Source organism: Bufo bufo, chromosome 5 (assembly GCF_905171765.1).
Source record: "Bufo bufo chromosome 5, aBufBuf1.1, whole genome shotgun sequence".
Lineage (NCBI taxonomy): Eukaryota > Metazoa > Chordata > Amphibia > Anura > Bufonidae > Bufo > Bufo bufo.
Window position 1 is genome coordinate 40,767,096 of NC_053393.1, and position 144,179 is coordinate 40,911,274.

A 144,179-nucleotide genomic window follows, 5' to 3' on the forward strand; every position below is an offset into this window, starting at 1 on the left:
GTTGATGCTAGTCCTATGACAGTTTTGGTACTATGTCATGCCTTCTATTAGAATTGGAAGGCACAAGATAAAACTGGTAGATAGTTGAAATGTGTGCCATCTTCTACTACCCAAGGTCTATACCTAAAATAACCCTCTCTCCTATTTTTCAGGTTTTATTTGAGTCTGCTAACGTGCTATATATATTTTGTCTTCCAGGGGTGGGAAGGACCAGGTGCTACATAGTGTAGATCCAAAGTTTGTAGTGATGGTCATAATAATACAAGGGTTAAGAGAGAAATGATTGGTGGAGAGATAAGCATAAGCAGAATACGAGCATAGGGATTGGCAGAAAAACAGGATTCTTTATGTGTGAGAAGAAAGCAGGAGTCACAGCCTTTTTTATGTGGCGTGGGGGAAACAGGTTTTCTTTATGAGTGAGTGAGGGAAGCAGAACTCAAAGGCTTTGTTTATAAGAGGGTGGAGAAAGCAGGACTCACAGGCTTTCTCTATGAGTGGGCAGGGAAAGGAGGACTTATAGGCTTTCTATTTGAGTAGGCAGGGAACGGAGGACTTATAGGCTTTCTATTTGAGTAGGCAGGGACAGGAGGACTTATAGCCTTTATCTATGAGTGGGCAGGGAAAGGAGGACTTATAGGCTTTCTATTTGAGTAGGCAGGGAAAGCAGGACTCACGAGATTTCTCTAAATGGACAGGGGAAGCAGGAGTCACAGGCTTTCTCTTTGAGTACGCAGGGGAAGCAGGAGTCACAGGCTTTCTCTTTGAGTACGCAGGGGAAGCAGGAGCCACAGGCTTTCTCTATGAGTAAACAGGGGAAACAGGACTCACAGGTTTTCTCTAAGATTGGGCAGGGGAAGCAGGACACACAGGCTTTCTCTTTGAGAGGGTGGAGGGATCAGGACTCTGCTATGAATCCTCTCTTCAATTAAACAGTTTTTTACATTGAATTCTATAGTGAATTTTAAAAGGCAATACATCCACGAGTTCACTCTCTCACTCTCTGTCCTATCAGATTGAAAACCCTGACAGATGCACTTTAAAAGAGGTGACTTAAGGTCGCCAACACCTTCAACTCCTGATACAGAATAGACCCAATGCTCATTATACTTACCTGCCACTAATATTAGTCTGAATTCCAATCATCTTGACTCTGACATGCTAAACAGCATACAATATATATTTGGGAAATACTAAGATGAAAGAGAGGCTGTTTATCAATCATTATGTCCCGTACTGAAGCACAACAACAGTAAAGAACATGTATATTTACTGGCAACATCTGTTGCTGTAAACTGTAATTATACCAAAGCCGAAGAGTCATTGTACAACATAATTCAATACAAGTAGGAATGAAACAGCAGTGCTGACATGAACCACTCAAACATCTGAACATCTGGACGTTGCAACCTCCAAGGAGCTTTATAACCATCGGAAACCACAACGACCGTGGGTCAAATGGTTTGTAAAAGGCTTAATCATTTATAGTAGGTAGCCATGTTATGCAAATACACCAGCTGCTGCAGAACCTGTTTTTGAAGAAGAACTTGGAACTTCAGATTAATCATTTATATATTAATTAAAAGGAACCCCATTCTCGAATATGTTTCAGTATCTAAAATGTGTGTCGGATATAGTATTTTCATCCAGCTTTGAAAGCCTCATGTCAATCACTATTTATTGTTAAATAGCTTTCACCAGGGCTGGTTTTATGACCTGCCAAATTAGGTAATTGTATAGGGACCTGCAGCGGACCGGACCGCAGGGGCAGTTTGTGAGTGCACGGTGGGCTGATGGGGGTAGTAGTCATACTCGCGGTTTTGCAGCTCCCTGGGTCAGCGTGCAGTGATGAGGAAGACAGCACTAAATCCTCCGGGGCACTCTCTATTGCGGGGAACACCAGCCAGATGGAAGTTGAGGTGGAAGTTGAAGTTGAAGTAGTGGGTACGGTTATGGTGCTTTATTGGCTGGGCCCCTGTGTTGTTCGTGACGCCAGCCTTTCTGTCCTTGGTTATGGAGGGCAGCTTATAGCCTACAATCTCTCCACCTAATGCAAAGGAGACTAGAGCCAGATAAATGACAGTTACCTTCCTTTGCCAATATTCTCACTTCCTTTCTGAGTTGCCTGGTTCTTCTGTAATCTTTACCTTCTATGGGTTGGTGCATGGAACTAACTATAGAGTTTTTATAACTCTCCAAAATGACTGCTGAGGTGCAGCTTTGTCCTCAGACATCACACACACACTGACCTTCTTCTCCTCCTCCTCTGTCCTTAGTGCAGGGTGGAGTCAGCCCTGGGAGGCTTGTTAGAACCTTTATTGGAACTCAAATACCAGCACAATTTACATAAAACACAATCACAGTATTAAGCAGTGTGTTTCAGGACACTGCAGACCCTGTTTAACAGGGTCCACTGTCACGATCAGAACACATGGAGCAGACCAAGAGCCTTACTTTGGCATTCACAGCATTCCATGATCTTGGATGAGACTGTAAGGTAGAACCAGGGCTGCCATCAGAAATTTTGGGGCCCCTTACACAGCTCAAGGCCTGCCCCCCCCTTTTACCCCGCCCCTTTAGAATCTGTCCTGACTCCGCCTCCCGGCCCCCCTCCACCCCCAAGGACCCACCCCCAATTTCATTATTTTTTTACAACTACAAAGACAGTAAAAAGTGCTCCTCTTCCGAGCTCCGCCACAGCGCTACTGAGGTAAGGTAACGAGTGACATCATAGCGCAGTGGACGTACCTCAGTGGACAGACCCAGAGGTATGACCGGGTGCTGCATGAAAGTGTATGATGTCATTGTGTGTGAGTGTGACTGATCGATTGACTGCACTGAGTACAAATTGCAATCAGTCAGTCAGGTCAGTAGCAACTCTAGTAACAATATATAGGGGGGGGGGGCACATAAGATACCACAGTCAAAAAGGTGGGGGGCACTAATAATTTTCACCGCTTAATCATACTACTGAAAAAACTAAATAAGTATATATAAATAAGATATATAAATACGAGAGTATTGCAGTATGCAGGGATGCTACATTATAACACCACTGGCACTACATTTACATTTATTTATTATCAAAAAGCATCATACATAACTAAAAAAAAACTTTTTTACTGTCCCTTTAAGCAAAAGACAGAATATAATAAAAGACAAAAACAGACATTAAACTGCATTTATAATAAAGCAATTTACTTACAAAAGAAGCTATTCAGTCGTCTGCTGTGCTTGCTTTTGAGGATTCTTTTCCCTCCTTTCTCTTTCTTCCTCAGTGCGCAGGCGCACTGTTATGGGGATCTGTGGAGGACACACTGTTATGGGGGATCTGTTGAGGACACACTGTTATGGGGGATCTGTGGATGACACACTGTTATGGGGGATCTGTGGATGGCACACTGTTATGGGGGATCTGTGGATGGCACACTGTTATGGGGGATCTGTGGATGACACACTGTTATGGGGGGGATCTGTGGATGACACACTGTTATGGGATGGATCTGTGGATGACACACTTATGGGGGGGATCTGTGGATGACACACTTATGGGGGGGATCTGTGGATGACACACTGTGACACTGTTATGGGATGGATCTGTGGATGACACACTGTTATGGGGGGGATCTGTGGATGACACACTGTGACACTGTTATGGGGATCTGTGGATGACACACTGTTATGGGGGATCTGTGGATGACACACTGTTATGGGGGATCTGCGGATGACACACTGTTATGGGGGATCTGTGGATGACACACTGTTATGGGGATCTGTGGATGGCACACTGTTATGGGGGATCTGTGGATGACGCACTGTTATGGGGGGATCTGTGGATGACGGACACTGTTATGGGGGGGATCTGTGGATGACACACTGTTATGGGGGGATCTGTGGATGACACACTGTTATGGGGGGATCTGTGGATGACACACTGTTATGGGGGGATCTGTGGATGACACAGTTATGGGGGGGATCTGTGGATGACACACTGTTATGGGGGGGATCTGTGGATGACACACTGTTATGGGGGGGATCTGTGGATGACACACTGTTATGGGGGGGATCTGTGGATGACACACTGTTATGGGGGGGATCTGTGGATGACACATTGTTATGGGGGGGATCTGTGGATGACACACTGTTATGGGGGGGGGGGATCTGTGGATGACACACTGTTATGGGGGGGATCCGTGGATGACACACTGTTATGGGGGGATCTCTGGATGACACATTTTTATGGGGGATCTGTGGATGACACATTTTTATGGGGGATCTGTGGATGACACATTTTTATGGGGGGGATCTGTGGATGACACTCAACCACTCTCAAACCCAACTGGTCAAACTTGTTAAATGGATCCCAAACACAATATGCACAATAATAACACCTCCACCCCCTCCAACACTTAATTAACCCCTTCAGGGCCTAAAAAAAAAAATTCAAAGCAGAACACACAGCTAAATGGGGCTGGGTGGGCTGGCAAGGGAGGGGTTAATAACAATAAGTGATGGATCATGGAGGATCATCATGGCCCTGGATAATGTTGCTTGGGGGTAAAATGCAAAGCTGTTTTCTGGATTATATCCCACAGGGCCATGATCCTCCATCACTTATTGTTATTAACCCCTTCCCTGCCAGCCCACCCAGCCCCCTTGCCTTATGGAAACAAGGCAAGTAAAAGTAATAACCTAACCTAATGGACCTAATGAATCATTATGGGGGTCCATCCAAGTCCAAGATCATGTGTGTGATGGAGGAGGGGCGAGGGCACTAGGGCAGCTGGGCAGGCTTCCGCAACTTAGTTACCTCCACAAATTATTTTTTCCAGATTTGATTATTCCAGGGCCAGGCAGTCCGTCCCTCCCTCTCCCAGGCTAGCCAGTCAGCCAGAGGCCAGAACAGAAGTTCCCGCCGCGCTAATCTGAATGCCGGTGGCGTCCAGGCGTGAGGCAGCAGCAGGCAGTGACAGGCTACAGGCACAGCGTCTGACATCACCTGCCGTTGCGTAGCCACGTTCCTCTGCGCAGCGGCTCCAGAACCTTTTAAAGGGGAATGCAGCCGGAATACCGTCCGCAGGTTAGGTTGTACTACTACACAGCTACTAGGTATAAATTATAATAATACGGCCGAATCAGCGCAGCGGGGGGAGGGTCGGGCAACGGGGCAAGGAATAATCAATTTCCCCCCTGCTGACACAAAAAAAAAAATATAATTAATTTAGAACTGGCCGGGCCCCCCCGGGGTCCAGGCCCCTTACTGGGGTATCGGCTGTACCCCCCTGATGGCGGCCCTGGGTAGAACTCTGCTTTCACACTTGCCTAACGCACTAGGCTACCAAGGAGGGAAGTGACCCCCAAACACATCCACACATTCACACATAATGCTGCCACCATCTGTTAGTACGACTAATGGAACACACCGGTTACAGATGCATAGCACCCACAGGAGCCTAATTGTGATCTAGAATAGGACAGTTAAAACTCTAGAACACTGGACTTCAATGACATTGCAGCAAAGTGGTACATAAATGGTGTAGTGATGGCCCGAATAGTTCGCTGGCGAATAGTTCCCGGCGAACATAGCTTGTTCGCGTTCGCCGCGGCGGGCGAACATATGCGATGTTCGGTCCGCCCCCTATACATCATCATTGAGTAAACTTTGACCCTGTACCTCACAGTCAGCAGACACATTCCAGCCAATCAGCAGCAGACCCTCCCTCCCAGACCCTCCCACCTCCCGGACAGCATCCATTTTAGATTCATTCGGAATCTGCATTCTCAGTGAGAGGAGGGACAGTGCTGCTGCTGCTGATTCAATAGGGAAAGCCTTAGCTAGGGCAGTGTTCTGTGTCCACAGACTCATCTGCTGTAAGGACAGCGTCCTGACAGCACCCCAAAAAGCCCTTTTCAGGGCTGGTACATCAGTCTGCTTTTTTCTTATTTTTTATATATATATATATATATATATATATATATATTGCAGTTGCCTGCCCGTGTGTGAGAGGCTGCAGGCTCAGTCACAGACAGTACTGTGTGCACACCATTCATACAGGGTGTGACAGAAAATACCTTGCAGATAAAAAAAAATTATATTTAATCTTTTTCTGTGATCTAATCACAGTTGCAAGCCAGTGTGTGTCAGGCCCACACAGACTGTATTGTGGCCACTGGCTAGGCCTCCACTCATACCGTTACAGGGTGTCACTCACGGGTGTGACAGTAAATTGCACGGCGCAGACGCAGTGACCGTGGCGTGGATTCAAACAAAGGGGAGGGAGCCAGCATTTTTATAACTATCTCCCCGTTCTAAAAATCAATTTAATAAATGGACCCCAGATTGGGGACGTAACAGGGATTAAACTGATGAGAAGAGAGAACTACAGAAAATACCACTCATATCGGGTGGGACAGTAAATTGCACGGCGCAGACGCAGTGACCGTGGCGTGGATTCAAACAAAGAGGAGGGAGCCAGCGTTTTTTTAACCATCTCCCCGTTTGAAAAATCAATTCAATTCACCTTTTTCGGGACCCTTGGTGTTGTACGTGGCTGGGTGGAGGAAGAAACCTTCAATGACATTGACGGGACATGGCTAGCTTGGTATCCAACCTTGTGCAAATGGGAAGTTTGCGGTTGGGCAAATGGACTGTTTGCGGTTGTTTGCGGTTGTTTGCGGTGCATTAAAAGGGGAATTTGGTCTGTCAATGTCTGTGAAGCGGGCGTAACCCTTACACAACCTGATCGATACAACATCATACCTGATCGCATACACACACTGGATGTTTTAAACCACATTGTTAAAAAAAAAAATTGGATTGTTAGGTGATTTATGCCCTTTATGGATTAAAATCCAACTCTGCGTCAACTATGTCATTTTTCATGGGAGTTTTGCCATGGATCCCCCTCCGGCATGCCACAGTCCAGGTGTTAGTCCCCTTGAAACAACTTTTCCATCACTACTGTGGCTAGAAAGAGTCCCTGTGGGTTTTAAAATTCGCCTGCCTATTGAAGTCTATGGCGGTTCGCCCGGTTCGCCCGTTCGTGAACATTTGTAGAAATTCGCGTTCGCCGTTCGCGAACGGAAAATTTTATGTTCGCGACATCTCTAAAATGGTGTTGGTACCTTTAGAGCAGCAAGGAATGAATTTTAAGAATAAATATAAGATTTAATATACGGTTCTTAAAGGTTGCAACAAGATAACAAAAAATACATACAAATAAGCAAGCAGTATAGAAATAAAGGGATACAATAATGAATTGTATACCAATTAGATCAGTGAGGTATCCACACTAGAGAACAGCTGAAAGTTGACCAGCCCTACTGTACACAAGATGTATCTTTGAGTTCTGACGTGGTTTACAGTATGCAATTGTTAAAGGGTCTTAGCCAGCTCCCCTTCACCTTCTTCATAGTCACATGACAGGATGCTGGCTAATCACATGTAAAAAGTGGAAGGTTGTATGGTATAATTCTAATTTGAGCCAAAACTACTTGTACTGTAAATATCTCTGAGAAAGATAATATGACCAGCAATCTTACAGGGTATTTTTACTGACCCAAGTATACCAAACACGAATATGAAATATGAATTCTTTAAACCAATATGTAATTTGGTAGGTTTCCTAAGGCCAAAAGTCCTGGCTCTTAAGACCAAAGAAGTGCCACAGTCCCAAGAACATAAGTTATTTATTACAAAATGTCAATTATGACAGGGCTGCTTTTGAAGTGTATTTTCCGGTCTAATGATACATACATCCCTAGTCCCAGGATTAGGTGGGCTGGATACATATCATCTGTAGCCTGCATTAATGCCATTAGCATCTCTGTGGTAACTGGCAAGCTGTATAGTTTAGCCTTTTGTCTGCAAACAACTTTAATTGCCCCCCCTAGTCTACAACAGGGATGCTCAACCTGCGGCCCTCCAGCTGTTGTAAAATTACTACTCCCATCATTCCCTGACAGCCTACAGTTTTCATCCTACAGAAGGGCATTGTGGGAGTTGTAGTTTTACAACAGCTGGAGGGCTGCAGGTTGAGCATCTCTGGTCTACAACATCCTGTGTTAATACGTTCTCTTCTGTTCCATCAGAATTCATAACACCTTCCAAGCACAAAACCCCGGGACCCAACTACAACCACCCAGTATTAAATATTGACATGGATACTATATGGCAGTATTATGTGAGCCTTTTAAGCAGTATTATTTGGATACTGCATATTATTTGTAAACTTTATGGTTCGCTTTTTATTGCAGTGCTATCCTGGCACTATATGGTGGTGTGGTGGCATTATGCGACTTAAATAAATGGATATCAATAGGATATGTCATACATTTGAAAAAGGTATGAATCCCACCTCTGGTACCAGCTCCCATCTTAAATAAAAGGCCCCAACATAAATGGAGAGCAAGCCCTGCATACTCGCCTTTCTCCATTCACTGCTGTGGGACTTTCAAAAATAGCCAAATGTTGGCTTGGTTATTTTCAGAAGTCCCATAGTGGTGAATGATGGGGTGGCTGTGCATGCATGGTGTCCTCTCCGTTCACTGCTAGACGCTTTCTGCTATTTTCTGAAGTTCCATACTAGTGAATGGAGAGGACATCAGTCATGTGCATCAAGCTCTTCATTCACTATGAGCTGTGTTCTTGAAATAAGAGGTATCCCAGAGGTGGGACCCACGCCTATCAGACATTTATGGCATATCCTATCGATATCCCATAAAGTGATGATGTCCACATCAGGACGTGTATCTCACTGATGAATGAGAGAGGTCTAGACCAGGAAGAGAAAGCAGAAGGGAAAAAAAAAGAAAGGAATGGCCCATGATGTGGAGAAGGAGCAATAAAGGAGGAAGGCCATGAGGTGGAGAAGGGAGTAACATGTTCTACTCCCAAAATATATATTAGATTGACTTTAGGACACACTCTATTAAACAGTTATTAAGGGGGTTAATCAGAGGCAAAAAATTAATCACCATTGAACTTTTAAATAGTGATATTAGGAAAGGTTCATGGATCCTCCATTTGAATGCACAGTTATGCAGGAAGTCATGCACGTCCTTCCCGTGCAGTGACATGTGGAGTCACCAACCATGCAACCCCAAAGGACTGGATTAGTTATTGAACAGAGTAAAAGTACCAGTTCCTTGTCACCCCCTGATTGGAGATGTCCTTATGGGAATGGAGGGGAGGGGCAAGGGTCTGGTTTAGCTAAAGGCAAGGGACCTGCTTAGTTATTGAAAGTGCCAAACCTTTCTGGTTTACTATAGATCATGGGGGATGGAGTTTTTTAAAGAATCTTTTAGGCCCTGAGTGGTATGTGTGGGGAGCTTAATGGTTAACTTGACATAGAAAACTTTCCCTAAGGCCTCATGCACACGAACGTATTTTTTTGCGGTCCGCAAAAACGGGGTCCGTAGGTCCGTGATCCGTGACCGTTTTTTCGTCCGTGGGTCTTCCTTGATTTTTGGAGGATCCACGGACATGAAAAAAAAGTCGTTTTGGTGTCCGCCTGGCTGTGCGGAGCCAAACGGATCCGTCCTGAATTACAATGCAAGTCAATGGGGACGGATCCGTTTGACGTTGACACAATATGGTGCCATTTCAAACGGATCCGTCCCCATTGACTTTCAATGTAAAGTCTGGAGTCCCTTTTATACCATCGGATCGGAGTTTTCTCCAATCCGATGGTATATTTTAACTTGAAGCGTCCCCATCACCATGGGAACGCCTCTATGTTAGAATATACTGTCGGATATGAGTTAGATCGTGAAACCTCATTTCCGACAGTATATTCTAACACAGAAGCGTTCCCATGGTGATGAGGACGCTTCTAGTTAGAATACACTACAAACTGTGTACATGACTGCCCCCTGCTGCCTGGCAGCACCTGATCTCTTACAGGGGGCCGTGATCAGCACAATTAACCCCTTAGGTGCCGCACCTGAAGGGGTTAATTGTACTATCATATCCCCCTGTAAGAGATCAGGGCTGCCAGGCAGCAGGGGGCAGACCCCCCCCTCCCAGTTTGAATATCATTCGTGGCCAGTGCGGCCCCCCCCCCCTTTCTCCCTCTATTGTAATAAATCGTTGGTGGCACAGTGTGCGCCCCCCCCCCTTCCTCCCTCTATTGTATTAAATTGTTGGTGGTACAGTGTGCGCCCCCCATCGGCCCCCCCTCCCTCTATAGCATTAACAACATTGGTGGCCAGTGTGCGGCCTCCCATCTCCCCCCCCCCCCCCATCATTGGTGGCAGCGGGTTACTAGCAATAGTACAATAGTAAAAGATTCATACTTACCTGGGAGCTGCGATGTCTGCTTCCGGCCGGGAGCTCCTCCTACTGGTAAGTGACGGTTCATTTAGCAATGCGCCGCATAAACCTGTCACTTACCAGTAGGTGGAGCTCCCGGCCGGACATGAACATCGCAGCAGCCGGTAAGTATGAATCTTCTACTATTGTACTATTGCTAGTAACCCGCTGCCACCAATGAACGGGGGGGGGGGGTGCCGGATGGGATGCTAAGTAACCATGGCAACCAGGACTGTAGTAGCGTCCTGGTTGCCATGGTTACCGATCGGAGCCCCAGCGATTAAACTGGGACTCCGATCGGAGCTCCGCTGCCACCAATGATGGGGGGGGGGGAGATGGGAGGCCGCACACTGGCCACCAATGTTGTTAATGCTATAGAGGGAGGGAGGGGCCGATGGGGGGCGCACACTGTGCCACCAACGAATTATTACAATAGAGGGAGGGAGGGGGGGGGGGCACACACTGTGCCACCAACGAATTACTACAATAGAGGGGGGGGGGCCGCACTGGCCACCAATGATATTCAAACTGGGGGGGGGGGAGGGTCTGCCCCCTGCTGCCTGGCAGCCCTGATCTCTTACAGGGGGCCGTGATCAGCACAATTAACCCCTTCAGGTGCGGCACCTGAAGGGGTTAATTGTGCTGATCACGGCCCCCTGTAAGAGATCGGGTGCTGCCAGGCAGCAGGGGGCAGTCTTGTACACAGTTTGTAGTGTATTCTAACTAGAAGCGTCCCCATCACCATGGGAACGCTTCTGTGTTAGAATATACTGTCGGTTCTGAGTTTTCACGAAGTGAAAACTCAGCTTTGAAAAAGCTTTTATGCAGACGGATCTTCGGATCCGTCTGTATAAAAACTAACCTACGGCCACGGATCACGGACACGGATGCCAATCTTGTGTGCATCCGTGTTCTTTCACGGACCCATTGACTTGAATGGGTCCGTGAACCGTTGGCCGTGAAAAAAATAGGACAGGAAACACGGATCACGGATGCGGCTGCAAAACGGTGCATTTTCCGATTTTTCCACGGACCCATTGAAAGTCAATGGGTCCGCGAAAAAAAACGGAAAACGGCACAACGGCCACGGGTGCACACAACGGTCGTGTGCATGAGGCCTTATTAAAATAAAACCTTTAATATATTTATCTAAAATACTTAAGAAAACCCCTAGATACACAAAACGTCTAATATTCAGACATATGAGCTTAATGGTTACAACAGTCTTCTGACACTCAACAGGTTTAGTGGTTGCAGTCTCTTAATGAGGACACAATCTTAGTCAGAGGGAACAGGTTCATTAGGCACACTGTCTCTTTAAGTGGCAACAGGGAACTATAATGCAGTCCCTTTAGGCCTAGTTCACACGAACGTTTTTTTTTTGCGGGTGTACGGGACGTTTTTTTGTGTTCCGTATACGGAACCATTCATTTCAATGGTTCCGCAAAAAAAAACGGAATGTGTTCCGTAAGCATTCCGTTTCCGTATTTTCGTTTTTCCGTTACGTTGAAAGATAGAACATGTCCTATATTTGGCCGCAAATCACGTTCCGTGGCTCCATTAAAGTCAATGGGTCCGCAAAAAAAACTGAACACAAACGGAAATGCATCCGTATGTCTTCCGTATCTGTTCCGTTTTTGCTGAACCATCTATTAAAAATGTTATGCCCAGCCCAATTTTTTCTATGTAATTACTGTATACTGTATATGTCATACGGAAAAACGGAAACACAACGGAACTCAAAAACGGAACAACTGATCCGTGAAAAACGGACAGCAAAAAACTATAAAAGCCATACGTTCATGTGAACTAGGCCTTAAGAGACAACAATGCACTCTCCCATCTTTCATTGCCTTCTGGCTCATGTCTACTCAGGGTGGCAGCAATGAAAATGGTTGTACTGTATCTGTAGTTATTACCACAGCTTTGTTTGCAATTGGCATAGTACCTTACAATTTTCACAGTCCCAATCAGTCATGGTAGGCCCTTCTTCGGGACCCACACTATTGCACACAGTCCCTGACACAGAATTGCTTCCAGAAATCAGACTGGCTGGTCTTGGTCACATCCCTTACTGTTATACAGGCCTTGGCTACTATCAGGATGCTTCTCCCTTCCCCTCGGCTCCAGGCTCAACTGCTCAGTGATGCTCAGATGCTACATGGTCTTATTTATGCCATAATGTGTTGTACTCTTACTTACAGCACCCAACATTTTGGACAGTCAAAGAAGGACAAGACTTTGTGTGAAAGGTCCAATCACTGGCTGAGGTGGGTCATGGCTGCAGCCAGTGATTGGCTTGGCAACATTCACAACCATTTCCTGCTTTGGCAAAAAGTGGGGTGCAGACTGCAGTGGGGACCCGGCACTGCCAGAATTACAGTGCCAGGGGATCGTAAGATAGAAGTAAATTCGTTTTTTTAATTTTTTTTACTGAATGCAACCCCCAGCAGAGATTTATTCTTGTGTTGGAATAATAGTTATGTTATGTTAACCACTTCCCATCTGGGCCCTTTGCCCCCTTCCTGACCAGGCCAAATTTTGCAAAACTGACATATCTCACTTTATGTGGTAATAACTTTGGAACGCCTTTATTTATCCAAGTCATTCAGAGATTGTTTTCTCGTGACACATTGTACTTCATGATAGTTATAAATTTGAGTCAAAATATTTCACCTTTATTTATGAAAAAATCCCAAATTTACCCAAAAATTTTAAAAATTCGCAATTTTCTAAATTTCAATTTCTCTGCTTTTAAAACAGAAAGTGATACCTCATAAAATATTTATTATTTAACATTCCCCATATGTCTACTTTATGTTGGCATCATTTTGGAAATGTCATTTTATTTTTTTAGGACGTTAGAAGGCTTAGAAGTTTAGAAGCAATTCTTCAAATTTTTAAGAAAATTGACAAAACCCACTTTATAAGGACCAGTTCAGGTCTGAAGTCACTTTGTGGGGCCTACATAGTGGATACCCCCATAAATGACCCCATTGTAGAAACTACACCCCTCAAGGTATTCAAAACCGATTTTACAAACTTTGTTAACCCTTTAGGCGTTCCACAAGAATTAAAGGAAAATGGAGATCAAATTTTTAAATTTCACTTTTTTGGCAGATTTTCCATTTTAATAAATTTTTTTCTTTAACACATCGATGGTTAACAGCCAAACAAAACTCAATATTTATTACCCAGATTCTGCGGTTTACAGAAACATCCCACATGTGGTCGTAAACTGCTATATGGGCACACGGCAGGGCGCAGAAGGAAAGGAACTCCACATGGTTTTTAGATGCCATGTCCCATTTGAAGCCCCCTGATGCACCCTTACAGTAGAAACTCCCAAGAAGTGACCCCATTTTGGAAACTAGGGGATAAGGTGCCAGTTTTATTAGTACTATTTTTGGGTACATATGATTTTTTGATCATTCATTATAACACTTTATGGGGCAAGGTGACCAAATAATTGGTTGTTTTAGCACAGTTTCTATTTATTTATTTTTACAGCGTTCACCTGAGGGGTTCAGTCAAGTGACATTTTTATAGAGCAGATTGTTACGGACGTGGTGATACCTAATATGTATACTTTTTCTCATTTATTAAAGTTTTACACAATAATAGCATTTTTGAAACCAAAAAATTATGTTTTAATGTGTCCATGTTCTGAGAGCTATAGTTTTTTTATTTTTTGAGAGATTTTCTTATGTAGGGGCTCATTTTTTGCGGGATGAGGTGACGGTTTTATTAGTACCATTTTGTGGGACATACGCGTTTTTGATCACTTGGTGTTGCACCTTTTGTGATGCAAGGTGACAAAAATTACTTGTTTTGACACAGTTTTTTTTTTTTTTTTTTTACGGTGTTCACCCGAGGGGTTAGGTCATGTGATATTTTTATAGAGCTGGTTTTTACGGACGCAGCAATACTAAATATGTCTATTTTATTTTATTTTTTCTATTTTTAATTTTTTTTTTTATTCCTTACTTGGGATTTTTTTTTTTTTTACATGTGAAACTTTTTTTTATTTTATTTTTTCAACCCTTTATTTTATTTTTATTTTATTTTACACTTTTCGTCCCCCATAAGGTCATACAAGACCTCTGGGGGACATTTACTTCACTTTTTTTTTTTTTTTCACAGTTGATTTTTCCTGTAACTGGGGCTGACATAGTAGCCCCAGTTACAGGACAAATGCACCCCTATAGAGGCTGTACAGCAGCAATCCTGCGCTGTACAGCCTCACAGCAGGGCTGATCGAGGTCTCTGAGAGACCTCACACAGCCCCTGCACTCTCCGGTCACGGCGGTCACATGACCGCCGGGCCGGAACAGGAAGCGCACAGCGCTTCCTGCTCTGCAGACACAGCGCTCGGTGAGCGCTGTGTCTGCAGCGATCGTTAAGGCAGGGACACCTGGGCACTGTCCCTGCCTTGTCTTAGGGTTGCCCTGCTGTCACTGACAGCGGGCAACCCGATCAGCAGCTGCACGATTAGCGTGCAGCTGCTATTTCTGACAGGACGTTTTAAAACGTGCTGTCAGAAATAGACGTCCACCCATAGGACGTTTATATCCTATGGGCGGACGTGAGGCGGTTAAATGTCTAAACTGCAGCAAATAATGTAAAAAAATATATCAGTTGAGGTCTAATATAAAGGTAGGGAGCAGACAGATAGTTCCTGGAGCAGTTTAGTACATTTATTTCCCAGGTAAAAAAAAAAAAAGAACATTTAAGGAGTGTACTGTAGAGGAACAGAGGGACTTGCTTTACAAAGAAGGGCTGCCCATCCAAAAGATTGGGAGGCATACCCTTATGACTTGTATCAAGCAACTCCACTGTTAGCTAACTACATACAGGAATATTGCTGGCTTTCCTTCCAGCTACAGTTTTCCTGCTCACTTTTATATACAGTTGTGTTCAAAATAATAGCAGTATATTTAAAAAAGTGAATAAAGCTCAAAATCCTTCTAATAGCTTTTATTTCCATACACACAAATGCATTGGGAGCACTACACATTCTATTCCAAATCAAAACATAAAGAAAAATGTAAGAAAAGTGAATATTAGACTGTTAATTTTTTTTTGCAGTGTTTGTATTTTTCTTTACAGACTCAAACATTCACTATATAAATTGAAAAATGTTTGAAGATTTTGCTTTCCTTTGAATCACTTCACTAATATGTAGTTGTATAACCGCTGTTTCTGAGAACTGCTGTACATCTGTGTTGCATGGAGTCAACCAACTTCTGGCCCCTGTGAACAGGTATTCCAGCCCAGGATGATTGGACTACATTCCACAGTTCTTCTCTATTTCTTGGTTTTGCCTCAGAAACTGCATTTTTGATGTCACCCCACAAGTTTTCTATTGGATTAAGATCCGGGGATTGGGCTGGCCACTCCATGACGTCAATCTTGTTGGTCTGGAGCCAAGATGTTGCACGTTTACTGGTGTGTTTGGGGTCGTTGTCTTGTTGGAACACCCATTTCAAGGGCATTTCCTCTTCAGCATAAGGCAGCATCACCTCTCCAAATATTCTGATGTATTCAAACTGATCCCTGGTATGTGATAAATAGGCCCAACACCGTAGTATGAGACACATCCCCATATCATGATGCTTGTGCCACCATGCTTCACTGTCTTCAGTGTACTGTGGCTTGAATTCAGTGTTTGGGGGTCGTCTGACAAACTGTCTCCGGCCACTAGAACCAAAAAGAACAATCTTACTTTCATCAGTCCACAAAATGTCTCTTTAGGCCGTCAATGCGCTCTTTGGCAAATTGTAACCTCTTCAGCAAATGTCTTTTTTTTCAACAGTGGGACTTTGCGGGGGCTTCTTGCAGATAGCTTGGCTTCACATAGGCGTCTTCTAATTGTAACAGGACTCACAGGTAACTTTACACCTTCTGTGACCTGGAGTTGATTGTTGGCTGAGTCCTTGCCTTTTTGGCTATTCTTCTATCCATTCGAATGGTAGTTTTTTGCTTTTTCCACGTCTTTCAGGTTTTGGTTGACATTTTAAAGCATTTGCGATCATTTTAGCTGAGCAGCCTATCATTTTCTGCACTTCTTTATATGTTTTCCCCTCTCTAATCAACTTTTTAATCAAGGTACACTGTTCTTCTGAACAATGTCTGGAACGACCCATATTTTCTCAGAATTTCAGAAAGAAATGCACTGTAACCAGCATGTACAACATTTGCCGCCTTCCTTTTTTAAATAAGGGCAATAATTGCCACCTGTTTTTCAAAGAATTAATGACCTCACTCATTGAAGTCCACACTGCTATTATTTTGAACATGCCCCTTTCAGATAGTTATTCAATGCATGCATGGCATGACTGTTGGATTTCTATTACTCTACTACACCTGCTAGTAAATTATTTGCCATGTAGAAATATTATTTCTACCAAAAACAGTGATTGATCAGGTTAGTGATGTCTGACTGCTATTATTTTGAACACAACTGTATGCCTGCAGCCTGCTTACTGCTATGGACATTAGGCCTGCTGAGCACTGCTAGTTAACATTTCTGCCAAGTGTTCCTACTATGCAATGTCCCAGTGGATCATTGCTAAAAGGGTTAATATTGTGGATCACTGCTAAACGTGTTAATAATACTGTGTTTCACTGTTAAAGATTGAATATTAAGGTTCACCACTTTGAAATGTTTTCAGTGATGATGATTTGTGCACTGTAATTTCCAAAAGGCCATATCTGGAAGGGAATAGTTAAATCCCCAATGCTACAGTGAGGTGAGAGTCTACAAGTGAACAGGCAACAAACAAGACCTGCTTGTTGTGAGCTGCTAAAGAAAATCCTCATCCTAGAAAACTGCCAGAAAGCAACCTTGCTTACTTCCAGAAAGAAGGAAGTACTGAATATTTATCAGGATAGTTGAGAATAGTAAGGTAAACACAAGTTTATGACAATAGACTTTACTGCATATGGAAAGGGTTAATTGCTTCTGGTACCTGCCATTCTTCTGGATCAGACTGACCATCTGAATCTATGACTGCATCCTAGAGAGAAAATCAAGGAGGACTACTACCATCATTGCCACCTCCTATATACATACTATATATTGCAGTACCTTCTTTTTTGTGGTATCCCAGCAGGCATTTCCTCAGAAGTATAAGACCTACACAGCACATATGTAACATATCAAATCAGAGGCAGAAAAATTTCTGTGTCCCTGATGTGATGTAGCCTGGGCCTGAAGGTGAAATGGATTCCTAGATAACGTTCAGATTTCAACTGGCTACGCACCCTCAGGACGCCGATTCAGGTAAAATCTATAGCAGAGCAGAACATCATTGGCTTCCTGCACCGAGATACGAAAATTCCTTTGAAGGATACAACTTTTCTTTGTTAGAGGGAGTGCGCTTCATTTCACCCCTCTTACAATGTTTTTACAATGCAAAGAATAATACAGTTTTAGGGCTCATGCACACAGCCGTTGCCCTTGTCGAAACGGAGTGCTTCCATGGTGTTTCTGTCCGTGCCTCCACAACGCAAAAACATAGAACATGTTCTATTTTTTTACGGTGCGGATGGATCACGGACCCATTCAAGTTGAATGGGTCTCGATCTGTGCCGGCTGCCGTCCCGGCAGTCCCCAATGCACGGAACGGCCGCACAACGGCCGTGTGCATGAGCCCTTATGCTATAAATAAGCTGAAATATAGGCAGGCCATGCTGATGCTTTGTCTCAGAAGATGGGTCCCAACACCCAGCCAGTCCTATGTGCCAAGTCCTGCTTTTATTTCCTAGAGTAATTTATCAGGATAGCTAATCTTAGCCTCTTAAATTCTATCTGTACCCCAGGAAAGGCATGTAAAAATTAGCCAAAGATAGATTTTCCTTTACCTGAGTTGAGAGTTTGCTGCTACATCTCTGTATCTAAATACCATGGCCAAGGAAAAGTATCTTGTTGATGTCTCCTCTGGCACCGAGCATCTAGGGTACTCGCCTCCCTATTACTATGGTCCTGCCATAAACCAGCAACAGTGATCTTGAGATGCTCGCTCCTTGTTCTTATACATGGTGATTTTGTAGATAAAACCCACTCCAGCTTGGAGAATTTTGCCCCCAGTTAACCACTTCATAAGATGGGTATTCCAAACTCAGTGATGAATGGCGTACATCGAGATACCCCTTTAAAGAAGCCTTTAAAATACACAAGATACACAAAGTGACAGATGTCCACTAAGAGAAGCTTCCCCTCGTGTTACTGTTTTTGAGGGCCTCAGAATGCAAAAGAGCTTCATACAGCCCATTCTTGGACTACATCCATGACGAGTATATTGATAACATAAATTTTCCAATTGTCTCTCATTTCATAACCTATGACTGACGTCTTGCTATTTTATTGCAAGCTGAAATTTTCTAGGTGATCTATGCTTCAGTTCATTCATTGATTGCTTTTTAATCACAGCAATTTGTAAACCTCAGCAATCCCTGACGACTCCTTCGATGGACCAATACAAGGATTTAATGTGTCTGCAAGCTTCCAGGATGGCGTGCTGCTACTTAATTAATGTTTTATCTATTAACCTTTTGTTGGGAAATGTACCCTATATACAGACTACCCTTATGGTAATTAGTGATGGCCGAACATCGGCATTGACTTTAATGGCAGGCGAACCTGAAAAACCTTCAGGTCATATTTGCAGCCACCAAAAACTTACTAGAAGTACACAAATAGTCCCACAACATGAACAGTAACATACCAGACGGGATCATTGGCAAAAATTCCCACAAAAAATATGTATTTTAATCAGGGGCCATTTTTATGCGTCTTAAAGGGTAACTCTCAAAAATGTGCCCTGCTGGAGCCTAGAAAATTTTTATTTTAGGCCACGGGAGTACAGGCCCCCAAAATTAGGCATTCACCTAACAGAAAAGAACTTGTGATGATGTGGCTGGAGGTATATTAGACGGTCACCAGATAAAAATTTTACTGTAGGCCAGTACAGGCCCCAAAAATTAGGCATTCACCTGACAGAAAAGAACTTGTGATGATGTGGCTGGAGGTACATTAGGCGGTCACTGGATAAAAATTTTACTGTAGGCCACTGGAGTAGAGGCCCCAAAAATTAGGCATTCACCTGACAGAAAAGGCCTTTTATGCCGATGTATATACAAAAGGCAAGGACCATTCTTTGTTCTGGGTGGTGGCGAATATTTGTGGGCTGGCATCAGGAAATTCAATTACACGTGGTCGTCACAGGTGTTGAATTCCTCAGAGATCCATGCCTCATTCATTTTTAGAAATGTGAGGTAGTCCACACTGTTGTGAGCTAGGTGAAAGCGCTTATCGGTTACGATCCCCCCTGCTGCGCTGAACATCCTTTCGGACAGGACACTCGACGAGGGGCAATCCAAGAGTTCCATTGCAAATTGTGCCAGCTCTGGCCACAGGTCAAGCCTGCACACCCAGTAGTCCAGGGGTTCCTCGCTTCTCAGAGCGTCCACATTGGACGTTAACCCGATGTAGTTGGACACCTGTCGGTCTAGGCGTTCCCTGAGGCTGGATCCGGAGTGCGGCTGTCGATGGTTTAGCTGCAAGAATGATCTCATATCCGAAGTGACCAACACAGGTTCAAACCGTTCTCTTCTTGCAGGTGCGGTAGGATTGGTATTCTCGCCCAGGAGAATTTCGTCCTCGGTCTCCTCCCCCCACCCACGGACAACACCAGGGATTCCTGAAAAGTTTAAAGTCCCCCGCAAAGCCTGCTCTTCTTGCTCCTCCTCCCCCCAGCCACTATCCTCTTCTGACTCCTCTTCAGACTCCTGCTGACTTGTCTCAGATGGAGTAGACCCCCTGGGAATTCATTCAGCATTGCGACTTCCTCATCTTCCAGCTCCTGCTCCTCGACGGCTTGATCAATGACACGACGCAATGCACACTCCAGAAAGAAGGCGTAAGGTACGATGTCACTGATGGCGCCCTGGCTGCGACTGACCAGTTTGGTAATCTCCTCAAATGGCCGCAGAAGTCTGCATGCGTTGCGCATGAGCAACCACTGGTGTGGTGAAAAGAAACCAAGCTCCCCAGGAAGTCGTTAACAGCACGTTGCTGCTGGAGCAGCCTATCAAGCATATACAAGGTGGAGTTCCAGCGCGTAGGGCTGTCACAAATCAGACGTCTGACGGGCAGGTGGTGACGCCGCTGAACGTCAGCAAGGCGAGCCATGGCCGTGTAAGATCTTCTAAAATGGCCAGAGATTTTCCTGGCCTCCCGTAAGACATCCTGGACCCCGGGGTATTTGGCATCTAATCGCTGCACGACTAAGTTTATGACGTGTGCCATGCATGCCACTTGTGTCATTTTGTCATGTTTCAGCACGCTCAGCAGATTGGCACCGTTGTCGCACACCACTTTATCAACTGTCAAATTGAGTGGGGTTAGCCACTGATCGGCCTTTGACCGCAGAGCTGAAAGCAGTGCAGGATCGGTGTGGCTCTTGGCTTCCAGGCACTACAGCCGCAGCACAGCATGGCAACGTCTCACCTGGCATGTCAAATAGGTTCTGGGGAGCTTGGGGGGCGCAGCAGAAGAGGCGGTAGCAGTGGAAAAAGAGGAGTCAGCCGAGGAGGATGGAGTAGGAGGAGGAGAAGAAGAGGCAGGCCTGCATGCAATCCATAGCGGTAACACCAAATCCACATGGGTGCCACGGGTTACATGCTTGACGGCCGTCAGAATGTTCACCCAGTGGGCAGTAAAAGTTATGTACCTTCCCTACCTGTGTTTGCTAGACCACATGTCTGTGGTCAGATGCATTTTGGCACCGACACTGTGTGCCAGAGATACATTCACTTGCCGCTGAATGTGGCTATATAGTTCAGGGATGCCCTTTTGGGAGAAATATTTTCTTCCATTGCAGTGTGCCAATGGCCACAAATTTTCTAAAGGCCTCCGAGTCCACCAGTTTATATGGCAGTAGTTGGTGGGCTAGAAGTCCCGACAAGCCAGCGGTCATCAACTTTTTATGCTCGAATATTTGGGCCACGGAAGCCTACCTTCTGCCAGATGACTGACTGCCAGGGTCTGACTTCATCGGCGGTGTAAAGTAGCATTCAGAGATCTCTATACTGCCTATAAAGAAAATATAAAATCATGGTGGGAGACGCGATCTCTGGAGAGCTACATTTAATATAAAATTGTGCCCAAAGGTCTAAGGAACCCAATTAGACCTGCAGCCCGCATTCACTCTGCGCAACTTTAAACAAAGTGGGAACAAGAACTCACACAGAGTTCATTAAACTTGATGCGTTTACTGCTAGAGAAGGAAAAAAGAGTGTTTGAACAAACTTCTGTCAAACTCAGAGAGACAATAGACAGTGTACTTAAACTAAAAACTGATCCTGAGTTTGACAGAGTCCTCATTACAGACCTCGGTTGAGCGACTACAGAACCTTCTCAAAGAGAGAAAACATAGGCAGTTTATTAGAGACCTGACAGACTTCAGAGATAACAAAGCTTACACCTTGGAGAGAAAAACAACTGCTCCCTCTGAGTCTGAAGTGTCTTCCTCCGAACCTGAACTATCAGATTCTGAGCACCCAGGTCCTCCCAATATCAACACTACTCTGGGAGGGGGAGGCATCATCGTTCCCCCCTCCCGCCCCTCCTTCCTCCTCCTCCTCATCTTATCCTCCATTACCATACCAACATTTTTTATCAGAAAATCCAAGCCCCTACCATCTGAGAGATCGAACAAGAGGTGGCGACAACCAACACTGAATGATAACCTCCAAATCATCAATCTATCTAATCGTATATTGACAGATAAGGAACTGAGTGTCCTACAGAGAGGTTTATCATTCATACCCACGACCAAATTCGATACTTTCAAATGGGTTAAGGACCTAAACCTTTTCTGCATAAGATTAAAATGGCGCAAATTTTACCAGAACACAAATAAAAAAACATGTAGTGATCTAGGAATTAATCCTGAAGACTTTCCTGATCTTCAGATTCTGATGGATCTGTGGGATGAGGGGTCAAAAACACTTGGGGAGGGTCCTTTTACCAACCTCTGCCCGGTTAGCTCGAAATTGCCACCTCCAATAAATTCTGAACACATCGACATCTTCCTGCGGTTAGTTACCTCAGATCTTGAACAACTCGACTCAAACCAACAATTCTATCACAATTTGTCAAGAGATGAGTTTCGAGCACTCAGAGATCTAGAGACTGATAATAAAATTGTCCTAAAACAGTCCAACAAGAGGGGCAATCTAGTAATATTGGACCACCTAAATTACCAGAAAATGTGTCTGGACTTACTAAATGATAAAAAGAGCTACAGGGTTCTACCAGGTGACCCATCCCCAATATTTTTCCTACAACTAAAATCCCTTCTCCAACAGGGCCTTGAACAAAAGGTTATCAGTAAAACTGAATATTCCTTTCTACATCCAAATACTCCACAATTGGCGACCTTTTACGGATTACCAAAGGTCCACAAGGGACTAAATCCTCTGAAAGGCCGTCCAATTGTGTCTGGAATAGACTCCCTGACCCATCATTGTGGAGTATATTTGGACAAGGTATTACGAGACTTTGTGTCATGTTTACCTTCCTTCACCAGAGACACAATGGACTTTTTGTGCAAAATTGAGACCATTCCGGTTGATCAGGATGTCCTACTGGCGACTATCGACGTGGAGTCCTTTTACACGTCAATACCACATGACAAAGGACTGGCAGCAACTATGCACTTCTTGTCGTCTAGGGGTATACAATTTCAAAACCATAACAAATTCATTGTAGGTCTACTGGAGTTCACACTAACACACAATTTCTTTTTGTTTAATGGCTCGTTCTACCACCAGCTCAGGGGGACAGCAATGGGGAGCCCCTGTGCCCCTACATATGCTAACCTCCTACTGGGCTGGTGGGAGGATAAATTTGTCTTTCCGGACCATGAGATGTGGTGGAACAACTATATTGTCTTTTGGACCAGATATATTGACAATATATTTGTGTTATGGAACGGCAGCAGAGACGAGTTCAGCAAGTTCATGGACATTTTGAACCACAATGATGTTGGACTCGGGTTCACATACGATCTACAACCAGTCTCCACTACATTCCTGGATGTGGAAGTCAAAAAACAAGGTGGAAACCTCACCACCACGGTTTTTAGAAAACCAACAGCAACAAATAACATCCTCCATTGGACTAGTCATCATCCACCAGCTGTAAAAAGAGGGATCCCAAAAGGTCAATACCTGCGCATGTGCAGGAATTGCTCCAATAATGAGTAATTTTTTCATGAATCAAAGAAGCTCCAAAATAGACTCCTACAAAGGGGTTATCCCCAACCTGTTTTAAAAGAAACCTTTAAAGTGGCAGCACAGACAGACAGAAGTGAATTGCTGATACCCAGACAAAAAGAAACAACTGACAACCCTATCCGGATCATCTCGACCTATGACGCTGCTAACAAAGATGTCAGAGCCATTCTTAAAACTCACTGGCCCATCTTGACGATGGACACAGATCTGTCCAAGGCGATATCTCCCTATCCACTTATCACCTACAGGAGAGGGAGAAGCCTTAAGGACAGACTAGTGCATAGCCACTACACCGGGCCTTCTAAGGAAGGCACCTGGCTAGACAGAAAACCAACGGGTGTTTTCAAGTGCGGGACCTGTAAGGCCTGCAACTACATCCGTCTCACCAAGACGGTGACCTGCTCAGTGACAAAATACGTCAACACAGTAAAGGACTTTATCAACTGCAAAACTAAAGGTGTAATCTATATAGGACAATGTTCCTGTCCAAAGTATTACATTGGTAAAACCTTTAGAGAGCTCAGACGACGTATTTGCGAACACGTCAACGATATAGCCAAACACAAGGACACACCCATTGCCAACCATGTGAATGAACATCACAACGGCAACGCAAAGTCCATCGTTTTCTCTGCAATTGAGACTATCCCTCCACCATTGAGGAAAGGCGACTGGGACCGAAAAATTCAGCAAAAAGAAACAGAATGGATATATCGCTTTCAGTCCCAGTCGCCAATGGGTCTCAATGAGAGACTTACATACACTTGCTTTCTATGACCTGGTCTTTTCTCTCTACGGTTTCCAATCCTGCTTCTACCTCTTGTATTAATACGAGCCCCAAGCTGGATCGATTGGCACGTGAAGTGTCGATTCCTTGATTATAGAAAGGAATATTCCACGCCACACTCATGTAGTTTGCACAATATATATGTATTTTATTATTTGCCAACACCAACTTTTATAGTCAATCGTCACTTGAATTCAGGGCCAACGTTTCGGTCCACCCGGGACCTTGATCACGGCCTACGACAATACAAATAAATACATAATTTAAGCTAAATGTTGACTCCACAATATATAGAAAATAAAAGAATGAAAAAGTAAAAAATGGACAGTAATATGTTTAATAGCAAAAAAATACACTGCTCAAAAAAATAAAGGGAACACAAAAATAACACATCCTAGATCTGAGTTAATTAAATATTCTTCTGAAAAACTTTGTTCTTCACATAGTTGAATGTGCTGACAACAAAATCACACAAAAATTCAAAAATGGAAATCAAATTTTTCAACCCATAGAGGTCTGGATTTAGAGTCACACTCAAAATTAAAGTGGAAAAACACACTACAGGCTGATCCAACTTTGATGTAATGTCCTTAAAACAAGTCAAAATGAGGCTCAGTAGTGTGTGTGGCCTCCACGTGCCTGTATGACCTCCCTACAACGCCTGTGCATGCTCCTGATGAGGTGGCGGACGGTCTCCTGAGGGATCTCCTCCCAGACCTGGACTAAAGCATCTGCCAACTCCTGGACAGTCTGTGGTGCAACGTGACGTTGGTGGATAGAGCGAGACATGATGTCCCAGATGTGCTCAATTGGATTCAGGTCTGGGGAACGGGCGGGCCAGTCCATAGCATCAATGCCTTCGTCTTGCAGGAACTGCTGACACACTCCAGCCACATGAGGTCTAGCATTGTCTTGCATTAGGAGGAACCCAGGGCCAACCGCACCAGCATATGGTCTCACAAGGGGTCTGAGGATCTCATCTCGGTACCTAATGGCAGTCAGACTACCTCTGGCGAGCACATGGAGGGCTGTGCAGCCCTCCAAAGAAATGCCACCCCACACCATTACTGACCCAATGCCAAACCGGTCATGCTGGAGGATGTTGCAGGCAGCAGAACGTTCTCCACGGCATCTCCAGACTCTGTCACGTCTGTCACATGTGCTCAGTGTAAACCTGCTTTCATCTGTGAAGAGCACAGGGCGCCAGTGGCGAATTTGCCAATCTTGGTGTTCTCTGGCAAATGCCAAACGTCCTGCACGGTGTTGGGCTGTAAGCACAACCCCCACCTGTGGATGCCGGGCCCTCATATCACCCTCATGGAGTCTGTTTCTGACCGTTTGAGCAGACACATGCACATTTGTGGCCTGCTGGAGGTCATTTTGCAGGGCTCTGGCAGTGCTCCTCCTGTTCCTCCTTGCACAAAGGCGCTCCTACGGCCTCCTCCACGTCTCCTGATGTACGGGCCTGTCTCCTGGTAGCGCCTCCATGCTCTGGACACTACGCTGACAGACAACTGATAGACTGACAGATATTTCTCTGTCACTCAAAATATTGTACATCGGCTTTATAATATAGACTACGTTGTGTATTTACTTGTCTACTAGTTTATTTGAGGAAGATAAGGAATGATTCCTTCTGATGTGGTTGTTATTATTATATATTTTTTTGCTATTAGACATATTACTGTCCATTTTTTACTTTTTCATTCTTTTATTTTCTATATATTGTGGAGTCAACATTTAGCTTAAATTATGTATTTATTTGTATTGTCGTAGGCCGTGATCAAGGTCCCGGGTGGACCGAAACATTGGCTCTGAATTCAAGTGACGATTGACTATAAAAGTTGGTGTTGACAAATAATAAAATACATATATATTGTGCAAACTACATGAGTGTGCCGTGGAATATTCCTTTCTATATAGTGGCCTGACAGCCCCTTCCCGAAGCACCCCTATTTGGATCAAATTTATTCCTGGCGGTCGTGCCATTCAATATAGATTAATTTTAGTTTCCTTGATTATGACGCTCTATCTAGTCATAATATATCTTTGGGATTGGGTTTGGTCAGTCACTATAAGCTGGGTGACCCTGTCCTCTCCCATAATGACTGTTTATATACAACAACAATTACTAAGTTCTCTTCTTTATCTATTTCACATAAAACCAAACAGAAAATATATATATGGCTGGCTTTTCATATAATCTTATTAAAAAATGCGCCCTAGGAACAATTTAAGCTAGCATATGTTAATAGAGGCAATATAGAGACCTGTAGCCTGTAATATTGACACTTAGCGATAAGATGCGTTCCAAATGAAGGATATGATCTCAGCATGCGGTCCAACTCACCGGAAGGGATGTTATTTCCGTACATCTCAAGTTCCGGATATGACGTCCCCTAATGCGTTCCAAAAGCCGGATGTGACGTTCATCCGCCTGGCACATTACCGGAAATGACGCTGAATAGCTAGGGAAGGCGCCAGACTTTAAATAAACAAGCGCATCCACTAAAATCCAGCCGTGGTAGCTCCCATATCGGACGGCGTTAGCCTGGTCAGGACCCACATCAGCTTATCTCTCTGATGTGGACATTTATTACTGACCTGAAGGGAGCTAAGTATCATTTTTTATTTTTTCTTCTTTGATCTTCATTTATGATCTCTTTTTTCTTCAAACTACATCTATTATGTATATGGCACATCTTAATTATCACGCCCTGAAGAGCCGTCGTAGCAGCAGAAACGCGTCGGGTGTGTATATCTTTATAACCATTTGTAGCATCCTATTTAGGTTTATATAGAGACGTTATACTAATAGTCTAGCACTACCTTATAGGATATAGGGTCGTTCTAGAAATACAATAGGTTTAGGCACGAGGACAGAGCACCCCCACCATTAGGAGGTGTCCCTGGGCTGAGTTTAGCTATAGGGTTGTAATTAGGGACATTTGATCCCTCTTACATCAATAACCCATTTATCTGTGATAAAGAAAGAGAAAAATTTTATTTATTTATTTTTTGTTTTCGTTTCTGTGAATTTGACACGGTATTAGTCTGTGTAGATAAGTTTCACCTGGGCAACTATAGCCTACTACCCATATATTAAAGGTATTTTTAGCAGAACACCTTTAAATTCTCTGATACAGGTATATCAATCCCCTTAATCAGTATTTTGTTGAAGCAGGTATATCGCAGCCCTCAATCAATATTTGGTGAAAACAGGCATATCAAACCCTGTAATCAATATTTTGTGGAAGCAGGTATCTCACAGGCCTCAATCAATATTTGGTGAAAGCAGGTATATCAATCCCCTTAATGAGTATTTTGTGGAAGCAGGTATATTGCAGCCCTCAATCAGTATTTTGTGGAAGCAGCTTTATTGCAGCCCTGAATCTATATTTGGTGGAAACAGGTATATCAAACCTCTTAATCAGTATTTTGTGGAAGCAGGTATATCCCACCCTTCAATTATTTTTTTGCCACAACTGTTATATCACACCTACCTGTTTATTTAGGGCTACAGGTATATCGCAGCCATCAATCAGTAGTTTGTGGAAACAGGTATATCACACCCCTCAATCATTTTTTCTGGGGGAAACAGGTATATCTCCCCCGTTGAAAATAGTTGTTCCAATAGCGCTTGTCCCTCTTTATAGATGCGGTATCGCATCAGAACCGCACACAACTGCTGCACAATACAAATGCACTATAATATACTTTCTATGTTAGAAAGTATATTAAAAGCATATCACACCCCTCAGTATATGATATATCACACCTATCGATTGCACACCTACAGTCGTGGCCAAAAGCTTTGAGAATTAGATAAATATTGGAAATTGGAAAAGTTGCTGCTTAAGTTTTTATAATAGCAATTTGCATATACTCCAGAATGTTATAAAAGAGTGATCAGATGAATTGCATAGTCCTTCTTTGCCATGAAAATTAACTTAATCCCAAAAAAAACTTTCCACTGCATTTCAATTGCTGTCATTAAAGGACCTGCTGAGATCATTTCAGTAATCGTCTTGTTAACTCAGGTGAGAATGTTGATGAGCACAAGGCTGGAGATCATTATGTCAGGCTGATTGGGTTAAAATGGCAGACTTGACATGTTAAAAGGAGGGTGATGCTTGAAATCATTGTTCTTCCATTGTTAACCATGGTGACCTGCAAAGAAACACGTGCAGCCATCATTGTGTTGCATAAAAATGGCTTTACAGGCAAGGATATTGTGGCTACTAAGATTGCACGTCAATCAACAATTTATAGGATCATCAAGAACTTCAAGGAAAGAGGTTCAATTCTTGTTAAGAAGGCTTCAGGGCGTCCAAGAAAGTCCAGCAAGCGCCAGGATCGTCTCCTAAAGAGGATTCAGCTGCGGGATCGGAGTGCCGAATTGGCCCAAGTTGATTGAGAGCATGCCCAGTCGAATTGCGGAGGTCCTGAAAAAGAAGGGCCAACACTGCAAATACTGACTCTTTGCATAAATGTCATGTAATTGTCGATAAAAGCCTTTGAAACGTATGAAGTGCGTGTAATTATATTTCACTACATAACAGAAACAACTGAAACAAAGATCTAAAAGCAGTTTAGCAGCAAACTTTGTGAAAACTAATATTTTTGTCATTCTCAAAACTTTTGGCCACGACTGTATACCAGTCCTTAAAAGGACTTTGTGGGGCTATTAGCTAGTGTTTGGTGTCCCTAACAGCCTGTCCCTGCTTCACAAACAACCTCTCCCTACACTGGCAAAACACAGAATGTAAAATGGCTGCCATATCGGGTTCTGTTATAGGGGAGGGGGGGGTCCATGTGCTGAAACATCTAAATTGGCTGTCCTGTCCCACCTGATGGATGTCTCATGGGTCAAAGTTCGGCGCAATGCAAAAGAATATGGCGCCGGCATACATCGCCATATGTTCGCATACTCGGTAAATCGCGAACGCGCAAAGTTCGCAGCGAAACGACCGCCGGATGAACCGCAAGGCCATCTCTAATGGTAATGCACTTTTTTCTTTATGGCTCTAATCATATTGGGAAGGTAGCCTTGACAACCTCATACTGTAAAATACCAAATTGTGGAGAAAAAGACATGGATCGCACATCCACACGCCATGGATTGCATGCTTCTCAGAGTCATTTATAAACTATACGTGAGGCACTTTGTATATGTTTTGATCAAAATGCATGAGTCTACTTATCATGCCAAGGTGGCGGCTTTCAAGTGGGTCCCTACTCCAGTTTGATCCAGCACCACATTGCGACCACGACCCCTGCAACACAGCAACTGCAGGCGGCGAGACCTAGCAGCTCAACAGCGCCCCTTTGTTTTTAATTAGCTGAAGACTGCACAAGGGTAAACATCTACTTGGTGGTCTCAGTTAAGTTTCTGAGACCACATGGATAGGGGAGCTTTTAAGATTTGTTCACATGGTGCAGTGCTTTTGTGTGGTTGCTTCTGTTGCTGTTGTGCTGTGCCTGTGGATGAAACTAACACTAGTTTCATACTAGCGCTGGACATCTCCAGCAGGGTGTACGAGCAGGGAGAGATTGGCATGGAGGCATTGCCAGAAACTGCCTGAAGGCCCACCGGCTCTATTAACTATAATGGGGACTGGCGGAGATCCGGCAACTACCCGGCAAATATGTTGAGAATCGGTCAGACTAAAACCACTTCCGAGAATTAGCATTTTTGCTGAGTTGTGGCCATATCTCCGCCAGTCCCCATTAAAGTTTGTGGTAGCGTCCAGCAATACCATATCCAGACATCTCCAGCAGCCTGCTCTCTGCCAGTACATTTCGCCGGAGATGTCTTACGCTATTGTAAAAGTAGTTTTAGCCATCTGCTAGGTCTCGACACCTGTGGGTGCTGTGTTATGGCAGCAGTGGTCGCCAAGTGATACAGTATAAATTAGAGTAGGACCTCACTCAAAAGAGGCAACCTTGACTTGGCGAGCAGTCTTTTGATTAAAAGGTATACAAATGGATTCATACACAGTTTATACATGATGCTGAGAAGCACTATAAATGATGCTGAGGAGCAATAGATCAATCCATAGCATATGGGTATGTGATCCATGTTTTATTTATGCATTAACCTTCATAAAATGTAACCAGAAAGTTGGTTGAAATGATCCTCATGTAAATGTTTATCTGCAGAACATGTAACTTGACGATTAGTTGTCCATTGGTCTCCTTAACTTTTAGTCAGCAATACCCAGCTGGTGATCAAATGTGATCCTGCACCTATCTCCAGAATGAGGGTCTCCAAACCCTCATACACCTTGTATGCTCCCTTCTCTTGCTATGACCTAAGGATCTGCTAAGCCTCCTCACGTGAACACTGGTCCTTCAGAGTCTCTGCTTACATCTGCAGTGGCCAGGTACAGGGGTATAATATTCTGTATTTGTGGTCATGGCTACGGCAGAGGGCTCGTGCCTGAACGTGCCGAACCTGACAGAGGAAACCACCCTGCCTACCTAATATGGCTGGAAAGGTGCCCTTAGCCATGCCGCGGGTAAGCCTAAAAGGGGGCAAAAAGACACACAAGTAGGGAGAGAAAAAACCTTTATTGGCAGTGCACCAAGTTACAAAACCAAACTGTGGAATGCCTGGGATATCTCGGCCTGGGGGTTAGGTATGTAGCGCGTGAAGCATGAGGAGCGCCAGCGACCCATTTTCTGGATGATGTGACCGGGGACGTTGTGTTTTGAAGCTGCGGATGCAGCTCCAATGCGGAAAGAGTGCCCTGAAATGGCCTTGGGGTCGAAACCCAAGCCCGTTGCCAGAGTGCGGACGTGCGAGATGAATTGCGAGGTCGTGAGGGCTGAGGCCTGAAACGGGAGCAAAGGTTGATCAGGGGCGGAGTCCCCCAAAGCCTACAGCAGACTCTTGAGTACCTGGAACGGGCACCAGGCGTTAGCAGAAGGGAAGAAATTCACCTCCACTGGTGGACCCACCTGCGAGGTTTTGGAAGTGACGAGGTGTAGGGAGAAATGGCCGTGGTGCCAGACTAGCTGAGCCCTGGTGAGACCCTTGGACCTAGCTGAAGTGCGGGTGAATTCGCCGGGTCTTAAGAACCCATAGAAACTAAGGTACATGGCGGCCTTGATGACTGTGCTGGGAAGGAGCCCAAAAGGAAGACCATCTAGGGAGGTTGAGAGTTTCCTAAATAATTCCCCAGACACGGGCTGCCTGCTCGGGATGGCTGCGTGACTACTTTTCTGAACCCCCCTAAGGGTTGCCCTGACTGCTTGGGATAGGAAAACCGACCTGCTTTCGGGGTCTTCCAACATGGAGAAATGTTGGACTCCGGCCAAATACAATTTAATGGTATTGAAGGACAGCTTGAGATCGATATGACAGAAGGCTATGAAAGCTGTGATGTATGTGGTCTTGTCAGTGTCTTGTCTTGGATGTAGGCCCCTGAACCTGTTGAAAGTGTTCCAGGCGGTCCTGTAGTTCCTGGCAGTGTTATGAGACAAAGACTTCTGCATCAAGGATTTTGCTGAATCAATGAAAAGGTTTAATCCAACACTAGAAATTGGTACATCGGAGGAGGTAGCCCCACACGGTCTGCCTCTGGCATGACCTGAAAGAAAGTTTTGTAATTAAAACGGGACAAGGCGTCTGCGGCCACATTATGAACCCCCTGGATATGCCTGCATGCCACATGAAAGTTGTACACCAGCGAGAGCCAGACCAGCCTGCGGACAAATGACATTATCTGGGGAGACTGAGACCTGCCCTTGGTGATAATGTCCACCACTGTCTGATTGTCAGTGACGAACGCCACGGAAGAATTGGCCCACTGGCTGCCCCACACCTGGGCTGCCGCTACGACTGGGTAAAATTCCAGCAACGGGGATTACTGTAAAGCGCCTCTGGCTGTTGATACCTCGGGTGGCCAGGGGCCCGCGAACCATTGATTTCCACAGATCGCCGCGAACCCCCCGGAGGCGGCGGCGTCTGAAAAAATCAAGGTGGAAGCTGGCCCTAGCTGAGGAACAAACAAAGAGACTCCGTTCCAAGAAGCCAGGAAGTCCTCCCACATGGCCAGGTCGGCCATAGCTTGGGCGTCTAAAGTGACGAGGCTGTCTTGCTCTGGGGTTGAGGGGAGTAACTGGAGAAGCCTGGACATGAAGGCCCTGCCCTGGGGCATGACTTTGGTGGCAAAGTTGAGCATGCCTAGAAGGGACTGCAACTCAACCTTGGTGCACGTCCTGCTGCCTGCCGCTGTTGAGATGGCCTCCTTGATTTTTGCCAACTTCTCGGCTGGTAACCTGGCCTCCATCTTCCCTGTGTCTAAAATTATGCCCAGGAAGGTGATTATCGTGGCGGGGCCTTCGGTTTTTGAAGCTGCCACCGGAACATTGAGTCGGCCGAACAGCTGCAGCAGAGCCTGGAGTTTACAAGGCTGGCGGTCTGGGCTTTCGATGATAAAAAAGTCATCCAAGTAATGGATGACCATAGGGCAATCGCAGTGGTTGACCAGGATCCAATGCAATGCCTGAGCGAACTGGTCGAACAGCCAGGGACTGCTCTTGGACCCGAACGTCAGGCGATTGGCAAAGAAATACTGGTCTTGCCACTTGATGCCATAGAACCTCCAAAGCTGTGGGTGAATGGGCAGCAATTTAAAGGCGTTGGCGATATCTGCCTTGGCCAACCATGCCCCCCGACCTACTTGGAGGATCAATTGGATGGCCTCGTCTATGGTGGCGTAACACATGGAGAACTCCTCGGATGGCACTAAGGAGTTGAGACTGGGTGTGCTGGAGCCATGAGGTGCCGACAAGTCATAGATTAAACGCTTTTTATTTGTGAACTGCTTGGACACAATACCAATGGGGTTAATCCTCCAGAGGTCAAAAGGTATGAAGGGAAAGGGGCCGATGATAAACCCCTTCTCCAACTCTGACCTGATCAGAGTCCCTACCGGCTCGGGATCCCTGCTTGCCGACAGCAGATTGGGCCCTTCCCAGGAAGTTTGTGGGAGAGCTACCAGCCCCGTGTGGAACCCGACGGTGAACCCGGAAACCAAGAACTGCACCCAGTGAGGGCTGTGATGCTCGCGCAACAGAGATTCTAACAAAACCACGTCGACCCGCTTAGTCAGGATGGCCTTGTTCTTTGTGGACACGCCGTCTGCGGGTGAGCCCTGAAACAGCCTGCGCAGACGTGGAGGGCCCTGCACTTGTTGTAATAACAAGCCTCCTGATTGAACTTATTACAGACCTGGCTGTTGCCCAGGAAAACTATTGGCCGGCCTAGTTATCCGTGGTTGAGCCAGGTCGTTGGAGGGACCCGGAGCTACTACGGAGGGGTCTGCCCTGGGATGTGGAGGGACCTGAGTTGGGGCACCAATCAGGGGAGTGAGTGATGGACTGGCATGACGCACATGCCGGGGCCCTGAGGCCCGCGAAATGTCGGCAAAAAAGCTCCATGTCCATGGCCGCCCAGTTCGTGAGGTGCTGGAATTGGACCAGTGAGGCGGCGGCTTTTGCTGAAAAAGAGCGATGGTAATCATAAAAAGCCTGCCCACCGTACTTGTGGCTCAAGTCCGTGACCCTGTAAAGGTATGTATCCAACTCTTCCCGCCTTTCAGGGTGGACGGAGCAGATGACGTCCCTGAATAAGCTAAACGCGAGGACAAACTCCGTGATGGTTAGCTTCCTGTTAAGACGGGGATCCCTCGCTTTGAGGACGATGGACATGTCGCCACAAGCAATGGTCTTGCTCTCTACCGTGTCATGGGTAGCTATCAGGATGGACGCCAGATTGACGTCCTTGCCCTCTAAAATATCCTTCTTGATGTTGCTGGGGATAAAGTGGGCTGGAGCTACCTCGGGTGTGCAAAGGACCCTACATGGGGGGACAAACCCTGCCGTGGAGGCAACAGGCAACGGTGAGGCGGCACGATCGGATGTCAGCCCCTGGTGAGACTCAACGGCCAGGAGTCTGGACTGCCCGTCCGAGACTGAGGAGGCAATGGTGTTCATCATGGCATGTAATTGTGTCAGGGACACTTGCAAAGTGGACATGGAGACTTGCTCTAAGTCCGGGGCTGCTGGTTCAGCCATGAGTAGCCTAAACAATTCTGCTTTCCGGGCGGAAGCGGGGTGTTGGATCCCTCTCCTGTTGAGCTCCGCGATCAGCTTTGCGATTGTCCAACTCCTTAGTGATGAGGAGCTGGGCCGCTCGGATGCGGGTGTCTCAGGAATGGATAGGGCTTCCTCGATGTTTGAAATATGCGACATATCGTGGCTGCGAGGTGATAAACAAAAATTAATAGCTGAGCTGGAGGCCCCGTAAACAGAAGGACGACACCCGAGCCGTGAATGGTGGTAAAAGAAAAAACTTAGGGTGGGCGAGTGCCTAGAGCTGTGAAAAAGGGGGGTACTACTGTGGAGGACCTTACCAGACTAAGACGTGAAACGGCGTAAGAGCTACGAGGACGTGGCTACCGACAGGGGGTTGAAACATGGAAAAGAACACCAAACCTGGGGTCGTACCGTAGAAATAATATTGATCGAATCTGGAATAAAAGTGACAGCGACAAAGAATAGTAATTAACAGCGTGAACCTGGCCTGTAACTGGTAATGGATGAAAAACGTAAACCTGAGGCGTAACGGGAAATAAATACATCAGAGAAACATAAGCCTGACAACGTGACAGGCAACAGACGTGGTACAGCGGATACGTAAGTCTGAAACGTAACAGGCGACAAAAGAAAAACGTAAGCCTGAAACGTAACAGGCAATATGATATATTTTAGAAATGTAAGCCGGAAACGTAACCGGCAACAGAAAGGAAAAAACGTAAGCCCGAAACGTAACAGGCAACAGACATGATATATTAGAAACGTAAGCCTGAAACGTAACAGGCAACATGATATATTTAGAAACGTAAGCCAGAAACGTAACTGACAGCAGAAAGGAAAAACGTAAGCCCGAAACGTGACAGGCAACAGACATGATATATTAGAAACGCAAGTCTGGAAGGTGACAGGCAACAAACATAATATGTTAGAAACGTAACCCTGACACAGGCACTGACGGCGAATAAAACATAAGCCTGAGGCGTGACTGGCAACAGATGTGACCTGGGAAAACGTAAGCCCGTGGCGACATGGGCAACAAATGGTAATAAATAATACGTAAGCCTGACACGGAACAGGCCACAGACATGGTGGAGCATGATATGACATACGTGAAACATGAAGAAAACCCGGCAACGAACATGGTAGGATGACATAGAAGTGAACCCGCCGTGTGACTGGTGACAGAAACGGTGACTGAAAATAAGTATTTACCGAAAACGTTCGCAGATGTAGCAGAGTGGAACAGGCGGTGGTCGACACGGGCGGAACTGGTTTGAAAACCCTTGGCAGACGAAAAGTGGCTAGCACGGCAGAATACCCAGGGTCTGCAACAACAATCAGTATCATGAGGGGGGGAGGGGGCCCGTAGCAGTCCATAGACTGCGCCATTTACCGACCCATAACCCAGGGATCCTTATACGTCCCTGTGATCTAACGGAATACTCTGGTGGGCTGCGGATGACCTGCGTTTGTGGGACCTGACGTGGAGGGTAGCGGGAATTGCTACCGTGCGGTGTGAAGGGTTGACCTGTGGAGTGACTTATCTCTGAAGCGTGAAGTGTTAAAACTTATTTTTTTTTTTTTTATTTATTTTTTTTTATTAAGGCCGGAGTGGACAGAAGCAGAAAGAGTGAATAAGGGGAGGAAGGGGGCGGGGAAGTTTCCCTGCGTCAGCTGACAGTGGCTCCGGATGACAGAGGAGGGCACATGGGGACCATGTAGTTTTACTATGAACTATATTGCTCCTGTGTGTATTTGCTATGGGTGTGAATTTGAATTGTGCTGCTCCCGTGTGCACCGAGCATTCGTGTGTAAGACCAAAATTATTATTATTTTTTTTTTAACTTTATTGAAAAATAACAGCCGCCGGCCGCCAGCCAGCAGCTGCGTCGGAGTGAGAAGCGGCACCCCTGGTGCGGCCCTGGGTCTGGACGGACCCACCCTTGGCGACAGGGCCTGGACCAGCAAAAAGGAGGCAAGCTGCTGCGGCGGCCGGAGCCGAGAGAGGGAGCCCGACATCAGAGGCAGGCCAGGACGCAGGCTCCGTCGCCAAGGCAACCGAGGTGCTGCCCGGTGTCCCACGTGACCTGCCCAGGCCGGCGCCTGAAGCGAGGATGTGCCGGCCGCACCACCTGGAGTGGAAGGTGGGTAGAGAGCGTACCGGGCAGAGGGGGAGAAGCACGCCGGGGAGGGGGTACTTACAGTTGGTGACTTACCCAGACAGCTTGAACGAGCGATGAGCGTTGGTGGGGAACCCTCAGCAACTTACCTGTAAAGCGGCACGGCAGGACAGGGCGTGACGTCAAAGGCGGGAAGGCACCAGAAAACGCACGCAAATGGGGAGAGGGCGTGCCTCCTTTTAAGTGCGCCTACGCCCCTCCCACAAATGCAGGCTGACAGGTCAGCCTTAAGCTACTTGTCGTGACGCCAATTTCAGCGTGCGCAAGGTTCTATCCCAGGGCCCTTCCAAAGTTTGATAATGCACGTCCCAGATTAGGAATGCCAGAGTGGTGTAATGGCCTATAATGTCTGTATAGTTTCGTGGGAGTTGTGTCACGGTGTCTCCTACCTGGGTACGGCCGGACTCCTGGCTCACTTGCAATAAATTTGAGTGTAGTGATAGTAGGAGTAATAGAGGAACTTTGCAGAATAAATGATGTCCAGACCTTTAGATGAAGTTCAAACATTGCTTTACTTGAAATAACTTGCATCCAAGCAGTATACAGCTTTGGTCTCTTGGTCCCAGCAGGTTTTGGCAATGATTGGCAGGAATGAGTACTTCTTTAAATGTGGAGCTTTCAGGATTAACGTCTGCTTGGTAGCTCTGTAACTGTGGCAGGGTTAGCTTCTGGAATTATCTGCAACTTCTGCTGTGTGGGGACAGACTAGCTGAGGAGGAATTGGCTTCTCCTAGGGACTGGATTTATCTCACAGATGGATTCTCAAAGGATGCTTTCTTCCTGGAACTCTGGAGTTGGTCTATAGTTTCTGATTTTTCATCCAGCAGAGCTGAGGGTGCTCAGACTGGGCATATGGCCAAGTCTCAGCCGAGACTAGGTCCTTGCTGGCTTCCCTATCCAGAGGAACTCCACACACACACCCTACCCCTGGCAAGGGGTGGGCTATACTCTCCCTTACTTCCTTCTCCACCCAAACTGCAGGATGTGGGTCCAGCCCACCTCTCCACAGAGGGGGAGCTAAGCTGGAATAATCCATTCCAGCTCAGATACACTATAGCTTGTACCTGCCAATGGGTTGCTGCCACCTGCTAGTAGCCAGGCTAATTACATGAACAATTGCATTTAACATAGATTTATATGCACATTTGTGGAAGACATAATCTAAATTTTATCTGATGACAGTATAAAAGCTCCTAGGAGATAGTAGCGGGGTAGAGGAGTGTAGTAACACAACTCTGGGGTGTTACACATCTGTAGTTTACAAGAGACAAATTCATACTTGACTACCTTTACACCTCTTCTTGACTGATAGGAAAGAAAAGAGGAGACTCTTCCCGTTCAAGCACATGTCTGCAGAGTGCATTGGTATGAACTAGACACCAAGAATCCTCTACTAGGGCCCATAATAGTGTGGAAGACGAGGAGATAGCCACAGCTTACAGCAGTTCTGCAGCCTCAGCAATGGGGAGACAAGAGTCAGTGTGAATATACTGCCTGTGCAGGAGCCAAGTGAGTATGTGCCAGTAATTTCCAGCCCTCTGGGCAAGGGGACAAGTTGGATTGAACCACCCACTGGGCCTGAAGTGGTCACATGCCATTCTTTGTTCACGTGACTGCTGCAGCAAATCACTGGTCTCAGTAGTCACATGTGCATGAGCGTGACTGCTGAGGCCAGTGACTGACTGCAGCAGTCATGTGAACAATGAGCAGCATATGTGACCACCGCAGGAAGTGGTGGGAAGAGGACTGGAGTGGCAGTGTGGGGAGGAGGACGGCAGCTAACATAAAAGGTGTGTAACAGTATTTTATTTATTTATTTGTATTTCATACAGCCTCCTGTTCTCTGGCAAGTTTTAGAACAATCTTGGAAAACCCCTTTAAGGAATTGCAGAGACTTTCTGCAGCATTGTACTAAGTATTAATCAGTTATATGACCTGTACTTGAAGTATCTGCTTCTTTCTATGCTAGAATATCTTCTAGAAGGAAATCAGATGTTGTTGTTGCTGTATTTGTAGCCCATATGGGAATATCTCTTGTGAAACCTTATGGATGATGTAACCGATCTCATAGGAGAACTCAGTATGAACTTTAGTCCGTCGAGTGCAATGTATTAACATGATGATTATGTAAGTGCTATTTGAAGTCAGCCCTGTGTCTATGGGAGATGCATCATTATTGGTTAGCAGTGCAATAGTAGGGATCAAAAGTCACAGCATCTTCTTAGAGAAGTCTAGATTTCATTGTCATGTATTCAATACAGTTAAAAAAAAAGTCCATAAAGTCAATCTTTGATCCTGCAGTGTTCTTAGAAAATCTTTAAGGGCTCATGCACATGTACTATTTCGACGAATATAAGACGAATATTCAATCGAAATATCGCGAAATCGAATATGGCACCTCCCGCTCATCACTACATGAAATGGGTCACTGCGCTTCCTTGACTTCAAAGAGGGAATTTACACATGCGGGGAGATGGAATAAAGTGGCTTTTCATGACAACCATTCCCTTAAAGGGGATATCTCAAAAAAGTATTACTATGCAATGAATAGGCCATTTCAAATGAAGTATTATTAATATATAGATGCAATAAAAATATTGTAAGGTTTTGTATGTACATTACATTTTCCTCTCTGGTAGCGCCCCCGATTGTTAATCCTTCCAGTCCATATTTTCATGCATTCAGTGGTTGGACTAATATGTTCAGTGGCTTCCCTGCTCCTTTTCTTCTCTCAGCGCTCTTACATTGATCTCGCAAAGAAACAGAAGAAACAACTCATTTACTTTTCATTCATTTATCTATCTCTATCTATCTATCTATCTATCTATCTATCCTTACTTCTAAATTCATAGAAGTATATAGCTATATCTCTTTCTAGACAGTGGAGAAGAGAATTGTGGAAGCATTACATACCATATTTATCTCTGGGCTATATGTGTCGCAAGCCTCGGAGGCACGGAGGATGGGAGTGATAGTGGCTCTGGCTTCAACACAGTGGCCGGGGCAGTGATAAGAGGGCGCACCCTTTCTTCCCTCAGAGCACACCCTGATATTGGGGCTCCTGCCTGATGGTAGTTGAGGTGCCCTTGGTGTTATGAGTTTGTTACAGGTGCAAGGCACAAGATGTAGGTGCTGTGGCCGGTGAAAGGTCCTAGAATTAATAACCAGGCCAGTTATAGGAAATAAACAAGTCTCTATTTACTAAAGTGCAGCATCTGAGTTGTGCATCCAATGGTATCAAAACACAGTTCCAAACAATTCTCTGTGCAAATGTTCCCAGATAACAATGTATGGATATAGGCAAAATGGGGATTGTAGTACTACTTCCCTCTATTTCTCCAAAGTCAATATCTGCAGAATCTAAGGCTGGCAATATTATTATATTATTTTTGCAATGGTGGTTGTAATTCCCAGCTGAGGGGTACAGGATTAAGATATGACAGGCAATACCAAGTGTGAGAGTGAAGAGTATTTTAGCACTGTCCCTCTCACAATAATAAAGTCTTTATTATACCTTACTGACTGAATCCAGTTCTTGGCCATGCAGATTATGGACCTTCAAAATATTTCTTTTCTCTGCTTGGTGGTAGTGGAAAGGGTTAACTGCCTGGAATACATCAAAAAGTTGAGTTATAAGTCAAACTGAGTGTCACACCACCTGCATCCCAGTACAGGACAGCACATCCTTAGAGGGGATAATTATAAGTGAAGGAAAACCTATGGAAAGAGATGCAGGAAAGAGAGAGATCCCACAACAGGATGCTGTGGATACCTGCGTGAAGTTAGCTAGCAGTAGAGGTGAGTGGAACCAGCCATTAAGGAACGCCACCTCGGGCGCTGAGATGCGTCAAATTTGCAGCTGAGCACCACAGAGGAGTTGAGGTCAGAACTAAGGGTACCCAGAAGCCACATAGCCCCCGCAACCTGAAAGCAGCCAAGACCTGTGTAGCAACAGGCCTCTAATCGGGACCATTCAGCCTGTTGTCTGTAAGGAAGTATGTGTAATACAAAGAAAGAAATATTGCAAATGTGGGGACAGCGTAGAGTTTACACAGTGGTTGCAAGGTCAAGGGAACGTTGGATACATCCCAAGCCAAAAGGTCAATTTTGTAAGGTCTTACCCTTTACAAATTTATATAAAATAGACCGAATGGCAAGTAATTGACTCCAAAGTCAACACCAAATGGGCCTCAGGAGACTATTATTGGGTCAGGATCTTGGCCAACCAAGGTATCCTTTGGTATTCTGAACCTCTTGTCTTGTTGCCCCAATCCCTGATGCTAAAAAACTAAGACTCCTAAGTATCCTATACTTGTGTCAATACATTTCTTTATAAATAGTCTCTGTTGATTATCATTATATTGTTGGACTGGGTCCAGAGATCTATAATATAACCAGTAAATATAATTTAAAAAAGAAAAGACAAGGATTAAAATGCTAAATGGGAGAGAAAAACCCTGAAATGGCCGTAAACGTCACGCATGGCACAGAAACACAAAAACAACGTCTTAATTCCAATTAACTTAATGAACCAAAAAGCAAATTGCTTTGTATGCTTGAATATGTCTCCCTGGTGGAGTCGTGGGGATAATAAGGCAGCTATTTGAAGTGGTATTGATTGGGATTCAGTTGGTTAAGCAGTCACAGATCACTTAACTGCCCTAGTTTGCATAAATCAGGTTAGAACAAAGAACTGTTCATTCATTTAAAGAGCCAACTAAAAAACTTCAGTTGAAGAGCAGGTCGAATAGAAGAGAATACAAGGCGAATGCGTCTCAAGGAAACACCCTTCAAATAAAGACACTCCTCTAACAAGGTAGTAGAAGCACTGGCCAATCAGGAGGCAGAATATGGCACTGTAACTGATATGTGACTAGTATGCCCCTCCTTCCAGAAACACTTGTGCACAGAAGTTGTAACTCCGCCTCCACCATGTCTGAGGAACCTTCCGTGGATTTTTAGTACATTATGACGTACGCCTTAAAAGGCTTTTTTTTACACACTACTGAATAAAGGGCATGTATCAGATCTTAAAAAAAATCACTATAGCAATATACTATGTTTAACATACAGAGTCAGCCATTTTGAAGATGATGTATTTCTTTTTTTTTTTTTTTATAAAGTTACAGCTACATTTTCACTTGCAGTACTACCTTTGACCATCCAGTTTTCATAAAGATCAATGACATAGTGCCCCCAGTTCTAATTTAGCTGGCATCTACCAAATGTCTGTCTTTCATAGGCAACAGTATTAGTTTAAGATGAAGCACTCACTGTACCTTAAAGGGGTTGTTCAGGATTTGAGGATCTGATTGATCCTCAGGATAAGCCATCAATTTTTGATGCGGGTCCAAAACCCCCACCTTTAGACTGTTTCAGATAGGCTCGGTGCAGGAAGTTGGTGGTTTCTGCAGCACTTTTACCACCAGCTCTGTCCACTACACAATGGCTACACCAAAACAGCTGATTGGTGGGGGTGTGGAGTGTAGAGCTCCTGCGGATCAAATATTGATGGCCTATCCTGAGAACCATCAATAGTAAAATTCTGGACAACCCCTTTTAAGGTAAGTGCTTAGTTTTAAACTTTTTTTTATAAAAGTGTCGTGAAGCATGTCACGTTTTCCTTGGTACAATTATTAAATCTATGAGTAAAAATCGTTGTGAGACACCAAATAAAATTGGAGGCACGCAATGGTCCAATAAGTGCCCATCTGATCACCCATTCAAGTCTACAGATTTTTAATATGACCATGTGCATGGGCCATAGATCACAGTTTAATATCTTGCTCATAATATTTATTTTATTAGTCCACCACTCCTACTGGCATGTCAATCAGTTTTCTCTGATTCTTAAAGGGGTTGTCCAGAATTCGAAAAAAAAACTGCCTGTTTTTTCTTCAAAGAACAGCACCCCCTTGTCCACGAGTTGTAACTGATATTGTAAATCATTCTCATACACTTCAGTGCCCATGAGCTGCAAAACCATACACAGCCCTTGGACAAGAGTGGCGCTGTATCTAGAAATAAAAGGAGACCAATTGTTCTAATCATGGAAACCCCCTATAAACCTGCTTAGTTAAGGCATAGGGCATCACTCACTCATATTCCTGGACTACTTGATTGGCCATTCAGAAGTCTAGGTTGGGTTGGTTGACTCCTGTGGTAGCAGTAAATAACTGTAACAGGTCTCCTAGAAATGAAGAAGAAAAGAGAACGAATAACGAAAAAAAGTTTTTTTATTGGTATTTATTTTTATAAAAAAAATATTTAGGATTTAAAATATATTTGAGAGAAAAGCCTAAAGCTACCCATAAAGTCTCTTTCTTATTTTAATTGTAGGGTAAGTATCTCCTTTCGAAAGAAGAATACACACGCCTGACAAACGAAGTCATTACTTTTTTATGGGAAGTTGGTCTAAGCGCTAATGGGAGTCTTGTAGAATAATTTTAATTAAAATTTTATTAAACTTTCCGTATATGTTGTCATGTGGAGGCCTCCAAACGTAATGTGCCGCATGCCAATAAGTCAACCCATAAGTGTTTAAATATGGAATGAAACAACAGTCATCACAAAGCGGAATCTCGGAAAAAAAAAACAAAAAAAAACAAACATCTCCTTGAGAGTAGATGGAAGCCTGAAAGGAATCGGAATTTGGTGAAGCAGGCCATAGACATGGAAGAGTGCAAAAGTCTGGGAAACAAATCTATATTTTCTTGCAATTATATCTTATTTAACTTTTTTAAAGGGAGGGCAAATATTCCCAATTTGTGTGTTGGTCACCTTGCAATATAAATAATGTATTCCAGACCTAGTGAGTGACTGGTTTACCATAACATACTATTACATTGCCTTGAGTAGCCAAGTAGCCAAAATGAAAAAAGTTTGGGATCAGTGTATGTACTGTAAAAGACCAGCCAACCATCATATAGAACCTGTGTGTAAAGATGACCAATGAGCTGATGAGAAAGGGCAACCCCAAACATATTTTCTGGGACATGAATAACTTTACCAGCGCTAATATGGGTGAACCAAGACATTTTTTGATGCATTCTGACCAATGGAGTAGATATCTATTAATCAAACCTGACCACTTTTGAGAAAAATATGTAAAATAACTTTCCCAGAAATAAAAAAAAAGTATCTCTAGAGTAACATTTATTTAGCTACCCTGTACTGTAAGACAACTTTTTGAAGAGTCTTGTAACATCGGCTAATTTACTTCCCCCTGGAGGAGAGCTACTTTGTATAGTACTATAGAGAAAGCAATTACTGTATAGTTACTAATACTAAAATTGTTTAGTTTAAAGAGTCACTATATTTTAACACAATTTCATTCAATAGATAATGGTGTAACTAGCAAATTTCAAAATCACTTAATTTAAAAAATGCCTGCATCCACCTGAAAAAAAGCTGTAAAGTTATGGCCACTAGGGGTATCACTTCCACCTAACTTGCAGTCCACTGTCTGTTGTCAGTCTCTGGTAACAGAGACATGGAAGATGGCTCACAGAAAGTCGGGGCGTGTCAGAGCTAGCTGAGATCCTGAACCTGATAGAAGCACTGCCTATACAGTACTTTTGAAGAGCAGAGAAGCTCATGTGTGTCTGTAAGTCTGATCTCTCCCTTCTTATCAGCTTTCTGAGCTCCTTAGAAAGAAAAAAAAACATAGTAGGAAGTAAGGAAAGTGAGGTGACTGTATACAGTACTGGCAGATGGGAGGAACACGCTACTTCTGAGAGAAATGAATCTAGTTGTGCAGCTGAAAGAGGGACTAATATGGCTTAGAGAGACTTTAGGGAAACCCAAAAATAACTGTTCCTTCACAGTTCTGATTGTACAAACAAGCACAGTCATTATGCAAACTTTTTGTGAAAAGTCAGGTACTCTTTAAGTTTACAGCTATAATTATATACATATAAGGTGGGACTGATGGGCCAAAAAAAAAATCTGAGGTTTATCATAATTTTCATTTTTATTAAAGATACAATTAATGCACAGTAGGTCCTTATTGTCAGTACCCACAAATACATTTTTAAGCCCTAATGGAATACAAAACCGGTACCTAAATGTGTTCAAACCCCAGGCTCCCAAATAACTTCAGACCCCAGACCAACCACTGAAATAAATTCTGATCTCATACCAAACCCAAAAATGAATTCAGATCTCAGACCATAGAAATTTAACTGGACACTAGACCAGAACCAGATCACAAACTGAATCACAAAATAAATTCAGATGTCTGACCAGACCACAAAAAAAATTCGGACTCCAATCCCCTAAATAAATTCAGATCTCTATCTAGACCACAAATAAATTCAGACCCTCATCTCCTAAATACATTCAGACCTCAGACCAGATGGTTAAATAAACTAAGACCACAGTCCAAACCCCACATTTAATTCAAAGTTCTCAGAGTAAACCTAAAATACAATTCAGACCCGAATTCCCCACTTAGAACATAGAATTAAACCAGACCCCAGAACACACACCTAAATAAATTCAGATCTTACACCAGATCCCAAAATAAATTCAAACTGGAGATGAGCGAATCAGTTCAAAACAGAAATTAGTCTGCCAAATTAATCCAAAGAATTTTGATCCATTTTACTGTGAATATTGCTGTGGAAAACCACAATGGAGGAAGTAGATAGAGGATCACGTGACACTGGAAGGAAGTTGGGGACAGGTGGCTTGCCCTAATTTGCTCAGAGGCTGACAGACTGACTGGATCAGCCAATAAGGGGCAGGAATGAGATAGGTCCTTTGCTGAGAATGGCATTCTCTGTTCAGCTTCTGACCTGGAAGGGTGTTATGTGGCAGTGTCAGCAGTGTCTGACAAAAAGCTATTACAGACACAAGCAACTAATGTAGTGTGATAGGAACGGAGAGAGAGGGAGAGAACAGAGAGAGAGAGAATAGGGAAATATAATTGGGTAGATTTCAGGAAATTTGATCAGGGAGAGCTTTACGGAAAGCTTTGAGGGAATGAGGGGCTGGTCACCCAGTAGTGTGCTGGCAGTTAGTTCTGCATTAACAAACCCCTGGCAAAATAAACCCATTTTCCTGTATATGAACAAACAGCTTTATAAAAAAAAAAACTCAGTCCATAGGCCTTATTGCCAGCAGCACCCCAATAGCATTCTGCTGCAAACATGGAAGCAGAAGATTGACAGCAGAAAAAAGATCACAAGGTCCATCTAGTCTGTCCTTATATTATTATTTATTTTAGTATAGACATTGTTTTATCTAAAGCGTGTTTAAATTCACTTGCTGATGATTTCCCAACCACATCTGCTTGTAAAACAAAAGACTCTCCCCGCTCCAAGCTTCTCTGATTGTCACATATGGGATGGAGGGGGAGGGGGGGATGTTTCTGAGCAATTGCACATTTTTTTTCTTCTAAAAACTATTTCAGTACATGATACCCATGTTATTAAACATGTTGCATATTGCTGCAAGATAACAACAGTTACAGCAAAAGCAATACTGCAACAACACCATTCTTTTACCCTTGATATTGAACACATAGTTCAAAGACATTTTACCACAAACATTGCATTGTCATATCCTTGTAAGCAGATGCATTACTGCATCAGACCGTGTAGTTCAAAGAAATTTTACTACATAAACTGCATTGTTATACCCATGATATAATTTAGTTCAGAGCATTTTAACACAAACATTGCATTGTTATATGCGTGTTAGCGGTTGAATTACTGCATCAGACCATGAAGTTCAAAGACAGATTTTAATGCAAAAATTGTTATACCCACGATATTAAACACATAGTTTAAATATATTTTGCTACAAGATCTGCATAATTACCAAAGTAATATGTTAACACCAGTTTGCAGTGTTTTTTGTAGAAGAGGAGGGACATTTATTTTCACCTGTCTTTAAATTCCAGAAAAAACACTTGCAATTTTGCTTGTCATGTAAAAACTCATTTGCATAAACATGGGCATATGGGAAAGACATGCAAATGAGCAGAATCTGCCTGGTTTTTCATCTGAAAAAAACATTTGCATGGAAAATTTGCGATCTACACTACTCATAAACAGCGCCATCTATTGGTTTCATAGTCTTATGACAAGATTATTAGTGTAGCCTTTTGCATGGAAAATTTGCAATAAAAATTCGAGATTAGTATATTTGCGATCTACACTACTCATGAACAGCGCCATCTATTGGATTCATAGTCTTGCCATAAGACTATGAAACCAATAGATGGCTCTGTTCATGAGTCATTACAAGCAGGGCAATAGTCCTCAGATACACCCTAGCAAGCTTATATTACCGCAGATAAAGTGCTAGAAGATGTGTGAATGATAGCAGCAATCCAATATACACCTCAGTGTTAGCGCAGGCTATTATAGGCTGAGTGATACACAGTGTGTGGACTTTGTTGAGCAGTGTGCCCCACTTACTAGCGCCCCAACAAGATGAACAGCTACATCTATTGCTTTCATAGTCTTATGACAAGAGTAATAGTCTTGTCATAAGACTATGAAACCAATCGATGGTGCTGTTCATCACTCATGAACAGCGCCATCTATTGGTTTCATAGTCTTATGACAAGAATATTACTCTTGTCTTAAGATTATGAAACCAATAGATGGTGCTGTTCCTGAGTAGTGTAGATCGCAAATTTTCCATGCAAATGGTTTTTCAGCTGAAAAACCAGGCAGATTCTGCTCATTTGTCTTTCCCATATGCCCATGTTTATTCAAATTATTTTTTACATGACAAAACTGTATAGAAAGGTTATTGAATATTATGTTAGGACAATCAGAAAACTTTTTGTCTCCCTAATGATATTGATCTATGTGCGCAGGTCCACCCAAGCCATTCAACAGATCTGAAGTAACTTTAAGGCTTACTGGCTCTCAGTCAGATGAGAGCTGGTTTGGAATGTCTCATAGTGCACAAGGCTGCCATTGTAAGGTATGCTGACTAAGCCTGTCATCTGTCTCATGGCTATATTGATGGCTTGCATATACCTGGCTTTTGGCATATAGCCTTTGTGTGGTTGTCTATTGTATGTTGTAGATAATAGGAGTCTAAGACGCATCCAGCCATCCTCTTAATGCTGTTTCCAAACCATTTTGATGGGGTTTCCATCAATTTCTAACCTTTTTTTGTGAACCAGACACTATCTTCTTTAGAGCAGGGGGTGCCTGGTTTGATGCTCGGGTCTCCCATTGACTTTCATTGTATTAAATTGTACTCGAGCACCCACAGTATTCGGCTGAGCACTCGGATGTGGTGAGCATAGCAATGCTCGAGCCGAACAGCAGTTTGGCCGAGCATGCTCGCTTAACACTACAAAAGACCATTTATGTTTCACAGTTTCCCATGTCCCTCTTTATGTTAGAAATGCCTATTCTTGGGGCAGTTACAGCCTGGGTAATAGGAACAATCCTATCAGACCTTGCTGCACTGACTGGGCATCCAAATTGCCATTATACAGCTCTGTAATTCCAGCAAATCGTTCATATTAAGTTGCAAGTGCTGTTTGTTACAGCCATTAACAGGGTTTATTACAAGAAAATATTTATACCTCTTATTTGCCCTTGTGCGGTGCATTTATAGGTTCTAAAGCATTTTTGGCTTGTATTAGTGGGGAAAAAGGTCTTATTAGCCGTTGTGTGGTGAAGTGCTAAAATTACAGCCCTTTTTGTCGTGTATTAGTGACAAAAGTAAAATATATAAAGTGCAAAGTTCATTTATTTCAGTAATGCAACTTAAAAGGTGAAACTAATATATTAGATAGACTTATTACATGCAAAGCGAGATATTTCAAGCCTTTATTTGTTATAATTTGGATGATTATGGCTTACAGCTTATGAAAACCCCAAAGTTACAATCTCAGGTACCCTTTGCTCAGGGGGTATGGATTAATTAGTTGACTAGAGTGTGACACTTTGAGCCTAGAATATTGAACTTTTTCACAATATTCTAATTTTAAGTTGCATTAATGCAACTCCTTTAAAGTTGCATTAGTGAAAGAAAAGAACTTTTGCACGATATTCAAATTTTTCGAGTTTCACCTGAATGTTCTAAAGCCTTTTGTGGCGTGTATTAGTGAAAAAAGAAAAAAATATATTTGCCGTTCAGTGGAGCAGTTATATATGTTCTAAACCCTTTTGTACAAAACGATTTGCCAAGCATCTCTAACTTATTAGTATAGCATTTGCAATTATGATGCAATTTTGTACTTTATTTGGTTTGCAGTGAGCTGTTGCATTGCATGTTTTGTTTAACAGTCTTGTTCTCAGCCATAGCAATGTGCCCCTGCGCTTTGGGATGTGCTGACTGACCCCCTTTTTCTAAACCCTTTTGTGGCATGTATTAGTGGAAAAAGAAAAAATATATTTGCCATTCAGCAGTCCAGTTTTATATACTAAAGCCTTTTGTGGCGTGTATTAGTGGCAAATGAAAAATATATTTGCCATTCAGGGGTGAATTTATGTGTTCTAATGCCTTGTGTGTATTAGGGAAAAAATAAAAAAATATATTTGCCTTTTAGCGGTGCAGTTATATGTTCTAAATCCTTTTGTGGCGTGTATTAGTGGCAAAAGAAAAAATATATTTGCCATTCAGCGGTGCAGTTATCTGTTCAAAAGCCTTTTGTTGCGTGTAGTAGTGGCAAAAGAAAAATATATTTGCCGTTCAGTGGTGCAGTTATATGTTTTATAGCCTTTTGTGGAGGGTATTAGTGGCAAAATAAAAATACACTGCTCAAAAAAATAAAGGGAACACAAAAATAATACATTCTAGATCTGAGTTAATTAAATATTCTTCTGAAATACTTTGTTCTTTACATAGTTGAATGTGCTGACAACAAAATCACACAAAAATGAAAAAATGGAAATCAAATTTTCCAACCCACTGAGGTCTGTATTTGGAGTCACCCTCAAAATTAAAGTGGAAAAACACACTACAGGCTGATCCAACTTTGATGTAATGTCCTTAAAACAAGTCAAAATGAGGCTCAGTAGTGTGTGTGGCCTCCACGTGCCTGTATGACCTCCCTACAACGCCTGTGCATGCTCCTGATGAGGTGGCGGACGGTCTCCTGAGGGATCTCCTCCCAGACCTGGACTAAAGCATCTGCCAACTCCTGGACAGTCTGTGGTGCAACGTGACGTTGGTGGATAGAGTGAGACATGATGTCCCAGATGTTCTCAATTGGATTCAGGTCTGGGGAACAGGCGGGCCAGTCCATAGCATCAATGCCTTCATCTTGCAGGAACTGCTGACACACTCCAGCCACATGAGGTCTAGCATTGTCTTGCATTAGGAGGAACCCAGGGCCAACCGCACCAGCATATGGTCTCAAAAGGGGTCTGAGGATCTCATCTCAGTACCTAATGGCAGTCAGACTACCTCTGGCAAGCACATGGAGGGCTGTGCGGCCCTCCAAAGAAATGCCACCCCACACCATTACTGACCCAATGCCAAACAGGTCATGCTGGAGGATGTTGCAGGCAGCAGAACGTTCTCCACAGCGTCTCCAGACTCTGTCACGTCTGTCACATGTGCTCAGTGTGAACCTGCTTTCATTTGTGAAGAGCACAGGGCGCCAGTGGCGAATTTGCCAATCTTGGTGTTCTCTGGCAAATGCCAAACGTCCTGCACGGTGTTGGGCTGTAAGCACAACCCCCACCTATGGACGTCGGGCCCTCATATCACCCTCATGGAGTCTGTTTCTGACAGTTTGAGCAGACACATGCACATTTGTGGCCTGCTGGAGGTCATTTTGCAGGGCTCTGGCAGTGCTCCTCCTGTTCCCCCTTGCACAAAGGCGAAGGTAGAGGTCCTGCTGCTGGGTTGTTGCCCTCCTACGGCCTCCTCCACGTCTCCTGATGTACTGGCCTGTCTCCTGGTAGCGCCTCCATGCTCTGGACACTACGCTGACAGACACAGCAAACCTTCTTACCACAGCTCGCATTGATGTGCCATCCTGGATAAGCTGCACTACCTGAGCCACTTGTGTGGGTTGTAGACTCCGTCTCATGCTATTACTAGAGTGAAAGCACCGTCAGCATTCAAAAGTGACCAAAACATTAGCCAGGAAGCATAGGAACTGAGAAGTGGTCTGTTGTCACCACCTGCAGAACCACTTCTTTATAGGGGGTGTCTTGCTAATTGCCTATAATTTCCACCTGTTGTCTATCCCATTTGCACAACAGCATGTGAAATTGATTGTCACTCAGTGTTGCTTCCTAAGTGGACAGTTTGATTTCACAGAAGTGTGATTGACTTGGAGTTACATTGTGTTGTTTAAGTGTTCCCTTTATTTTTTTGAGCAGTGTATATTTGCTGTTCAGCGGTGCAGGTATATGTTCTAAAGCCTTTTGTGGCATGTATTAGTGGCAAAAGAAAAAATGTATTTGCCGTTCAGTGGTGCAGTTATATGTTCCAAAGCCCTTTTTTGTATGTATTAGTGGGGGGGGGGGGGGGGGGGGGGAGGGTTTATTAGCCGTTGTGTGGTGAAGTGAGAAAATTACAGACTTTTTTGGGGTGTTTTAATTTCCTTTTTATTTCTTTATTTGATCTAACAGTATGTCTGACAGAGAAGTGCCAGGCCCTGCACAGGGGAGTGGCAGAGGCCTAAATGTTTCTCGTGCAGGCAGAGGTGGGTAAGGGGCCGTGGCAGCAGGGTTCATTTCGAGAAGCCTGAGCTCCCGGTGTCAGCTAGCGGTCGTGTCTTGACCAGCAACCCAGCGGTTCTTGAATGGTTGACTTGATCTTTGTCGCAAGTGACATCAGATACCCCCAGCCAAGAGTCAGTGGGTTTGTCAGACACAACCCTTAGCTGGCATGGCCCAGGAGCAGGCCCTGTGCCCTCACCTATCCTCAACATGCCTCTGTCCTTTTCTGTTCCCTCAGCCAGAGAAGTATTGTATGCTGTGGGCTCAGCTCTACTATACAGTGAGGACGATCTACTAAAAGAGAGTCAGCAGCTACTGGCAAGCCAAGATGTGGAGGAGACATCCGCCGCTTCCTCCACTAGGCGGGCAAGTAATGATGAGGAGAGTGGTGTGGGAGCTGGTGTTGCAAGCGGTCAGGCTCCTGAACCAGAAACGGTTAAGGAGGACATCAGTGACATGCAGACAGTACTCAGTGATGATGATGTAGCTGATCACACTTGGGAGCCGGGTGACGAAGGGACTTCATCATCATCGGGAGAAGAGGGTGGCAGCTTGCCCGTTAGGCAGCAGCGTAGCCAGCAAGTTGCTAGCGTGGCCGGGAGTCAGCAGGGTGGCAGCAGTGGGAAGTCGGTAGCCAAACGTGCTCGGGGTAGACCACCTGCTTCGCAGGAGCCTACATGCCCAGGAAGTAGCGGTGCACTCATTTACGGAGGCAGCGGCGATAGCAGTCATTCAGTGCGTAGTGTTGGGGGTAAAATCACCTACTCGGCGGTGTGGCAGTTTTTTTCTTAAGCCACCGGAGGAGGTGAACATTGCCATATGTAGAATCTGTGGGCAGAAGGTGAAGCGTGGCCAGGGTGTCAATGTTGGCACAACAGCCCTGCATCAACATATGCAGCGTCACCATAAAGTGGCCTGGGAGAAGCATGGCTCCAATGTGGTGGTCCAGCCTGACGCAGCAATCGTTGCATCACCCAGTGGCATGCAGACGATTTCAGGCAGTCAGGGCTCATCCACCTCAGCCGAAGGTAGCTGTCTGTCCTTACCATAATCTGCTGGTCCTGATGCTCCTGCTACTCGCCCTCTTACTCCTCGTCAGTCAATCCGTCAGCAATCGATCACCGAAGCGATTGCCAAGAGACAACAGTATGTGTGCACGCATCCAACGGCGCAGAAGCTAAATGCGCTCCTGTCCAAGTTGCTGGTGCTGCAGTCCCTCCTTTTCCAAGTGGTGGACTCTGCACCTTTCAGAGAACTGATGGCTTGTGCCGAGCCGAGGTGGAGAGTCCCAAGCCATTATTTCTTTGCCAAAAAGGCAGTACCAGCCCTGCACACACATGTAGAACAGAAGGTGGGCCAGTTCTTGAGCCTGTCAAAGTGCACGGCAGCGCCGACGTGTGAAGCTGTAACTACGGTCAGGGACAATACATGTCCTTTACGGCCCACTGGGTGAATATTGTTCCTGCACAGCCACACCAGCAACTTGGCCAGGTGACGCTGCTTCTGCCTCCACTTTGTTACACCGTTGGTCCTGCGACAATGTCCGCCCCTGCCTCCTCATCCTCCACCATGTACTCAGCCTCCACTGCAGGGACAATTCACAGTGCCCCACCAGCATACCACATGTGCAGGGCACGACGGTGTCATGCTGTTCTGCACTTCATTTGCCCGGGCGAACGGAGTCACACAGGGGAGGAACTGCTCAGTGTGCTTCATCAAGAAATGGTGTCAGCGCTGGGTCAAGGAGGGCTGAGCCATGTGCCCTGCATGGCACACATGTTCAATCTGGTTGTCAAGCGGTTCCTGAAGTCTTCCACCCGTCTGCAAGACAAGACTGCAAAGCACACCCTCTTTGAGCTGCAGCGGCAGAACGGCATCCCCCAACATAGGCTGATATGCGACGTTTCCACCTGTTGGAATTCCACCCTCCATATGCTGGACCAACTGTACGAACAGAGAAAGGCCATAAACGATTTCCTGATGATCCAAGTGGACAGGAGTACTCCCCTGTGTAACTTCTATGTCACCCAGTGGCAGCTCATGCGTGACACCTGCCGTTTTCTCAGGCCCTTTGAGAAGGCCATGTGATTTGCCAGTCTCCAGGACTACGGAATGAACAATGTCATTCCACTGCTTCATGTCCTGGAACAGATGCTGGTATATCTGGCTGGTCAGGGGACAGGAGACATGGCGCCTACATCTCACGGCCACATGAGCCTTGTAAGGGCTGAACTGGATGAGGAGGACATTGGAGCACAAGCAATGTATAGCAATATGGGTGTTTTTTCTACGCAGGTGACAGGAGAGGAGGAGCAGCCAGAGGAGCTACAGGGCGATGAGGAAGACGAGGCAAAGGACCCAGACACACCGTGGCAGTATGCAGTGGAGATGGAGGCAGGGAGTCCCTCCGAGTCACTTGTACAAATGGCCCGCTGCATGCTCACTTGCTTGGGTAGTGACAGCCGAATTGTCACCATTCGGAAGAGGAATGACTTCTGTCTCTCCACCTTGTTGGACCCTCGCTACTGGTGCAAAATAGAGGCCTTTTAACACCCTCTGAGAGGGAGAACAGACTGAACTACTACAGAGACATCCAGGGGCGTACATAGAAATCACTGGGCCCCATAGCAAAAATCTGAATTGGGCCCCTTAACCCCGACCACTACCCACCATTGCCCCTCCCACTTCCTGACCTGGCTCCTCCCATGCCACACCCCCATTAAATAAATTTATACATGACCTACAGAGTTGGGACATCATATAAGGATTTCTTGGTCTGCGGGTATCCGGTCATATAATACTAGACTAGAGGGTTTCATCTGCTGAAGAGCACAGTTAATACATGAACTCTCCACATGGGTAATGGGCTGGAGTACTACATGCAGCATATGGGCCGAGCTCCCTGCAGTGACAGGCAAGGGGGCACATTGTAAAGTAACACAGATATCACCCTGCCCCCCAGAGATTTGTAAACTAACACGGGCCCTCATAATATATAGTCATATGTCAGAGTCGGCCAGGCACTGCTGCAGGGAGTGCACTGTGCAGGCAGTGACACGGCAGGACGAATGGTACTTGTTCTGACTGAGTCTGACTTACTTCAGGCCAGCCAGGGACACAGCCGGTGCTTCAGAATATTCCTTCTTCTCTCCTCAGCTCAGGCACTCTGGCGACGGCGAAGTTCGAGCCGATTCTCCCGCCCCCTGCGCCACTGGCCAATCAGCAGCTGCCTCAACAGAGTTGCCTTGTGCTGATTGGCCAGCGACTCCAGCGCTACATGCAGGCTGGTTTGATCCTGATTCCGCGTCAGCAGACTGTCTGTCAGGATCAGGGTCAGGTCAGGATCAGGTCAAACGGGGGGTGGCGGGGGACCACTTCGGCTTGGCGGCGATTGCGGAAGAGTTGGGGCTGAAGAAAAGCAGCCGCATAGCCGGCTGCATGTCATGAGTGGGCGGGGCCAAATAGTGTGGGCGGGGCTTTCTCTGCGCTACGGGCCCCCCAGTGCCGCGGGCCCCATAGCAGTGGCGTGGTCTGCCTCTATGGGCGGTACGCCACTGGAGACATCCTATTTAGTCAGTTGGCCGCTATCTATATGCATCATCGTCTATCTTCTCGCAAGTCTGACCAGGGATGCACTCTACGCTCACGTTCCACTGCCATGGCTGCTGGGAGGGGTACCAGCTCCATCAGCAGCAGCCTGAGTCTACAATTGCTGATGAGCAGCTTTCTTCACTCGCCTAGTGAAGAAACTACTCACCATTAACAGCATCTAGACCTGGAGCAGAACCTGAACCAGCAGGTGGTGGCATACTTGGACAGCACCCTGTCACCCCACATTGAAGATCAGCTGGACTACTGGGCAGCCAAACTGAATTTTTGGCAGCAACTGGCTGACTTTGCCCTGGAAAATCTGTCCATCCCGGCCAGTAGTGTGGCATCAGAGCGGGTGTTTAGTGCAGCAGAGGCCATAGTTAACCCAAGAAGAACTCGCCTATCCACCAAAAATGTGGAGAGACTGACCTTTGTCAAAATGAATCAGGCGTGGATCAGCCAGGATTTCCACCCACCAATCCTTTATGCATCAGACTAGATCATCCATGGTGCCACACCAACACTTTGACAAAAGAGACTGGTATATTCTGGCTACCTGCCTCATCTACTATTCTGATGCTGCTACCTGCCTGATGCCACACATCTGATGCCAAGAGCTCCTTCTTTCACCTACCATCTTCAGCTGGTACTGGTATCACCACCCACCTCCCCACTCTGTCACTGGGTTACTCTGTGGTCTCCTGATGCTGCTGCCACCTCCACACTATGTCACCTTGCAACTCTGTGGTCTTCTAATGCTGCTGCCACCTCTACACTATGTCACCTTGCCACTCTGTGGTCTTCTGATGCTGCTGCCACCTCCACACTATGTCACCTTGCCACTATGTGGTCTCCTGATGCTGTTGCCACCTCCACACTATGTCACCTTGCCACTCTGTGGTCTCCTCATGCTGCTGCCACCTCCACGCTATGTCACCTTGCCACACAGGGTCACCTGATGCTGCTTCCACCTCCACAATATGTCACCTTGCCACTCTGTGGTCTCCTTATGCTGCTGTCACCTCCACACTATGTTACCTTGCCACTCTGTGGCCTACTGATGCTGCCGCGACCTCCACACTGTCATTGTGCCACTCTGTGGCCTACTGTTGCTGCTGCTGCCATCTCCACACTGTCATTATGCCACTCTGTTGCCTCCTCATGCTGTTCCCACCCTTCCCACTTCATGGCTGGGCCACTATTTTGCCTTTTCGGCCTGGCTGACATCATCATTTATGTGACCCTTCTTTTGATCTGTCAGAAGGAAGGAAAAATGGGACGGACAACGGATCCTGTCTGTGTAGCAGCTGTAAGGCCTGTATGGTCCCATCAGAATTGGCTTGTGATTTTGTAGCCAAAAGTGCATACAAAACACAGAAGACATGCAAATATTCCATTCACGTGTCATCTCTGTTTTGAATCCAATCCTGTTTTTTTTTGGCATTAGCAATACTAATGGATTACTGACCAAACGCTGACCGAGTAAAGGCGGATGCTCAACAGACAGGATCCGTTTTTTTGGGGTTATTGTTCTGATGGATCAGAGGAAGGGAAAAACAATCAGTGACGTCAACACAAACTTACTGCTGACACCCTCTCCACTCTGTCGGGGAGACTCTACTTGTATAAGCGTTTCATTGAACAGGTTCTGTATACATACATCTATGTGGAATCAGCTGACGACGGTGTTAAAGGAGTGCGCTTCTTCTTGGCGCTAACATCGACCTGTAAGTCTGAGTTCACACTTGAGTTATTTGGTAAATTTTGGCCCCGTAACTGCCCAAATAAGTGAAGTGTGCAGTGATTCTAAGAGCGATGCCTGTCATCTGTGTGTCATACTGACTCACAGTATTATTTTACTACCACAGCAGACTCCCTATGCGTGTTACTGCAAGGCACAGTGTTCTACACCGCTATAAAGGCTCTCCGCAGCCAGGAAATAGCAGTTTTATTTTCCCCATTATTCACCGCAAATAAATTTGGATCAAAGCAAATTTCTTTAAAAAAATATTACGAACCGGCTGAATCGAATTTTTGAAAATTTTGCTCATCTCTAGTCGTGTACATGGGGCCTAATAGGGAAAAATGCAGTCTAATAGACAGTGGCAAGTTGATCGCTGCTTTTAAGGTGGCAGTGGACCCTCTTAAACATCAGATCCCTGTTCAGCTAAAAAGTTTGCACATACTGTATGATATGCACAGTATGTCCACCCCTGATATGGATGAAACATAAGTAAGGGTTACATACTCTAGAAGCATCTTTGTGCCAGAGAGTTGTCAATCCAAAATTGGCCTCTTCAAATTGCCCATTGCCATCTGATATCACTGTGGTATATCACCACCTCTCCAACATGGAAGTGGGTGGCCCTTCTACTTCAGGATAAGGGTTGCAATAAAATTGCCCAGGATTAGAACAAGGGGCCAATTTGATTATTGGCACAGGGCCATCCCTCGACCGGGAACTCCCCTGAACACAGGAAAACCCGTCTCTGTTTTTTAATGGTTCCCCTGAAAAATTAGCACAAGAGCTTCCAATCTAAAGGAGATGGACACATGGGGGAAGTTCATGTATTTGTGTCTTGGAGTAGAAATAAGAACTACAGTATATCAAACACTGGATGAACTCAGTATAGAACGTGGAGAGATTCTAGAGCAAGACGCTGACGTACAGTATAAGCAGATGGCCCCTTGTGATCAAAGACTGCTAAGACATTTTCATGCTTCAAGACTCAGGTCTCCAGAGATCTGAGACACTGTTTGAATTTCAGAATGTGACATAGTTTTTTTTTTTTTTTGCCCCATATCAAGAAAAGATGATTAATGGAGAGATGTAGTCAAATCAGCCAAGTGCATTGTGGCCTCTATGTGACGGATTTAATTTTTAATTTACCCTGGTATTGTAAATGGTCTTGACAGAGTTGATCTTTAGATGAAAAGAGATTGAGGGCCATATTCACAGCTCAGGCTGCTGTAGGCACTGAGACTTAATATGCACTATTCAGTCAATAAAGGTCATGCATCAAGGCATATAAGCCATCTTTCTGCTCCACCTGCAATGTAAATGTTGCTTGGCACTAAAGCCATATCTATGATGATAGCCTGACACTTTACTCAACAGAAACAAGTTTTTTTTCAGTTCTGTTTAAGAAAGGTCACATAAAGCTGTATTATTAACCATTGTCCTACACTTTTCATCTTGATCAGTAATGGCGGTTAGTGGTGGTTACTATGCGATTGTGGTATCAGGAGGATTTATCGCGACCAGTGATGAATAGAGATGAGCGGATTTCTCAAATTCGATTAGTCTGGTTTGCCAAATTTTCGATCTGAATTTATTAGTGGGCGAATCGCATAAAAAAACAGCTATTTCCTGACTGCAGAGAGACTGTATAGTGGTGTAGAACACGAACATGGTGCCTTGCAGTAACACGCATAGGGAGTCTGCTGTGGTAGTGAAACAATACTGTGAGTCAGTATGACACGCAGCTGACAGGCCGCTCTCTTAGAATCACTGCGCACACCACTTATTTGGGCAGTTATGGGGCCAAACTGACCAAATAACTTGTGTGAACTCATCCTTACAGGGCGATGTTAAGGTCAAGAAGAAGCGCACTCCTTTCACACCGTCGTCAGCTGATTCCACATAGATGTCTACAGAACCTGTTCTATTAAACGCTTATACATGTAGAGCCCCCCGACAGAGTAGAGAGGGTGTCAGCAGTAAGTTTGTGTTGACGTCACTGATAATTTTGAACTTCCTGTCATGATGTGGGGAGGTGGCAGCAGAATGAGGAGACCACAGAGTGGTGAGGGGGCAGCAGCATGAGGAGACCACGGAGTGGTGAGGTTGCAGCAGCATTAGGAGACAACAGAGTGGCACAAAGACATAGTGTTGAGGTGGCAGCAGCATGATGAGACCACAGAGTGGTAATGTGGCAGCAGCATGAGGAGAACACAGAGTGGTGAGGTGGCAGCAGCATGAGGAGACCACAGCGTGGCACAGTGACAGTGGTGAGCTGGCAGCAGCACGAGTAGACCACAGAGTGGTGAGGTGGCGGCAGCAATAGGAGACCACAGAGTAGCACAGTGATAGAGTGGGGAGGTGGCAGCAGCATGAGGAGACCACGGAGTGGTGAGGTGGCAGCAGCATGAGGAGACAACAGTATGACACAAAGACATAGTGTTGAGGTGGCAGCAGCATGATGAGACCACAGAGTGGCACAGTGACATAGTGGTGAGCTGGCAGCAGCATGAGGAGAACACAGAGTGGTGAAGTGGCAGCAGCATGAGGAGATCACAGAGTGGCACAGTGACATAGTGTTGAGGTGGCAGCAGCATGAGGAGAGCACAGAGTGTTGAGGTGTCAGCAGCATGACGAGACCACAGATTGGCACAGTGACATAGTGGTGAGCTGGAAGCAGCATGAGGAGACCACAGAGTGGGGATGTGGCAGCTGCATGAGGAGAACACAGAGTGGTGAGGTGGCAGCTGCAATAGGAGACCACAGAGTGGCACAATGAATGAGTGGAGAGGTGGCAGCAGCATGAGGAGACCACGGAGTGGTGAGGTAGCAGCAGCATGAGGAGAGCACAGAGTGTTGAGGTGGCAGCAGCATGACGAGACTACATAGTGGCACAGTGACATAGTGTTGAGATGGCAGCAGCATGAGGAGACCACAGAGTGGTGATGTGGCAGCAGCATGAGGAGAACACAGAGTGGTGAGGTGGCAGCAGCATGAGGAGAACACAGAGTGGTACAGTGACAGAGTGGTGAGGTGGCAGCAGCATGAGGAGATCACAGAGTGGCACAGTGACATAGTGGTGAGGTGGCAGTAGCATGAGGAGACCACATAGTGTCCCAGTTAAAGAGTGGTGATGTGGAAGCAGCATGCGGAGACCACAGAGTGTCTCAGTGACATAGTGGTGAGGTCACAGCAGCATGACGAGACCACAGTGTGGCACAGTGACATAGTGATGAGGTGGCTGCAGCATGAGGAGACCACAAAGTGGCCCAGTGACATTGTGGTGAGGTGGCAGCAGCATGAGGAAACCCAGAGTGGCCCAGTTACATTGTGGTGAGGTGGCAGCAGCATGAGGAGACCACAGTGTGGCACAGTGACAGAGTGGTGAGGTGGCAGCAGCATGAGAACACAGAGTGGCCCAGTGACAGAGTAGGGAAGTGGGGGCAATACCAGTACCAGCTGAAGATGGTGGGTGGCAGTAGGAGCACTTGGCAGCAGGTGTGGCATCAGGTGGGTGGCAGCATGAGAATAGCAGCTGAAGCAGGTAGCCAGAAGAAACAGGTCTCTTTTGACAAAGTTTAGGTGTGGCACCATGGATGATCTAGTCTAATGCATCAAAATGCATGTTTGAAAATCCTGGCTGATCCACGCCTGATTTATCTTCACAAAGGTCAGTTTCCCTACATTTTGGGTGGGCAGGTGAGTTCTCCTTGGGGCCCCCACCACACTAAACACCTGTTCTGATGCCACACTGCTGGCCGGGCTGGAAAGCTTGTTCAGGGCAAACTCGGCCAGTTGCGGCCACAAATCAAGTTTGAATGCTCAGTAGTCCAGGATATCTTCGATGTGGGGTGGCAGGGTGCACTCCAAGTATGCCATAACCTGCTGGTTCAGGTTATGCTCTATGTCTAGCTGCTGCTGCTGGTGACTAGTTTCTTCAGTAGGCAGGTGAAGAGAACTGCTCATCAGCGACTCCAGACTTAAGTTGCTGCTGATGGAGCTAGTACTGCTCCTGCACCTCCCAGCCCCCACCCCCAGCAGCCATGGCAGTGGAACATGAGCGTAGAGCCCCCCCCCGGTCAGACCTGTGTGAGGCAGCGGCCAACTGACTACATAGGATCAAACCCCTATAGGGATATATAGATCCTCACCATATTACCAAAATAGATGAGCAACAACAAAGTATAGTAGATAAATACATGATTTTATTATAACCAACGAAATACACATGATTGACATAGAACAATAAATAAAAACATAGTTAAAAACCAAACAGGCTGGTGGTGCATGGTCGGCAGACCATTACATAAAGTGCAAGTGCAAAAAGGGTCAGATCAGCAAAATGTTTAATACACCATGCCATATTGCCAACAGGTATAGGCACATGTGATGCAATTTAGAGTACACTGCGGGTGTCCAACAATGTATATGGAAAGGAGAAAAGAAAAAACACAGCGCCTCATGTGCGGTACCGCCTTATATAAAATATAAAATTATGGTGCGTATTGCGCTTACCGGATTTTGTTGTGAATAGTCACAACAGCTGGATGTGCCTTAGCTGGTATATTTCCTCACCAGCATTAGGGGATGCCGTGCTGCTGCCTGGGTCTTTTCCTGTCCAAAGGTTCCAGGGAAATAGGTACCGGTATGCAGAAATTCTTAAAAATATCAGACCACTATCCGGCGCTGCAGGCATAGAAATCAGTCCTTGAGGTAAGTAAGATTCTTTTTATTATAGTCAACGCGTTTCAAGGGCAAAAGGCCCCCTTCGTCAGGACAATATACAGAATGAAGATACACTTGTAATCAGGTTATTTAAAACGCTGTTTTGGCGGGTTAAAAAAGGGGGTCCCTTTTTTAACCCGCCAAAACAGCGTTTTAAATAACCTGATTACAAGTGTATCTTCATTCTGTATATTGTCCTGACGAAGGGGGCCTTTTGCCCTTGAAACGCGTTGACTATAATAAAAAGAATCTTACTTACCTCAAGGACTGATTTCTATGCCTGCAGCGCCGGATAGTGGTCTGATATTTTTAAGAATTTCTGCAACAATGTATATGTGGAGACCACATGCAGTGTTCAAGATATGTGCATTTAGAAATGTATATGCATCAACATGAGTTAATACCAATAACAATACAGTAAAGCTATGCTGAAAGAGTAACAATGAGAAGGAGTGGACTGGTGGTGCTTGTGTTTGTTGTGGTCTCTTGCGTGGTCAGTACTAAACACTCGTTACTTTTTCAGCATAGCTTTCCTATGGTGGTGGAGCCTTGACTGCATGAAATTAGGAGGTGTGTGCCACTGGGTGATGCAGCGGTTGCTGCGTCAGGCTGGACCACCACATCGGGGCCACAGTTCTGCCAAGCTACTTTATAGTGATGCTGCATGTGCTGATGCAGGGCCCCGCTTCACCTTCTGATCACAAATTCGGCAAATGTCCATGTTCACCTCCTCCGGTGGCCTAACAAAATATTGACACACCACCGAGCATGGCATTTTCCCCCCGACACTCCGTGCTGACTGCCTGCTACCGCTGCTTCCGTGAACCCCTGCACCACTACTTTCTGGGCAGGTAGGCTCCTGCGAAGCTCCCAACTGCTCCCTACCTCCCACTGCTGCCACCCTGCTGACTCACGTCCACGCTTCCACCCTGCTGGCTCCGCAGCTGCCTCTCGCGCAAGCTGCCACCCTCTTCTCATGATGATGATGATGAAGCCCCTTCTTCACCAGGCTCTCAAGTGCAATCGGCTACATCATCATCATCCGCTACTGTCTGCATGTCATTGATGTCCCCCTCAACGGTCTCAGGGCCAAGAGCATTACCGCTTACAATACTTGCTCCAATGCAACTCTCATCATCAATACTTGCCCGCCTACCAGAAGATGCGGCGAATGTCTCCACTCTCCTCCATATCTTGGCTGGGCAGTAGCTGCTGCCTGTCCTCTAGTAGCTCATCCTCGCTTAAAAGTGGAGCCGAGCCTACGGCATATAATACTTCTCGTGCTGAGGGAACCTAAAATTACAAAGGAAGGTTGAGGACAGTTGGCGGCACAGGGACTGCTCCCGGGCCATGTCAGCTAAGTATTGTGTCAAAGGAACCCACCGACTCTTGGCTGGGGGTGTCTGATGTCACTTGCGAAGAAGTCGAATACCGAGTCAACCATTCAAGCACTGCTGGGTTTCTGATCAAGACACGACTACTAGAAGACACTGGGAGCTCAGGCCTCTCGCTGCAACTCCTGCTGCCGCCCCCCCCCCCCCCCCCCCCTTCTTCTGCTGCTACTTCTGCCTGCAACAGAAACACTTTGGCCACTGCCCATTCCCTTTGAAAGGCATTTCACTTGTCTGTCTGACATACTGTAAAATAAATGAATTGAATTAAATTAAGTGTAAATTAATACAATTTCACCACTGGACTGCTAATAGACGCAATTAGATCAGTCCCTACAAAAGAAATTCAGCATTCACTGAGCAATTAACGCAAAACAGGCTGTATCACAAAAAAAATTCACCACTGAACGTCTAATAGACGCAATTAGATTTCCTATTTGTACACCCCAAAACAGGCTGTAGCCCAAAAAAAAATTCACCACTGAATGGCTAATAAGAGGTAATCATTTTTCCTATTAATAAACCCCAACAATGGCAGTATGACAATGTAAATTCATCACAGAACGGCTAATAAGAAGAAGTACTTATTTTTGCTATTAATACAGCGCAACAATGGCTGTATGACAATGTAAATTCACTGCAGAATGGCTAATAACACATACTTATTTTTGCTATTAATACAGCGCAACAATGGCTGTATGACAATGTAAATTCACTGCAGAATGGCTAATAAGATGTATTCTTTTTCCTATTAATACACCCCCAAAAAATATATATATAACAATCAAAATTCTAAGACGTACCGTACATATGTTTCCAATTAATACACACCGTAAATAGCTATAGTACAATGTAACTTAACTGCTGAATAGCAATTATGACATATATTTTTTCCTTTTTTTTCCTATTAATACACCCCCAAAAAATTTAAAACAATGTAAAATCAATGCAGAATAAAAATAACCATCAAAATTCAGCGCAGAACAACTACTAGGACGGAGGTATATTTCCTATTAGAACACCCTGTAAATAACTGTAGTACAATGTAACTTCACCGCAGAACGGCAATTAAGACGTATTATTTTTACTATTGTGACACAGTGAGAGGTTTTGTCTGGGAAAACAGGTATTTTACTCCTAGCATTGATTTACAGCCAGGTGAGGTCAAAAACCAGACCAGTCCGGGTATTGGCAGCACCTGGCTGTCCTTAACCGCCTCCGGACCGCCTAACGCAGGATCGCGTTCCGGAGGCGGCAGCTCCATGCAGAGTCACGCATATACGCGTCATCTCGCTAGATGCGAGATTTCCTATGAACGTTTCCTAGGAACTGCAGGTAAGCGAATGTTCGCTGGCAGGCTGTAGATGCGATTTTTTTTAACCCCTAACAGGTATATTAGACGCTGTTTTGATAACAGCATCTAATATACCTGCTACCTGGTCCTCTGGTGGTCCCCTTTGCTTGGATCGACCACCAGAGGACACAGGCAGCTCTGTAATAAGTAGCACCAAGTACCACTACACTACACCCCCCCTTGTCACTTATTAACCCCTTATTAACCCCTGATCACCCCATATAGACTCCCTGATCACCCCCCCTGTCATTGATCACCCCCCTGTCATTGATCACCCCCCTGTAAGGCTCTATTCAGACGTCCGTATGTGTTTTACGGATCCATGAATCGGATCCGCAAAACACATATGGACGTCTGAATGGAGCCTTACAGGGGGGTGATCACCCCATATAGACTCCCTTATAACCCCCCTGTCATTGATCACCCCCTTGTAAGGCTGGCTCCATTCAGAGGTCCGTATGTGTTTTGCGGATCCATGGATCGGATCCGCAAAACACATACGGACGTCTGAATGGAGCCTTACAGGGGGGTGATCAATGACAGGGGGGTGATCAGGGAGTCTATATGGGGTGATCACCCCCCTGTCATTGATCACCCCCCTGTAAGGCTCCATTCAGACGTCCGTATGTGTTTTACGGATCCACGGATCCATGGATCGGATCCGCAAAACACATACGGACGTCTGAATGGAGCCTTACAGGGGGGTGATCACCCCATATAGACTCCCTGATCACCCCCCTGTCATTGATCACCCCCTTGTAAGGCTGGCTCCATTCAGAGGTCCGTATGTGTTTTGCGGATCCACGGATCGGATCCGCAAAACACATACGGACGTCTGAATGGAGCCTTACAGGGGGGTGATCACCCCATATAGACTCCCTGATCACCCCCTTGTCATTGATCACCCCCCTGTCATTGATCACCCCCCTGTAAGCCTCCATTTAGACGTCCGTATGTGTTTTACGGATCCACGGGTCCATGGATCGGATCCGCAAAACACATACGGACGTCTGAATGGAGCCTTACAGGGGGGTGATCATTGACAGGGGGGTGATCACCCCATATAGACTCCCTGATCAGCCCCCTGTGATTGATCACCCCCCTGTAAGGCTCCATTCAGACGTCCGTTTGTGTTTTGCGGATCCGATCCGTGGATCCGCAAAACACATACGGACCTCTGAATGGAGCCTTACAGGGGGGTGATCAATGACAGGGGGGTGATCACCCCATATAGACTCCCTGATCACCCCTCTGTCATTGATCACCCCCCTGTAAGGCTCCATTCAGACGTCCGTATGTGTTTTACGGATCCACGGATCCATGGATCGGATCCGCAAAACACATACGGACGTCTGAATGGAGCCTTACAGGGGGGTGATCAATGACAGGGGGGTGATCACCCCATATAGACTCCCTGATCACCCCCCTGTCATTGATCACCCCCCTGTCATTGATCACCCCCCTGTAAGGCTCCATTCAGACACAAGTTAGTTTGTCACAAGTTAGTGGAAATTGATTATTTATTTTTTTTGTTTTTTGTTACAAAGTCTCATATTCCACTAACTTGTGACAAAAAATAAAATCTCACATGAACTCACCATACCCCTCACGGAATCCAAATGCGTACATTTTTTTAGACATTTATATTCCAGACTTCTTCTCACGCTTTAGGGCCCCTAAAATGCCAGGGCAGTATAAATACCCCACATGTGACCCCATTTTGGAAAGAAGACACCCCAAGGTATTCGCTGAGGGGCATATTGAGTCCATGAAAGATTGAAATTTTTGTCCCAAGTTAGCGGAAAGGGAGACTTTGTGAGAAAAAAAAAAAAAAACTATTTCCGCTAACTTGTGCCAAAAAATGTTTTTTTTTTCAATGAACTCGCCATGCCCCTCATTGAATACCTTGGGGTGTCTTCTTTCCAAAATGAGGTCACATGTGGGGTATTTATACTGCCCTGGCATTTTAGGGGCCCTAAAGCGTGAGAAGAAGTCTGGGATCCAAATGTCTAAAAATGCCCTCCTAAAAGGAATTTGGGCCCCTTTGCGCATCTAGGCTGCAAAAAAGTGTCACACATGTGGTATCGCCGTACTCAGGAGAAGTTGGGCAATGTGTTTTGGGGTGTCATTTTACATATACCCATATGTATATATAGTTGTAAACGCTATAACTTTTACCCAAACCATTTTTTTTTTACCCAAGCATTTTTTTTTATCAAAGACATGTAGAACAATAAATTTTGAGAAAAATTTATATATGGATGTCGTTTTTTTTTTTTAATTTTACAACTGAAAGTGAAAAATTTCATTTTTTTGCAAAAATTTAGTTAAATTTCGATTAATAACAAAAAAAGTAAAAATGTCAGCAGCAATGAAATACCACCAAATGAAAGCTCTATTAGTGAGAAGAAAAGGAGGTAAAATTCATTTGGGTGGTAAGTTGCATGACCGAGCAATAAACCGTGAAAGTAGTGTAGGTGAGAAGTGTAAAAAGTGCTCTGGTCATTAAGGGTGTTTAAGCTATGGGGGCTGAGGATGTTAAATAGGCAACTGGGCTTAGAAGCCAGGTCTCTGTGTTGGTATCTGGGAGCCTTGTGTCTGGATGAAGGCTTGCTACCTGTTTGGCGTGAAAACAGGTTGGTGTTGCTATGGTCAAGGACTCTTTGAGGCAGAATTGCCGCATGGTGTGAATTACCACCAACACCGCAAGGTGACTTTTTGTTTGATTATGACTGCTTTTGTCACTTGCCTAAAGTGTGAATAAAAGAACAAAGAACTTGTTGATGCCTCTATACTGCGTCCGCTAATTCTGTCTACCAGAGTGAAACCCCCCAATTAATAAACCCCCCAAAAGAGTATAACAATCAAAATTCACCGCAGAATGGCTATTAGGATGTATGTATCTTTCCTATTAATACACCAAGTAAATGGCTGTAGTACAATGTAACTTCACCGCTGAACGGAAATTATGACATATATTTTTTCCTGTTAATACACCGCCCAAAAAAAGGTAAATTAATGTAAAATCAACACAGAACAGCTAAAATAGGACGTACGTATATTTCCTATTAATACACCCCATAAATAGCTGTATCACACAGAACTTGCACCCAAATAACAAGCAAGGTTTGCTGGAATTACTGAGCTATCATATAGTGCAAACCTAAAAGCAGCCGTATAACTGCAATTTGGATCCCCAATTAGTGCAGCACGGTGTAATAGAATCGCTCCTATTACCCAGGCTGTACACTCTCCTATTGCACCCTGTTCTCCTTTTATAGTATAGATGATTCCTCCCTATCTTTTCCCTGAACTTCTAAATAGTTTTTTCAGCACAATGAAGTCTTTCCTAGCACTGTCCTTAGCGCCTGCTGACGTCTCTCCCTGCACTGTGTGCTGTCACTTTTTTAATGGAGTTTCAGTATGAGGGTTTGTCTTCCCATACAGCCATAATTGAAAATGAAATAAAAGAAAAACGGCAGGTACTGAAACAGACTATATGGGCACAAAAGGCAAAAAAAAGAAAATGATACAAAAAATGGTGATCAAGTCAAGCATTTTTAAGATTCTCCCCCCCCCCCCAAAAAAACAACAAAAAACATGTAGACAAAAACTGCACGTGAAAGCACCCTTAAAACACATCTACATAAAGGTAAGTGTTTTATCATTTTCATTTGGCCAACATGTGACATCTGGTCTCGTAAAAAAAGCTACTTTTTTGAAAAGAAAAAAAAAGAACTAAATGTGCAACTACCCATAAACAAGAGCAATGATCTGTACAGAATGATATTTGCAGGAAACAGGTGCCCGGGCTGCACAAGAACTGCACATTTCTCCTGGATTGTCTGCACATAGCTGACATAATACAATACACAATGTGGAGATACAGTACAGTGCACGTTATCCTGCATATTCAGTCAAGTTTTCATACATGGGCTGAACCACCTGCACTTTTTCTGGTGGTGTCGTACAATACCAGCATGAGAACAGGCATTGATAAAGCACAGGAGCGTACAAACCAGTCGTGGTCCAGTTTCCTCATGTTTTGTTGCACTGAAGACTATAAAAGACTCGATAAATGCGCCATCGTTATTTCATTTTGTGTATTTGAGACTTATAATTCTGAGTAACACCAATTGGCCATTGTTCTCCCAGCCACTACTCCCATTATGTGGATGGTGATGGGTAGTGTTGATCTCGAATATTCTAATTGCGAATTTTATCATGAATATTGACACTTCGCGAATATGTAGAATATAGTGCTATATCTTCGTAATCGCGAATATTCTAGATTTTTTTTTTCATCAGTACCCATGATCCCTCACTGCTTCTTGCTTGTGGGCCAATGAGAAGGCTGCAATACCTTTGACTTTAGGAGTAGTGTTGATTGCAAAAAAAAATTATCGCAAATTTTTTTCGGGAATTTTCTGATTGCCGATTTTCCGCAATCAAGAAAATAATGACTGAAGATAACGAATTCTTGAATATATGAAGAATATTCGCCCAAATATTTCTCGAAATATTGCGAATTCGAATAGTGCCCCTGCCGCTCATCACTGGTGATGGGTTGACCCAGTGGTGCTGTCCCCACAGGGGGTCTCTCAGGTAAGGGGCTCGGCCTCTGGGAAATACAGCAACCAGTGCCAGTAATCATTGGGTGGGGGTGTTCCCAGGGGATGTGCTAAGACCTGGGGGCAGCATTGAGGTACTAAGGCTAATGACTAGGGGACAGGGGGAGGGCTGCTGGTTGGAGTTGGATCCATGTGCTTCGGTCGTGGTGTCTGTCACCTGGATAAGAATCGGCTGTGACTGCAAAATATACCTGCGGGTAATACTAAAACTGTGGGCCAACCTAAAACGTTAGGAGACAGTGGGTTAAGCCTGGTATGGGGCAGTGGAACTACAGATCCCAGCTTGGGATATCGTGGACTGGGTCTCAGAGGGTGTCCGCCCAAGTGTGCAGTGGTGCAGCTTGTCCGGGTCATCTATCTCCATTTGCTGTATAACTGGAGATGAAAGAATAAAGACAGTTGCATCATTATCTCGCCAAGGTGATTTATACGACCCACAACCTCAGATCTTCACAGATCTTCGCGCCACCATAAAGTGCTGAATACTGCTATACAATGCTCCAGTAAAAGTGTTATCCACTATCAGCGTAATACTGTCAAAAGGTGTATGAAAATACCAATATACAGCTCTTAAGACTCAGACTCAGATAACCCTTGATTAGTGGTCATGTTCAGATGTAACTTGGTGCATTCTACCTGGTAGGGTTGATAATGCGGAGGGAAACGACACCTCTGTTGCAGTAATCAGAAGTGTTGTTTTAAAGAAACATGTACCTTTAATTTTATGTTCATGAGGTCACCTCGGAGCACCAGTTAGCCTCCTCCTCTCCCACGTCGACACTCCCCTCCCACATTGATTGACATTGACAGGGCCAAGCATCCTTACTGTTCTGATAATTGGCCCTGAAATCTTGAACTGAAGAGAGTGCAATCGACACGTGCACATGCTGTCCGCTCTCTGAGATCTGACGAGAGTACAAACGGTGCAAGCATAGTTTGGATGTTAGAGTGGGGCACCACTCTGAGATCGAAACTGGTGCATGTCCTTACTGGCACATGTGTGAAATTTCAGAGCCAGAAACCCCAACAGTTAGAAGGCCTGGTCCTGTCAATCAGTGCAGTAGGGGGAATAGTAATGGGGAGAGGAAGAGGTGATACAGTGCTCTGACAGGCTAGCCTAGCCCCTCGGTGCTTCGAGCACCTCTTTAACATGAAAATAAAAGTACCCGTTTCTCTAAAATGACACCTCTGACTGCTGCAACAAAGGGGGCATTTGCCCTCAGCATGATCAACCCTACCAGATAGTATGCTAGTTTACTAGGGTTGATCATGCTGACAGATGCGTTTTAAATGCACTGCGTACTTAATGCATGACGTGTCAAGTTAGCTTTTGCTTCAGCCATAGAAACATATACACAAATTCACACTGTATAAATTCATGCACAGATGACATCACTCCCTAAAACTTTGTTAGAAAAATAACAAAAAGATAAAAACATAATTTATTAGATAATAAATAAATAAAACCGAGGTAAACAGAATCATCCACGAAAGCCTTTCACGTGTTTCGAACCCTAAGCAGTTCTTAATTATAGCCATAACCGTACATCTATCTCGCTACATACAGGAAAGCAGACATTTTAAAGGGTTTCTGTCATGAGAAATAACGTTATGTAGCGGACTGACATTAGCGATGTGTTAATGTCAGCAGTACATAACCGTGTGCTTTATAACTCCCTGCCGCCGTTCTCTTAAAATAAAGACTTTTAAAATGTGCTAATGAGCCTCTAGGTGCTACTGGGGCGTTGCTTCAGCACCTAGAGGCTCGGTCTATGCACTCTTTGGCACGCCCAGGTCCAGTTGATTGACTGTCGAGTTCTCCTCATCGTCACGTAAATTCCGCGCCTGCGCCGTCCTGTTTAGTATTCGACGCAGGCGCAGTGAGGAAGTCGGCAGCAGGAGCGCATTCTTCGCTCACTATGCCTGCGCCGAATACTAAACGGGACGGTGCAGGCGTGAGATTTACGTGACAATGAGGAGAACTTGACAGTCAATCAAAGGGACCTGGGCGTGCCAAAGGGTGAGTAGACCGAGCCTCTAGGTGCTGAAGCAACGCCCCGATTAGCACCTAGAGGCTCATTAGCATATTTTAAACGTCTTTATTTTAAAAGAACGGCGGCAGGGAGTTATCAAGCACACTGTTATGTACTGCTGACATTAACACATCGCTAATGTCAGTCCGCTACATAACGTTATTTCTGATGACAGAAACCCTTTAACAAAATAGAGGTACTTACACACTTCATACTAATAGGTACTCACATACTTACTACTGTACATATGCAGCTCCCTGAGCTATGCAGCAAACCTTTTCTTCCCTTTGGGGCAAATCCTGGTTTTGAAGCCCCTGCCTTATCGTGTTTGGGGTGCCTTTCATGGTTTCAGATGCAAGGCAGAGGTGTTGGTGCAAGTAATGATGAGGCAGGTTTTAGGGGTCACAGATGAACCATTTTAAATGGCAACTTTAGCAGTTTGTAAGTACACTTACAGGCAGTGGTAGGCACAGTACTCATCAGAAACGTTGCATAGGCAGTTTTCCCCAGGCTGTGCATAAGGGGTGTAAACAATCTATATAGGTGTGATGAGACCACCTTCTGCGCTGAAAATCCTCTCTGAGATGGATGCTGGACAAGACAGTACAGCAAAAGCAAACTGGGTCAGTTCCAGCACTTGTTCCAATCTGCTTATTGCACGCACAATTTCATTACCTATAAAATACAATCACACAAAAGCTAGGTATGTGCAAGCAAGCCAACAACCTACAGCCAGCATACCTTACAATGGAAGCCTTCTGCACTATGAGACATACAAGACCAGCTCTCTTTCCAAATGGAGAATGCCAACAAACCTCAAAGTTGCGTGATTTGAGTTGGATGGCTTGGGGGACCTGCACACCTAGATCATTATCATTAGGGTGACAAAAATGTAAAAAATTGTTTTGGATGCCAGCTAACTCTTCTCTCACTGCTTAGGAGGGCTGCATCAATTTTCAGTTTTCTAATTGTCCTAACAATATATTCAATAACCTTTCTATACAGTTTTGTCATGTAAACTCATTTGCATACACTTGGGCATATAGGAAAGACATGCAAATTAGCAGAATCTGCCTTGTTTTTCAGCTGAAACACTATTTGCATGTATTTCCCATATGCTCAAGTTTATGCAAATGTGTTTTCATTGCAAAATTGCAGTATAGAAAGGTTATTGAATATAATGTTAGGACAATTAGGGTACTTTCACACTAGAGTTAAAGTTTTCCGGTATTGAGTTCCGTCATAGGGTCTCAATACCGGAAAAAAAACGCATCAGTTTTGTCCTAATGCATTCTGAATGGAAAGCAATCCGTTCAGTATGCATCAGGATATCTTCTGTTCCATCCCTTTTAAGGTGTTTGACCAGAGAAAATACTGCAGCATGCTGCAGCATTTTCTCCGGCCAACATTCCGGAACACTTGCCGGATCCAGCATTAATTTCCATTGAAATGTATCAATGCCGGATCCGGTACCAAGTGTTCAGGGAATTGCCGCATTGACAGATCCAGTTTTCCGCAGACCTTTAAAAATGTGAATACCGGATCAGTTTTTCCAGATGACACCAGAGAGACGGATCCGGTATTTTAATGCATTTGTCAGACGGATCCGGAACTAGATCCGGAAACAAATGATATCCGTTTGCATACGGATTTCCGAATCTGGCAGGCAGTCCCGGCAACGGAACTTCCTACAGGATCCTCACAACTCTAGTGTAAAAGTACCCTTAGAAAACTGAAAATTTTTATGCAGCCTTCCTAAGCAGTGAGAGACAAGAGTTAGCTGGCATCCAAAATAAAAATAAAATTTAAATTTTTGTCACCCTAATGTAAACGATCTAGGTGCGCAGGTCCCCCCAAGTCATCCAACTCAAATCAAGCAACTTTGAAGCTTGCTGTCTTTCTCCATTTGGATAAAGAGCTGGTCTTGTATGTCTCATAGTGCACAAGGCTGCCATTAAAAGGTACGCTGACTGTATCTGTCTCATGGATAGGTTGTTGGCTTGCACATACCTGTTTTTTGGCATATAGCTTTTGTGTGATTGTCTGTTATATGAAGTTTATTGTGTGTCATAGGTAATGATTTATTATAAAAATAAAATAATATAGCATCTAAAAATAGAAATTATTAATGATAGGTAAGAAAATACTTATAATAAAAATGTATTAATGATAGGTAAAATAATAACTATAAAGAAAAAAAGGTATGGATGATAGATAGCATAATAAGGAGTAAGGGAAGCTATATACAATAAGTGAGAAAAGATTATTATTATTATTATTATTTATTATTAAAGCGCCATTCATTCCATAGCGCTGTACATATGATAAGCGGTGCACATACATAATACAGATAATTGCACTAATCATAAACAAGACGAGTTACAGATTGGTACAGAAGGAGAGAGGTCCCTGCCCGTGAGGGCTTACAATCTACATGGTATGGGAGAAGGACACAGTAGGTGCGGGTGAAGTTGGTCATGGCGGTATAGAGGCAGCAGGGTCACTGGTTGTAGGCTTGTCTGAAGAGGTGGGTTTTCAGGTTTCTTTTGAAGGATTCCACTGTAGGTGAGAGTCTAATATGTTGGGGTAGCGAGTTCCAGAGTATGGGGGATGCACGGGAGAAATCTTGGATTATAGGTTTATCTAGTGACAAAAAAAATCTACAATATTCGCTATTATGAAGATATAGCACTATATTCTAGATCTTTGCAAATTCTCGAAGTGCCGATATTCGTGATAAAAATTTGCAATTAGAATATTCGCGCTCAAGACTAGCTAGAAGTACGAATATCACACAGCAGAATTAAATGCCTGCTAAATTCAATGTTAAGGAAGGCGTGGAACTGTGCCAAAATTACCACAACTAAGTGGTACAGTGGCAACTGCACCACAAGCAACTTGGCCAGGTGGGGATTCATTTTGCACACAAGCTAATTGCTGCTGGTGGCATATAGTTTTCTCATGGCCACACATTGCGTTATGGATGTCTCATGTTGGAGCAGAGGATAAGGAGGAGGAGGAGGAGTCTGAGAAGGAGTAGAAGCAACTGATGAGGGTCACAAGGACACTGTTTTGCTTGGGGATGAGGGCTGACTGGCACAAAGAAGACCAGGAGAAGGAGGACAGACTTGCTCTGATTGGGAATGCTGGCCAGTTCTATTTTCCCACAGGATCCGGTGATGCATCCTCATGTGCTGCAATAGAGCTCTGGTACTTGTGTGTGTGAATGCCTACTACTTATTTTCATCCTGTAAATCTTGCATACAGCTATGGTTTTGTGTGCCAGCCTTGTTGAGAAAAACGCCACATGGGAGATACTCACACAGATCTAATGGCAGCCAAGTTTTCACTAGCTTGACATGTTTTGAGTCTGTACCCACACTATCAATGTCATAACCATTTCCTGAGGTGACCACAATGCCAGCCTTTTTGGAGGTTTAGGCCTTACATTTTCTCCTTTTTTTATTGCTGCTCCGGCCACCACCTCTTTTTCTGTCTCCTCCTCAGCACTAGTGTTGGGCACGAATATTCGAATAGCGAATATTAATTGTGAATATCGGCACTTCAAGAGTTCGCGAATATTTAGAATATAGTGATACATTTTCGTAATTTCAAATATTCTAGATTTTTATTTTCATCAGTAACCTCCCTTCTTGCCTGTGGGCCAATGAGAAGGCTGCAATGTCTTTGTCTGAGCTTAGCAACATCCCTAGCAACCAATAGGAAAGCTGCCTCCCCCTTACTATATAAGAACCTCCCCAGCAGCCATTTTCTGCAGTATTTTGCAGATCTGAGAGAGAGAGAGCAGTGTTATTGCTGTGCTCTGTGCTGTCCTGTGTCATTACATTAGATAGTTAGTTGGTTAGTTAATTAGTTAGCTTATATATAATACAGATAGTTAGTGGGAGATAGTCAGTGTAGGTTATATCCTGATATAGTGTAGTTGATAGGTTCTTCTGTCCATACATACATGTAGTGCTGTGATGTCACAAGTTCACAACAATACTTAGTGCACCAATCACTAATAAGTAGTCAGACCTGTTAAAATGTGAAGCTGCACGTATTGCGCCAAAATATTTGCATCATTATTGCCGATTTGCGCAATCGCGAATATATTGGAGCACTCTATCTGCATATAAAGCTATTCTAACGTTCTGCCGTGCCAACCATTTTCTCCAGTCTCAGGAAACTTCTAGCAGATTGAAAAATGTAGCTATAGTGACCCACGCCTGTATTACATTGCTGATTTCTCGCTATAAAAAAATAATTTCGAATTCGTGAATATATGACGAATATTCTACCAAATACTCACAAAATATCGCAAATTCGAATATTGCCCCTGCCGCTCATCACTACTCAGCACCCTGTTCCAGCTCCCAGGTCCTGTCCAACACCAATGATCATAATAGTCATCACCCTCCCTGTCACTATTATCAGACTTTCTGTATTTGCCCAAAGTGCCATTGTCTCCACATGTACCATTGCCCCTTCAGCCACCACCATGGCTACAACATGCACATTAAGTTTTGTTGCCTCTTCTTAGGTAAAAAGAAGGCATCCCACTAGGAGGGAGCAGTCAAGACAGAGAGGATGCAAATGAAAGGCTTCTCTGTGGCCAAAAGGAGGAAATGGAGAAATGCTGTGACCCCTGACTCCAAGGCACGGTGTCAGACTCAGAGGTGACATCCACATCATTTTGCTGTGACTGAGAAGAAGAGTGAGCCACCCAGTCCACAATGCAATCCTCTCTGTCCTCAATAGTAAGGCATTACCTATCGAAAGCAAGGGAGAGCTATGCCCTGCTACTACTACTACTACTACTACTACTACTGGCCTGATGGCTGGTGCTGCTACTGCAGCTTGAACTACTACCCACATTCTGACTCTGGGAGGATGAGGCATGGGTCTATAATTTTTCAATATTGTGTTAACCAGATATTTTATTAAGAGGCCTATAAATGAGAAGTCTCAGGTCTGGCACACAGACTTTATTAAACGGTACTATCAAAATTGCAAGTGCTTTTTTTTTAATCATTTACAGACAATTAAATGTCCCTCCCTTTCTACAAACACAGAGCACACTGGTATTGACAATTTACAATGATAATACAATGTGTAGAATTAAACTGGTATATTGATGCACTAAAATGTGCTAAAATGCCCATTTACAAATAGTAATTAAATTGGTGTTGTTTTTTCAGTAACTAACAAATGAGCAACTAAATGCTACGACACTCACTGGTAAAATCTGATACGCTGTTTGATTATACATGGTGGCAAAATTGAAACTTATTTTTTTGTAATTAAAAATGCACAATTATACACCCCTTTCTACAAACACACCAGTATTGATGCCCTGAAAGTTACTGAAGTGCTTCATTATACATGGTGCAATTGTGCTTGTTTGCAGCAGAATGTGTGCTATTGATGTTAGTGCTGGATGTGCAGGCAATACGCCTACAAAAAATTTAGAAATGTAGAAACCTGATTTATTTTTTTTATTTACATGAAAAATGGATTTTGTTGCTTGCTGAATTTGCAGTGCACCAATAAGCTTTTCCTTGCCAGCAGCTGAATAAAAAACTGTATGAAACACAGAACTCTGAGTGACCAGTCCCTTAATCTATACCCTTTCCTGATAAAACTCTGACTTTTTTACCTATTGATTAAATCTACCTAATCAAATATGTCCCTACACTGTCCCAATACTCTCCCTACCACATCTAGATTTTGTCTGATATTGCTTTTTGGCAGACACAGCCAAGACATGTGCTCTCAGATCACAAGTTACACTGTATATATACACTTATACACTATTACCCTCTGATGTCTTTCTTTCCTGCTTACTAGGTTACAGGTGGCCACAGCAGAACAGCAGTGGTCAACACCTCCCATGTAATGCTGTCCTTTCACCTGCAGATGGCAGGCAGCATTAACTACAGACCATACAGACTGTCTTATTATTGATGAGGCGAGCCTATGAAAGAAGTGAGGTCACAAAGTAGAAGAGATGAACCCTATAACCCCCCCTCTTGAGTATAACCATTTAAATCTGGACAAAAATTTGACATACATGTACATAATAATGAAATAAAATTAAAAAAATCCCAGACATTTAGGCTTCACCCTAAACCCAAACAGGAGCACCCACTTTTGAGTGTTCTTTACATAAATCACAAACATTTTTGAGCCTGGAGGACAGAAAAAATTTGCAAGGATTGCCTCTGAAATTATGAGACAATTCTGACAAATTTGGAAATGTTGGCAACTATGCATCATGCCACAATGGTGTGTGTTATATGGCTGACACCCGCTCGGAACTGATCGGAACGGAAGTAAATTCCGATTCCATTTAATCCCTGGTCAATAGTGACCACTGCATTTAATAGATTACGGAGGGGACTCCCACTGTCACTCTACCCCATCAAGGTAGCCTTGTGAATACTCCCACTTTTAATGGCATAGTACTGCAGAAATCAAAGACGAAAACAGCCAGGATTCAAGAAATCTCCAAAATTAAAAAAAAATAAAAAATGGTGACATTTTGTAGTTACTTGCACAAAAATGTTGGCACTCTGAATTTTTACACTGCACACTCAAGTTTTGAAAAGTGGGTGGGAAAGTTGGCAAGGTTAGTCATGTTAATCACTGTAGTTTCAGATAAATATGAGATACATATATATATATAGATAGATATGAGATAGATAGATAGATAGATAGATAGATAGATAGATAGATAGATAGATAATAGATAGATAGATAGATAGATAGATAGATAGATAGATAGATAGATAGATAATAGATAGATAGATAGATAGATAGATAGATAGATAGATAGATAGATAGATATGAGATAGATAGATAGATATGAGATAGATAGATAGATAGATAGATAGATAGATAGATAGATAGTTATGAGATAGATAGATATGAGATAGATAGATAGATAGATAGATAGATAGATAGATAGATAGATAGATAGATATAGATGATAGATATGATAGATAGATAATAGATATAGTCATCTCTGGAAAGTCCCTTCATGGTGAGATTATTGATCATGCATCCATCATTATATCACAGTCAGTAGTTTCACCCCCTTTGTTTATCTTTCCATTTTCCAATTCTACGAAGCCACATTTTTTATTTTCAGAAAGAACTTTCATATTCTTCTAAGCTGCTTACAGTATTTCAGTAGACTGCACCATACTAAATTCTGAATACTATCACGTCAGTTTTTTTGAATATTTCAAATTCATACAAAGTATCTGCGCTGCACTATGTGTAATCCTAAAAATACATTTATTGTGAGCATCAACTACTCTGCTGTGGACACTGCATAGGAAAGAGATATTGTCAGCAGCTGCTGCACCTTGGCTACTGCTTCTAGAAAATAAATGACTTCTGCGATCTTTTATATTTTCACTGAAGCAAACTCTTTGCTACATTATATCTGTGTGCATGCCTTCCTCTTATTACACAGACAGCTAAGGCTACTTTCACACCAGCGTTTTAGTTTTCCGGTATTGAGATCCGTCATAGGGGCTCAATACCGGAAAAAAGCGCTTCAGTTTTGTCCCCATTCATTGTCAATGAGGACAAAACTGAACTGAACAGAACAGAGTGCATTTTGGAGTTTAGTTCCGTTCCCATACCAGAGAGCAAACCGCAACATGTTGTAGTTTGCTTTCCGTCCTGGGATGCGGAGCAAGACGGATCCGGCATTACCCCCAATGGAAGTCAATGGGGACGGATCCGTTTTCTCTGCCACAATAGAAAACGGATCCGTCTTGGGCAGGGGCATTGCTAGGTCAAAGCATCCGGGGCCTGGGCCCCTGATGTTTTGTCCCAGGCCCCGAATGTCCTGCCTGCCTGTTAGATATAACTGTATTGCCATCCTCAGGACGGCAATACAATTGAATCCAATACACTGCAAGAGCTGAAGGACCTGTGATGACGTCACAGGTCATGTGATCAGTTCTAATGCAGTAGCTGAAAAGGACCTGGGTTGATGTCACCATCATGTGACCAGTGCAAGAGAGGACGGCTCAGCAGTGAAGAGAAGTCCTGGGAAGAGGCTGAGGTGAGGTCTGCTACATGAGGAGAGGTAAGTGAAGGGAGAGGCAGAGCAATGCTGGGAGTTGTAGTTATTTAATTGGGACTGTATGTTAGGTCTGAAGGGAGGGAAGTTATTTACATGGGACAGTGAGGTGGAGTGATGTTAATTACATGGGACTGAAATTTGGAACTGGCTGGGGTAGGGTGATGTTATTTACATGTGTAGTGTCCCACTAGGTAGGGGTGGGCACTACACAAGGGTCAATTGGGTCACGTGTTACTCCTACTCTTAAGGGACAGTGATATTATATTTAACCATGTACTTTAATGTATTTCCTATGTGTTTTTGTGTATATTGTTCCCCTGTGACATGCATAGCAGGCCTATTAGGGTGTAGTTAGGCATCCTAGACACTAGAGGGAGATAGGGAGCCCCTAGTAGAAATGTTCAGGCCCAGACAGGGAGGAGGGAGTCTGTAGTCAGGAGTCTGTGGACACAGAAGTGAGAGGGCACCGGCCAGAGATATGCTGAGGGCCTCCTCCTGACATGCAGCTGGATAGTCCTGGCTTCTAGTTGCCACCATAAGGCTAGTGAAGGATTATAGCCTGCCTGTAGATAAAGTGAGCCACAGTTAGCTCAGAAGATTACCCCAAGAGAAGAGGTGTGCCTCCTGGGAGAAACCTGCAGATACCCTCCAACCAAGCAGTGCCAGTACAACCAGCTCAGATAAGTAAGCTGATGGGCAGAGGTACTATAAAGTGAGAGCAAGGGTCAATACGGGAGGAAGATTTATTACCAAGGATTAAAAGCCAACATTTAGGCATCCAGGCCTTGGGATACAGCCAGCCAGAATAGCTGTGGAGATAGTGCAGCCTGGTCTGTGAAGCATTGTTTACCCTCCAAGTATCTTGCAACATTATTACCTGCCATTATTGAATGTAAGCCTGCTTGTGGAGCATATGCTAAAAGGGACTGCATCATCTGTATGTACAAAGTTGAACTGTTTAAAGTAAAGCAACGTTTGGTTCACTATACCACCTGTGTACCTCACTTATTGCTACAGGAAACCGGTGTGCCACCGTTACAGGCACTGGCATCACGATCCTTAAAGGGACCTTTCCCCAGGCACTCAAAACACCTGCAACATCCAGGGCACCTCATCCACCATCAGGCCTGGTCCCTACATACCGAGCGTGCCCCAGAGGAACTTTGTGTCAGCCTCTCCTTCACTGCCGCATGCCTGCCCAGGGTTCTCCTCCAAACAGTGAGTAACCCTCGATTGCCCATAACCGCGACCTCACTGTCGCTATACCCTGCAGGTCCGGACCGAATGGAGAAGATGATGACAGAAGATCTACATCGGAGGAGACGTCACCTGGAGGCCCTGGATGTGACAGGTACGTGCTGCTGTATAGCAAGTAAAGGAAAATGTCTTCAGTGCTAGTTCTTGCAGGGGGGGGGGGGGGGGGGGATGCGGTTGTTCAAGTTAGAGAATTGGGCCATATGCATTGGTGCTTGGGCCCCGGATCTTTTGAGACCCTAGCAATGCCCCTGGTCTTGTGTATGTTAAAGATATTACAACCGGATCGGTTCATAACGGATGCAGACGGTTGCATTATCAGTAACAGAAGCGTTATTGCTGAACCCTCCCGGATCCAGTAAAAATGCTAGTGTGAAAGTAGCTTAATTTACAACTGTTCTTATTCCATCAGGTTCTAACCTTTCATATATGTTTTTACTCTGAACAAACATACTTTCTTATAATTTAATACTTTCTGCTTCCAATAATACAGGAATCAAAACAAGCCTGTACTGCATGGAGACAGTGTCTACAATATAGCAGATATTTCTTGGCACAACAGCTGATAGTAACAAACAGAAACGTAACTACTAAATATGGCCCCATGTATAAGAATCTAACTTCTATAATACTGGTCCCCAAATGCAGGAATATAACTAATATAGTACTGCTCCTACTGTATGTACAAGAGCATAACTACTATAACACTGCTCCCAGGGGTGCACCTAGCCTTTCTGCTGCCTGAGGCGAAAATGAAAACAGCGCTCTTTAATTCCCCCCCCCCCCCCCCCGCGCCCCCAAATTCTCAACCTAACCCTTTCCCTCCTAACATTACGTATATCACTACAAATCATACAGGGTAATACAGCGCCACATACCTCTTACATCCAGTAATGTCTCTTTTGATGTAAATATTCTCTTTCTTCATCTTCTCCTTTCCGACCAGACCACCATGATGGTTTTTCAGCCATTTCTCGTCTCTGCAGTTTGGCAAAAAAATAGAATCTTAGTTTACTACTTTTCCGTCATCCTCCCATCTTCTGGACAAATCATTCTTCCACCCCCAATACTGTACCACTGTGCTCCCCAATACTATACTGCAGTAACAGATAAACTCCCTGATAATACTAGTACCATGCAGATAATGCACAATAATTATTGGCACACAGTGTCCTAAAATAACTGCGCCCAGGAAACAGTGGCCCTGACACTAATACTGTAAACATTATGTCCCCCAAAAATAACTGTGCTAAGCTGATACTGTGCCAGGGTGCCCCCCACAGTAATAGTTTTCCCCAATGTCCCACCAATAAAAATAATTTTCTGCTAGAGCACACATGGTAGTAATAGTGCTCCTACAGTGCCCCCAACATGTCCCCACTGTGCCCCAAAATCAATAATGTTCCCATAGTGCCCATACTAGTAATCATGTTCGCCATAGTCCCCCAGTAGTAATAAAGCCCACCAAAAGGCCTCCAGTAGTAATAATTCTCCTTATAATGTGACAGTAGAAAAATGCCCCCTTATAATGTGTTCCAGTGCAAAAAATACCCTCTTTTAATGCCCCCAGTTGAGGTAATGTTCCAATGGTTCCCCCATAATGTGTGCCAGTATAAATTACTCCTATATAATTCCCCCAAGTCAATGCCCCCATAGTGCTCCTCTCCCCCTTCACCATAGTGCCCCCATAATATGCTAGTATAAAATACCCCTATATAATGCCCCCATAATGCTCCTCTCCCTCTTCCTCATATTGCCCCCATAATGTGCCAGTATAAAACTCCCCTATACAGAGCCCCCCATATAGAATACTCCTTCTTTGTGCCCTCAGTAGATGCCCCCCAATAATGTGCCAGTAAGAAGTGCCCCTAGATGCCCCCTTAGTGTTCTTATCCCACCTTCCCCATAGTGACCCTTATATAAAATACCCCTTATTTGTGCTCTCAGCAGATGCCAGTAAGAAGTGCTCCCATAGATGCCCCCATAGTGTCCTCCAATAATGTGCCAGTAATAAGTGCCCCCATAGTGCCCCCAATAAGATGCCAGTAAGAAGTGCTCTCTTAGAGCCCACAAATAATGTGCCAGTAAGAAATGCCCCCATAGTGCCCTCCCAATAATCTGCCAGTAAGAAGTGCCCTCATAGATGCCCCCAAATATCGTGCCAATAAGAAGTGCCACCATAGATGCCCCTATAGATGCCCCCAAATAATGTGCCAGTAAAAAGTTCTCCCATAGATGCCCCCACAGCGCTCATCTCCTGCATTGTGTGCCAGATTAAAAAAAAACCACTTATACTTACCTCTCCCTTCCCCGCCGCACTATTCTTCTGTACCGCTGTCCTACGGCACTGTAATTTGACAGCTGCGGTCACAGTGAGGAGTGTCGAGACCAGTAGAAGCTGTCTCGCTGTGTGGCATCCTTGTAGCACCCTGCTACATACATCGCAGTGTACAATATACAAAGTATAATGTAAAAGCCAACAGGGAGAGCTCTTCTTATGTAAGAGCACCTCCTGCTATGAGCCTGCAGGTTGTAAATTAACTCCTTCCTGCCCTGACTGTGGCAGGAAGGGGTTAATTCACTTAGCATAGTGGAATTTGTGTGTGTAAAATATACAAAAATGCACACATTTTTCTTCAGAAATCTAGGTATTCGTTTTAGCTATATTTAGTATATTTTCTGAGTAAGGCCTCATGCACTCGAACGTATTTTGTTTCCGTGTCCGTTCCATTTTTTTTGCGGATAGGATGTGCTATCCGCATCCGTATGTCCGTTCCGTAGCCCCGGAAATTTTTTTTTTTCCTATTCTTGTCTGTTTTAGGCATTGTTACAATGGATCCGCAAAAAAAAAACGGATGGTATACGGATGTCATCAGTTTTTTTTGCGGACCGTAAAACACATACGGTCGTGTGCATGTACCAAGGGTACTTTCACACTAGCGTTTTTCTTTTCCGGCATTGAGTTCCGTCCTAGGGGCACAATACCGGAAAAGAACTGATCAGGCATACCCCCATGCATTCTGAATAGAGAGCAATCCGTTCAGGATGCATCAGGATGTCTTCACTTCAGTCTTTTTGACTTTTCAGGACGGAGATAATACCGCATGCTACAGTTTTATCTCCGTCCAAAATTCCGGAACACTTGCCGGAATGCCGGATTCGAAATTTTTTCCCATTTGACATGCATTAATGCCGGATCTGGCCCCAGTAAGTGTACCGGCAAAACAGATCTGGCATTGTGGTCTGCGCATGCTCAGACCGCAAAAAATGTGAAAAAATATATATGCCGGACCTGTTTTTCCAGATGACACCGGAGAGACGGATCCGGCATTTCGATGCATTTGTCATACGGATCAGGATCCTGATCCGTCTGACAAATGCCATCAGTTTGCATACGTTTTGAAGGATCCGGCAGGCAGTTCCGGCGACGGAACTGCCTGCCGGAATCCTCTGCCGCAAGTGGGAAAGTACCCTAAGGCTACATGCACACGAACGATGTTTGTTTCCGTGTCTGTTCCTGTTTTTTTGCGGATAGTATGCGGACCCATTCATTTCAATGGGTCTGCAAAAAATACGGACAGCACACCATCTGCTGTCCGCATCAGTATGTCCGTTCCGCAGCCCCGCAAAAAAATTGAACATGTCCTATTCTTGTCCGTTTGTCATCCCTTTTTTTTTTGTGGATCCGCAATTTGCGGACCGCAAAACACATACGGTCGTGTGCATGTAGCCTAAAATATACAAATGCATATATTTATAAAAAATGTTAAAAAATAATAAAAAACACTTAAAATTTTCAAATTTTCCCAAAATGAATACCTTAGGAAGTCAGTTTGAAGAGGCTTGTAATGTTTTGGCGCTGTACAACATTTTTCTGGCAGTATGGTGCCATACAACCAGCAATAGAAAAATGGTCCGCCAAAATCCAAAATGCACTCCAGTCTTTTGAAGTCTTGCGGCTGGACCAGCCAGTAGATAAATTACATAAATAGCATCCATTTTCAAAGTACAAAGGAACAGTAATGGTTTTAGAACTGTTTTGTCTTGAAACTATTTGTAACAATTAGAAAAACAATTGATGAGAGGAAAAATATACAATGGATTCAATGGCTTCAGGATACCATATGTTCAACCTACAATGGTCTTTTCTGACCCATCGTAAGTTGAAACCAGACTCAACATACAATGTCTCAGACTCAGATCCAACCGATCAAGGCCACTTCTCTGGTAAACTAGTTGTATTAGTTATCTGCTCATTTTCTCTTATCTTGGATGACATTTTGGGGCTTTTTAACCAGTTACAATTATTTCAACATACAATGCTCGTCCTGGAACCAATTAATATTGAAACTTGATGGACCACTGTCCTTTTTTATAATTTTAAGTTTTTCCTTAACCCCTTCACGCATTTTCACGTACATATACATGAGAGATGACGGCTTCTTGCCGCATTCTCACACGCATGTGTAACGCCCCACAAGGGGGCATTACCACTCTTTTTGCCCCATCACTATCTTTGACGGTGCATCCTGTATCATCTTGCATATTTATTACCATCTCCTGCAGAATGTGTATGTATATTTCTTTGCAAATGACTGTTAACATGTAATGTGCCTGGTTCACCAGCAGATGGCGGCAATCTTGGCAGAGCTAGTTTTCCTGGAGTGGAACCTTCTACCCATTCCAGCCCTCTTTAAAGAGGAAGGAGTTTTAGTTAGTGCAAGTTAGTTGAGCTTACCCCCGGTAAGGGGAAGGAGCACGCCCTCGTCTCTGCTGGGCGAGCCTGCAGAAAGTTTAGAGTAGCCCCTGCATGAGGAAGGCTGTGTGCCAGCCAGCAGAGCACCTTCTGCTAGGATAGGCCCAAAGAAAGAGAAGTAAAGAGCTTCAGTGCCAGGAGGAAAAGTGCCCTGGATAAAGACAAAGATAAAGACAGAGATATAGAGGAAGATAAAGATAGAGTCAGACTACAGAAAGCTAAGTTCAGCAGAAAGAGAAAAGTTCCTATTTAATCCATTCCGCCTAGCAGAGCTAAAAAGTTCAGATGTAGCAGAGCTGATTGTGTTTGCCAGCCAAAAGTTAAGCCAAAATCTGCTGATGACCAAGATAAAGTTTGGAGGATTGTTTCCTGATGAGAGTTTATTTAAGTAAACTGTTAACTACTTCAATAAAAGTCTGGACTCCATTTCTTCTACGCATCCCTCAACTGTTAACCCTTTTATCACTGCTTCGGACAACCACGCTTGGGGTTCCGGATATCCAGGTAGGAGCACCTTGACAAGTGCAAAGCCACACCTAAAGGGACACTATAGGCAACCCTTACACCACTCTGGCATTCCAACACCTGGGTTCCACTATCACCTTCCACATAGGGGGACTTAGTCCCTCATTGCTGAAATACAACTGGCGTCATGACAAAAACTCAAAAAACTCACATAACACCTGTATAAGAGACCCTGGCCGCGGGACCTGCCCGCTGCACATTTACGTAATGTGATAGGGGTGGGTGCAGGAGCTACACCCGCCCGATCCGCAGCACTGGCCCGGCTGTTACTGCATCCGCCGGAATCGCTGTATGCAGTGATGCCGGCAGATTAACCCTTTCACATGCTGCGGTCAGCGCTGGGTTGCAGGGTTTACAGAGAGAGGAGCTCCCTCTGATTCCATCGGCCCCCGTGCTATGTTGACAGGGGGCCGGTAGTTGCCATGGCAGCCCCAATGCCTTCAACAGGCGTCGGAGCCTGCCAGCTATGGAAGCCCAGGAGATCCAGCCTGAGGGCTGGGTCTCCTAAGCAACTTTCAGCATCTTACTGTGTAAGACGCTGACAGTTCAATTCAGTACAATACATAATCAAACCCTAAAAAGTCCCACAGTGGGACAAATATAAAAAGTAAAAAAAAGTTTTTTTTGATAATGAAAAAATTAAAGTTTCAAGTAATATCGTAATATCGAGCAATCAAAAATCATATGTACCCCAAAATAGTACCAATAAAGCTGTCACCTCATCCTGTAGTACTACAAAATGGGGTCACTTTTTGGGAGTTTCTACTCTAGGGGTGATTAAGGGGGTCTTTAAATGTGACATGGCAACTTGAAATTATCCCAGTGAAATCTGCCCTCTAAAATCCATATAATAGAGATTTAAACCTCCTGGCACTCTGGAAAATGCTGCTTGGAGTCGGGTTCCCACCCCGTATATAATAAAGAGAATACTCCAGCACTGTGCGTCAAGGCTTGTTTATTTGGAATGCGGCGTCGTAACAATGTGACGTTTCGGCCAGAACGGCATTTATCAAACAAATGCCGCTGTAAGGAAAAACGCCAATGGATGCTGCGCTGTAAAGTAGGTAGCGTGTATCCACACGCTGAATGAAGAAGTGTGGATACACGCTACCTACTTTACAGCGCAGCATCCATTGGCGTTTTTCCTTACAGCGGCATTTGTTTGATAAAGGCCGTTCTGGCCGAAACGTCACGTTGTTACGCCGCCGCATTCCAAATAAACAAGCCTTGATGCACAGTGCTGGAGTATTCTCTTTATTACTCTAAAACCCATATGGCGCTCCTTTCCCTCTGCACCCTGCCGTGTACCCATACAGCAGTTTAAGACCACTTATGGGGTGTTTCTGTAAACTGCAGAATCAGAGTAATAAATATTGAGTTTTCTTTGGCTGTTAAACCTTGCTGTGTTACTGGGAAAAATATATTAAAATGGAAAATCTGCAAGAATAGTGAAATTCTGAAATTTTACCTCCATTTTCCTTTCATTCTTGTGGAACACCTAAAGGGTTAACAAAGGGCTTTTTCACACGAGCTTTCCGTGCAGGTGCAATGCGTGAGGTGAACGCATTGCACCCGCACTGATTCCGGACCTATTTATTTCTATGGGGCTGTGCACATGATCAGTGATTTTCACGCATCACTTGTGCGATGCGTGAAAATCGCAGCATGTTCTATATTCTGCGTTTTTCACGCAACGCAGGCCCCATAGAAGTGAATGGGGCTGTGTGAAAATCGCAAGCATTCGCAAGCAAGTGCGGATGCGGTGCTATTTTCATGCATGGTTGCTAGGAGACGATCGGGATGGGGACCCGATCATTATTATTTTCCCTTATAACATAGAATGCATAGTACAATAGGGCTGGAGGGGTTAAAAAAAATATATATAATATAACTCACCTTAATCCACTTGATCGCGCAGCCCGGCTTCTCTTCTGTCTTCTTCTTTGCTGTGCACAGGAAAAGGACCTTTGATGACGTCACTACGCTCATCACATGGTCTGTCACATGATCCATCACCATGTTAAAAGATCATGTGATGGACCATGTGATGAGCGCAGTGACGTCATCAAAGGTCCTATTCCTCAAAGAAGAAGACAGAAGAGATGCCGGGCTGCACGATCAAGTGGATTAAGGTGAGTTAAATTATTTTCCATGTTATAAGGGAAAATAATAAAATCTACACAACACCTAACCAAAACCAGTGTCAGGCAGCTGCTGCCAAGGCCAATAAGATAATGGGTTGCATCAAAAGGGGCATAGATGCCTGTGATAAGAACATAGTCCTACCACTTTACAAATCACTAGTCAGACCACACATGAAGGACTGTGTACAGTTCTGGGCTCCTGTGAACAAGGCAGACATAGCAGAGCTGGAGAGGGTCCAGAGGAGGTCAACTAAAGTAATAACTGGAATGGGGCAACTACAGTACCCTGAAAGATTATCAGCATTAGGGTTATTCACTTTAGAAAAAAGACGACTGAGGGTAGATCTAATTACTATGTATAAATATATCAGGGGTCAGTACAGAGATCTCTCCCATCATCTATTTATCCCCAGGACTGTGACTGTGACGAGGGGACATCCTCTGCGTCTGGAGGAAAGAAGGTTTGTACACAAACATAGAAGAGGATTCTTTACGGTAAGAGCAGTGAGACTATGGAGCTCTCTGCCTGAGGAGGTGGTGATGGAGAGTACAATAAAGGAATTCAAGAGGGGCCTGGATGTATTTCTGTAGCGTAATAATATTACAGGCTATAGCTACTAGAGAGGGGTCGTTGATCCAGGGAGTTATTCTGATGCCTGATTGGAGTCGGGAAGGAATTTTTTCCCCCTTAAGTGGGGAAATTTGGCTTCTACCTCACAGGTTTTTTTTTGCCTTCCTCTGGATCAACTTGCAGGATGACAGGCCGAACTGGATGGACAAATGTCTTTTTTCGGCCTTATGTACTATGTTACTATGTTACATAAGGTGAAACATGTCAGATTTGCAAAACGTGGCTTGGTCCTTATGGTGAAAACTGGCTTGGTCTTGAAGTGGTTAAATATATATAAATAAATAAATAAAAAATTATATAAAATTATATATATCCATAACAAAGGTCAGGCAGCACTCCTTTTTCTCAATTATGCGGAGCCCGCGGTGGTCCCTCAATACAGGACGGATAAACAAATAAAGAAAGTCCGCAGCACTCCTTGAAGTAAAAAATGTGCAGTTTATTCACACGTCAGAAAAATGACAACGTTTCAGTTCTCTCACAGAACCTTGACTTGAGAAAGGTTCTGTGAGAGAACTGAAACGTTGTCATTTTTCTGACATGTGTGAATAAACTACACATTTTTTACTTCAAGGAGTGCTGCGGACTTTCTTTATTTTTATATATATATGTAAATACATGTAGTTTGGCTCAGAATTTAACTAGTTTTTTGCAGTTAGATAGACCCATTGCTACAACTGAAAAATTCTCCCGGTAAGGAAGGACGGTAAATACTTGCTTCATTCATTTTTGATGCTGATGTTCTCTATCCAGTAAACTGTTTGCTTATAAATCGCTACGACTTACACAGTTTCATTCTTGCTAGCAATTTCTAGCTCTTCCGAGAGATTGTACCTGTTACATCTCAGTCCCTTGTGGCAATGACATCAGATCAGGGCAGGAATTACTTTTTTTTGTACATTTCTTGCTTGAACTGTGATTCAGTTATTTTTACATGAATCCCATCTGTCCTGCATTAACCTTTCCATTTGACATCACACAGATAGGTAAACAATTGCCGGGGACATACTTTACAACCACAAACCTTAAATGCTATGGACTATGGACCCCTTTGAGGCATCTGTATCCCATATCTGTACTTTTCTAACAGCTGATCAGTTTGATAAGAATTTAGCTCCCTGACTGATTCAGTGTGAAGCGGAGCGATTGTTAGAAGCTGAGGAAAAAGAAACTGTTGCCGAGATTTTTATGCTAAAATGACTTTAATGTAATGATAAAAAAAAGCCTCCTTGGGTGTCCATATTGGAGATGATTGAATTTCTTTCAATTTGTTTCAGGTGCAATTTTTTTACAAATTTGATTTCGGTTTAGAGAGAGAAAAATCGATAGTGAGAGACTAGCGTATGTAACACTTTCCTTCCAAAAGGAAAATAAATCTTAAAGGGGTTGTGTAGTGGTTTTATATTGATGACCTATCCTCAAGATAGGTCCTGATTTATAGGGATGAGCAAAGTGAGCTAAGTTGCTTCACTCAAAACTTTGGATTAATGCTGTATGGAGGTCCGTCGTCTTCGTACAGCATTAAAATGTATGGCCTCCGACGAGGCGAAGTCTCACAAGACTTTAGTGAATAACTTCAGTATTTAATTTTTAAACTTAAAAACCATTTTAAACTTGTATCCGAACTTTAAAATGTTTTTTCAGTTTTAAAATCAAATACTGAAGTTATTTACCGAAGTATCGAGAGACTTCAGGAACGGCTGACTTTGCCTCTTCGGAGGCCATACATTTAAATGCTGTACGGAGACGAATCTCTGTAAGTTAAACCGAAGTTTTGAGAGAAGCGACTTTGGATCTAGGATCCAAAGTTCACTTCGCTCATCACTAGTCCTAAATAACAGATCAGTGGGGGGTCAGAATTCTTCCCCTCCCCCCCACTTCACTAAAAGAATTCAAGAGAGGCCTGGATGTATTTCTGGAGTGCAGGTTTTTGTTTTGTTTTTCCTTCCTCTGAATCAACTTGCAGGATAACAGGCCGAACTGGATGGACAAATGTCTTTTTTCAGCCTGATATACTATGTTAGATTTAATGCAGATTTTCTTCATACAGATCTTCAGCGTGTGCAGGTAGCCTAAAAAAAGATATGCAAATTAGCTTTCTTTCCAAAAAGAAAAGAAGGCTAAATCTTTCTAGCCACCAGACGTACGATACGCTAGTATGTCCTCTTTGCGCTCTCCAGCTCTTCATAAGGAGAAAGAGTACACCCCCAATGGGTCTGTCACGAGTTGGAGGTCCCAGGAGGGACCACCGCGTCAAGCAATAAACGGAAATCAGGTACAGACACATAAGAGTTTATTGCACAAACAAAAACATGGAAGGCAGCACATTCAAAACATGAGCTCTATGTACCGTCAGCACAGTGGGAGAAAACCCCCACTGCGCCACTGTCTAGTAATACTCCAGAGGGGCGTGACTAAGCAATTCCTGGTGTTCACTAGAGCCCTAGATGGTAGGGTTAGACTTTGCCGCAGGAAGTTGCCAGGGTCCACTCTGGAGCGTGAACTAGACAGTGACAGCAGGAACGAATGGACAACAGGTACCAGAAGGTACCGACGGCACATAGGCAAACATAACAGACAGGCCAATACAAAACAGGGCAACTAATAACACAAGCAGGAGTTCATGCAAGGGAGCAGGAGTGGCAATGAGCAGAGAAGGACTTGCTCCACCAGTAGTAAACTGCATGGCCTTGTCATGCCACTCTGCTGCAAAGGCTTGCTGAACACAGACATATGAATAAACACAAAGTAACTAAAACATAACTGGCAGAACAGATAACAGAAAGACAGGAAAGAGGACATCAAAGAAGACGGGAAAGAGGACGTTAAAGAGGACGTCAATGGACAAGTAGGGAAACCCACAGAGCACAGACAGACAGACAGACACAGATCCCATGGGTCAGCAGCATGGGAGAGAGTACATACCAGGAGCAGGACAAGACAACACACACCAGGAGAGCTGAACCAGAACTGAGGAAACCTCAGCCTTATATACAGGTTCCATGGGTGCAGCAGAGAGACCACACCCATGGAGCAGACAGAGGATTAACTCCTAATAGGCACACAGGGGAGTTAACCCATAAAGAACCACAAATGACACACAGGAACAGAACTTCAGCGAGGAGCGCCTAATGAGCAAGAACGGAAGGTCACAGCCAGAGATAGTGGCTGTGACAGGGTCCTGACTAAGGGCTCTCTAATAGCCAAGCCATTTTTCTTTGTTGAACTCTGATAAAGGGAAATAACAGTAAAAAAGCTGTCTGCAGGTGAGATGCTGGCTTAACTTGTATTATGCTCAAGGCCTCAGCAAGGTGGACAGAGAAAAAAGGAAAAGAACAAACGTCAGGTGGCGCTGTAAAGATGCATTTTATTTAATAACTCAGGGACTGCACTACATTTTTAATTACATGCAATTACAAAAATTTATTCAGATCCAAGCGTTGGTTTGAAAAATGTGGAATATAACATAGAATATAAATATATTGGGGAATAAACCACATGGGTGGGCTAGGAGGATATTTATGGCATGTTGCATAGTGCCAAAAATGATGTGCAGTGTAAAACTGATCAGAATGCTGTTGAAAAGATAAAAAAACAATACTTACCTCATGGATTCCCTGCCAAGATCGTACCAATCCAGCCGTTGCTGTCTGCTTCCAGGGCCAATTTATGATGTCATGACAAAGGCATGGAACTGACGCATATATTTTTTAAAATAATTTCTGTTATTATTACAATTATATCATTTTTATGCCTATTTTATTGCTATTATTCGTGATATAAGGCTGTACTCACAGTAGCGTCATAAAGGAGCCATGACAGCTATGAAAGATCTGTCCTCATGGGCGTCATCAAGTTTCTTTTAGTTGGTCCAGTTTAGAGTATCCATTTTCGTACACTCTTTTGGTGAGTTCTGAGTTAAAGGGGTTGTCTGAGCTTTTACTATTAATGACCATGGACAGCAGCGGTGAACAGGAAGAGAAAAGGGAGACGGCAAGTGCGCACCGCGCGCGCAGTCTCTTCATACAGCTGATCGGCAGGGGTGCCGGGTGTCAGATTATTGATGACCTATCTTGAGGATAGGTCATCAATAGTAAAAAACCTGGAGAACCCCTTTAATAGAAGGGAATCCTTGGTTTAGGACTCTCATTTCTTGGGAAGAGTAGTAACACAGCATCTTCCTCTCCCCGGAGGATCGATCCTGTCTGGCACTGCATAGACAAGCCATTGCTTTGTAATGCTTAGCTTCCCCTGTGGTGGCGCTGCAGCGAATTAGAACGCCTACTACCAGTTTTCCCCATAGACTACCGTGATCAATGGGGGTCCAAGCAAGGAGACACATTGTGTATTTTCAAGGGACCATTCTGATAAGTAGGAATTATGCAAAGCAGAGAATCCCTTGAAGAGGTTATCCCAATTTAAAACTCTTTTTTACTCACTTTCTTCCCTTTTTGTGGGTGGGCAGCATCTCATCAAGCACCTGGATCTTCAGGGAATTAGCTCTAGTTAACCTCTTCCTCACCTGCAAAGAAGTATATAATCTTTGAGTTACGCATGGTATATAATTCCTCACAATTCTCTTCTCCATGGTTTAGAGAGAGACAGAGCTATGTATTTCTATTGAATTCGGAAGTAGGAATGAATGAATGGTTTCTGGCCCAGTGCACTGTGAGAGCACTATGCCGGCACTGAGGTAAAGAAGGCAGCTACTGAGCATGTTAGTCCACCACTGAGTGCATTAGAAGGTGGACCAGAAGGAAAAACAGCAGGGGGGCCCTACCAGAGAGGGAAATGTAATGTACATAATGAACCTTGCAATATTTTTATTGCAATGTATATTATACTAAAACGTGATTTGAATTGCTCTTTTAATTGCATAGTAATATTTTTTGTGGTTTAACCCCTTTAAAAAAAACTTGGTATTTATCAAATAAAGTTTACACGTCCAATGTATTTTCTTTTTTCATCATTTTCGAGTGCGGGGAGCTGTGTATCACATTGTGTCCCTGCAGACTTCTGTTTTGTTTACTTTGTTAATTTGATCCAAATTGATTTCCAAGAAAGCCATCCACACTGTGGCTCTGCAGCACTTTCCTCCCCAGTTGCATGCAGCTGAGCCGAGTGATTTAAAGAAAGATTGAGTATAATAAGAACACAGTAGACGTCTAAACTGTCTACATCTCTGTGTTACCGACTATCAACAGAGCAGCAAAGTCCCTTTCTCCTGGTGAATTTGAAATTATTTAAAACCTGACAACTTAAAGACTTCCCCACCTCCCCCATGGATTGTGTCTGCAGATACGCAGCGGCCCAGACCTGGTGGTATCTGAAACTGATGTGTATATAGTTGGTATTATTATGTATTATAGTGGTATATATTTTATATGTTTTGGCTATTACTTTCAGTAAGGAGTGGATGGCATTCTGTTCTTTCCTTCTTGGTGGCAGTGGTTTCTAGTTCAGCCTGAGTAAGGAGAGGAAGCACACGTCTGAGCTCCTGCTCCTAAGAGGAATTCTTCCAGAGAAAATAACTAAAGATGTCCTCAAGCAGATACTTGAGAGACCACCATTGAAAGTCACTGCTCTGTGAGGGACTACAACTAGGACACCCATCACCCAGAGTACCACAGGGTCAATTAAAGCTAACATCTGGACCTGACAATAGACATCCACACTTAAAAGTGTTAAAATTCCACCATCCACCCTGCCTCCATATTCCTTACTGGTGCCAGAAACTGCACTTGGAATCTACTGCTGTTGAATGTACTTGAAGTTATACTTTGCACTTAGTAAAAGAGACAGTTATACGTTCACTTCTGGCCTCAGTAGGTTTGCACTGCATTGATCCCTGGGGAGCAACATTCTGAGGGAGTATACCGTGACACAACAGTGGCGCACCTACAGGACCCCCCCTAGAATAACCAGACAATATATATATATTTTTTTATCCCTCAGGGCCGCACCGCCGATCACCACAGGTGGTGCGGCCCTGGATGTAATTGCGGCAGCGTCGGTGGTGGCGGCGGGCAATAGGAGATGAGCGCTTCCATTGTGGAAGCGCTCATCTCCATATCCATCTGTATCGCCGTCCTCAGGACAGCGATACAGATGCCTGTGCTGTGCTGCGGCTAATGCCTGCAGCCTATCAGAGGCCGGCTCAGGCGGCGCGATGATGTCATCATCACGCCGCCTGAGCCGGGCAGCACACAGCAGGGACACAGGCCGGAAGAGACCTGCATCACATCGCTGCTGATGGAGTTAAGTATCAGTGTTTTTTTTTTGGAGGGGGGGGGAGAGCTGGCACTATGGGGGCATCTGACAATTCTTACAGCCCAATTTTTTTTGGAGGTGGCACTCTGGGGGCATTTCTTACTGGCACATTATGGGCGGGGCCACCATGGGGGAGAGGAGCACTATGGGGGGCATCTGGGGGCTCTAAAGGTGCTTTTTTTTTATTGACACATTATGGGAGGCACTATAGGAGAGAACGGCACTATGGGGAATCTGGTGGCACTATAGGGGCATTATTTGGGGGCACTATGGGGGAAGTGGGGTTCTAAAGGGGACTTTTTTTCTTATTGGCACATTATGGAGGGCATTATGGCATCTGGTGGCACTAAGGGGGCATTTTTTACTGGCACATTATGGGGGGGCCCCATGGGGGAGAGGAGCACTATGGGGGCATCTGGGGGGTCTAAAGGGGCTTTTTTTATTGACACATTATGAGGGGCACTATAGGGGAGAACGGCACTATGGGGCATCTGGTGGCACTATAGGGGCATTATTTGCGGGCACTATGGGTTAGTGGGGGCTCTAAAGGGGCCTTTTTTCTTATTGCCACATTATGGGAGGCATTATGGCATCTGGTGGCACTAAGGGAGCATTTTTTACTGGCACTATAGGAGAGAGCGGCACTATGGGGCATTATTTGGGGGCACTATGGGGGAGTGGAGCACTATTGGGGCATATGGTGGCACTTAGAAGGGGCATTTTTTACTGGCATATTATGGGGGACACTATGGGAAAGGGCGAGAGGAGCACTATGAGGGCATTTACTGGGGCACTATATAGGGGTATTTTATACTGGCATACATTATGGGGACATTAGCTCAACAGCGGGCACTAAGCGGGGGTATTTCATGTACTGTCATATTATAGGGAGAATTATTACTACTAGGGGGTATTAGCTTTACTACTACTGGGGGTCTATGAGGAACATGATTACTAGTATGGGCACTATAGGGGCATTATTACTACTAAGTGTGCTCTGGCAGAGAATTATTTCTATTGGTGGGATTTTGGGGAGCCCTGTTATTTTGGGGAGCACAGTATCAGCTTAGCACAATAATTTTTGGGGGACATTATCTTTATACTATTAGTGTCTGGGCGCAGTTATTTTTAGAGCACTGTGTGCCAATAATTGTTGAAGGGGGCACTATCTGTGTGGTAGTAGTATTTCCAGGGGGACTTTCTCTGCAGTATAGTACTGGGGGTGGCAGGAAAGGGTGTTCAGAAGATGATGGAAATGTGGGAAACTAATGTCTGTTTGTTAATCTCTGCAGAGACGGGAGATGGCTGAAAAATCATCATGGCGGTCTGGTCTGAATGGAGAAGATAAAGAAAGAGAACGTCTACAACAAAGGTGACATCACTGGATGTAAGAGGTATGGGGCGCTATGTAGGAGAGGAGATGCTCCGGCTCCCCCCCCTTCCATTTGCAGAAGGAGGATTCAGAGCTGGGTGAGAGCTCCGCGCGCCGCATTGTTCCATTCCTGCAGAGCTTTTAGAAATGGCCAAGTAAAAGAATCAGCGCAACACACTACAGCCACCCCCCCCCCCCCCCCGCACTACACATGCCACATTTTTTTGCCATTCGGACCCCCCCTAGACAAAATTCCTGGGTGCTCCCCTGGTGACACAACACTTTATTAGGGCCACTACCATTCCCATCCTCTGCAGATGCAGCATTGCTACCTCATGATATTCATGTTTTATTCAGAATAAGAATATATATACATTATATCCCGCAGCTCTCCACCTTGTACCTAATATCTATACTTCTGGTTCATAAATATATTGCCAGAATTACAGTGGAGACCGTTCAGGAAGCTGGGTGAAGGGATGTATCAAGCATTAGGTTAGGATAGGACTCACGCAAGTATGCTTTGGGAGATGTCCCATCAGTCCTTGCACTAAGTTGACTTCCATCCCCAGAATAGTGAGCTGTCATCCCTGCACCCAGACATCTACTTGTGTGGGTTGCAATGACTCAAGAAGCCATTTCCACTTTTTACTACTTTTTACGTAACGTTTAACCTCTTAATGCCTAATGCATTACATGTACGGCGTTACATGCAGATAATTGTATGAAGCAGCTGTATAATACAGCAAGCACCCAGCTGCAATGACCCCCCCTTCAGATGCCGCGTTCAACAGTGATCGCAGCATTTGTGAGGTTAGGCAGGGGGGTGAGGCTCCCTCTGCCTTCTAATTGGAGCCCCTGCAGTGAAATCACGGGACTACAATCATTTACCATGACAGCCTGGGCCTGCTAGAAGTTCCCAGACCTGCAATGGTAAGCCTCTTGCTAAAGGTACTTTCACACTTGCAGCAGGACGGATCCGACAGGCTGTTCACCCGTGCTATTTCGCCGTGCCGCCGGACTGCCGCTCCGTCTCCATTGACTATAATGGGGACGGGGCGGAGCTCCGGCGCAGTACGGCAGTTTGCAGTGAGAGGCCGCCGGACTAAAAAGTCGGACATGTAGGACTTTTAGTCCGGCGGCCTTTCGCCCATGCACTGCCGTGCTGCGCCGGAGCTCCGCCCCCATCTCCATTATAGTCAATGAGGACGGAGCGGCGGTCCAGCGGCACGGCGAAATAGCAGAAGGAGGGATCCGACAGGGTGAACAGCCTGTCGGATCCGTCCGGCCGCAAGTGTGAAAGTAGCCTAAGCTGTGCATGAGGCGCAGCTCAGCAGCGAGGTAGTCAGAATCCCATTCACCATTTTAGATCTATATTATGGTGAAAGGGATAAGGGATCAAAATATCCCATGTACTAGCTCCCTAAGGGAGCTAAAAGTTATTAAGTAAACAAAAGTGTAAAAAAAAATATATATATGTTTAAATTACTCCCTTTCCCAATATTCCGTATAAAAAATATATAAACAATTAAAAAATAAACATATCAGATATCAGAAAATCTCTGAGCTATTAAAATAATAAAACATTTTTTCAGTGGTGAACGCTGAACAGAAAAAACTATAAAACACAAGATCTGTTACTCACCTTGTCCCCCCAAAAAAACTTGGATAACAATGATCAAAAAGTTGTACATACCCGATAAAACTACAGTTTGTCCTGAAAAAAACAAGCCCTCAAACAGCTATGTAGTCTGAAATATAAAAAAAAGTTATGGCTGTCAGAAAATGGCAATGCAAAGAAAATTTTTATTTTCTTCAAAAGTTTTTATTTTTTTAAAAGTAGAAAATATAAGCGATACAAATTTGGTATCACCATAATCGCGTTGAGCCGCAGAATAAGGATGTCGTGTCATTTTTAGCGCACACTGCATGTTGGAATGTCAAAACCCCAAAAAGCATGGCAATTTTACAGAAGTATTTTTTTTCCAGTTTTCCAATACAAGACATGGTAAATTAAATGGTGACATTAAAAATGCATCTTGTCCTGCAAAAAATAAGCCATGGCTAATATGGCAATGTGAACTGAAAAATAAAAAAGTTATGGCTATTGGAATGTAGGGAGGAAAAATAAAAAAATGCAAAAATTTAAATATGCTCAGGGGTTAAACCTGTAATACTATGATAAATTACCAAATATTGCTTTTATATAATGCCCAAATGCCCAATCAGTACAGCTATTTAATGTCCAAATAATGCCGAAATACCATATCCATAAAATACTACAATATAGAGCTAATATAACACTGTCCTATATTTCCCACCCAATACTGCCGTTTAAAGCCCAAACAAAACTGCCACAAAATGTTCATATAAGGTTAAAGGACCCCTGTTAGTAGGATTAACCTTATCAAACGCCAACCATGTATACTGCCTGGTAAGGTTAATCCTAACGAATAAAATGACATCTGTCTTGTGGAAATCGACTGTGGCGTTCCCAAGAAAAAATACTTTTATTCTTTATCTAAGGGCTTCAGAGCACCAAGGGGCGTAGTCAGCACTGGAAAGCTGAGGAGCTTAGGTTCACCAAGAGACTAGGCCCCGTACCTCTGTGCACTAAAGAACTAATTTGCATAAAGAATAAAAGTATTTTTTCTTGGAAACGCTAAAACCAATTTTCACGAGACAATTTTATTCACTGGGATCAACCCTACCAGGCAACATACCTGGTTTAATAGGCTTAATCCTACTGAAAGGTGCCCTTTAACCTTATATGGACATTATGTTGGAGATTTATTCAAGCGTTGAATGGCAGTATTGCATGGGAAAGTATATGACAGTCTTATAGGGGCTCTGTACTGTAGTATTTTATAATAATTGAAGGTTGAAATTCCTGGATATTTACCTTTTGAAAGAGTGAAAAAGCAGCTCCTAGAGCACCAATTCTCCAGAATTGAAATTCTTGGATATATGCACATTTTTTCAGCTTTACTAACTACCGCAGGTTACTGTGTTACCCACATGCCCACCAGCTCTGCCCACATGTACCCAAAGCAGTCCAGAACACGCTCTTTTCGTGCACATTTGCCTCTTTTGAGGTCCAGTTCAGGGAACCGTTCACTGGACTGTTGCCAGGTAGGTGGCTGGATGACAACCATTAGGAGCACTGTGAAGATAGCCATTGCTGGTGCAGTGGACTGCTGGCCCACTGCACAAGGGGTTAAAATGTCCTTTTGCACTGTGCAATGTGTATGGTCCACCCTGGTGGTTACAGATGGCTTCATTCCTTTTTCCATCCCATTATACTCTGCTTGTACACTGTTTATACATCTTCGTGTCGTGCCATCAGTATTAAATCAGTATTTTTAGGGTTCCATTTATTTTTGGGGGGGAAACACTCAGGAAATAACACTGACATGTGTTGTGTTATGGCACTGACTGTCCCATATTTATATTCTTGCCGTGTCATCTAGGGATAAGCCACAGCCCGCATGGCAGGGCAGGCAGTATAAGCATTCAGAGCATGAATTGTGCTGCTACGAATTCTCTCCACAGCAAGACTTGAACATTTTGGTCTATTCTGTTTCATTAAAATGTTTCGTTCTGCCATCTGGTCACTGGCTGTTTGTTCTGGATAATAATGTGTTTCCTTCACAGCACACCTGCTAGACCTACTTTTCAGGATCTTAAGTCTAATCACAATTTTAAGCAAATATACTTGGGAGCCTTGATTCATTCAGCTGCTGTCACAGTTCATGATAATGATAGAGTGCTGCAATCATAATGTCTCTGAATTATGTAGGCTACCATCAAGCAAGAATGGACTGGCCTACCAAGGGATGGTCTGGTGGAGTCATGTTCTAACACTACAAATGCATTGAACCTGCTGCTAAATATACACTCACCTAAAGAATTATTAGGAACACCTGTTCTATTTCTCATTAATGCAATTATCTAGTCAACCAATCACATGGCAGTTGCTTCAATGCATTTAGGGGTGTGGTCCTGGTCAAGACAATCTCCTGAACTCCAAACTGAATGTCAGAATGGGAAAGAAAGGTGATTTAAGCAATTTTGAGCGTGGCATGGTTGTTGGTGCCAGACGGGCCGGTCTGAGTATTTCACAATCTGCTCAGTTACTGGGATTTTCACGCACAACCATTTCTAGGGTTTACAAAGAATGGTGTGAAAAGGGAAAAACATCCAGTATGCGGCAGCCCTGTGGGCAAAAATGCCTTGTGGATGCTAGAGGTCAGAGGAGAATGGGCCGACTGATTCAAGCTGATAGAAGAGCAACGTTGACTGAAATAACCACTCGTTACAACCGAGGTATGCAGCAAAGCATTTGTGAAGCCACAACACGCACAACCTTGAGGCGGATGGGCTACAACAGCAGAAGACCCCACCGGGTACCACTCATCTCCACTACAAATAGGAAAAAGAGGCTACAATTTGCACGAGCTCACCAAAATTGGACTGTTGAAGACTGGAAAAATGTTGCCTGGTCTGATGAGTCTCGATTTCTGTTGAGACATTCAAATGGTAGAGTCCGAATTTGGCGTAAACAGAATGAAAACATGCATCCATCCTCTGATGGCTACTTCCAGCAGGATAATGCACCATGTCACAAAGCTCGAATCATTTCAAATTGGTTTCTTGAACATGACAATGAGTTCACTGTACTAAAATGGCCGCCACAGTCACCAGATCTCAACCCAATAGAGCATCTTTGGGATGTGGTGGAACGGGAGCTTTGTGCCCTGGATGTGCATCCCTCAAATCTCCATCAACTGCAAGATGCTATCCTATCAATATGGGCCAACATTTCTAAAGAATGCTATCAGCACCTTGTTGAATCAATGCCACGTAGAATTAAGGCAGTTCTGAAGGCAAAAGGGGGTCCAACACCGTATTAGTATGGTGTTCCTAATAATTCTTTAGGTGAGTGTATAGTGTACGATACCTTTCAAAGCACTGTGCCTGCTGCTGTGTGTTATACAGTATAGTGCAGGCTCGGACTGGCCCACAGGGGAATACCCCGGTGGGCCCCTGAGCAAGGTGGGCCCCTAATCTCCCAACCCCTGCAGAAGTGGCACATAACAGATTTACTGCACTACATACATCTATTCCATGTACAGCACCTCAACCATGTTCATATAAAAAACTTGTAAAACTTGTAAGATTATATTTGAATGTATTCGTATGGTGGGCTTAAAAAATAAATTTTACTGGTGTGCTCTAGGCACCCCAGTCCGACACTGATATAGTGTACCATACTGTCACAATGAACTGTGCCTGCTGCATATGCAGTGAGCACCTGAGGACCTGGGGCAGAGGATGGGAGTGGTAGAGGCCCTGATGATGATGTCATGGTGTACTCTATTAGGCATTGTCTCGGTGGGGTTGATGCATTGAAGGAGTGTTCCTTTGGGGCATTCCCTGTTGCTGTGGGCTCCCTGCATGATGGTAGTTCAAAGGTGCCCATGGGACCGTACAGTATTCTAAAAAAGTTTTATGCAAATCAACTTCAGATGTTTCATCCGAAGTCGAATCGCTCATCCCTAGTGGCTAACAGTGCTTGAAATTGCAGCCTGTCAAGAATTGCTTCATGCCTCCATATTGTCCTGAACTTGTTCATGAGAACTTGTGGTCCTTCACCAAATTCAAGCTAAGGTAAGGACAAATCTGTAGGTCAGAAGTAAAAAATCAAATGAACAGTAACAAAGGCATGGTCAGGTAAAAGAAGTAACGTTACCATCTTGGTTGCAGAATCCAACTTAAATCAGAGTCAGCTGAAAAGTGCACCAAGGCTTATGGAGCAACCATGAACTGGCAAGTTCTTACAAGGTTACATGGCTTACCCATCCTTCCTGACTATCAACTGGAATTCTTGTTTCCATGTTCCTTACATTTTATACATATCCTTCCTTTTTTTCCTTAGGGTACTTTCACACTTGCGGCAGAGGATTCGACAATCCGGACGCAAACGGAAGGCATTTGTCAGACGGATCTGGATGCGGATTCGTCTGACAAATGAATTGAAATACCGAATCAGTCTCTACTGTGCTATCCGGAAAAAAGGATCCGGTATTAATTTTTTTTTTGCACTTTTAACGGTCTGCGTAAAACCGGATCCGTTTTTCCGGAACACTTAATGTAATTTAATTTTGGATCCGGCATTCCGGCAAGTGTACAGTATTTTTGGCCGGAGAGAAAACTGCAGCATGCTGCGGTATTTTCTCCGTCCAAAAAAACGTAAGAGGGACAGAACTGATGCATCCTGAACGGAATGCTCTCCATTAAGAACGCATTAGGATAAAACTGATCAGTTCTTTTCCGGTATTGAGCCCCTAGGACGGAACTCAATGCCGGAAAAGAATAACCCTAGTGTGAAAGTACCCGTAGTCACTTTGACACAAGATACTCCACGGCACAACATCCTTCTCTCTTGTCAAAACTTTTTCCTCTGCTCCTGACTTAAGTGACCCTGTTAAAGTTGTCAGACTGTGATTCCCACCAGTACAGCCTTTCAGGCTGAATTTATATGAAGTACTCATCTGTCTTGTCACATGTAATAGGTTGAACACACTGACAAGCGGTTTGGCTTCATTTGGAAACTGCAAATATGATGACCATTGGAAGGCGTCTGTCCCAGGAGGAGCTCCTGGAAAATCACTGAGCTCCAGACTCGAATATACCACAGCAAAACTGCTTTCCAGACAAAACAAAAACACTTAGACTGTATAAAACTTTATCTTAGAAATATCATTTAACCGCTTTCTTTCCATCAGCGCATCTATAAAACATCATGACATCCTTGGGATATGTCATGAATATTTGAGAGGAGAAACCTTGTCTGCTGAGGTCATCTTGGTTTTTACTTTCTTCCTATTATTTTTATATTATATTTAAAACAATTTAATGCCCACAGAAGAATATAATTTTTTGCCTAAAGCGTTGCATTTATCCCTCATTATAAAGGGAACTGTCCCCCGATGTTTCCACCTCAGGTCATGCTTTGACTTTGTCAGATATGCCAACACCATCACAAAAGAATGTAAATTTTATATCTTTTTCTATACCCTAGTGACATTTTGATATAATAATTTAGTTGTGGAGAAGACTGAAGGAAAAAAGAAAATAGAAAAAAAAAATATCTTCTGAAAGGCCGGCTTCTCATTGCCTTCATAAGCCTGTCAAGCATGATGCCGTAACGGGATCTCACTGCTCCCAAGTAAATATTCCAGAAAATGTGTCTGGGCCGGATAAGAGGGAAATAAAAAATTGCTTCATGCAAATTGATCATTTAGATATTATATTTAACCAGCCTCACTGTGGTTCATTTAAAAACCAGAATATAAAAAAAGGCTTTGAAATGGGTTTTATAACTAATATCATCCTTCTCCTTCAAAAATGCCAGCACAGTCAAAGTGGCCGGAGTCTGTGTCCATTTCTACATAATATAATTGCCTTCTTAATGTTTCAAAAGTAGTCGCCAAGATACAATTAAAATGAAATGTTAATAATTAGCATTTTTAAAGGGCAGCAAGCACCCAAAAAAGGGAACTTTAAATGAGTTATCCCACAATTATTGTAAAAAATTATAATCAGACATCATATAGTACATGATATTCTTATTCTAAAAAAGCTAGAACCAGCCCTGTACCTCACATGGACCCAGAGATCTCCACATTCATTGCTCTGCTAGATTTATATCAAGCTGACAGCTCAAGGGGAGTGTCTTTTCTGCTGCAGCTCTGGGAGCATACGCTAGGGGGTGATCTCCCTATCACAGCTCAAGGGGCAGTTGAAGGGTGAACTGAGCATGTGGCTATGCTAAATTTTTTATTACATACAATTACAAAAGTATTCAGATCTAGGTGGTGGTTTGAAAACTGTAGAATATTTTTCGTTGGACATCCCCTTTAAGGTAAAATATAATCCAATCAATTGTCAGTATTAAAGAGTTTCTGTATATTAACCTCTTCCAGAAAATCACCATATGTGTTCCACCCCAGACATGGCAGGTACCGGCTGTGTTATACAGCTGACACCCAACTGCAGTGACCGGGATTGGACATTACTCTGATGACAGCCATGTAATCCCTCCAGAGTCAAAAGTGAGCGGTTAGACCAATGGAGAAGGTTCCCTCTGTCCTCTGATCGGCATCCTGCAATGCAATCATGGGGTGCCAATAGATTGTCATAGCAGGTAGGGTCCTAGTCAAGGCCCAGAGACTTACCATCTTAAAGAGGACCTTTCACCCATTATGACATTGTGAACTAAGTATACAGACATGTAGAGCGGCGCCCGGGGATCTCACTGCACTTACTATTATCCCCGGGCGCCGCTCCGTTCCCCTGCTATGCCCTCCGGTATCTTCGGTCACACAGTTATGGTAGGTGGAGTCTGCCCTTGTTCTGCTGTAGCGCTGGCCAATCGCAGCGCAGAGCTCACAGCCTGGGAGGTTCTTTTCTCCCAGGCTGTGAGCTCTGCGCTGCGATTGGCCAGCGCTACAGCAGAACAAGGGCAGACTCCGCCTACCATAACTTAGTGACTGAAATCTCCGCCTACTATAACTTAGTGAGCGGAGATACCAGAGGGCATAACGGGAGAACGGAGCGGCGCCCAGGGATAATAGTAAGTGCAGTGAGATCCCCGGGCGCCGCTCTACATGTATGTATACTTAGTTCACATTGTCATAATGGGTGAAAGGTCCTCTTTAAGGGCCCTTTACATGGACCAAGAATCCTAAAGATAATTGCTAATGAGTGTTCATAGGAACGCTTGTTAGCGATTATCTGGCAGTGTAAATGTACCGACGATTACCCCATGAATGAGCGTAATGCTTGTTCATCGGGGAATCTGATCGTTTGTGCGCACAGACAAATTTGCCGTTTGCCGGCAACAGACCGTGCTGTGTAAACACGATCTGCTTCCGGCAAACAATGAGTCAGCATAGGGAAGAGTTATGGCATTAGCCATCGCTCTTCACCATACTTTGGAGGAGATTGCTGCATGTAAATAGTCCTCCACCAGCAAGCAGCAGATTGTCAGGAAGGAACGCTACCTTCCCGAGAATCTGCTGCTGTGTTGTCCAATGTAAAGGGACCTTTAGTACTCCTGGAGGTAGGGTTTAATAGAATAAAATCACAGTACACTGCAGTACAGAAGTATTGCAGTGTATTGTACAAGCAATCGAGGATAACATTCCTAGGGGGAATGAAATGAAGTTTAGTAAAACTTTTAAACATGCAAAAAATACAAACATTTTACCGTAAATAAGAAAAAAAACGTTTCCAAGGTATTATATAAAAAATATAAACCATAAAAAAGAAGCATAATTGGTTACTCCATGTCTGAAATATTACTTGCATACAGCATAATTTAATCTGCATAATGAATGTTTAAAACTTTGAAAAAATAATACACAATGCCAGAATGGCCATTTTCTGGTTTGATCCACTTGCAAAAATTCTTTTGAGGAAAATTAATAAAAAAAAGTGCATGTTGGTAAGACTGGGTTCACATTACTGTTTTTTTTATTTTCTGTTCTGATCCCTCAGAAGAACAGAAAACAAAAAAAAATTTAAATACAGATCCTTTATTTTAAGCATCCATTATGCTCAGTTATGCACATTTTGCATCCATTTTAGCCATTTGCATCTAAGTTTCATAAAAAAAAAAAAATCTATGTAGGACTTTTTTTTTTCAGCTAAAATAACAGATCTCAGATGGAAATGCCTAACACGGATGGAAAATGTGCATAACCAAGCATAATGGATGCTTAAGGCCTCATGCACACGACCGTTGTGTGCATCCGTGGCCGTTGTTCCGTTTTCCGTGATTTTCTGCGGAGTCCTAGTTTAATCGCTGGGGCTCCGATCGGTAACCATGGCAACCAGGACGCTACTGCAGTCCTGGTTGCCATGGTTACTTAGCAATTTTTAGAAGCATTATACTTACCTGCGAGCTGCGATGTCTGTGACCGGCCGGGCGCTCCTCCTACTGGTAAGTGACAGGTCTGTGCTATAGGCAATGCGCCGCACAGACCTTTCACTTACCAGTAGGAGGAGCGCCCGGCCGGTCACAGACATCGCAGCTCGCAGGTAAGTATAATGCTTCTAAAAATTGCTAAGTAACCATGGCAACCAGGACTGCAGTAGCGTCCTGGTTGCCATGGTTACCGATCGGAGCCCCAGCGATTAAACTGGGACTCAATTCGGAACTCTCCACTGCCACCAATGATGGGGGAACGTGATTTTAACTAGGGGGGGGGAGGGGAGATGTGAGGCTGCACTGGCCACCAATGATGCCGGATTCGGAACGCGATTTTAACTAGGGGGGGGGAGATGTGAGGCCGCACTGGCCACCAATGATGGGGTATTCGGAACGTGATTTTAACTGGGGGGGGGGAGAGGGGAGGCCGCACTGGCCACCAATGAATATAATATTGGGGAGGGAGGGGGTCTGCCCCCTCCTGCCTGGCAGCACCTGATTTCTTACAGGGGGCTATGATATGCACAATTAACCCTTTAGGTGCGGCACCTGAGGGGTTAATTGTGCGGATCACAGCCCCCTGTAAAAGATCGGGTTCTGCCAGGCAGCAGGGGGTAGTCATGTACACAGTTCGTAGGATATTCTAACTTGAAGCGTCCCCATCACTATGGGAACACCTCTGTGTTAGAATATGCTGTCGGATATGAGTTTCACGATCTAACTCAAATCCGATGGTATATTCTAACATAGAGGCGTTCCCATGGTGATGGGGACACTTCAAGTTAAAATATACCATCGGATTGGAGAAAACTCCGATCCTATGGTATATTAACTCCTGACTTTACATTGAAAGTCAATGGGGGACGGATCAGTTTGCAATTGCACCATATTGTGTCAACATCACTTTTTTTTCAGATCCGTGGATTCTCCAAAAATCAAGGAAGACCCACGGACGAAAAAACGGTCACGGATCACGGACCAACGGAACCCCGTTTTGCGGACCGTGAAAAAATACTGTCGTGTGCATGAGGCCTAAAATACAGGATATATTTTTATTTATTTTTTCTATTCTTCTGATAGATCAGGAGAATGTAAAACGGTGGTGTGAACCCAGCCTAATAGACACACTTTAGCCAGGCAAAGGTTTATATTGAGAAGTGTCCCTTCTTCACAGGCATCCAATCAGTAATTGCTCTTACCTCCTTCTCTGGAAGAAAAATCTACCAGGTTCGGCCATCCTCAATTGGTAACTGCACTCATCAATACAGCATGGCTCTACGGAGAACACACTTCAGATTCTACACTCAGAAAAGAGTCAAACTATAGAGAATCTGCATTCCCATTGCGATCACCTGGTCGGTACTTTACCTTGTACTTGAACTTGTTCAGCCTGGACATCCACTGCTGCAGCAGCCAGGCGGTGTTGGCCATCTTGGACTTGGGCCAAAGCTTCTTTCTGTCCCTAAAACTGAAAACTTCCATCAGTGTAAAGTACAAAAGGTTTAGTGTCATTGACATAGGCCAAGATGGAAGCACAAGTCAACAGTTTTTTTCTCTGAGAAAGGCTGATCAGGAGAAGATCCCCACACAATGGACTTTCTTTTTTTAGCCCCAGGTGTTCATCCATTCAGTAGGGTGTACGGTCACCTTAGTAGTGTTTTATACATTGCAGGTAATAATCTATTAGTCCCAAGAAGATGCTATGTTATGTAATGGTGTTTGGGATGGGCCACTGTTGGACTGCACTGACCTTTGAATCCATGGGCTGTACTCTTTCCATGACCACTACATGTCCCAGGAACTTTTCATGAACCAGAGGCATTTGCTAGGTTTCAACTTCACTCTGGTGCTGCTCTAGCTGAGAAAACATAAAATTATCTGCAGATATTCATAGAAGGCAGAGAAAATGATCATGTCATCTAAGTAAATCAACAGGCATTCGAAACATGACTTCATCAGTCTCTAGAACTGGAATGCTGTTGGGGTGTTTGAATTTCCATGCATGACCTATGCCTCACAAGCAGCACCATCTGTTTGATGAAGGTTGTCTTCTATTGGTCTTTTTTTATTAGCAATGGGCTCCTACCAGTATCCACTGACCTGGTCCAATACTGAAATATTTTGACAGCCTAGAGTCACTAGGGACTCCTTTGGGATTTGCAGCATGTTGGCATTTCACACTTAATAAGCATTCAAGCCCCTTTTGCCCATCACCTACAGGCTTCTGTCTTTCATCTTCTCAACCAAAATTGTGGATGCTCACGGTCTCTTTCTCATGATGTGATGATCGTGCTCTTGAGAGCTTCCTCAGTTGAGATTTCATGCTCTACAGTCTACCCAAAATCTTATTCTGAGAAAAAAAACATCAGGATGGCTTCTCACCTTCTTGCTGAACCCCCTTCAAAATCTGCTCCCCATGGTCTGTATTGAATGAAGAAGGACTTAGCATACTATGAGAGTAGTGGTGTTATTGTCTGCTGGCTTCATCTGCTAACATGATTCCTGCATAACCTGACTTTCTCATATCAGGAATACCACTGACATCAGTTCTTGTTAATTAAGAGTCTGGAATAACAATCCTAGAGGCTGTCTTCTTTACCTCCTCTTGTGATTAACCTCTATGTACACTAGGTGCTGTTTCCTATGCATAAGGTGTGGTGCTATATTCTAAAGCGCGGATGCTCCACAATAACTCCCTCAGGCTGGTTACTGGTGTCCAGCCGACTAGGATGTGGGTTCACTTTTGGTCAACAGGGTCTAAGATGCTGTATCCTGAGTGTATCAATCTACCTGCAGAACATAGCCAAAAACATTTGTGAATCTGGACTCTTTGGGTTGCCATTAGGATTTGGAACATGACTGCCGGAAGTCACATCTATAAAGGGGACACTGTGGCCCCTTAATTTGCTGCTAATTGGGGTATATTCTTAGAGAAGGTACTAATGTTGAGTGATGCTCAGTGTCTGATCGGAAGTTGAGGTCAAGCCTTATAGTCTTCCACAACAAATTTGGAGAACCATTAGTTATGGATTTTCCTGTGCACAGTAGGATTATAATGCTAAATAGCAAAGGGCTATTACTAAAAGTTAAACGTGAGGTTCCTGGGTCCCAATGCAAGATCTGAAACAGGATCTTTAAACATAATTTGCCATTTATGATACTGTGTCTTATGACATGGCAGAGGGGTCAATTAAGTATCAAGATCTAGGTGTAACCTACTACCTGTGCACCACTATAGCTAGACCTCTGTTTTTCCCACACTGTGACCTTAAAGTTAAAAGCTGACAATTGCCTACATGCTGTAAACTTTATCCACTACTGAACCTCAATCATAAGAATCAGTCCCTGGCCATCATTCCTTCAAAAATCGGGCAGGAAGCCTTCCATTTGGCATCTACAAATCCACATTCATCCAACAAACCTCCAGATGGTAAAGAATGATTCATTACTCCAGAGGATGGAGCTCTGTCGCTCAAAAGTCTAATGACACCGCTCCAGCTAATGCTCCTGGTGATCTGAGGCTTGTGTGGTTGGCCATGGAAATCCAATCCATGAAGATTCTCACAGACAAAGCTTGCGCCAACTAAAGTGAAAAGGGTTAAGCTGCAATACCATAGACTGTGGACAGATGTGGCATTGTTTTTGAAAAAAAAAAAAGCAGCTATAGCAGCAATATTTTGCTAATCCTGTACAGGCCCTTTAACTTCGATAAAACAATAGTGCTTACAGTTAAATGAAGTGACCCCTGCTGAGTGCTAAAACTAATGGCCTGATTGTACAGATTATCGAGGATGAACATTCCTATGAACACTTGTTCCCGAAAATCAGCCCGTCTAAAGTTGCAACCGATTACCCGATGAACGAGCGAAACACATATATATTGAGCGAAACTGTAATTCATGCAAGGAAGTAAATTATCGTTTCTCGGCAGCAGATGGTTCGTCCTGTCTAAACAGCAATCTGCTGCCCAGAAACAATGCTGCTATACGATGATGAGCGATTGCAGTAGTGGACGTTTGTTCTCATACTATGGAGGTGATCGCTGCATGTAAATGGAGCACTTCACCCCCACTGAACAAGCAGCTAGTTGTCTGGAAGGTACGCTTCCTTCCTGATAATCCGCTGCTCCTTTGGCCGTGTAAACCTACCATAAGTGGCAGCAAGATGAGACAATTTTAGTCAATTACAACCTCCAGAAAATACCAAGCAGAGTAGGCAGGAGATAAATTGCCCCAGATCTTTCCTAGGGTAGCTGCTACATTGTTCTAGCAATTGGCCCAGGTTTCAGAGGTCAGACCTGCACCTATTGGACATTGATAGTACATCCTACCCATTCAACATTAAAGGGTTTTCAAGAACCCGCAAAAATATTGGTATTCAACAAAAAAAAAATACAAAAAATATGTCTGACTCAATTCCCTGCTATTATACTGCTGTTACTCCAATGGTCATGGCAGCCTCTGTTCAGGCCCTGCAATAATGACTTCATGGACTATAACATGTTATCAGAGTAAATTTTTGCTAGCTAGGCTACATCTGTATATATATTATAGACTCAAATGCAATTTTTTTTTACAAGAATTGCATTCATCACTAGAGATGAGCGAATTTTTCAAAATTACGTAAAAAAACGGCTATTTCCTGGCTGCAGAGAGCCTTTATAGTGGTGTAGAACACTGTGCCTTGCAGTAACACTCATACGGAGTGTGCTTTGGTAGTGAAATAATACTGTGAGTCCATATGACGTACAGGTGACAGGTCTCACTCTTAGAATCACTGGAGACTTCACTTATTTGGGCAATCACGGGTCCAAAACTGACCAAATAACTCAAGTATGAACTCAGCCTTACAGGTCGATGTTAGTGTCAAGAAGAAGCGCACTCCTTTTACACCATCGTCAGCTGATTCCACATAGATGTCGACAGAACCTGTTCTATTAAACGCTTATACAAGTAGAGCCCCCCGACAGAGTGGAGAGGGTGTCAGCAGTAAGTTTGTGTTGACGTCACTGATTATTTTGCCCTTCCTCCGATCCGTCAGAACAATAACCCACGAAAAACTGATCCTGTCTGTGGAGCATCTGCCTTCACTCGGTCAGCATTTGGTCAGTAATCCATCAGTATTGCTAATGCCAACAAAAACAGGAGTGGATCCAAAACAGAGATGACACGTGAACAGAATATTTGCATGTCTTCTGTGTTTTGTACCCACTCCTTTTGGCTACCAAATCACAAGCCAATTCTGATGGGACCACACAGGCCTTACAGCTGCTACACAGACAGGATCCGTTGTGCGTCTTATTTTACCTTACTTATGACAGATCAGAGGAAGGGTCAAATAAATGATGATGTCAGCCAGGCCGAAAGGCAAAATAGTGGCCCAGTCATGAAGTAGGGAGGGTGGGAAAAGAATGAGAAGTCCACAGAGTGGCCGTATGACATAGTGGTGAAGTGGAAGCAGCATGAGGAGACCACAGAGTGGCCCAATCACAGAGTCTGTAGGTGGTGGCAGCATCAGGAGGCCACAGAGTGACACAATGACAGAGTATGGAGGTAGCGGCAGCATCAGGAGGCCACAGAGTGGCAAGGTGACATAGTATGGAAGTGGCAGCAGCATTAGGAGACCACAGAGTGGCAAGGTAACATAGTGTTGAGGTGCCAGCAGCATGAGGAGACCACAGAGTGGCAAGGTGACATACTGTAGTGTGGAGGTGGCAGCAGCAACAGGAGGCCAGAGAACGGCAAGGTGACATAGTGTGGAGGTGGGTGGCAATACCAGTACCTGTTGAAGATGGTGGGGGAAAGAAGGATCACTTGGCATCAGATGTGTGGCATCATGCGGGTGGCAGCATCATAATAGTAGAGCTGAGGCAGGTAGCCAAAAGGAACCGGTCTCTTTTGTCAAAGTGTTGGTGTGGCACCATGGATTATCTAGTCTGATGCATCAGGAATTGGTGGTTGGAAATCTAGGCTGATCCATGCCTGATTCATCTTGACAAAAGTCAGTCTCTCCACATTTTGGGTGGACATGCAAGTTCTTCTTGGGGTAACTATAGCCCCCGCCGCACTAAACACCCGCCCTGATGCCACACTACTGGCCGGGCAGGACAGCTTTTCCAGGGCAAACTCGGCCAGTTGCGGCCACAAATACAGTTTGACTGCCCAGTAGTTTAGCAGATCTTCAATGACGGCTGACAGGGTGCCCTCCAAGTATGCCACCACCTGCTGGTTCAGGTTCTGCTCCAGGTCTAGATGCTGCTGCTGGTGAGTAGTTTCTTCACTACGTGAAGAAAGCTGCTCATCATCGATGGAGCTGGTACTGCTCCTGCCACCCCACCCCTCCCCAGCAGCCATGGCAGTGGAACATGTGCTCAGAGGGCTCCCCGGGTCAAACCTACGAGAGAATGGACGATGGGGCAGATAGGCAGCAGCCAACTGACTACATAGGATGTCCATTCTGGACTGGTAGTGAGGGTCCAACAAGGTGGAGAGCCAGAAATCACCCCTCTGCCGAATGGTGACAATTCGGCTGTCACTACCCAAGCAAGTGAGCATGCAGCGGGCCATTTACGCGAGTGACTCGGAGGGATTCCCTGTCTCCATCTCAACTGCATACTGCCATAGTGTGTTTGGGTCCTCTGCCTCATCTTTCTCATCACCCTGTGGCTACTCTGGCTGCTTCTGTTAGGCGCCACGTCTCCAGTCCCCTGACCAGCCAGATTTACCAGCATCTGTTCCAGGACATGAAGCAGTGGAATGACATAGTTCATCCCGTAGTCATGGCGACTGACAAATAACGTGGCCTCCTCAAAGGGCCTGAGCTGCCAGTGGCTGACATCGAAGTTACACAGAGGAGTACTCCTGTCCGCTTGGATCATCAGGAAAACGTTGATGGCCTTTCTCTGTTCATACAGTCGGTCCAACATATGGAGGGTGGAATTCCAACGGGTGGAAACGTTGCATATCAGCCTATGTTGGGGGATGCCATTCTGCGGCTGCAGCTCAAGGAGGGTGTGCTTTGCGGTCTACGAGTGGCTGAAGTGCATGCAAAGTTTCCTGGCCATTTTTAGGATCTTGCAGATGGGTGGAAAACTTCAGGAACCACTTGACAACCAGATGGCGCATGCCTCAGCCCTCCTTGACTCAGCGCCGACACAATGTTCTTCCCGTTGTTGGTCACCATGGTTCAGATTTTCAGTTGTCGTGGAGAAAGCCAGTATTCTATTTCTTGCTGAAGGACACGGAGCAGTTCCTCCCCTGTGTGACTCCGTTCGCCCAGGCAAACGAGGTGCAGAACAGCATGACACCGCCGTGCCCTGCACATGTGGTATGCTGGAGGGGCACTGTGAATAGTCCCTGCAGTGGAGGCTGAGCACACAGTGGAGGATGAGGAGGCAGAGGCGGACATTGTTGCAGGACCAACGGCGTAAGAAAGTTGAGCCGGAAGCGGCGTCACCTGGCCAAGTTGCTGTTGTGACTGTGCAGGAACCACATTCACCCAGTGGGCCATAAAGGACATGTATTGTCCATGACTGTATTTACAGCTCCACACGTCGGCGCTGCTGTGCACTTTGGCAGACATCGACAGGCTCATGGACTGGCCCACCTTCTGTTCTACATACGTGTGCAGGGCTGGTACTGCCTTTTTGGCAAACAAATGACAGCTTGGTACTCTCCACCTCGGCTCGGCAGAAGCCATCAGTTCTCTGAAAGGTGAAGAGTCCACCATTCGGAAAGGGAGGGACTGCAGCACCAGCAACTTGGCCAGGAGCACATTCAGCTTCTGCGCCGTTGGATGAGTGCACGTATACTGTTGTCTATTGGCAATTGCTTCGGTGATTGATTGCTGACGAAATGACTGACGAGGAGTTGGAGGAGGAGCAGGAGCATCAGGACCAGCAGATGAAGGGAAGGACAGACAGCTCCTTTCGACTGAGGTGGTGGAGCCTTGACTGCCTGAAATCGGGTGTGTGCTGTCACTGGGTGATGCAGCGGTTGCTGTGGCAGACTGGACCACGGTTCTCCCAGGCCACTTTATGGCGACACTGCATTTGTTGACTTAGGGCTGTAGTGCCAACATTGGCACCCTTGCCACGCTTCACTCTCTGCAAACAGATTCTACATACAGCCATGTTCACCTCCTCTAGCAGCTTAAAAAGAAAATAAAAACTGCCACACTGCCAAGTAGGTGATTTTACCCCCAACACTACGCACTGACTGACTGCTACCGCCGCTGCCTCCTTGAGCCCCTGCACCGCTACTTCCCGGGCAGGTAGGCTTCCGCAAAGTGGATGGTCTACCCCAGGAGCGTTTGGCTACCGACCTCCCACTGCTGCCACCCTGCTGACTCCTGCCCAAGCTAGCGACTGAAGCTGCCACCCTCTTCTCCCGATGATTATGAAGCCCCTTCATCACCCGGCTCCCAAGTGCAATCAGCTACATCATCATCATCGAGTACTGTCTGCACGTCACTGATGTCCTCCTCAGCCTGACCGCTCTCAACACAAGCTCCCACGCCACTCTCCTCATCACTACTTGCCCGCCTAGCAGAGGAAGCGGCAGATGTCTCCTCCACATCTTAGCTGGGCAGTAGCTGCTGACTGTCCTCTAGTAACTCTTCCTCGATGAAAAGTGGAGCTGAGCCTACAGCATATAATACTTCTCGAGGTGAGGGAACAGAAAAGGACAGAGGCAGGTTGAGGACAGGTAAGGGCACAGGGTCTGTTCCCGGGCCATGCCAACTAAGGGTTGTGTCTGACGAATACACTGACTTATGGCTGGAGGTGTCTGTTGTCACTTGCAACGAAGTCGAAGATCGAGTCAATCATTCAAGAACTGCTGGGTTGCTGGTCACGACACGACCGCTAGCTGACACTAGGAGCTCAGGCCTCTGGAAGTGACCATTGCTACCACGGCCCAATACTCCGAAATACTCTGCGACCTCTGCCTGTGCCAGAAACATTTAGGCCTCTGCCACTCCCCTGTGCAGGGCCTTGCACTTCTCTGCTGGAAATACTGTTAGATCAAATAACCAAATGTTAGATCAAATATTTTTTTTTTTGCCACTAATAAACAGCAAACAGGGCTTTAGAATATATCACTGCACCGCAGAATGGCAAATAGGCCCTAAGTTTTTTAAACTGTTACAAAACACAACAGGCTTTTCAAAAGATAAGTGCAACGCTGAACAGCGAATATATATTTTTATCACCACTAATACACGGCAAACTGGGCTTTAGAATACAGCACTGCACCACACAAGGGCAATTAGGCCCTAGTTTTTGTACACTTTTACAGAACACAACAGGCTTTTCAACAGATAAGTGCAACGCAGGACGGTGAATATATTTGTATTTCGCCAGTAATACATGGCAAACTGGGCTATAAAATATCTCACTGCACCGCTGAACTGCAATTAGGCCCTTTTTTTTTCTATTTTTACACTACACAAAATGCTTTTCAACAGATAAGTGCAAAGCAGGACAGCGAATATATTTTTATTTCGCCAGTAATACACGGCAAACTGGGCTTTGGAGTTTTACACTTTTACAGAACACAACAGGTTTTTCAACAGAAAAGTGCAATGCAGGGCAGCGAATATATTTGTATTTTGCCACTAATACACGACAAAAAGGGCTGTAATTTTTGCACTTAACCACACAACATCTAATAAGCCCTTTTTTTCCCACTAATACAAGCCCAAAAATGCTTTAGAGCATATAACTGCACCGCACTAGGGCAAATAAAACGTAGAAATATTTCCTTGTAATAAACCCTGTTAAGGCCTGTAGCAAATAGCACTTGCACCCTAATAAGAACGGTTTGATGGAATTACAGAGCTGTATAATGGCAATTTGGATATGCAGTCAATGCTCCAAGGTGTAATGGGAATGTTCCTATTACCAAGGCTGTCACCTCCCCGACTGAACACTGGTCAACAAAATTGCTGTGGAATGACTCCTCCCATCCTTTCCTTATACCTTGAATAATCTTTCCCTGCACTTGTAAATAGTTTTTTTTGTAGCACAATGACTTTTTTTTTATCACTGTCCCTAGCGCCTGCAGACGTCTCTCCCTGCACTAAGTACACTGGTAAATGGCTGAATCTAAGATATCTGCCACTATTTATAGGGCTGTGACATCACAGGGCTGGCTGGCTGCTGATTGGCTGCATGGCATTCTGGCTGATCCCGCCTTCCCAGAGTTCCTTGTCCCATGTCCTCACACGTGCAGCAGCCATTTTAGAAAAATTTGTTACCACAAAGTGCGAGGAAATTTGCATTCTGTGCGAATCGAATTTTTCCTGAAATTCGGAACGAATTCTACTTTGTCAGCTTTGATTTTCTCATCTCTATTCATCACATACTTATGTACCTCACATGCTGTTCTCCATCACTCACTGTTAAATTGGGCTCTCTCCAATCCCTACACAGCCACAAATCTCCTGCCTTGTAAATTAGGGTTCATATTGTGCTGCTGCCCCCACTACAGCTGCTACTATTACCGCTACACCGCTGCACATTTCTTGTGTTATGAGCGGTGGGTGTGGACCCACTGTTCAAGTAACAGGTCTGACTTTGGGCTATCTCTAAGGGCATTAACTTGGCAATCCCCGGGATTTCACCCTTTATCCCCTATATAGGGATCTGGTATTCTCTGCAGGAGAGGCACCAAGCTGCTACCTCTTGAGATAGTCCCAGTCAGTTTTGGACTGGAGTGCCCAGGGTCCACTTGTAGTGTTCATTCTGTGGGGCCCCTGTACATACTGCATGCAAATATTACCTGCTCACACAGAGGCAGCAGCGGCAACAATATGCTACAAAAGCATTGATTATGGGGTCCCGCTAGCAAATTCAAGAAGGCAGGTCTCTAGGAAACGAGGACACTGGCTGACGTGTCTCTGTACCTAGAAGTCGTCTCAGCCACTTGATGCATCTCTAATACTAAACTGGGTACGTTGTTAAATAATCTATCCAATTTTTTTTATATGAACATAGGCTGGTTGAGATGCTATATGCTGCCTATCTATATGTAGTGCAGTCAGTCTATTGTGCCATGTGCTACTCATGCAGAGGGTGTAGGACTAGGGTCCACCTTGCTCAGGCCCCCCCCCCCCCCCTTGGGGATTCACCTGTACCCCTGTTGGCCAGTCCACACCAGTTCCAAGGGTAGCTGGTGGCTGACCTGTGGGGGTCAGATACATTGGTGCAAAGCACCGAGGGGTCTGGAAATACTCATAGTCAAGAGACAGGCTGAGATCTGGCTGCATACAAACATATCCAAGAAACAAGTCCATGGTCAGGGCAGGCAGTAATGGAGCAATACTTGAAGCAGGTAAAGGTCAGTGCAGGTAGCGGGGAATCAGAGTCACTTGCCATGCACAAGTTTGTTATAGGGGCAGTCAGACAGAAAAATGCACTTTCGCTGGTAAACTAGAAACAATGAACCTAAAGTGCAGGCACCTTCTCACTGGGGAAGGTGCCATAAATACCCAGGGACCAACAGCTATAGGCTGGGGAATAATTTGGATATGCACGTGTTGGCCCTTTAAATGGCCGAGAGTGTCTTGCGTCCGCCCTAAGAGACAGGCCAGGAGGCCTAATACAGCATGCATAGGCTGCAGCCTGAAGAAGATGCCAGCGATCAGGCCCTCCGCTGGTTAGGGAGGGAAGCAGTAGCCATCATTGTGAGTAGCGAGGGGCCCGCCAGGAGAAGAAGGCCAGCAGTGAGCATGGGACACCAATGTTACATCTTGCTTTATACTTCAGGTTGAATACTGTACCGGTGCCATCACTGCTACCACTAATACTACCCCCATACATCCACACATGTCCTGCCCCATTCCTCAGGTTCCATATTGTACTGTTGCCATTGCTTCTTCACTTTTCTTTAACTCAGTCAAACTGTAACTAGCTCATGTATTTGTGGTGGTGGACTTGGTAGAGAGAGAACATGTGTATGTATTGTAACAATGTTTTTGCTTAACTTTGTTTAAGTACTGGAGGAGGTTTATGTTGCACAACTTGCTCAGAAGGCTGTATGTTTTCAGCAAAGTATAGTTTGCTGGAACCGGTATATTCAGACTTTTTTGGGGGCTGGATTTTTTTTAAAATGTTAGGTTGGATTGGTAGAGGGAACTACCATTCCACCCCACTCCAGTACAGCTATTCCCTCTAGCATGAGGTGTTCTCAGGTGTAGCCACTGGGATTGTTACTAGAGAATAAAGGGAGGGCTCAGAATGTTAGTCTGGGTGAGAGCCTTGAAGCTGGTAGACCTGTCTCCTCTGAAAGCCTGATCTCCTTGTTGCTTATAGCTAGCTGAGGTAGATATACTGTTTAGTAAGTGTCCAGACGGGCAAGGTCTTGAATTTGTGATTTGTGTTTATTTTTGGTGCCATGTCTTTACTAGTGATGAGCGGCAGGGGCAATATTCGAATTTGCTATATTTTGCGAATATTTGTCATATATTCGGGAATTCGAGATTATGTTCTTGATTTTGATAATCGGCGATGTATTTTTTGCGTAATGCGCACAAAATACCGGTGTGGGGTAGGCAACTTTTCTATTGGTTGCTAGGGATGTTGCTAAGCTGTGACAAAGCCTACTCTTTGGCCCACAAGCTAGAAGAAGGGAGGGATGTTCACCTGATGTGTGCTTTGTTTAAAAAACAAAACAAAACAAAAAAAAATATTCGTCATTACGAATATATAGCACTATATTCTAAATATTCGCGAATTCTCAAAGTGCCAATATTTGCGATAAAAATTTGCTTTTCGAATATTTGCGCTCAACACTAGTCCTCACCGAAATAATTTCACAACTTGGTTGTCCTGGAGTCTGCTTTATGTTAAATAAACTGAAGTGGACTTTTAAAACTACTGAGTCAAGTGAAGACTGTCAGTGCCGGCCCTGTTCACACACGCAAATCCCTACAAATTTCCATTTAACATAACACCAAACCTGTTGCTGCGCCTCAAAAAGGGATAACTTTTGGAACGCTTGTTCAAAACAAGTCACAGTGTGTCAGAAATCTGCCCCTCAAAAGGGATAGTTTTTGCAACATTTTTTAATTTTCAAAAGCATAACAAATCTGAGTTTGCTACCACCGGCTGCCATCCATATACCCATAGCTGTATATGTCACTGTCACTTTGACATTACTAATGCTGTCTTAACATTTAGAAATTCGCTCATCTCTAGTGCTGACTGCTGAGATCTATTCTAATATTTGCTATGGGGTCCTATGACTTCGGTGTCTGATTACCAGATTGGAATTTTGATCTGCCAGTTTGCAAGTTAGTCATACAGTAGTTCAGAGCCACCATATGAGGTGGGGTGGTTGTTGTTGCTCCTGAGCCCTGGTGTCTAAGGGGCCCAAGGTTTGTGCTTTTCTACATAAAAGGACTGTTGTACTATCAATATCATCTAGGGATTTTGGTCTGCATCTGTCAGTTTGCAAGGTAGAAGCAATATTTCTGAGCCACTATGTTCTCTATCATTTCTATAGTAGTTGGGCCAGTTGCAGTTGTACCTGAGTCCTGGTGTCCAAAGGGAACTGAGTTCCACATAAAATGACTGCTGTACTATCAGTGTGGTCTTCGAACTTTGGTCTGCATCTGTCATTTTGGAAGGCAGCAGTTATAGTTCCGAGCCACTGCATCCTGTACCATATCTATAGGAAGTAGGGTGGTGGCAGATTTATCTGAGCCCTGGTGTCTAAGGGGTTTAATATTCTCTTTTCCACATAAAATGACAGTAGTTCTATCTGTGTGGTCTTGGACCACAGCGGCTGGTTTGCAATGTGGCAACAATAGTTCTGAGCCACCATATTGTTTACTATACCTCTAGGAGGTAGGGTAGTTGAAGTTTGTCTGAGCAATGGTGTTCAAGGGCCTGAGATTTCAGGATGTTTGCACATTACAGGACTATTGTACTATCAATATGGTCCTACAACAGATTTTTCCTAGGGTCCCTGGAGGTTCATCTACGCTTCTAATTGTGCCATCTCTATGATAAGGGCAAGGATTAGCATTTCCATTAAAGATCTTGTAGGGATAAATCTGTGACCTTTTTGTAAAACTTTGCTGAGGAAGTATTATGCAGATGCATCATGTTTTGTGAAAATGCAAACATTATTGGTATCAGAATAACAATCTGACCTTCAATAACGGAGAGAAGGGACCATTTATCTTCAGGTTGCCCTCGTATATTTCTAATGCCTGCCTAGCGATATTAAACACACTATAAAATATATGCTAATGCTGATGATGAAGTCAGTTAACAAAACCGCCTGGACGAGCAATGTGACTGTAATTAATCATAATAATTACTCTGAGTACTTTAGAGGCCACCTCCACCGGGACATGGAGTAGATATGATCAGGAAATGTCAACATGCCCCGTTTACAACAATCCTGCCGCATAGTAAGTATGTGGCGAAAAGCTGCAGAATACAGAGCAGTCGAAGAAATATCACGATGACATTGGAAGTCACCGATGACCCTTGGGAGCTTGGAGATCTTTCCTCTGTAAAATATTATGTACTAATAAGCAGCAGGACGCTGGGCTTGGCGTCATCTTTGTGCCTGCGTTGCCATGACTGGAAAATCAGCTGCCACATTTAATTATAGAAATCAGAATCTAAAGAAATGAGATGTGTCTGGACATAGGGACAACCTCTCTTGAAAGCTGGGGTTTCAGCACACTTTTAACACCCTTGGTTCCTAAAGTTCTGCATCCTAGTTGGATAGTTGCCAACAATCCCAGCCAATTTGGGTTGTCCTGGACCAAAAATGGGCAGGGCTGAGGTAAGCCCAACCCAAAAGTGGGCATTCCTGGCAGGTTTAGGTGTTCCAAGAGTGGAGTTAAAATGCCCGAATAATGTAGTTGTCAGATGGACGTTAATTTAATTGTCCTATAGCCTCTTCTCCTCCAGTTTCAAGCATTCATGTTCATGGTACATATTCCTCACTTCCTTCTACTTCTCTCCCTTTCACACATGTGTAGCTTCGAATTCAGGACCAGCCAGTCACAATACAACTTAATATGCTCTGACAATGTTGACAACTCTCTTGGTGCTATACCTCAATCCATTAATTGTGTCCCCTTCCTTATGCATTAAAGGGTTACATGGATGTCATTGAGTAGTTGGTAGTAACTTAATTGTTGGGGCTCCCTCTATAAGACAGAGCAAAGAGTGGCTTCAAAAAGTAGCTCTTACTCTGGTTGGCCTGGCCAACCATATATTACATGCAGAGGTGTACAAAGATCTCGCAGGGACCTAAAGCAAAACTTACTATGGGCCATGTAACCTTCAGGCAACTTGGAATGTAAAGTGTGACTCCCCAGATCTCTGATGAATTTGTTTTTTATTAAGTGGAATCATTTTTTAATAAAATAAAAATGTCATAAGAAAAAAGTTGCTCTCCACCTTACCAACTTTATCCGACTTCTGTCAAAAAAACATAATTTTCAATGTATTGACCTCAACTACTGATACATTTACTGCTTTCCATAACATTGTATATGTCACAATTAGCTGCTTGCAGCCACCACTAGGGGGAGCTCAATAAATAGGAATGTATACAGTTATCATTGATATTAATGGAAGCTGTAAATAACTTCTTTGTACTCCCCTCAGTGCTGGCTGCTGGTGATTAATTTCTACCACTAGGAGTTTTACAATCTTGTATTACAGTACCCCAAATGCAAGTGTGTTGTGCTTTGTGTCCTTATGGACATGTTTTACTTCCAACAGTGCACCATGTGGTTAGTTATGGTATTGCAAGCAAAAGTGCACCTGGATATTGGACCTATTTACCTATGGACTAGACACAAGGTATTTGGGATATGCACTATTAAGAGTAATATGTCCTGGTCCATTCACTATGGACTGTCATGATAACATCCATTTTCACCAGAGTGACCTATGAACTCCGTCCCATTGGAATCCGCTTGCAATGGCGACCTTGACTCCATTTACAGCTACACCAGTCAGATGAGTAATTACATAACAGGGTCATATTTTGAGAGGTTTTATGTTTACCCGGTGTCAGAAAAATCCAAATTTTTATATAAAGTTTACAAAAAGAAACCCAAAAAACTAAAAAGTGTTTTCAGGTTCATGTCTTTGCTTCTCTTGCACACTGAGCGGTTAATATTTACCATGTTATATTTTCTATAACCAGATCCATCCGCACTTGAATGACAATTATCTATGGGGTAAAACTGTGCTGCTATCTCCCCGTAGGATGTTTCTGTATTCATGCAAAAAACAATGGCTGGTCCTGTATTATGAATATTTATGTTGAAGGATAAGCTTATCTGCCGCTGCAGGACTAAAGCCATCAGTGCCCATGACAAGTAAACCCCCATTATCATATAAAAAGGAACTTAATATCCAGAGGGGAAAATATCTTACTGAATATTGTACTTGCATTTAACTCATCAGATTCATTGTCATCACCATCAAGCAATGCACTACCCAGGATACAATTCTGATATGCATTGATATCTGATTATTTGTAGTCTGTATTTTGCATGTGTTTTATGCATTTTTAAGGTTTCTCATTTGCAATCCCAATATTACACATTATACAGAAGTTTGGAAAGATGAAATTGCGGATGTCAAGTTCCCATTTTGACAATTAAATGTGCAGCTGGCAGACAACAGATAGCAGCAGCTGTGTCATTGCATGGGAAACCCATCTAAAACATACAGCATCTTATTAGCTATTGACAGTTTTGGGCTCAGTGGAGATTAGAGCTGAAAATGATGTTATCAATTGGATTTGATTTGCAAAAAAATTACATTTAATGCTGAACATACTAGTTCAAAATAATAATAATAAATCACCATCATCATAAAAACTCCAGCTCCACTGGAGTTTGGCCAAACACTTTTTAAACTCTGCCCCTAATTTGTATTTGTCAGTGATATCATTAACCTCAGTAATTGCATTATTGTTTATTCTCAGTATAACTACAACTGTTCTGTGAAGGTCTCAGGGGTTTGTTATAGAACATTGGTGGTCAAACAGCATTATGAAAACCAAGGAACACACCAGACAGGTCAGGGATAAAGTTGTGAAGAAGTGAAAAGCAAGTTTAAGTTATATAAAAAATGTCCCAAGCTCTGAGCATCTCACGGAGCACTGTTCAATCCATCCTCCGAAAATGGAAGGAGTATGGCACAACTACAAACCTACCAAGACATGACCGTCCACCTAAACAGAAAGCCCAGGCAAGGAGAGCTCAGGTGGGAGAATCTGTCCACAGGACAACTATTTGTCGTGTACTTCACAAATCTGGCCTTTATGGAAGAGTGGCAAGAATAAAGCCATTTTTGAAAGGAAGCCATAAGAAGTCCCATTTACAGTTTGCAACAAGCCATGTAGTGGACACAGCAAAAATGTGGAAGTTACTCAGGTCATATGAGACCAAAGTTGAACTTTTTGGCCTAAATGCAAAACACTATGTGTAGTGGAAAATTAACACTGCACATCACCCTGAACACACCATCCCCACCGTGAAACATGCTGGTGGCAGCAGAGTTGATGGGAAATTGGATGGAGCTAAATACAGGACAATCCTGGAGGAAAACTTGGAAGAGCCTGCAAAAGACTTGAGACTGGGACAGAAGTTTATCTTCCAGCAGGACAACAACCCTAAAATTACAGCCAGAGCTACAATGGAATGGCTAGGATCAAAGCATAGCCATGTGTTAGAATGGCCCAGTCAAAGTCCAGACCTAAATCCCATTGAGAATCTGTGGCAAGACTTGAAAATTGCTGTTCATAGACGCTCTTCATCAAATCTGACTAAACTTGAGCTATTTTGCAAAGAAGAATGGGCGAAATATTATCCTCTAAATGTGCAAAGCTGGTAGAGACATACCCCAATAGACTTGCAGCCGTAATTTCAGCAAATGGTGGTCCTACAAAGGATTGACTTGGGGGGGCTGAATACAAATGCAAAAAGTCAGATGCCTCAGCCAGACTGCAGAGTCAAACAAAAGAAGTGGTCAACCAAAGCTAGGGCTGGACCTGCCGAACCTGAAGATGAGTAAGCTGTGTAGCTACCCCTCTGTGTTGTGCGCAGACCAAGGGTAGGCCTCCAGGGAGGAATAAAAGAAACCCAGAGTGTTGAGAGAGTTTAACAGGGAACTAGTGGAGATGAGAGTGTTTCCTAAGCCTATAGACTCCATTAGCACCCAATGTGAGACAGGAGTTAGCCTATGGTGCCTTTTCACAGTCTACAGTAAAGTACAAGCTGTTTGGACTGCATATCAACATTTGGAGTACCAGCAAGTTATCCAGCTTTGAGCTATCAGGCTACACTTTCATCCGTCTATCCCCTGATGAATCTGCCATAATATTTTGGACAGAGGAAACACGTCGGGTATTTGTTTATTGGGAGTTATCTATTTAGGGCAAGTTGTCTCTAGGGTCAGCCACGATAAGTGGGGTCGCTTTTCTAGGGGTTGATTCTCCCGCATTTAGGCGGGAGACCTCTCCGCTTTTAGGTAGGGCTATATAGAACTATAGGGATATTACCCCCCCCCCCCCCCCCATCTTAACCTTTGGACCATTTCCTACAGTGGACAAGTCTACAACCCAAGTCTACAGACTGGACAAAGGAACCACTTATCGCATCTGTTTGACCTGAGACCCTGGACTCATTACAGACATCTGAAGATATTGTACATAAAACCGTGAGTGGTTACAAACAATTCAGTAATAATAAACATCATCGTATGTTTAAGGTGTTATGTACCCTAAAACACTCCGCTAGATAACTATTTGCAGTCATCTAGAACATATATCAAATTTTGTGGGACTTATTTTAATGAATATCCTATATAAAAGTTAAGTTTTAAGTAGGTTTAATTCTTCAGTGATTTACAGTTTATATACCTACATAATATGCATTAATACTACTGTGATTTGGTAAAGTACAAACTGCATTCCAATATGGACAGTGTGGATAATACTAGTGAAGGAAAGTTGTGAGTAATCTAAGGAAGATATATGTATCCGGGCCAGAGAAGTTTATTGATGTATACTCCACACCTGGAAGATAGATAGTCAGCCAGAAGTTACAATAGCCTGAGTGTGATCAGAATCGATACCTCACCAAGAGCCTTTTATTAGGATTACAGAGACAACTAACTTGTGATGTCCTTTGAATGGATTATGTAACGGATCTCCTAGCACCACGACCGGATACCTCCGTCGATGAATGTTCTTAGTGCTTCCCGAGGACTCCAAGCACTCCACTTGACACCGCAAGCGCTGCAGACCCCACGAACCGCCAAAGCTTGGTTGAGGTCTCACCGTCTCCTACCCACCCTGGACCTACGACAAGGCTCCAGGCTCCAGTGGGTGAACCTCTCCTAAATCCAGAGAGCAGGAACAGCTCTTACAAGAGCTAATAGTATAGCCAGGGGAGTATAGCAAATCTTCAGCGTATAGCAATCCCCAGTGTCGATCAGTTACCCAAACACCAGCCTCAACATGATTATGGGTAAAACAGGAACTCTTTATTGAACACACAAGCATTGACTTATAAACATTTTCCAACAAGGTTACCACCCACAGGGTTTTGTAAAAACAACCAATAAACATGTACAATACACTCAGACACTCCCACACAAAATCCTCCCCTCTACCTGTGATACGATTACCTTACACAATGGGTTGATGTAATTGTATCACAGGCAGGAGAATACACAGTGTCTTCTGTCCTGGAGACAACCGAGGAGTAAGTCAATTATCTCTCAGGACAAAGGGAAATCGCCAATACACACGTGGAGACAATAGGACAGACATCACTACTCAAATATACAATGTCCCACCCTTTACAATACACATAGACATTTAACATATCCCAAAATGGCACGAATTAGACCAGGGGTTCAAAAGTTAGTAAAAGTCCTTTGTGAACCCAGTGGCGAGGTTGGTTTCGTCACATTTCTCCCCTTTTCCAAACAGACTAACAGGGTATCTGACCCTCTGCCGGTCAGTGCCCTTGTTAGTCCAGTAGCCCACCCACAAAACAGAAACAGCAGTACAGCTCACCCACAATAAATGGTTACTACGCCTGAGCAAGGGATAAACCTGTCCATGTCCATGTGCCTCACTACGGCTGTGTGGGGGACTGGTAGACTGCCTTGGTGGGTTGCTGAGTAGGCAGAGACCAGCGGTACTTTGCCCTGGTGCCAGCGCTACCACAGAAGAAGAAGCCTGGTTGTAGCCTGGTTGTTGGAGGGGGAGACCGACTGTCTCCCCTTTAGATACACTGCTCTGCTGTAGTAGGGAGAGACCGACGGTCTCCCCTTTAGATAGACCACCATGCTGCTGTGGGGGGAGACCGACTGTCTCCCCTTTGGCTAAACCGCCCTGTTGCTGGGGGACAGGACCAACTGTCCATACCTCCTGTGCTGTGAGTGCAGAGATCATGGTCCCATCTGCGCTGTTATGGGGCTTACTGTCTCCCCCTGGTGTGCTAAACTGCCGCTGGGGGATGGAGACTGTGCTCCCAATTCCCTGCATATTACACTGCCGCTGGGGAATGGAGACTGGGCTCCCAATTCCCTGTACATCACACGGCCGCTGGGGGATGGTGACTGGGCTCCCAGTTCCCTGCATATCACACGGCCACTGGGGGACAGGACCGACTGTCTCTGTCCCCTGTAACTCAACCTGCCGCTGGGGAATGGAGACTGGGCTCCCAATTCCCTGCAGGAGCAGTGGAGAGACCTCGGTCCCATCTCCACCGGCCATCTGGGGTTCTTCCCAGTAAACATCCACAATATCCTCCCAGCTGAAGGGCTCTGGACCTGGATCTGACTTCTTGCTGTCCTGCTGAGCCTTCCCAATGGAGTGGAAGAGATCTCGGTAGTCCTGCTCCAGTTCCCACTCCAGGGTTGCTAGGTGAGCCAGGTCTTTCTCCCTCTCGTAGAAAATGTTCTGAAGTCTGGACTGTGCAGGGCTCCCGAAGTCAGGCTCCGCAAAGGACTCCCATAACAAGCCAAGACCATCAAACTCCTCTCCCTCTGGCTTGTCATGCTCAGCTGTCCAGGGTATATACTGTGCCATATTCCACCAGAGCGCCTGGTAGGCCTCCTCCAGCTGCTGCCATATCCGGTGCTCTAGTTCCTTCACCCATTCCTCCAGGGGCTGCTCTCCCAGGAAGGGCATCCGCAGGGCCACTTGCTTCTACAATCGCTGCTCTCCACTGGGGAGACTCTCACCTCGCTGGTATTGTACATTACCCAGGGCCTGGTACCAGATGCCTTTCCTTAATGCATCCTGGCCATCCAGGTCTTCCTTATCATATGCCACTGCTGGTTCCATCCTGCTGCTGTAGCCAGGGGTGCTGTACGGATACTAGCGTTGCCCTCAATTTTGTCAATCCACGAACGGTGTCTCCGAGCTGCTTCTCCTCTTACCAGGACGCCATCCCACTGCTGCCACCGTTAATGGTTTCATCACAGATTACAACTACCTCTTTGCATTGCAATAATCTGTACATCTACCTCAAGGCAAGTGATTCTTAGTAAATGTTTTATTTCTTTATTCAAACGGACTCCTCTTTATTTTTCCACCTCATTTGCATCCAAGGATGCTGGCTTCACGAACCTCAGGGACCCTGCCTTCCCTGCACCTAAAATCCATACCACCAAGGGCACCTCAACCAACATCCGGCAGGAGATCCCTCAACACCAGAGTGTGCCCCAACTGAATCTCGTGCATTCCTTCCCTTCCCTGCACGCCGGCCCAGGGAGCTGCAGAAACTACTACCCCCATCAGGCCACCACACTCACACATTGTCCCTGCAGTCCCGGTTCCTGCAAGAGCAATGCCCATGTGATCACTATGATGGAAATATCCATTATGATGTGGGAAGTAGCACATGCTCATAATAGATATATGCTTATGATAGATATATCTGCCTTTGGATCTTGGAGGTATCCATTGGGATAGTTAAATACTCAATTTTTAGGCTTCAGAAAACGTATAGGGCTCCGTTACTCTCTTCTCTTTTGAACCATCAGCCCATTCATGCACCAATCTCCTCTTCTCCTGACTACCACAATCCTATGGCTCATTTACATGGGGAGGAAAAAAAGGAGACAATGCGGCAGCACTCTGCAAATCAGACAAAGTACAACAATGCTTACAAAAATTATGGTGCTAATACTACGCTTATTAATAAAAGCGAGATGCTTGGTCAATGCATTTTGTACAAAACCATCTAAGCCCGTATGCCAAACGTCAAGGCGATCTCTGTTACACGGGTCCTAACACTAAATACTACCTGTTATGCGCCATAATGACCGCCATAAAATTCAGGGAGTGTTGGACCCACATGCATGTTGGATCCACTCTGCCTTTTTCCGTTTTTTGTGCCAAAATGGCCTCCATTACAAGGGATGCAGGTACCAACATGCATGCTGAGCCCACTCTATACCCTTCCTGGTGCTAGACAGCTTCCAATGAATGTAGTGAGAGCAGGCCACAGCTTTATACTGAAAATAATTAAAATCAACCTATGGGGCAGACAGGCTAATCAGGAGTGCACGACTCGCTGGAGTGCCACATCTCCAGCATTGTAAATCTGCAAAAAAAGAGGGTTAGTCAGCACCTCCCAGTGCGCAGGTGCACGCCGCCATGGCAAAGACCTAGAGGAAAAAAAGGAGACAATGCGGCAGCACTCTGCAAATCAGACAAAGTACAACAATGCTTACAAAAATTATGGTGCTAATACTACGCTTATTAATAAAAGCGAGATGCTTGGTCAATGCATTTTGTACAAAACCATCTAAGCCCGTATGCCAAACGTCAAGGCGATCTCTGTTACACCATAATTTTTGTAAGCATTGTTGTACTTTGTCTGATTTGCAGAGTGCTGCCGCATTGTCTCCTTTTTTTCCTCTAGGTCTTTGCCATGGCGGCGTGCACCTGCGCACTGGGAGGTGCTGACTAACCCTCTTTTTTTGCAGATTTACAATGCTGGAGGTGTGGCACTCCGGCGAGTCGTGCACTCCTGATTAGCCTGTCTGCCCCATAGGCTGATTTTAATTATTTTCAGTATAAAGCTGTGGCCTGCTCTCACTACATTCATTGGAAGCTGTCTAGCACCAGGAATGGTATAGAGTGGGCTCAGCATGCATGTTGGTACCTGCATCCCTTGTAATGGAGGCCATTTTGGCACAAAAAACGGAAAAAGGCAGAGTGGATCCAACATGCATGTGGGTCCAACACTCCCTGAATTTTATGGCGGTCATTATGGCGCATAACAGGTAGTATTTAGTGTTAGGACCCGTGTAACAGAGATCGCCTTGACGTTTGGCATACGGGCTTAGATGGTTTTGTACAAAATGCATTGACCAAGCATCTCGCTTTTATTAATAAGCGTAGTATTAGCACCATAATTTTTGTAAGCATTGTTGTACTTTGTCTGATTTGCAGAGTGCTGCCGCATTGTCTCCTTTTTTTCCTCTAGGTCTTTGCCATGGCGGCGTGCACCTGCGCACTGGGAGGTGCTGACTAACCCTCTTTTTTTGCTCATTTACATGGGGAGATAAACATGTTCCAAGGAGACATTCTGCTCTACTTGCCCCACCATCAGTTCCACCTTGAGGAAGACTTCCAGTCCAGCCCTTTCAGCTCCTCCTCCTCCCAACATTCTGGCTGCTGCCACTTAACCAGCTCCACCCATTAGGCCTCTTTATAGTTTCACAACAATCACATTTAAGATCTTACATAGTTACATAGTTAATACGGTTGAAAAAAAAACAAACGTCCATCAAGTTCAACCAAGGGATAGGTGGGGACGCGAATCCCAGAAGGAAGTGAGACTCCGATTTCTACACGTTTTCATAAGCATTTATGTTTTTTACTTTTAAGAATTCGTCTAAACTCTTTTTGAAACCTTCCACTGTTCCTGCTGTGACGTCTCACGTCCTGAGGAAGTCTATTCCACAGATTCACAGTTCTTACAGTAATGAAGCTTTGACGCTTCTGGAGACTGAACTTTTTCTTCTTCAGTCGGAGGCAGTGCCCCCTTGTCTTTTGAGGGGATTTTACATAGAACAGCTTTTCCCCATATTATTTGTATGGCCCATTTATATATTTGTACAGGTTAATCATGTCCCCCCTTAGATGTCTCTTCTCAAGACTAAATAAATTCAATTATTTTAATCTTTCTTCATAACTAAGACCCTTCATGCCCCTTCTCATTTTAGTCACTTTCCTCTGTACTTTTTACAGCTGCAGTGCATCCTTTCTATGTACTGATGCCCAGAACTGGACTGCGTATTCCAGATGAGGCCACACCAATTCTTTATAAAGTGGTAATATTACATCCTTGCCTCGTTTAATGCATGACAATATCCTGGTGGCCTTAGAAGCAGCTGATTGACATTGTATGCTGTTATTTAATCTACCATCCACAAGGACACCCAAATCCTTCTCTATAAGTGACTCTCCCAGTGTTATGTCACCTAGGTCATAGGAAGCAAAGAGATTATTACTACCAAGATGCATAACTTTACATTTGTCCACATTGAACCTCATTTGCCAAGTTGATGCCCAATCACTCATGTGCTAGTTACTCACGGTACCCAGGTATGATACAGGGAGTGCAGAATTATTAGGCAAATGAGTATTTTGACCACATCATCCTCTTTTATGCATGTTGTCTTACTCCAAGCTGTATAGGCTCGAAAGCCTACTACCAATTAAGCATATTAGGTGATGTGCATCTCTGTAATGAGAAGGGGTGTGGTCTAATGACATTAACACCCTATATCAGGTGTGCATAATTATTAGGCAACTTCCTTTCCTTTGGCAAAATGGGTCAAAAGAAGGCCTTGACAGGCTCAGAAAAGTCAAAAATAGTGAGATTTCTTGCAGAGGGATGCAGCACTCTTAAAATTGCAAAGCTTCTGAAGCGTGATCATTGAACAATCAAGCGTTTCATTCAAAATAGTCAACAGGGTCGCAAGAAGTGTGTGGAAAAACCAAGGCGCAAAATAACTGCCCATGAACTGAGAAAAGTCAAGCGTGCAGCTGCCAAGATGCCACTTGCCACCAGTTTGGCCATATTTCAGAGCTGCAACATCACTGGAGTGCCCAAAAGCACAAGGTGTGCAATACTCAGAGACATGGCCAAGGTAAGAAAGGCTGAAAGACGACCACCACTGAACAAGACACACAAGCTGAAACGTCAAGACTGGGCCAAGAAATATCTCAAGACTGATTTTTCTAAGGTTTTATGGACTGATGAAATGAGAGTGAGTCTTGATGGGCCAGATGGATGGGCCTGTGGCTGGATTGGTAAAGGGCAGAGAGCTCCAGTCCGACTCAGACGCCAGCAAGGTGGAGGTGGAGTACTGGTTTGGGCTGGTATCATCAAAGATGAGCTTGTGGGGCCTTTTCGGGTTGAGGATGGAGTCAAGCTCAACTCCCAGTCCTACTGCCAGTTTCTGGAAGACACCTTCTTCAAGCAGTGGTACAGGAAGAAGTCTGCATCCTTCAAGAAAAACATGATTTTCATGCAGGACAATGCTCCATCACACGCGTCCAAGTACTCCACAGCGTGGCTGGCAAGAAAGGGTATAAAAGAAGAAAATCTAATGACATGGCCTCCTTGTTCACCTGATCTGAACCCCATTGAGAACCTGTGGTCCATCATCAAATGTGAGATTTACAAGGAGGGAAAACAGTACACCTCTCTGAACAGTGTCTGGGAGGCTGTGGTTGCTGCTGCACGCAATGTTGATGGTGAACAGATCAAAACACTGACAGAATCCATGGATGGCAGGCTTTTGAGTGTCCTTGCAAAGAAAGGTGGCTATATTGGTCACTGATTTGTTTTTGTTTTGTTTTTGAATGTCAGAAATGTATATTTGTGAATGTTGAGATGTTATATTGGTTTCACTGGTAAAAAAAAATAATTGAAATGGGTATATATTTGTTTTTTGTTAAGTTGCATAATAATTATGCACAGTAATAGTCACCTGCACACACAGATATCCCCCTAAAATAGCTAAAACTAAAAACAAACTAAAAACTACTTCCAAAAATATTTAGCTTTGATATTAATGAGTTTTTTGGGTTCATTGAGAACATGGTTGTTGTACAATAATAAAATTAATCCTTAAAAATACAACTTGCCTAATAATTCTGCACTCCCTGTATAGTGGTGATCGCAGATGAAAGGATGTTAGTAGTCAACGATTGGAAATTCCTTTTCACCTTGATGCCGGCGACAAATGAATTGATGCAAAGGTGGTATAGTCGAAGCCAGCTGAGAGGAGTTCAGGGAAGGTGTAACCCTAAATATCCCTAGGGGTCTCCCTACCTAACTGTGGAGCACCCGCCCCGAAAAGGGCGACCCCACTCAATCGACGGCTCACCCTAATGTGCCCTGGATGCCCCTAAAATCCACATTAATAGTAAAAGTCGTCCCGACGCATTTCCCCAACAGCTAGCGAAGGTTCCTCAGGGGACAAATAATAATCTGGTGGTGATGTCCCAGATGCTGGCCGCCTAAATGATAAGAGGTGCAAAGAATGTCCAAAAAAAACATACCTTTATACAGACACCACTCTCCAGGTGCCGCCGCTCAAGAATCAAAAACCGGAAGTGACGATACATCACTTCCAGTATTTGGAACGCAAAATGCGTTCCACTGCTGACGTACTTCTGGTATATGGAACGCAAGCAGCGCTCCAAATTCACAGGACATCGGCACAGAGGGATTGATACCCAGGATCAATGCGCAACATTGCATAGAGCATAAACAACATCATGAGAGGCTGAGAGGCATGTGGTATGGGATCAATATCCATATAACATATATTAGTTAGATTATAAAAAATATGATTGGACAAACTGGGATAGGAGCCAGTAGGACATAATACGGAGGGTTTGTATGTAGAAAGAGGATAATATAAACGGGGGTCAAGGATATAATAACCATAAACCCACGAATCCTCGTAGATAACACAAAACGCACAGGACCTATTTTGGTCTGATGAATAAGGCAGATAAATATGCGTAGATAAATATAAGAAGCAGGATAAATTAACCCCTTAAGGACCGGGCTCATTTTCACCTTAAGGACCAGGCCATTTTTTGCAAATCTGACCAGTGTCACTTTAAGTGCTCATAACTTTAAAACGCTTTGACTTACCCAGGCCGTTCTGAGATTGTTTTTTCGTCACATATTGTACTTCATGTCACTGCTAAAATTGGGTCAAAAAAGTTAATTTTTTTTGCATAAAAAAAATACAATTTTTACCAAAAATTTTGAAAAATTAGCAAATTTCAAAGTTTCAGTTTCTCTACTTCTGTAATACATAGTAATACCCCCAAAAATTGTGATGACTTTACATTCCCCATATGTCTACTTCATGTTTGTAGCATTTTGGGAATGAAATTTTATTTTTTGGGGATGTTACAAGGCTTAGAATTTAGAAGCAAATTTTGAAATTTTTCAGAAATCTTCAAAATCCCATTTTTATGGACCAGTTCAGGTTTGAAGTCATATTGTAAAGCTTAGATAATAGAAACCTCCCAAAAATGACCCCATTCTAGAAACTACACCCCTCAAGGTATTCAAAACTGTTTTTCAAACTTTATTAACCCTTTAGGTCTTCCACAAGAGTTAATGGCAGATGGAGAAACAATTTTGAAATATAAATTTTTTGGAAAATTTTCCAATATAATCAATTTTTTCCAGGAGTAAGACAAGGGTTAACTGCCAAACAACACTCAAAATGGGTTGCCCTGATTCTGTAGTTTGCAAAAACACCCCATATGTGGTCGTAAACTACTGTTTGGCCGAACGGTAGAAAATAGAAGGAGGGGAACACCATATGGGTTTTGGAAGGCAGATTTGGCAGGACTGGTTTTGTTTATACCATGTCCCATTTGAAGCCCCCTGTTGCACCCCTAGAATAGAAATTTCAAAAAAGTGACTCCATCTAAGAAAGTACACCCCTCAAGGTATTCAAAACTGGGTTTACAAACTTTGTTAACCCTTTAGGTGTTCCACAAGAGTTAATGGCAGATGGAGAAACAATTTTGAAATTTCAATTTTTTGGGAAAATTTTCCAATATAATCAATTTTTTCCAGGAGTAAAACAAGGGTTAACTGCCAAACAACACTCAAAATGGGTTGCCCTGATTCTGTAGTTTGCAAAAACACCCCATATGTGGTCGTAAACTACTGTTTGGCCGAACGGTAGCACATAGAAGGAGGGGAACACCATATGGGTTTTGGAAGGCAGATTTGGCAGGACTGGTTTTGTTTATACCATGTCCCATTTGAAGCCCCCTGTTGCACCCCTAGAATAGAAATTTCAAAAAAGTGACTCCATCTAAGAAAGTACACCCCTCAAGGTATTCAAAACTGGGTTTACAAACTTTGTTAACCCTTTAGGTGTTCCACAAGAGTTAATGGCAGATGGAGAAACAATTTTGAAATTTCTATTTTTTGGAAAATTTTCCAATATAATCAATTTTTTCCAGGAGTAAAACAAGGGTTAACTGCCAAACAACACTCAAAATGGGTTGCCCTGATTCTGTAGTTTGCAAAAACACCCCATATGTGGTCGTAAACTACTGTTTGGCCGAACGGTAGCACATAGAAGGAGGGGAACACCATATGGGTTTTGGAAGGCAGATTTGGCAGGACTGGTTTTGTTTATACCATGTCCCATTTGAAGCCCCCTGTTGCACCCCTAGAATAGAAATTTCAAAAAAGTGACTCCATCTAAGAAAGTACACCCCTCAAGGTATTCAAAACTGGGTTTACAAACTTTGTTAACCCTTTAGGTGTTCCACAAGAGTTAATGGCAGATGGAGAAACAATTTTGAAATTTCTATTTTTTGGAAAATTTTCCAATATAATCAATTTTTTCCAGGAGTAAAACAAGGGTTAACTGCCAAACAACACTCAAAATGGGTTGCCCTGATTCTGTAGTTTGCAAAAACACCCCATATGTGGTCGTAAACTACTGTTTGGCCGAACGGTAGCACATAGAAGAAGGGGAACACCATATGGGTTTTGGAAGGCAGATTTGGCAGGACTGGTTTTGTTTATACCATGTCCCATTTGAAGCCCCCTGTTGCACCCCTAGAATAGAAATTTCAAAAAAGTGACTCCATCTAAGAAAGTACACCCCTCAAGGTATTCAAAACTGGGTTTACAAACTTTGTTACCCTTTTAGGTGTTCCACAAGAGTTAATGGCAGATGGAGAAACAATTTTGAAATTTCAATTTTTTGGAAAATTTTCCAATATAATCAATTTTTTCTAGGAGTAAAACAAGGGTTAACTGCCAAACAACACTCAAAATGGGTTGCCCTGATTCTGTAGTTTGCAAAAACACCCCATATGTGGTCGTAAACTACTATTTGGCTAAACGGCAGGACATAGAAGAAGGGGAACGGTTTTTGGAAGGCAGATTTTGCTGGACTGGTTTATTGACACCATGTACCCTTTCAAGCCCCCTGATGCACCCCTAGAGTAGAAACTCCATAAAAGTGACCCCATCTAGGAAACTACGGGATAAGGTGGTTGTTGTTGTGGGACTATTTTGGGGGTAAATTTGATTTTTGGTTGCTCTATATTACTCTTTTTTGAGGCAATGTAACAAAAATTTAAATTCTAAAATTGTTTCTACATTCACTATTTGGTTTTGTGGAACACCTAAAGGGTTAACATAGTTTGTAAAGTGACTTTTGAATACCTTGAGGGGTGTAGTTTCTTAGATGGGGTCACTTTTTTGGAGTTTCTAGTCTAGGCTACATCAGGGGGGGCTTCTAATGGGACATGGTGTCAAAAAAAAAACTGTCCATCAAAATCTGCCTTCCAGAAACCGTATGGAGTTCCCTTCGTTCTATGCCCTGCCGTGTGGCTATATAACCATTTACGACCACATATGGGGTGTTTCTGCAAACTAAAGAATCGGGGCAATAAATATTTAGTTTTGTTTGGCTGTTAACCCTTGCTTTATTACCGGCAAAATGGATTCAAATTGAAATTTTGCCCAAAAATGAGTGTTTTGGCACAGTTTTTATTTTATATTTTTAACACCGTTCATCCGAGCCGTTTGGTCAAAAGTTATTTTTATAGCGACGACTTTTACGCACCGACGATGCCCAATATGTATGGTTCTCAGACTTTGGAGACACTAAGCAGGCATCCTAAAACTGCGGCCCTCCAGATGTTGTAAAACTACAATTCCCACCATGCCCTGCTGATGGCTGTAGGTTGTCTGGGCATGCTGGGAGTTATAGTTTTACAACATCTGGAGGCCCGCAGTTTGAGGATGCCTGCACTAAAACTAATATTTTTTGGGGAAAGAAAAATTGTTTCCGTGTCTCCAAAGTCTGAGAGCCATAGTGTTTTATGTTCTCTAGTGGACTGTTGAGGATTATAAAAATTTAGTACTCCATGGAAGTGTGATACTCCCTGAAGCAATTGATAATGCAGAGGCCCGGATGATCGGGGCACGTGTCACACTGAGTGGTGGTGTCCTTCCGTATCCCCCTCTAGTGACACACTCTGCACTTTTTTTGGGTTCGTCCCTTCTTTCCAGTATGGGGGACCACACCTGGAAAGTGTTGGCCAGGGACGATCCGGGCGCCTCCAATTCCCGAGGTACTCCGGCCTGCTCTTTCCCGGTCCGAAAAGATCAGGTCCTTGAGGACTGCCTCATAGAATTGGAGGAATGTCCCTGTGCTGCCAGCGCTTCGGGATAGTACAAAAGAGTTGTACATGGCAACCTGTACCAAGTAGACCGCAACTTTTTTGTACCATGCCCGGGTTTTGCGCATGGCGTTATATGGCGTGAGGACTTGATCAGAGAGATCAACTCCTCCCATATACCGATTGTAGTCGACGATACAATCGGGCTTGAGGACCGTTGCCGCGGTACCTTTCACAGGGACTGGGGTGGTGCCGTTACCGTGGATTGTGGACAGCATAAGGACATCCCTCTTGTCCTTATACCTGACCAGCAACAGGTTTCCACTGGTAAGTGCACGGGTCTCACCCCTGGGGATAGGTACCTGGAGGGGGTAGGCAGGGAGGCCGCGTTGATTTTTCCGCACAGTCCCACAAGCGAACGTGGATCTGGCGGCAAGGGACCTGAACAAGGGGATACTGGTATAAAAGTTATCCACGTACAAGTGGTAACCATTATCCAGCAGTGGGTACATAAGGTCCCACACGAGTTTCCCGCTAACACCCAGAGTGGGGGGGGACATTCTGGGGGTTCAATACGGGAATCTCGCCCCTCGTACACACGAAATTTGTAAGTGTACCCTGAGGCACTCTCACAAATTTTTTATAGCTTCACGCCATACCTCGCCCTCTTTGTGGGAATATATTGGCGGAAACTGAGTCTCCCCTTGAACGCAACGAGAGACTCATCAACCGCGACCTCCCTTCCAGGTACGTAGGCCTCCATGAATTTGGCCCCAAAGTGATCGATGACCGGCCGTATCTTATACAGCCGGTCATAGGCAGGATCACCTCGGGGTGGACATGCTGCATTATCGGAATAATGCAGACATTTCCGGATGGCCTCAAACCGGTGACGTATCATGACCATACTGTACAGTGGGGTCTGGTATAGGACGTCCCCACTCCAGTATTGCCTGACACTGGGTTTTTGGACTAGACCCATATGCAGCACGAGGCCCCAAAATGTCCTCATTTCGGCTGCACTGACCGGCGTCCAGCCACCGGGTCTAGCCAAAACTGAGCCTGGGTTTTGAGCGACGAACTGTTGGGCGTACAGATTCGTCTGCTCCACCATCAAATTCACCAGTGGGTTACTGAAAAAAAAACTAAAATAGTCTATTTCAGTAAACCCCACTGTGGGAATCTGGATTCCAGGATTGCCAGCAAAATCCGGAATCTCAGGCTCAAAGTCCACTGGGGGACACCAGCTAAGTTCATCGGCAGGGGGCTCCGGTGGACTTATTTGGTGGGCCGGGAAACCAGTACGAACCCCAGGGCGGCTCGTACTAGGGTGGGCCACAGGATCCCTAGCATGTGGGGCCCCTGGCTCCGCCTGGCGGCGTCTCCGCCGCCTTGGTGGCTCATCGTCATCAGATGATGATGAGGAGGATGCGGATGATAAAAGGAATGTGGGGTCATCCTCATCCTCACTGGGGCTCTCAGAGTCGGAGGCAATCTGGGCGTATGCCTCCTCGGCCGAGAACATCCGGCGGGCCATGGGTGTGTGTGCGTGTAGGTGTGCGTGTGTGGCAAACTTTATTATATGTGCGTGTGTGTGGGGGCAACGGGTGTTCGCGTACTAAAAAGTCCAGGCAAAAAAATGGGCAAGTGTTAGGAAAAAAAAAAGTTAAAACTTGCTGATCAGCGGTACAACGCTGATCAGCGGTCGGTGGGGTGGTGGGGCGGGCCATGCGCAAACAGTGGGCGGACGCTAAAAAGTGGCGGCCAGTCAGCGCACGCAGAAAAAAAAAAGTGGTGGTGAGGGGGGGGAGGCTGGTGGAGGGGGGGGGACTGGTGGGGGGTGGGGGGGGCGGGGGGGGGGGGGGGGGCAAGTGGCAGGAGGGGTCTGGGTTAGGGTTAGATGGATAGATTGAAGTTTGGAATAAAAGTACTTTTTCTTTTTTTTTTTTCTAACTTACTTTTCCCTTCTTTCCCTGCCTAACGGTGCCTCTCCCTCACTGACCCTAACCTACCTGGGTGGCGATGGGTGCAGGAGGGTGATGGATGGCGATTAGGGGGACACAGGAGCTGGTGCTGGACGATGCTGCACGGTCAGGGTGCTGGACAGGAAGAGGAGGGGAGAGAGGAGCGCAGGAAGTTTGAATCTCGCGCCTCTCTCCCCTGCACCAATCAGCACCCTGGACAGCGGCATTCAGCACCAGAGCCAGCACCGCCTCTCCAAATCCTCGGACTGCGATAGGTGGTGTATAATTACGCCACCGATCGCAGTCTTTTTCCGGTTCATCGGGTCACAGGACCCCCGAATGGACCGGAAACGCAGAAAACCGCAGGTCTGAATTGACCTGCGGTTTTCTGCGATCGCCGATACGGGGGGGTCAAATGACCCCCCCCCTGCATTGGTACGGGATGCCGGCTGAATGATTTCAGCCGAAATCCCGTTCCGATTAACCCCCGCGGCGCCGCAATGCCGATTTTAAGTCAGGGCGTACCGGTACGTCCTCGGTCCTTAAGGACTCGGGAAATAGGGCGTACCGGTACGTCCTAGGTCCTTAAGGGGTTAAACACTTAAGTAGTTACGCAAGGGTGTGTTCTCAGAGAAAGCAGGCAAAAGATATCTGTTAATTTAGGCCAGGGGGAGACACCGTCTTGAGACGGTGGATCCATTGAGCCTCTTTACGTAGTATTTGTTTGTCCCAGTCACCGCCACGGGCGGATTTACGAACAACCTCAATGACTTGAAAAACAATAGCTCTAGGGTCTCCCCTTATCTACGAGGATTCGTTGGTTTATGGTTATTATATCCTTGACCCCCGTTTATATTATCCTCTTTCTACATACATACCCTCCGTCTTATGCCCTACTGGCTCCTATCCCAGTTTATCCATTCATATTTTTAATAATCAAACTAATATACGTTATATGGATATTGATCCCATACCACATGCCTCTCATGATGTTGTTTATGCTCTATGCAATGTTGCGCACTGATCCTGGGTATCAATTAGTGTTGAGCGCGAATATTCGAATAACAATTTTTTTTTGTGAATATCGTCACTTCGCTAATTCGCAAATATTTCGAATATAGCACTATAAATTCGCTATTTCGAATATTCGTTTTTTGTTTTTTTTATTGTTATATTTTTTTCTTTCCCACTTCCCAAAAGTAGTTCTTACCTGTCCTGAGGATTCCTGGCTTCCTGGCTGCTCCAGTCAGTGCCCGTTGCCACTTCTGCCGACTTCCGTGCTCATGGAGCGTCCCCATCACCATGGAAACGTCTCCATACTAGAATGTACTGTCGGATGTGAGAATTAATATAACTTAAAGTAATCGCATTGCGATTTCAACTTAGACCTGGTTTACTATGGTTGGCTTGGTAGAATTAGCGAAGATGACGAATATGACGAATGTATTCGTCATATTCCTCAAAACAAAGATAACAAAGTATTCTCCATCTTCGTTTTAGCTCCATATTCGTCAACTTCGCTAATTCTACCAATCAAATAGGAAAGTTGACTATAGAGACAGCTGTGTTTAATTCGCTATGCGATTATATTACTTTGAATAGAATAATTATAATAATTATCAAGTATTATAATTATTTTATTTATTTAAAAAAAAGCTAAGTAATATAATCGCATAGCGAATTAAACACAGCTGTCTCTCTAGTCAACTTTCCTATTTGATTGCTAGAATTAGCGAAGTTGACGAATATGGAGCTAAAACGAAGATTGAGAATACTTTGTTATCTTCGTTTTGAGGAATATGACGAATACATTCGTCATATTTGTCATCTTCGCTAATTCTACCAAGCCAACCATAGTAAACCAGGTCTAAGTTGAAATCGCAATGCGATTACTTCAAGTTATATTATTCGAATTGCGATTTCAACTTAGAGCTGTGTTTCTAATGGGTCAGCTTGCTAGAATTAACCAAGTTAACGAATATGGAATATAGCAGTGCTAAGTTGAAATCGCAATTCGATTAATATAACTTGAAGTAATCGCATTGCGATTTCAACTTAGACCTGGTTTACTATGGTTGGCTTGGTAGAATTAGCGAAGATGACGAATATGACGAATGTATTCGTCATATTCCTCAAAACAAAGATAACAAAGTATTCTCCATCTTCGTTTTAGCTCCATATTCGTCAACTTCGCTAATTCTAGCAATCAAATAGGAAAGTTGACTAGAGACAGCTAAGTTTTTAATTCGCTATGCGAATATTACTTAGCTTTTTTTTTAATAAATAAAATAATTATGATACTTGATAATTGTTATAATGATTCTATTTATTAAAAAAAAAAAAATGTGCAGAAATCTATATAATTCCAAAGGGTTCACATACTTTTTCTTGAAACTATATCTATTTATACTGGTGTGTGTGTTTATATATATATATATTATATATACACATATCAATGTAATGATGTCATTTATGTCATTTTTTTATTTCTTCTTCTGATCACGGAGGAGTTGGTTGTATTCCAGAAGCTGCACTGTGAGCACAGTCTCTATGCCAGGGACAAGATCAAAGAGGTTTTTCTATATTTTACAAAGGCGACTTCAGTAACCTTTGCTTTATTAAAAAGTCTCATGTCTCTCATTTTAAAAATACCACATTCTTTCAGAAGAGAACGTTTCTGACAATTTGTGTCTTAGCAGGAAATTTTTACATAGGATCCACGTTCCAAAACTTTCACTTATCGGTACTAGCTATTTTTATTTTTGTTAAATGAACACATTAAGTTATTAAGATTAAGCTATAAACACCATGTTGTTTTCAGTTCTAAAATCATCTGCAGATTAATTTCTTTACATTCCTATAATCTTTATAGCAATTGGAGCTCCAAATCTCCTGCACAGAGCTAAATGATAAAATTCTGATGCTGGCAGACACCACTAGAGGGAGCTCAATACATATGGATTCATACTGCCCCCACTGTACTCAACAGTACAACTATAGGAAGTAAGCTCTAAAGCTCCCCCTAGTGGCTGTGGAGCTTTGTGAAGCACGGAATTTGGAGCTCTGTATTTTTTTCTTTCTTTTTTTTTTATGAGTGCTGAACCCTATGAAGGTATATTATGAAAATGAGCACACAATTCTGAATCTTACATTATCTTCATGGACGTGCAATTTATGGAAATTTTTTATGTTGTTTAATCAGTTGAAGACTGGGCCATTTACCCTTCCTGACCAGATGCATTTTAGAATGTAACTGGCCACCCTCTGGACTCCTCCCAGGTAGGTCATGCTGTCCAATCACCTGTATGCCCACATCTGCAAATAGAGGCATATACAGTCAGGTCCATAAAAATTGGGACGTCGACACAATTGTAACATTTTTGGCTCTATACACCACCACAGTGGATTTAATTGCAGACTGTCAGCTTTAATTTGAGGATATTTACATCCAAATCGGGTGAAGGTGTAGGAATTACAACAGTTTGCATATGTGCCTCCCACTTGTTAAGGAAGCAAAAGTAATGGGACAATTGGCTTCTCGTCTGTTCCATGGCCAGGTGTGTGTTATTCCCTCATTATCCCAATTACAATGAGCAGATAAAAGGTCCAGAGTTCATTTCCAGTCTGCTATTTTCATTTGGAATCTGTTGCTGTCAACTCTCAAGATGAGATACAAAGAGCTGTCACTATCAGTGAAGCAAGCCATCATTTGGCTGAAAAAACAAAACAAAGATATCAGAGAGATAGCAAAAACATTAGGCGTGGCCAAAACAACTGTTTGGAACATTCTTAAAAAGAAGGAACGCATCGGTGAGCTCAGCAACACCTAAAGACCCGGAAGACCACGGAAAACAACTGTGGTGGATGACCGAAGAATTCTTTCCCTTGTGAAGAAAACACCCTTCACAACAGTTGGCCAGATCAAGAACACTCTACAGGAGGTAGGTGTATGTGTGTAAAAGTCAACAATCAAGAGAAGACTTCACCAGAGTGAATACAGAGGGTTCACCACAAGATGTAAACCATTGGTGAGCCTCAAAAACAGGAAGGCCAGATTAGAGTTTGCCAAACGAAGTAAAAAAAAAGCCTTCACAGTTCTGGAACAACATCCTATAGACAGATGAGACCAAGATCAACTTGAACAAGAGTGATGGGAAGAAAAGAGTATGGAGAAGGAAAGGAACTGCTCATGATCCTAAGCATACCACCTCATCAGTGAAGCATGGTGGTGGTAGTGTCATGGCGTGGGCATGTATGGCTGCCAATGGAACTGGTTCTCTTGTATTTATTGATGATGTGACTGCTGACAAAAGCAGCAGGATGAATTCTGAAGTGTTTCAGGCAATATTATCTGCTCATATTCAGCCAAATGCTTCAGAACTCATTGGACGGCGCTTCACAGTGCAGATGGACAATGACGCAAAGCATATTGCAAAATCAACCGAAGAGTTTTTTAAGAGAAAGAAGTGGAATGTTATGCAATGGCCAAGTCAATCCCCTGACCTGAATCCGATTGAGCATGCATTTCACTTGCTGAAGACAAAACTGAAGGGATAATGCCCCAAGAACAAGCAGGAACTGAAGACAGTTGCAGTAGAGGCCTGGCAGAGCATCACCAGGGATGAAACCCAGCGTCTGGTGATGTCTATGTGTTCCAGACTTCAGGCTGTAATTGACTGCAAAGGATTTACAACCAAGTATTAAAAAGTGAAAGTTTGATTTGTGATTATTATTCTGTCCCATTACTTTTGGTTCCTTAACAAGTGAGAGGCACATATGCAAACTGTTGTAATTCCTACACCGTTCACCTGATTTGGATGTAAATAAGCTCAAATTAAAGCTGACAGTCTGCAGTTAAAGCACATCTTGTTCGTTTTATTTCAAATCCATTGTGGTGGTGTGTAGAGCCAAAAATGTTAGAATTGTGTCGATGTCCCAATATTTATGGACCTGACTGTATCTCCATTCAGTGTCTAAACCCCTAGCTATCAGCTGGCATACATTTTTACTATAATTTACTGTGGCATAGTGAATCTGTTGGGCCCCTTAATAGTGGGGTAAAATTAATGGTGAATCTGGTCTTTTTTATTTAATGCATTTATTATCATTTTTAGACACGGTCCCCACATATTGAATGGCCAAGGCTTTGTTGATTTGTAAAATGCACCATACTTATGAATGGTGTGCACTAGTCTTTTGGTGCCTCCCCACCTACCACCAGTCAGAAGACCCCAAACCAGGATGTGCCCCAAGGGGAAGAAAAGGTGCGCCTCTCAATTCACTGTGCACCGGCCCAGGGAGCGCCACCATCAGTACTACTACCATCATTGTCGCTTCCACCATTCTCATCCTCACGCTCTCCTTTCCCGGGCTCGCTGCACTTGTGCATGTGACCGCTGAAGCCAGCCAATCAATTTATTGGCTCAATTTCCACCAAAATGGTGACATTTTGGCACTGTTATGACTTGCCTTTAACTCTTTATATTCTTTATATTCTAGCAAGAACTGCAGATACGTACATTGTCACCAAAAATATATAGACAGATGAATGCTTCTCCATTTCCCCTGATTGCCAGTGCCCAAATGCTCTAAACTTCTGCTTTAAGTGTCTGTTCTAGGTGAATGT